The sequence below is a fragment of the Theobroma umbraticum genome, unplaced genomic scaffold (genome assembly GCF_002168275.2).
Source record: "Theobroma umbraticum cultivar Fairchild unplaced genomic scaffold, ASM216827v3 scaffold_115.0, whole genome shotgun sequence".
Classification (NCBI taxonomy): domain Eukaryota; kingdom Viridiplantae; phylum Streptophyta; class Magnoliopsida; order Malvales; family Malvaceae; genus Theobroma; species Theobroma umbraticum.
Window position 1 is genome coordinate 195,610 of NW_018397284.1, and position 139,821 is coordinate 335,430.

The 139,821-nt window shown below is 34.1% G+C and overlaps 15 protein-coding genes and 1 pseudogene across 18 annotated transcripts in view; 6 read left to right on the forward strand and 10 right to left on the reverse strand.

Moving 5' to 3' along the window:
* Window positions 1-7,914: 7,914 nt before the first annotated feature.
* On the reverse strand, window positions 7,915-8,971 carry LOC110428468 (MIZU-KUSSEI-like protein (Protein of unknown function, DUF617)). The gene has a single exon (XM_021444300.1). It carries the CDS (start codon window positions 8,938-8,940, stop codon window positions 8,197-8,199), a length of 744 nt encoding a protein of 247 aa, XP_021299975.1. The 5' UTR covers window positions 8,941-8,971; the 3' UTR covers window positions 7,915-8,196.
* Window positions 8,972-10,846: 1,875 nt separating this feature from the next.
* On the reverse strand, window positions 10,847-16,318 carry LOC110428439 (protein LNK3-like). Of its 2 annotated transcripts, none has more exons than XM_021444270.2 (6): window positions 15,991-16,318; window positions 14,677-15,059; window positions 14,108-14,216; window positions 12,159-12,275; window positions 11,919-12,067; window positions 10,847-11,469 (listed from the first exon to the last, which is right to left on the reverse strand). In XM_021444270.2, exons 2-6 carry the CDS (start codon window positions 15,042-15,044, stop codon window positions 11,226-11,228), a joined length of 987 nt encoding a protein of 328 aa, XP_021299945.1. In that variant the 5' UTR covers window positions 15,045-15,059; window positions 15,991-16,318; the 3' UTR covers window positions 10,847-11,225. The 2 variants fall into 2 exon arrangements, with proteins under 2 accessions (XP_021299945.1, XP_021299944.1); XM_021444269.2 differs by having other exon boundaries at window positions 13,943-14,216.
* Window positions 16,319-24,932: 8,614 nt separating this feature from the next.
* On the reverse strand, window positions 24,933-26,135 carry LOC110428420 (RNA polymerase II C-terminal domain phosphatase-like 4). The gene has a single exon (XM_021444263.1). The coding sequence runs from the start codon at window positions 26,133-26,135 to the stop codon at window positions 24,933-24,935; it is 1,203 nt and encodes a 400-aa protein (XP_021299938.1).
* Window positions 26,136-29,031: 2,896 nt separating this feature from the next.
* On the forward strand, window positions 29,032-41,202 carry THO1 (nuclear matrix protein-like protein). The gene is made up of 22 exons (XM_021444287.2): window positions 29,032-29,156; window positions 29,263-29,320; window positions 29,458-29,541; window positions 30,240-30,314; window positions 31,391-31,484; window positions 32,814-32,959; window positions 33,123-33,194; window positions 34,293-34,365; window positions 34,449-34,514; window positions 34,621-34,667; window positions 35,116-35,187; window positions 35,340-35,465; window positions 35,544-35,609; window positions 35,706-35,744; window positions 37,098-37,214; window positions 37,308-37,390; window positions 37,931-37,997; window positions 39,224-39,295; window positions 39,446-39,496; window positions 40,254-40,313; window positions 40,390-40,539; window positions 40,817-41,202. Exons 2-22 carry the CDS (start codon window positions 29,315-29,317, stop codon window positions 41,060-41,062), a joined length of 1,812 nt encoding a protein of 603 aa, XP_021299962.1. The 5' UTR covers window positions 29,032-29,156; window positions 29,263-29,314; the 3' UTR covers window positions 41,063-41,202.
* Window positions 41,203-42,107: 905 nt separating this feature from the next.
* ABCI17 (non-intrinsic ABC protein 3) lies at window positions 42,108-43,762 on the forward strand. Its single transcript, XM_021444286.2, has 3 exons — window positions 42,108-42,662; window positions 43,113-43,300; window positions 43,397-43,762. The coding sequence occupies exons 1-3, from the start codon at window positions 42,287-42,289 to the stop codon at window positions 43,649-43,651; spliced, it is 819 nt and encodes a 272-aa protein (XP_021299961.1). The 5' UTR covers window positions 42,108-42,286; the 3' UTR covers window positions 43,652-43,762.
* Window positions 43,763-44,567: 805 nt separating this feature from the next.
* Window positions 44,568-51,601, forward strand: RBR1 (retinoblastoma-related 1). Of its 2 annotated transcripts, none has more exons than XM_021444258.1 (19): window positions 44,568-44,829; window positions 45,225-45,325; window positions 45,438-45,539; window positions 45,629-45,771; window positions 45,859-45,955; window positions 46,064-46,110; window positions 46,940-47,138; window positions 47,416-47,482; window positions 47,670-47,849; window positions 47,935-48,128; window positions 48,230-49,100; window positions 49,315-49,465; window positions 49,557-49,629; window positions 49,874-50,050; window positions 50,135-50,260; window positions 50,338-50,482; window positions 50,600-50,712; window positions 51,031-51,146; window positions 51,226-51,601. In XM_021444258.1, the coding sequence occupies exons 2-19, from the start codon at window positions 45,242-45,244 to the stop codon at window positions 51,374-51,376; spliced, it is 3,036 nt and encodes a 1,011-aa protein (XP_021299933.1). In that variant the 5' UTR covers window positions 44,568-44,829; window positions 45,225-45,241; the 3' UTR covers window positions 51,377-51,601. The 2 variants fall into 2 exon arrangements, with proteins under 2 accessions (XP_021299933.1, XP_021299934.1); XM_021444259.1 differs by having other exon boundaries at window positions 45,632-45,771.
* Window positions 51,602-52,184: 583 nt separating this feature from the next.
* LOC110428418 (uncharacterized) lies at window positions 52,185-58,551 on the reverse strand. The gene is made up of 5 exons (XM_021444260.2): window positions 58,430-58,551; window positions 58,238-58,322; window positions 54,045-54,636; window positions 53,065-53,240; window positions 52,185-52,923 (listed from the first exon to the last, which is right to left on the reverse strand). The coding sequence occupies exons 3-5, from the start codon at window positions 54,603-54,605 to the stop codon at window positions 52,470-52,472; spliced, it is 1,191 nt and encodes a 396-aa protein (XP_021299935.2). The 5' UTR covers window positions 54,606-54,636; window positions 58,238-58,322; window positions 58,430-58,551; the 3' UTR covers window positions 52,185-52,469.
* Window positions 58,552-61,168: 2,617 nt separating this feature from the next.
* Window positions 61,169-76,564, forward strand: NRPA2 (nuclear RNA polymerase A2). Of its 2 annotated transcripts, XM_021444284.2 has the most exons (27): window positions 61,169-61,419; window positions 61,936-62,018; window positions 62,115-62,234; window positions 63,618-63,694; window positions 64,122-64,185; window positions 64,497-64,567; window positions 64,715-64,792; window positions 64,886-64,931; window positions 66,245-66,425; window positions 66,508-66,560; window positions 66,716-66,789; window positions 66,921-67,038; window positions 67,746-67,833; window positions 68,801-68,916; window positions 70,217-70,344; window positions 70,445-70,524; window positions 71,237-71,478; window positions 71,553-71,717; window positions 71,846-72,010; window positions 72,101-72,175; window positions 72,776-72,879; window positions 72,958-73,033; window positions 73,503-73,631; window positions 73,722-73,862; window positions 74,419-74,631; window positions 75,030-75,284; window positions 75,838-76,564. In XM_021444284.2, the coding sequence occupies exons 1-27, from the start codon at window positions 61,233-61,235 to the stop codon at window positions 76,249-76,251; spliced, it is 3,543 nt and encodes a 1,180-aa protein (XP_021299959.1). In that variant the 5' UTR covers window positions 61,169-61,232; the 3' UTR covers window positions 76,252-76,564. The 2 variants fall into 2 exon arrangements, with proteins under 2 accessions (XP_021299959.1, XP_021299960.1); XM_021444285.2 differs by lacking the exons at window positions 61,169-61,419; window positions 61,936-62,018; window positions 62,115-62,234 and having other exon boundaries at window positions 63,650-63,690.
* A 591-nt stretch (window positions 76,565-77,155) lies between these two features.
* Window positions 77,156-77,703, reverse strand: LOC149526256 (flavonol 4'-sulfotransferase-like). Its single transcript, XM_089785636.1, has 3 exons — window positions 77,674-77,703; window positions 77,550-77,626; window positions 77,156-77,282 (listed from the first exon to the last, which is right to left on the reverse strand). The coding sequence occupies exons 1-3, from the start codon at window positions 77,701-77,703 to the stop codon at window positions 77,156-77,158; spliced, it is 234 nt and encodes a 77-aa protein (XP_089641762.1).
* On the forward strand, window positions 77,702-81,164 carry LOC110428421 (tRNA nucleotidyltransferase cca2-like). Its single transcript, XM_021444264.2, has 3 exons — window positions 77,702-77,731; window positions 77,830-77,834; window positions 79,313-81,164. Exons 1-3 carry the CDS (start codon window positions 77,702-77,704, stop codon window positions 80,979-80,981), a joined length of 1,704 nt encoding a protein of 567 aa, XP_021299939.2. The 3' UTR covers window positions 80,982-81,164.
* Window positions 81,165-81,625: 461 nt separating this feature from the next.
* On the reverse strand, window positions 81,626-82,681 carry LOC110428448 (uncharacterized). Its single transcript, XM_089785642.1, has one exon. The coding sequence runs from the start codon at window positions 82,641-82,643 to the stop codon at window positions 81,705-81,707; it is 939 nt and encodes a 312-aa protein (XP_089641768.1). The 5' UTR covers window positions 82,644-82,681; the 3' UTR covers window positions 81,626-81,704.
* Window positions 82,682-98,860: 16,179 nt separating this feature from the next.
* LOC149526257 (uncharacterized) lies at window positions 98,861-99,460 on the reverse strand. Its single transcript, XM_089785637.1, has one exon. The coding sequence runs from the start codon at window positions 99,458-99,460 to the stop codon at window positions 98,861-98,863; it is 600 nt and encodes a 199-aa protein (XP_089641763.1).
* A 9,273-nt stretch (window positions 99,461-108,733) lies between these two features.
* Window positions 108,734-109,704, reverse strand: LOC110428422 (pEARLI1-like lipid transfer protein 3; annotated as a pseudogene).
* Window positions 109,705-109,972: 268 nt separating this feature from the next.
* STT3B (staurosporin and temperature sensitive 3-like b) lies at window positions 109,973-115,057 on the reverse strand. Its single transcript, XM_021444290.1, has 6 exons — window positions 113,981-115,057; window positions 112,948-113,484; window positions 111,665-112,119; window positions 110,791-110,913; window positions 110,617-110,676; window positions 109,973-110,454 (listed from the first exon to the last, which is right to left on the reverse strand). The coding sequence occupies exons 1-6, from the start codon at window positions 114,830-114,832 to the stop codon at window positions 110,325-110,327; spliced, it is 2,157 nt and encodes a 718-aa protein (XP_021299965.1). The 5' UTR covers window positions 114,833-115,057; the 3' UTR covers window positions 109,973-110,324.
* A 489-nt stretch (window positions 115,058-115,546) lies between these two features.
* Window positions 115,547-120,745, reverse strand: PRMT3 (protein arginine methyltransferase 3). The gene is made up of 7 exons (XM_021444303.2): window positions 120,366-120,745; window positions 118,970-119,518; window positions 118,789-118,886; window positions 118,198-118,276; window positions 117,852-118,112; window positions 117,599-117,766; window positions 115,547-116,277 (listed from the first exon to the last, which is right to left on the reverse strand). The coding sequence occupies exons 1-7, from the start codon at window positions 120,666-120,668 to the stop codon at window positions 115,822-115,824; spliced, it is 1,914 nt and encodes a 637-aa protein (XP_021299978.1). The 5' UTR covers window positions 120,669-120,745; the 3' UTR covers window positions 115,547-115,821.
* Window positions 120,746-130,751: 10,006 nt separating this feature from the next.
* LOC110428451 (plant/protein (DUF810)) overlaps window positions 130,752-139,821 on the forward strand; it is a 22,514-nt gene continuing 13,444 nt past the window's right edge. Inside the window, exons 1-14 of the mRNA XM_021444283.2 lie at window positions 130,752-131,038; window positions 131,208-131,243; window positions 131,403-131,578; window positions 131,685-131,749; window positions 132,436-132,760; window positions 133,042-133,108; window positions 133,255-133,408; window positions 136,160-136,327; window positions 136,463-136,573; window positions 136,892-137,101; window positions 137,481-137,582; window positions 137,660-137,890; window positions 139,085-139,159; window positions 139,311-139,391. Coding sequence (XP_021299958.1) covers window positions 131,236-131,243; window positions 131,403-131,578; window positions 131,685-131,749; window positions 132,436-132,760; window positions 133,042-133,108; window positions 133,255-133,408; window positions 136,160-136,327; window positions 136,463-136,573; window positions 136,892-137,101; window positions 137,481-137,582; window positions 137,660-137,890; window positions 139,085-139,159; window positions 139,311-139,391 — 1,773 coding nt within the window. The 5' untranslated portion in view covers window positions 130,752-131,038; window positions 131,208-131,235. The remainder of the gene's footprint in view (window positions 131,039-131,207; window positions 131,244-131,402; window positions 131,579-131,684; window positions 131,750-132,435; window positions 132,761-133,041; window positions 133,109-133,254; window positions 133,409-136,159; window positions 136,328-136,462; window positions 136,574-136,891; window positions 137,102-137,480; window positions 137,583-137,659; window positions 137,891-139,084; window positions 139,160-139,310; window positions 139,392-139,821) is intronic.

Consider the following 139,821-nt stretch of genomic DNA (forward strand, 5'->3'; position numbering starts at 1 on the left):
AGTTTTGAGTCAGAGGAATAATTGAACAAAATGGGCGACTATAGGGACTTCCTAGGTCTTTTGACCATTTACTTACAAATTTCACAATTTATAAATACATATTCATTTGAAATTATTTAACTTTTATCGAATTTACCTTTTATTTAAATTTACTCAAAATTCGTTATAAAATGATTTTATTTTAATTCAAATACCACAATCAAATTTTGCTAAATTTAAATTATTCATTTCAAAACCCAAAAAAAATTATTAATAAGATAAGATGGAACCAATATTAACAATTATGTTTAACTTTATCAACCATGAATGCAGTTTTTAATATAAGTAATTTCAACTTACTATTATAAATTGAAGAAGAAACAAATTATTTAGTCATTTCATATTATTTTATTTTAATATAATACAAGTTATTCACCTAAATTTGACTTCAGATATGAAATTGTTACAAATTTATTGTTTACAAAAGGAGAATTCAAACTTAAGTTTTGCCAAAATGATAAATTAATTTACATATTCTATAATCAAATAATCAAGTAAAAAAATATTTATATATATACCCTAAAACCTAAATCTTTTACACTTAAATATTTAACTTATTAATAAACATATCAATAATAATCTACTCGAACAGTATAGGGACTTTGCAAGTCTATTCAATGCTCAAAACTACTGACAGAATGAATTGACTAATCAAATAATATATCGACAAAATTAATACAAAAAATAAAGACTCGTCTACAAAAGGAAACTAAAAAACACAAAATATGAATGAATGTAAGAAACTGTAAGGGGAAATTCTGAGAAAGGTTTTGCACATGGCTCACACATTTAGTTAGGTCGACAAGCTATCTTCCTCCACAAGACACCCTACATTTTCAAACATTGTCCTTCGCACTGGACAATTGTTATGTGTGTGACCAGTTTGTCTACAACTTGAACATGCTTTCGATCATCACACTCGTGGAGGTGCCGATTGAGTTAGAGATGGTACCTAATTTGTGTATGGAACCGCAAATAGGGATGGACAATTCTATCTATTATGCTTGTACCTAGCGCATTGCGAACATCTCCATGCTCAACTGCCTTCACCAGCCACTGGAATCTTTCTCCTTCTAGGTTTTCCTACTTAGCCTCTCCAAGGTGGTGGTAACATGACAATTTGTTTCACATGAGAGGGGATGTCCCACTCACTAGGATGCCTTACCGAGCGAATGGACCCCGCATAACCCTCTACCAAAACCATTATCTTGTAGCAGCCAACGCAGAATTCAATGGCTTCACATTTGCATTTACTGAAAAATACAATGAACTCAATGTTCAAGCACAATGTAAATGCTATGTCAATTAGGGTTCAAATAAGAAAAAAGAGCAAAAAGATATTCTGGCCTTATTGCTGCAATGGCATGGCTGCACAGGAGTAAATCTATTTGGAACTCACAACATGAACACCTCTTCTTTGACAGGTTTACAAGTCCGTTCATCTTCCAGTCTTTAACTTCTAAATCCACTCGATTGATAGGTTTAACTACAAAATGATGTGCATCATTGAACCGTTTGTTCAACTATCTGGCAACCCAAGAGCTGAAAGGTGTGGTCACCTTGATGGCCTCTTCGTACTAGTCATGAAACCAATACTGGAACATGTATCTGATGAACTTGATCAAAATAGTGATTGGCATTTGTCTTGACTGCTTCAATCACGAGTTAACACATTTCGCAATGTTAGATGTCATGAGTTGGTATCGCCTTGCTGGTGAACGTGCTCGTGCCCGTCTCTCAAGGCCTATTCTCATAAAGTTAGCGTGGGCTCCCATGTGAATCTACTTGAGATGGTTTATATGTCTGTTGAAATTGGATACCTTATAGCAATCTCGAGCAAGAGTGAAAATCGTAGAAAGGTCATCGCACTTAAACTTGTTTTTAAAGTTTTTCTTCAAGTGGTAATCACATAAACCTTAGTGCACTTCTGGGTATGCATTTTAGATTGCTTTTTCAATGTCGAGATGCTGATCAGAATTGAACATAGTATTTTCAAGACAACCAACCGCATCACACAACTTACTAAGAAACCATGTCCACGAGTCTTCGTCCTCAACATGGTCGATGCCAAACGCAATTGGATATATGCACTCGTTTGCATCTTTGTATAAAGCGACAAACAGAACACCCTTGAACCTGGCTTTCAGATGTGTCACATCAATTGCAACCGCAGGAAGCATTACATCCTTAAACCCCCAAATACAAGCGCCATATAACCACAAATAATATTTGACTCTTTCTGCCTCATCAATAGCCACTGCAGTGACTGTGTTAGGATTTTCTTGTTTCAACATATAAAAATACGAGGATAATAGTTGAAATGACTCTTCTAGGGGACTGAAAACAAGCCTTTTCGCATACTCCTTCGTTTACTAGGCCTTACCATATAAGCATTCCAATCCCCACTGAACCCTCATCTCACCAATTATGTCCTTAGGTCTCCATGCTACTCTATTACCCTGAAGCTTGTGTGACATAAGTTCACCAATTATCTTCGCACTCACCGTTGAAAATTACCCTTGTAAACCATCGATAATACACGTGTGTACTTTATGGAACATCCGAACGTGCCAATATTCTTTTTCAAGTAACTTTGTTGCACGCACACCGAATTTGCATGCCTTGTCCTTGCAACTAACCTTATAACGACCTTTACATGACCATTTAACTCTTATCCTAAAATGCTCTTTTAAAGCTAACATGTTCAAAGCTCATTTCAACTTGGCCTTTGAGGAAAACATTCTTCCTTTGTATAAGTGACAATCGGCACATGTTGACTCCTCAGTGGTAATTGTCATCAAATCTATCTTCACCGATAGGGAATAAATCCTTATTTCCCTTATCAGATGCGGTATTATCATAGAGCGTCATAGTGCTACCCTCCAACATCGCAGTGTTATCCTTAAGTGTCATATTCTCATTTGAAAATTCTATTATAGCCTCTACAATTTCACTCAATCGTTGCATTGGTTGGATAGAAGCAAGTAATTAGTTCGATGCACATCATAATTGGAATTGTGTAGCTAACTGTTTTATGAATGTCATGTGTCTATCAGGCTGCACAAACTATTGTGCATATGTCAATTGCCATTATTATGGGTTATGGACCAAATTTTGTGGTATATGTGAAGCATTGTAAATCTCATTTTGATTGAGTTGATTCCATGTTGTTCAGCTTCTTCACGTAACATAACATTTGTTTGGCATCCCTTAATGCTGACATACATAGCCGAAACATTCCTCTATTCTAGCAAAACTAATGCAATATCCTCATCGTGTTTGATAATTCGACGTAATAGCTCTGCAGGTGTACTGATCAATGCATGTCACTCAATCTTGTCCATTTATGAGTTTACCCCAACAACTTTTTCAACCAGCTTCATTAAGCCCTCAAACGATAAATCACTCCTAACCCCCGCATTCGTGACTCACTACCCTTGTAAATGCCATCCACCCACTGACCACCATGTCTTATCACAAGTTGCACAATTGGAATCCCACTAAAATTTTAAAAACATAAAATTTATCAATCATTTTACACATTACATACCGTGTTCTAAATTTCTCAATCATATTGTTACACATCATTTTTCAATTATGTTACACACCATTTTTTAAAAATGTTACACGTTATGTTCAAAAAATGATACATGTCATGTTTAAAAATGTTACATGCAAGTTCAAAAATTGTTACATGCCCTGTTCAAAAATGTTACACGTAAGTTTAAAAATTGTTACACACAAGTTCAAAATTGTTACACGTTATGTTCACAACATGTTACACACCATGTGCTAACACATGCTATTTTAGTATAATTTTTACACGTTATCTGTTTTCTAGATGCATGACGTGTAACAACTCTGGACAATATTTCTAATTCATGTTCTAATTTACACAAAAATTTTCAAAAATTTATGTGTTGCAGCAATAAACCCAATAACATACCTTGATGTTATCTCTACTATAGGGTCTGTTTATAGACGACAATATGGCTAGATGCCGAGAGATAGACCATAGCACGATAACAATGGTGCTCAACATAAAGTTGACAGAGCTCATACAGTTGAAAGAGTTAAAAGAGCTGATGACGATGGTGCTTAACAGAGAGTTGACAAAGTTGACATAGTTCAGAGAGTTGAGGGAGAAAGATGAGCGAGCTCAAACTACTGAGCATTTATTTTTATTTTCTCTCTAGCGGAAGGGAGATATCGGGAACTTAATTTGGCACAATGTTTTTAAAGGCATTTTGGTCTACTCATGCTTTTTAGTGGCTAGAAATAGATAACTTTATATGAGTGGTTATTTTTGAAATCACATTATGCCAAGGCCTTTTTCTCACAATTTCCTCTAAAAGTTTTTAGCCTATAATGAGTGTTGCACCATCATTTGCATTATTAACACTAACCATTAACCTTTGTCTTAAGCTTTCCATCTATAGCTTTAATCTCTCACAACAAATGATCAAGGGAAAGATGACAACTGAAGGAACCAAGTTGAAGGTAAAAGAAAAAAGAAAAGAAAAAGAAGAAAAAGTAAGGAAAGAAATAAAAATAGAAAAATGAAAAGGGAAAATAAACAAAGAAAAATTGGAAGATGAAAGATGATCAAAAGATAAGAAAGGAAAGAATCTATATGGTTGCCTTTATTTTCTTCTATTATGAGCCAAATTTGATGAGTCCTTAATGTATGAGAGATGAGTGTCATTACAGGTTCCTTCGAGAGAAGGTTGGGGACAAGTGTTTTTTTTTTTCATCCTTATTTGTGGTGAGCTAGGTTGTTTTTGTAAGGATGTTGGTGAGAAGGATAGGAGAAGTGAGAAATGGATGCAAAAATTGAAAGGTTATGCATGAAAGGGCTCTCTCTTCTGTGCGTTGATTAAGGGTTGTACTATAGGGTCTGTAAGTGGACTGGACTTGGGCAGGTCTGATTATTTTCATTGCCAGGATAAGTGAGGAGGAAAAGGAGAGTTACACTCCATGTTGAAAAGAAAAAGTTGTTACACACCATTTTTTTTTATGATTACAAGAAATGTAACAAATAAAATAACCCCAAAAGTTAATTATCCAAATTTGGAGGCTTTTGATAATATATTTTATCCAAATCCATTTCATCCTAGTTGTGAGGTTGATGTTGAATAACTTTTCAATACATCCTTTTTTCTATGTCAAATTCTTTTTTGATTTTCAACTTTATCTATATCATGAAGATGTTTAACTTTAAAAGTTTATGTCTAGTAAAATACAAAGATAGAGACTAAGTTACACGCCATGTTAAAAAATGTTGTTATTACATACCATGTTCAAAAAAATGTTGTTACACACTATGTTGAAAAAAAATTGTTACACGTTGTTTAACTCCAAGAGTTTATATTCTAGTGAAATACAAAAGAGCAAGTCACACCTCATGTTTAAAAAATGTTGTTGTTATACTTCATATTCCAAAAAATTTTATTACACGCTATTTTGAAAAATAAAATGTTGTTATATGCAGACATGTACAAAAGCATGTTGTTACATGCTATGCCATATTCAATAAATTTGTTATACACCAAGTGCATTAGAGTTGTTACATACAAACATGACATGTAACAACTCTAGGCAGTATTCTAATTTACAGATTTCATTTCACTTATACCTTCAACCCATCAACTTTTAGGTTTTATGAATGTAAAACAATTGTTGATTTTTCAAGAAAATTTTTCCGAAAAATAAAAACTTTGAAAATTTTCAAAAAAAAAAAGAAGAAGATGAACAAGTAAGGGATTTTAAAGGAAAAACTTTCTCTCACCTTCATTTAGATTTTTTTAGAGATATATATAATTACAAAATATCAAAAACTACTAATCCGTAGATGTACCCTCAAAAAACAAAAAATCCCAAAATGTTGGTGGAGTGCATAACCAAAAACTTAGTTTATTGTACTCTACATGAGCTAAAAATAACAAAAAAGAAAAACAAACGACATTGCAAGCCTAAACAGATGTTACACACTAAAACTTCAGCACCAGATATGCTAAGGCCAAAGCTTCAGCACTAGATACTATACGCCAAAACTTCCTTCTTCATACTGATGTTCAAAACTTCCTTCTTCATACTGATGTTCAAAACTTCCTTCTTCATATTGATGTTACACGCCAAGATATGAATCACTTTGTTACATGCCAAGGCAAGTTCTACCAAAAGTTGAATCACTGAAAAACTCAACACCAATAAACCCAAGAATATGTTGTTACTCACCATACCATACTCTTTGGTTTGTAAATCGACGATGATATAACAAGATGATAAGAGATAAACAAAGAAAGGGTTTTGTGAATGTAAACCAATAAACTCAAGAACATGTTGTTACCTATCATGTTTTACTTTTTGGTCTGTAGATTGACGACGATATGGCAAGATGATGAGAGATAGACAGAAAGAGATGGTGATGGTGGTAAAATTAAAAAGAGCTAGATGGTGAGAAACAAAAATAGGGAGCACAGTAGATGAATGGTAGGAGAGAAAAATTGGAACCATTTAATTTGTCTAAAATGACTTCAAAATCATTTTTGTCAAGTCATGGCAAAATTTAAGTAACAACAGTTAACTTTATATTAAGAGCTATTTTTGAATCACCTTATGAGATTGACCATTTCTCACAATTTTCTTTTTATTTCTATTAACTTTTATTAAAATTATAAAATTATGGCACAATGTTTTAACTAAAAAGCTCTTAAATTATTTAAAAAATTTTAAATAAATATTTATTTTTCTATTACATTTAATCAAGTCCATATATTTTTATTTTAAATCAAATAAGTCCTCATGACTAACAATTGACTAACTTTCATTAGTCAAAACGTCATTTGTCATTTTATGCATTTATAATGCTAATCATGTCATCATGTCACATAATTGTGCCATGTCAACATGCTACGTACGTCAACACCATATGTGACATTAAATAATAAGTGAAATTACTAAGAATAATTAATCAACTGTTAGTCATAACAAGGGCTTATTTGGCACAAAATAAAAGTATAAAAACTTGATTGAACACAATAAAAGTATCAAAACTTATTTAAATTTCTTAAATAGTTCATGAGTTTTTTTTTAAATACTATCGCTAAAATCATTTCTTATTCACCCAAGTAGTGGGTGTACAAACAACTAGTTCAATTTTTTTTCTTTTAACCTCTATTTAAATTATAAAACAAACACCTATTTATTTTTAATGCAACCCACAAATAAGCAGTCGAAGTTCAAATCTCCTCTCAAATGGGCCCAAAATTATGAAAAAAGAGAAAATTTTAAAAAGATATAAAACACCTTCAGGTTTCAACGAAATGACACCTTTTTTTCCCATTTGCAAACTAGAAAGTGGATGTGTGGTTTAGCTTGACGGATTCAAAGACTGTTAGTAACAAATTTTGTTTTATTGTTTATCTTCTCTCTAATTCATTAATGGCAAACATGTTTTAGACAAGATTTTGGAATGAAGGGCATATATCTTCAGCAGATTATGATCCTTTAAAACCTTGAAGAAAATATGTTGTAATCGAGAAAAGGACGATTGACTCTTTAAAAATGAGATACACATACTTACTGGTTACCATTGAGATAATAAATGGCTTTGAGTCATCGATTATAAGTTATAATTTTATATTGAAAAATCAACTTTGAGTCATTTAATTCTTGTTCAATTTAATTTTCAACTCCCAAGATTCGATGACTCTGAAAAAGAAAATAAAATGTTGAAGAGAAAATTTTCCTTTCCTCCCCTTTCCTCCATATTCACTATAATGAATATAAAGAAACAAAATGGTACAAAGAAGAACATTTCTAGAGTAAATGCATTCTATGATTCACTAGCAAAAACTAATGGCCTAACTCAAACAAACATAATTCTCTCATTGATGGCTACAAAGAGTCAATTTGCCTCTTAAAATCATTATTCCTCCATGGCTCTTGCTCTTCAACTCCTTAAAATAGCCTTCACCAGCAACATTTTCACATAGGAATACTCCGCATATCCGGAACTTAATGCCCTTCCTCATGCACCCTTGAATTGTAAATGTTGAGTTTGATCAAATCAACCTCCATTAGCATAGACAAAGCTGATTTAACCTTCGTTTGGAAGCCCAAGGTCTTGAATTGTTGAACTAATTTCTAACTTGTTCATCCAATCCTGACAAAGAATATGCTGAGTTCAGGGCCAGAGTTACCATCCGGATTCATCATGTAATAAGTTTCTGAATCTCTAGAATTGATAACCCGTTCGAAATTTGCACGCATGTATGTCAACTCTCCATCAGGATTCTCCGTAGCCTCGCTTGGTATCACGCCAGCTCCCATCGAAACAGGATGCAACGTTTGCATCACCATTAAATCTTCATCTGTCGGTTCCCTCTTTACGGCATAGCCTGATTTCTTACCATTACAAAATAATGTCCATATTGGCTCATCCAGGATCTTGGTCTTCTCTGCTGGACGCTTTTCACATTCCAGAGCAATCCTAACGAGCCCCAACCCCATGTCCTGGAGGAGCTTTCCTGTTGTTATCGCAAGCTCAAGTACTAGAATAGGGAGGCACCTAGGGTTCTCTTGGATGGCAAGGTTAACCCTAGCTTTACGGTACCCAAATAAGGTTCCAGTCATCCGAGTCCCTCCATGGATATGGTTGTCTTGTGGACGGTTACCATGGAGCGTGACCGGAATCTTACACATCGGGGTTATGATTGGAAATGATCGGAAAACGGAGCGAAACCTTCTAAACAACTTGGAGGATTTCGACGACCCTTTCTTACTTGATGGTTGTTGGAGGGAAATCACTGGCCGGGATTCCGATTGCATGCTCGCCAAAGTAGGCGTTGAAGATTGAGACTGATGTGGTGGAGGAGATGGAATACTTTGAGCTGCCATGGACGGAGGCTTTGTGATTAAGGTGGCTAGGACTTAGGCAGCTATAGCTAGGCAAGGCTCTATGGTGTTGTTGCAGGCATATAAATATGAGGTAGTTTATGGCATGCACGTTGATGTGTTCTTATGACTGCTTTCCCTTTTTTTTTTTTTTTTTTTTGCATTTAAATATCATATTACTACTGACTTATTAGTTTAGTTAACTAAATATAGCTTTTTATTAGTTGATTTGTTTAAGATGTTTTCGCAACCATTTGAGGAGGTTTTCAGTTATCATAAAATCCGTGATATACTGTTAAATAATTATAAAAATTATTTAATTAGAATTATAATTGATTATCGTATATTTACTGTAAAGCTATGCAAGTGATTCCAAATATTTTCTAGAGAAAGTTATTTAGTTGTGTGAATGGAACCCTTTATAGTTGGAACCAAATATCTCTATCTAAATCGATCCTACATCACTAGCTAGCCCAAGTTACAACAATGGAACATATACTTTATTTATAGAAAAAGGAAACCAAAATGTAAATACGAAACGCTTTAATACTGAAATTTAGTTATTTTAATTATTTATAATTTAATATATATAAATGTCAATTATTCGAATCCGTTTGTAAGATTTAAAAGTTCAATCGTTTGATTCATGTTGACAATTTTTCAATTGTAATTTTTTCTTTTGATAATGGTATGTATAAAATTTTGATATTCATAAAAGTTGTTTGAGTGACGCTAACATCTAGAAGATAAAATAAAAGAAAATTTCGTATCGATTATTGAATCAAATGCACGAATACAATTGATTTTTTTTTACGCAAAAACTAACTATTTAGAATCGAAACTTTTTATATCAAAATTCTTAATACTTATATTAATTGTTAATTTAATTGGAAGATAAAAATTTAAACAAATAGTAATCAGTTTTGTACTGTCCAACGTGCTTGGAAGTATCTATATAATAAAATTCTGAATTACTTACTTGATGTTTCCTTAAACTGGAATTTCTTGATTCGGACAATTACAGCCGTCCATCGTGTCAAAGACTTTTTGTTTAATTAATAACAGTAAGATGGTCAACTTAATCTACGACTAAGATCATGTCTTAGATATTTGATTTTGTACATACTCAATTGTATATTAAAATATTAATTTTTTGTGACAATGATTTTTTTCAATAATTAAATACTTCCCTAATTTGTTTCTTTTTAATTGAATTATATTTCCCTTTTTTTCTTAATTTCTTATTATCTTGAATAATTTTCTTTTTTTTTTTGAAGATTATCTTGAGTAATTTTCTAATAATAATAATAATACTAAGATACTCCTATCAAAAATATTGTGTGATGCACTTATATGAAATTTGACTTCCCATTAAGTTGCTATTAAAAATAGTTTTAAAAGCACTGGAATAATATTTAATCGGTTCACAATTTTTAATTTAATTTTTAAAGCCAAATGTGAGAAATAAGAAAAAGAAGTTTTTTTTATATTTATAAAAATATAATTATTTTGTAAAATTATTATTTTTATGCACTAACTCCACAACACAAGTAGGGTTACACAATCATGTTGCCCTCATCGGGCTTCCCCTTTTAAAAGTCCAGTTCACATTCGACTTGACTTATCCATTTAGTTATTATTTTATTATAAAATAAATAAAAATAGTATTTTTTATATTAATAAAATTATATTTTATTAACTGTGTTTGACTTAAAACTAAATTAAAATATACAATTATTAATATAATAATTTAACCAAAATTATTGGTCTCAGACCTAAATAAGTAACTCGACCCTTGAACACTTCAATTATCACATGATTATTTCAATAATTATTGAACCATATTACTTATGTATGGTTCTACTTTTGCAAAACCTAGCATGACAATTGCATCAAAGAGATTTGCATGGCAAAGGAAGAATGCAGATGAACTTGTCACCTGGAAATTTGAATCAATTTCTCTGAAATGCTAATCAAAACTGAGCTGAACATAAACAGTATTGTATCAAGTGGAGGGTACAAAGCCACCAGTGCTTTGAACTGCTATTATATACAAAGATTGGAACACACCTAAAAGAATCTTCTTTGCTTAACAAACATAGATAACTTTGTCAATCTTTCCCTTTCCCACTTCCCCTTACCATCATCATTCTTCTAACCAGTGATTTCCAGCAATCCAGTTATCTGTTCGTACCGACTTTGACGCTATAAGAACTTCTACACCCTTGTTCTCAGAATCAGTTCCTTGAGGCCTATTCACGTCCAGCCATTCTCATTTGGGAGCATTTCTAAACAAGGAAAGGAACCTCAGCATCAGTTGAGGCAATAGAGGATTGCGGGAAATAATGGATCCCTGATTGACTTGAGCTATTGTTTATCTGTCCTGTCACTCTGATGGCATGTTGCTTAGACTTGGCTGGTGTCGCAATAGGAAAATCTCGAACATTAGTTTCCATCATATTGAAGGTGAGGTTAGCAATAGCTCGATCAATGGTGTTGGTCTCTGATTCGGTTGTTTCTTTTCTTCCAGACCTGGATATCAAAATTATCTTCTGATCAAGAAAGATTAAAACATGGGCAAAGACATGGCACAGTTACACATTTGAATCAGTAACATAAATCTAAAACAGATTCATGTAGTTTACCAGAAGAAGCTACAAGATATTTACTCTAAAAACAAAGCAGTCTGAACTTCTAGACTGTTTCTGGTATCAGACTCTTCAGATGTTACGAAAACCATACAGAAAATTATAAGAGCTGTTTCTGGAAAACGATTTTCTGCAGACAATGCAATTTTCTGGATGAAGTGCCCCAAAGGCAGGCTACTTTGGCCTTAAAAGTAGTATCTTTGGCACTTTATTCCCTTGCTCCCAAACATTTTGCTTTAATTTGTAGGAAAGAAACTAGAAAACAATAGAAGTGATTCAAATATAAGAGAAATACATAGAGTAAAAGTGCTGCAAATTGTAATAAAATTTAACCTCATTTTCTCCTCAGAGACTATCCACATTGGAGAATGAGTTCTCACACAGACATTTCCGTGTTGGTTTATTGCTACAGGATTCTGTTTTGAGTTCTTGGCAAGACGGTAGAATGCATCTCGAAAGCAAATTCGAGTCTTATTAGACAACTGAACAAATTGAAATACAGAATTTCAGTAAGCAAATGCTCTTATGCTATTCACTGATGACACAATGTAAATAGTTATTTTAGTTGTTCACCTGAGCTGTCACCATTTCAAGCTCCAGCAAAACAGATTCTTCAAGTGATATTCCCTCAGATACAAATCCATTTTCACTGTTCTGTTCAGGAGGGGCCAAGATTTTGGCATGTGGTGCCTTATGCAAAAATTACGTTGATTAGTTGATCTTATAACCTCAGAAGCTACATTAAATTTTTAAATATAAGCATAGGCTGGTGTAAAGTATGTGTGGCAGATAGGCTCAGATGAGCTTAGAAGCCAAGTATTTCCACTGATTTTTCAAAGCTGCATGGGATTCCTTTCAAGACTTTAATTGACAAAAGCACTTCCAAAAACAAAGAATCAAAAACTGACATTGAGCTTAGAAAGTATATCCCATGATAAAGGAATACAACAATCTGATAATGAGCAGTTGGGTTGTATGCAGTCTTCTAATGTTCAGCAGATAATGAGTCCACCTTTTGTGGCCAAGGACTGCTTTGTATAAAAATGGCTGAAACATCTCCAATAATATAAAAGAAAAGAGGTTTTAGGAATAAAAGACTTAGATAAATATATGCTACTCTTGTTAGAAACAAGCTCACTGAGAGATATGTCTCCAGTTCTGTTCCTAGTGACAGCTGAAGGTAAGAAATTCTTAAAGCTAAGACTATAAAGTTTGAAAGTCAGTAAAAATGACATTAGCAATTGACAAGAGCTTCCTTTAGCTATGATTGTTACATCTTTAGGCTTTCTGCATCCTCGAGAATGAATGCTACCATCAATGGGGTTAATGTCATCACTAATAAGAAAAGTTAGCTAGTTTGAAGCACTAATGCCTGCACCAAAAAGTAATGATAGAATGCTTAGGTAACAGATTCTTATGAAGGATTCTTTAAAGAATGATTGGCAACTGAAGAGTCTCCTATGGTGATAAATTTGACAAGGCTTTGAACCGGTCTGGTTTTTATGCCATATAGTTGCTAAGTGGGTGGCTGGAACAGGACTTCCTAGCAGAGATTTATAGGCTACAAAAGAAGTTTCATCATTTGTGAAGAATTTCTGAAACTTGTTCTTTCTGAGTCAGTTTGAAGGCACCAGCTCAGAAAACGAAACAAGGACAGCTCTCCATTTAGAATATTTGCAAATACTATTGGAAATACAAATATTTTTCCAGAAAAAATTCAGCTTCAGATTGGCTCTTAAAAAATTAGTTGAGACTTGAAATCATAACATGGTACTCCTCAATCTATATTAGAATAAAAAGTAAATATATACCATTTCCTTGTCATCTCTAGAATGGTGAATAGCAGTAAAGCTGGTAAAAGCTGTTAAAACATAAGACACTAGCCATCCTAAAAGCAAAAAAGTGCCTCCATTCACCATATCAAAAAACAAATGGGGAAAAGGAAATATTGTTCATTCAACACTTACAGAAAAATTAATAATCTTATATTCACAGCATATTTTTCCATTTCAGATATTTCCTTTCACTCTTCCCTTTGTTGCTTTCCCCAAATTTTAAAGGCTAATACTCTTTCTCTATGCATGATCCGTATAGAGGCAGGGCAATCTTCCACCCTGTGTCTTCATGTCACCGACTTAAGCATAAGTTTTGCAAAAATAGTTGTCTGAAAAATACCCCAAGTAAAAAAGGCATACTTGCAAGAATGTAAATAGAAATGATCATAGGTGACGTGCATCATGCAGGAATGATTCCAAAACTTGAGCTTAAGAGCCAAGTACTCTAATATAAATTTGGCAGGATGCTAGTATTAAAGACATGTTTTCTTACCCAGTAAAGTGACAGGTGGAAGATCTCACCTTTACGGATGGGCTATTCTTGAGCCCCGACTTGCGTGGTTTAAAACGTAAAGCAGATATTTCTTTCTCCAAAGTCATCAATGGGGAAAATGCATGAGTTTTGAGATACTTAGTGCTTCCCATACCATGATCATTTTTTGAAATACTTTGAGAATCCAAACTTACATCTGTCGGAAGATAATCAGCCGGCATTCTCCCACAATGATTTTCAGGAGAAAAGCAAAATGATTTCTGAAGATCTTCACTCCCAAGCAGATCTTCCAGTAAGGGACTCCTGCAACATGTAGAAACCAAAAGAAGTGAAGACCAGAAAACAAGAAAATACTACCATTTCAGCTGAAAGGTTAAACATCAAAATGACATAGCAAATTTTATCATCCCATGGAATACTGAATGGCTAAATTATGTTATAAAACACTTTAATGTACAAAACCAGTATAAAAGAGGTCCACATAGAAGAAAACAGGCAACACCACCATGAGTGATCCCTCAAGATCACCTAGAAGAGAGAATCTCATATCTTTGTTATAACCACTGATGATGGCGGCTACCAATTTCTATGATGAACAAATAGTTCAGATAGAACAATTGACCAATACTTTTGAACCCTTCAATTTCCATGGGATGTCTGAGCATGCTGTTTTTCGACATTACAGGCTAAAGCATTCTCAAAACTACTTAATTTCCTACAGGCAAAAAACCAAGCATCTTAATCCCAGAAGTTACGCTTGTACAAGAATATGTCATCCATCTGCTGGAATCTGGAAAAATCATCAAGCTCATAATCTGGCTGGGGATATGAAAGTGGAGCCTGATTGAAAGACTCCTCTAATAATCCTCCACATACACTTGGAAAGCTAGAGGGATCCTTAGCATCAGCTGATGTTTCGAATTCAGTGCCGTTGCAAAATCTACCATTGAACTTTAGTTCTTCACAAGTCAAGTTTTCATCCACAACGAAGCGTTTGTTAGATGACTCAAAATTTCTTGGAGCAGAGTATTCCCATTTTGACCAACTTTCTGGTGAAGGAAGCCTATCTGCTAATTCTTGATCCTTGGGGACAACAAGATCCTCAATACCATTACCAAAATACCAGTCCATGTGCTGTGCTTTGATCTGAACAAAAGAACAAGATGTTACAAAGCAGTAGAAAACAAAGAGAAATCCAGAAATGAACTCAGAAAATGTCTTAAATTTGATCGTTTAGTTCCTTTCCCTGAACTCTCTAATCAATATATTCTAAAATGAAAAAATGAGTGCTCCATCTATAAGGAGGTGCTCTATGAGCTAAACTCAAAATAAAAAATCAACCCCTACCCCCAGAAATATATTAATAATAATTTGAAGACTCATTTCACCTACTAGAACACTATATCCTAGTACAACGGGAGCCTTAACTATTGCTAAATAAGTAAATCCTTCAACATTTTCAACTTAGAAACAAATTGTTTTTTAAAGCCTGCACAACTTACTTCAACTAGACCAAAAGTTCAATTTTCTCAGTTTAACATCAGCTTTGAAACTATCCACAATAAAATATTTCACTGAAAATAAAAAATATATATATAAGCTTAATTATATAATCACACTATTCCTACCTTTCTTTTTGGGCACCAGCCAAACAAAATCATGAATAAAAAAAACAACAAAAAATTATTAAGATGAACTCAAGCCCTTATTTTCTGATACATACTCCCCAAAAAGTTCAAAACTTTCCAACTAAGCAGAACTGAAAATCCTTATAACACATACCCTCTTAAAAAAGTTCACAATCTTCCAACAAAGATGAACTAAAGTCCTTATTTTAACACATACCCTAGAGAAGAATTTTCAAGATAAACCAAAGTTCTTATTTTTAATTAAATAAACTTAAAAAGTTCCAACAAAGATTAACCAAAGTTCTTATGTAGATTGCATACACTATAAAAGATTTCACATCTTTCCCCCACCAAAAAACTATTTTTTCCCTATCAAACTTATTACTAACATGGTTAGAAACATAACAGCCAACAAAAGAAAAAGAAGAAGAAATTTAATGGAACCAAACCTTGCAGTGAGCTAGCTGAGCAAATGAAGACAACCCAGTTCCTTAATCACAAAAACAAAGCAGTCTAGATGCAGAAAACAGATAGAAATGGTTGAAAACTCTGATGGGTTCTATTTGAATTCAGAAGCTAAGCCTAAGAGCATCGATTTCCTTTTTTTTTTCGTTTTCAGCTGTCAGAAAACAAAGGCGGCTGTGGTATTTGCAGCCTTTTCATTTCATTTGTTTTTTAATAGCATTTTTCTTTTCATTTTAATTTTTAGTGAGCAAGTTGCAATGAAAGAGAAATGTGGATTGACAGAAAGCAAAGAAAAGATTTTGAGTGTTGTTTACATTTTTTCCTGTCAGGAAAGCCAAGCTGTTGTAAACTTGTGGCTGACAATTATCGGAATAGATTAGTGGTTGAGAGTCCTCCATCTAAAACGCCATTGTCATTGGCCCACGTGTGAAGAACCTACACCTCCTTCTCACCCTCAACACTACCCAGTCTGGGTCTTGTTTATTTGACTTTATTGATGCGTAGCTACTTTGGTCTTTTGGGACATGACACGTTGTGGGCTAAGAGGCATCACGTACCCGAGGACTTGCATAGATTTCGGAACAGGAAGACACGTGGCAGGTAATCACATGGGTGGAAGGCCAACCCCATATTAAGGGCAACAATGGGAATGTGAAAGAAAAGTTGAGGTTTGGTTTGTCTGAGTCTGAGAGGTGCATGTGTTCGGTCCCAAAGAGATGGTATGAGGCTACAAACTTTTCATGACTTTAAACTTTAGGAAGAGAATCTATCCCTAGCTCAATAATTATGTAGTATTAAGTTATTTAATGGTAAAAGCCACTAACAAACCATTTATTGGGAGTTTATTGACCGTGGGAAATTGCTTGAAGAGGAAAGTTTGTCACATTCCTTGGAGTGTGAGTGACACCGAAAAGAAAAGAGACGTTAATGCCTAAGTGTCATAATTCACACCAATCTATAACAAATTAAAGATAATTTGAATTCAATTTATGTGAGATTCATGACTTTTTTATATAATTCACAAGAATTTATAAAAAGTTAAAAATAATATAAATTTTTAAATGCTTAGTATTACTTTATTACACATCGATATTAACCTATAACAAATTAAAGGTGGTGTAAATATTTAAATTTTCAATTTCATTTTAGTACATAATCAATGTGAGATTTATAATTTTTTTGTGAGATTAGGACATTCTCCCCACTTCAACAAAAATTCATTAAGACTTTGATACAAACTGGCGTAATACACAACAACCTACAAAAGATTATCTATTTTGATCTCAAGGTTTTGTCCCCATAAAAGGAGACTTACAAGTTAAAGAAAGTGTAAATCTTTATATATCTAGTCTTATTCTAATACACAATAGATGTGAGATAGTGTAAATCTTTATATATTTAGTTTCACTCTAATACATAATATATGTGAGATTTATAGCATCTCTATAAGACTATGATAGCTTCTTCACTTCAACAAAGACACATTAGGATTTTGATACCAACTATCACGATACACATTAACTTACAAAGCATTGTTTGTTTTCGATTCATTGAGTTCATGATTTTATGTCCATGAAAAAAACTCACAAATTGAAGATAGTAAAAATTCTTAAATATTCAGTCTAATTTTAATATATAATCAATATAAGATTTATAACTATTTTCCGAGACAATGACATCTTCCATCAAGATTCATAACTTCGGCAGGATCGCGACACCAACCTCCTCAACAAATTCGAACAATGGGAAGGCAACGGCGTCAGAGAACCTAGGCAATGTCGAGCGAACAAGGTCCAAATGTCACGGGCCACAGTCCAGACCCACCAGGAGGCCCAAGAGGGTGCCAGCCCACTAGACCCATGTAAGGGGGGCTGCTGGAAAATTCAAATTTTTCCTCCCAACCGAACTTCTAGAACCTCCCAAATGTTTTGGAGGGAAATCTTTTGGAGGGGGGAATACTTTGAATTGAAAACTTTGGAGGGAAATGTGTGAGGAACCTTGGCTATAAATACCCCATGCTCCTTGTGTAAATCATCCCATTGAATACATTGTAATTCAATTCATTCATTACAAGCTTAGCTTCTCTTTGCTAGTATTTCTCTGCTTCCTTTCTCTTTTATGCAAGCTTGCTTGCAGGCTTAAAGCCATCGGGTGGGAGTTGGGTGCTTGCTGAGTAAGTGCTGAAGCACTGAGGCTGACTTGGGTTCTAGTACCGAGATAAGGGTTGAGCCCAAGGCCGCACGGAGAGTGGTCTTAAGAATCGCCCCGTGACAGTTGGTATAAGAGCCATTGCGATCCAAGTGCTCGACGAAATTCCGCAGAGCCATTGCGATCCAGGTGCTCGACGAAATTCCTAGAGCAGTTTGCGATCCAGGTGTTCGACAAAATTCCCAGACCAAAGGGAAGGTTTTGTGACCCAAGTGCTCGACTAAATTCCCAAACAAGCAGGAGGTGATTGAAAGGAAGGAATGACTACTAGCGGATCAAGCATGCCGAGGAAACTATCGAGGTCAGAGAGACACGTGCTGGTCGAAAGGCGAAGTCTTCCTCACGAGACCCCATCCTTGATTTTGATGAGAGGCTATCAAAGATGGAAGTGACTGTGGGCGAGTCGCGTGACCGCCTTGATGTGCAGGAAGAACACATGGAAGAGCTTCATGCTCGTGATGAGGAACTCAAAGGAGAAGTCCAATTGATGATGGGGAAACCTTTGAGACGGCCATGGAACGAAATGCCCAACTGGCAAGAGAGATGGAAGCGTTGGAGCGTGAGCTAGATGTATTGAAGGAGGAAATGCGTGCGACAGAGCCAATAGTGGCCGGGAGGCTGCCGCACCCCCGGAAGCAAGGCTAGATATGCCTAAGCCCAGAGAATTTCGAGGCCGGAGGGATGCCAAAGAAATAGACAACTTTCTTTGGGGGCTTGAGCAATACTCAAAGCCACTGGGATCGTGATGGATGACCGTCGAATCATTGCGGCATCCATGTATCTGGGAGATACAGCCTGCTTTGGTGGAGGAGGCGGTGCGATGATAGGCTCGGTGGAGCCCCGGTACTCACGTGGCAGATTTCCAGCGAGAATTACGCCAGCAATTCTACCCCGAATACGCCATGGATGAGGCGAGGGGCAAGCTGCGTAGGCTGGTCCAACGTGGGGAGATCCGGGACTATGTGAGGAGTTCAGCGAGCTGGCCTTCAAGTGGAGGATCTAGGGAGAGGGAGGCCCTCTTCACCTTCATGGATGGTTCGAAACCATGGCCAATCAAGAGTTGCAAAGGCGAGGCGTGCAAGACCTCACTCGAGCCATGGCAGTGGCCGAAAGCTTGGTAGATTACTCCGAGCGACAAGGACAAACCTACGCCATCCAAGCCAAAGGATAAAGGTAAGGGATGTGCGATAAAAATAGGCAGTACAAAGATAAGGGCTGGGCGGACAGAGATAACCAGCCTAAGGATGGTGGCGAGGGCAAGCCCACATCAAAATGGAGAGGTAATTCTACCTCAAAATGGAGATTTTTCAGAAACAATGAGGACCAACCGACGGGTTGCTTCTTGTGTGACGGACCACATCGGGTCCGAGATTGCCCAAAGCGCACCAAGCTAGTGGCGATAGCCTCAGAGGAGGAGCCACAATCAGACCAGGCAGCGCGATTGGGCTCAGTGCTGCTGGAGGCAGTAAGCAAGACGAGTAGTCGAGCCAAGGGCTCATGTATGCTGATATGATCATAGCAGGACAATCGGTGGAGGCACTAGTGGATACGGGCGTTTCTGAACTCTTCATGTCCGAACATGTGCTGCTAACCTAGGCATCAAATCTAATAGCGCAGGCGGCTGGGTAAAAACTGTGAACTCCAGAGAGTGCGCACAAAGGGCATTGCCAAGGGGATCGATGTGCAACTTGGCCAGTGGCATGGAGCTGTGGACATCGAGATCATCCGATGGATGATTATGATGTAGCCGTGGGATCGGCTTCCTTAGAGTCCAAGCTGTTCTCGTGCCGCACAACGATTGCATTTGCATCTTGGATCAAAGGGCAATGCGTAGTGCCAGTCAGACGAGGACGTACTCAGCCAACAAAAACATTGTCTGCCATGCAGCTAGCCAAGGGCATGCGCAAAGTGAACAGACATTTGCTGCTGGCTGAGTCTAGAAGACACCCCCGGTAATATAATCAAGGCACGGTAGAAGTCCTAGAGGTGCTGGAGGAATTCCAAGATGTAATGCCTCCTAAGCTGCCAGGCCACTTGCCTCCCGCACGAGAAGTGGACCATCATATCGAGCTAGTGCCAGGGGCACAGCCGCCCGTCAAGGCACCATATCGGATGGCGCCTCCCGAGCTAGCAGAATCGAGAAAGCAGCTTGGGGAGCTTATTGACGCTGGATTTATCAGGCCATCCAAATCCCTTTCGGAGCTCCCGTATTGTTTCAGAAGAAACATGATGGGTCTTTAAGGCTATGCATCGACTACCGAGCTTTGAACAAGCTCACGGTCAAGACAAGTACCCGATCCCGCTTATAGCTGACTTGTTCGATCAGCTGGGCAATGCGCGCTGGTTTTCAAAGTTGGACTTACGATCGGGGTACTACCAGGTGAGGATAGCTGCGGGGACATATCCAAGACGGCTTGCGTGACTCGCTATGGGGCATACGAGTTCTTGGTTATGCCATTTGGATTAACCAATGCACCAGCAACATTCTGTACTCTGATGAACAAGGTATTACAACCCTTTCTTGACAAATTCGTAGTTGTATACCTTGATGATATTGTTGTCTATAGCCACTCATTACAAGACCATGTTGAACACCCTACGGCTTGTTTTTGAGGCCCTTAGACAACATGAGATATTCGTGAAAAGGGAAAAATGTTGCTTTGGTTTGCATGAGGTGCCATTCTTAGGGCACATTGTGGGGGATGGCAGAATCCGGATGGACCCGTCCAAAGTAAGTGCTATCCAGGAATGGGAACCGCCTGCCAAGGTAAAGGAGCTGAGATCCTTCCTTGGGTTAGCCAACTACTACCGCCGGTTTGTCAAAGGATACTCAAGCATTGCGGCACCACTAACGGACATGCTGAAGAAAGGCCGGGTGTGGGAATGGAATGCCGCAAGCCAACATGCCTTTGATCGGCTGAAACAGGCAATGAGTGAACAACCGGTGCTGAGATTGCCGGATCATATACTGCCGTACGAGGTACATACGGATGCAAGTGACTTTGCCATTGGCGGGGTACTGATTCAAGATGGGCATCCAATCGCGTATGAAAGCCGAAAACTGAACGATACCGAGAGATGGTACACGGTTCAGGAAAAGGAGATGACGGCAGTGGTGCATTGCTTCGATTATGGCGGCACTACTTATTGGGGCCAAATTTGTAGTGCGGACTGATAATGTGGCCACATCTTACTTTCAAAGCCAAAAGAAGTTAAGCCCGAAACAAGCCAGATTGGCAAGACTTCTTGGCAGAGTTCGATTATGAGCTGGAGTATAGCCAGGCAAGGCTAACTCCGTGGCTGACGCCTTAAGCAGAAGGCTACATTGGCTGCCATCAGTGAAGTGCACACAGAGCTGCTACCGTCACATTCGGGATGGCATGGCAAGCGACCCGACCGTGCAATCCATACTGGAGCATGCCATGGTAGGCAAGACCAGGCGGTTTTGGGTAAAAGAGGGGCTAGTGTACACCAAGGGCAATAGGCTCTATGTTCCGCAGCATGGGGGCTTGCAGAAACAGCTACTGAAAGAATGCCACGACACCTTGGGCAGGGCATCCGGGATGCATCGGACGATGGCATTAGTAAGCGCCAGTTATTACTGCCCAGAATGGAAGATGACATTGAAAGCTTGTGCGGACCTGCTTGGTGTGCCAACAAGACAAGGTTGAGCAGCAGCGACCAAGGGGATTACTCAACCCACTGCCAATACTAGAAAAACCATGGGACAGCGTAAGCATAGATTTCATCATGGGGCTGCCCAAGGCAGATGGGTTCGGTAGCATTATGGTGGTGGTGGATAGATTTTCGAAATATGCCACCTTTATACCAGCCTCAAAGAATGTCCTGGGAAGAAGCAGCCAAGTTGTCTTAAAGAACATTGTCAAATACTGGGCGCTTCCGCACACCATCATCAGCGATCGGGATGGCCGATTCACGGAAATATTTGGACAGAATTATTTAAGCTGTTGGGGTCTGAATTGTGCTTTTCCACCAGCAACCACCCACAGATGGATGGACAAACCGAGCGGGTGAATGCATTGCTGGAGCTCTACTTAAGGCACTTCGTGAGGGGCATGCAGTCCGACTGGCCAAAGTGGCTTGACATAGCACAATTCTCGCATAACCTACAGCGCAGCGAGTCCACCGGTCAAAGCCCGTTCGAAATCGTGATTAGACAACGCCCCACACACCAAGTGCCATTGCCGTGGGCTATACAAGTGTCGCACCAGCGGCATACAAAACCGCTAGGGGCTGGGAAGAGCAGCGGGACTTAGCTCGAACGTGTCTCACACAGCTGCAAAAAGGGCAAAGAAGTGGGCAGATCAAACCGACTGGAAGCTCACTTCAGCGAAGGGGACATGGTGATGGTGAAGCTACACCTTGTTTGAGGAACAAAGGCTTGCACAAGGGCCTGTTAGAAGGTACGAGGGCCCATATCGGGTAATCAAGAGAATCGGCTAGGTGGCATACAAGTTGGACTTGCCGCTCAAGCCAAAGGTGCATCCGGTATTTCATGTCAGCATGCTGAAGCCTTACCGTGCAGATAAAGAGGACCCTAGCCGAAGGGTGAGCAAACGGGCACCAGTAGGCATTCGAGCACGCTACGACAAAGAGGTAGAAGAAGTGCTGGCCGATAGAGTACTTCGACGGAAGCTCACATGCCTCAACATCAGTACCTGGTGAAATGGAAGGGTTGCCCGAGAGTGAAGTTAGTTGGAAGTCTGCAGAAGATTTGTGGCAGTTCCAAGATTGGATTAACGCCTTCCACACGGCAGCGAGGACGCTGCCAGCTTAGGTGGGGGAGGGTGTCACGGGCCACAGTCCAGACCCACCAGGAGGCCCAAGAGGGTGCCAGCCACTAGACCCATGTAAGGGGGCTGCTGGAAAATTCAATTTCCCTCCCAACCGAACTTCTAGAACCTCCCAATGTTTTGGAGGGAAATCTTTTGGGGGGGGGAATACTTTGAATTGAAAACTTTGGAGGGAAATGTGTGGGGAACCTTGCCTATAAATAACCCATGCTCCTTGTGTAAATCATCCCATGAATACATTGTAATTCAATTCATTCAATACAAGCTTAGCTTCTCTTTGCTAGTATTCTCTTGTCTTCCTTTTCTCTTTTATGCAAGCTTGCTTGCAGGCTTAAAGCCATCGGGTGGAGTTGGGTGCTTACTGAGTAAGTGCTGAAGCACTGAGGCTGACTTGGGTTCTAGTACTGAGATAAGGGGTTGGGCGCGCGAAGTGCTCTAATGAAGCACGGAGCAGTGGCTTAAGTAATCGCCCCGTGACACAAAAGCTACCTAAATGCCCTAATAGGAGAGAGAGAAATCAAAACCCAGCGGTGGCAGGCCAAGCGCATGAAAATAACGAGAAGGCCTGTGTTGGGCATACGTAGATGTGGAAGTAATTCTTCTTCGACTTGAACATTGTATTGTTGCTGATTGTAGACGTAGATGTGGGGTTCGAATATGTGGGCTCGGAATGTTTTCACCAAGCCATGTGGACCGCAATAGCTTGGCAAGAGGCGACGGTGGGCTTATGGAGGTTGACAAGGTAGGGCTGCTAACTGGTGAGGCTTGTAACCACAAATTGGGAGTAGACCCACAAGCTGAAAATAGGTGAACCAGTTTGGAGTTGGTCACCAGACCCATTGTAGTGCCTGAAACCATGGAAGAAACGAGTTTGATGGGTCACTCTTGTGGCTCTCGGATTCCAGTGGAAGAAAAGGCTCAATCTGGAGGGGGAGAGATTTTGTGGAGGAAATTGAACCCTTCACAACCTTGGTCAATAAAATCAGTAGCTTCAAAATACATTCATTATTATTTCATGTAACTAATTACATATAATCTTTGGTAAGTGTATGTGCTTGTTAGTAATGTCTATGGACATTCAATAACATAAGGTTATTGAAATATTAAATATGGAGTCACTGGATTTTATGATACATTTGTCATTTTCTAAAGTATGATTAGGAAAGTATTTAAGAGAACACGTCAATATTAATTACAAAGATTGGAACAAACCGAAAAGGATTTTCTTGCAGAACAAACATATAATATTTTTATGAATTTTTCCCATTCCACTTTCTTCCCATCATTCTTCGGATCAATGATTGGAGCAATGTTGTCATTTGTTATGATCTGTTCATACCCACTTTGCTGCTATAGAAACCTCCATACCTTGTTCTTAGCACCAGTTCCACCCATTCTCATTGGGGAGTGTTTATGAACAAGGAAAGGAACTTCAGAATCAGCTGGTGTGATGGATGATTGTGGGAAGTAATGGATGTGTGACTGACTTGAGCTTTGCTTCGATTGTTCTGTCCTAGTGTCATCATCCTAGTGCTTTATAGGAATGTACGTAGTTAATAAGTTGATAATTGATGCTTCGATTAATATAATATTTCCAGTAGATATGTGTGTTCAACCTGTGGTACTCTGAAGAATCTAATCAATAAGTCTTCAATGCAGGCATTGCTGGTATTGCTACTTCCAAGTTTAGTGATCTCACTTTGGTATAAAACAACCAGAAGTTATATTTCTGGAACAGTTGGTCTTATGTGCCTCAAAGACAGGCCATAATTTGGGATGACAAGTCGTACCTTGGCAGTCTATTCCTTTGCTTCTAAACATTTTGGCTTTAACTTGTAGTAAATCAACATTAAACGTAACACATTCAAGCAACTAGAGAAATGCACAAGTGAGCATTGGTTTCATTAAGAAAGAAAAACAGTACAAGCTATAATTGCCTTCAAAATAGCCTTGCTGCTCTTTTTAATGGGAAAATTCTCTTCTGCTGGCCTCTTCCAAAAGAAGTAAGCATCCTTTATCCATCGTGGAAGTACCAAGTATTTCTTCTCGCTTGCGGCCCTATTGAAATCCTCGGTTCCTTTATGGCAAGACACCAAATGAGTCACCGAATGATTGAGTTCTTTGCTGCATGTGGCTCCCAATTCCTTGGCTCTCAACCGCAATATTCCAGCATACTTGACATTGCTCACGTATAAATTACATCCTTTAAGCACGGTAGAACGAACTGATGCTGCCAACTCCCTAACATCTCTGTCACGAAACATGGCTTGAATATTGTCATCGAAGAAGGCTGTATGAATTGCAGACAGAGCTTTAAGAATGTCATTCAATGGAGTGTTCATCTCGTTTTCGTCTGTTTTCTTCCCTGTAAACAAGAACTCTTTCATCAAGATCAAGTTCGGCTCATGATTTGGCCATACTTGGTCATTATCATCAAGGATGAGAATAGAAGACTCCATCCCCAACACTAAATCAAGCGTTTTTACCAAACCAGGGCTCTCGTTGCGAGAGATTATTCTGTGATCGAAATACTTGTCTTGGGGATCAAGGATTTTAGCCATCTTCTTCGCATATGAGCGAGAGCCCAGGGTGTAGAGGTGCATCTCAAACATGGTGCTGGCCCTCTCTAAAAAGGCAGAAACAAGGGGTCTCAACTTCACGAAGATCCCATCAACTTCCTGCATATCATCTTTGGGGACACCAAGTTTTGAAAAGGCATCCGATCGAAAGGAATGAATCAAGGTGTTATCAATATCCAAAACAAGGTGAAGCTTTCTCTGAGAAAACAATCTCTCAGTCTCCAGGCAACGCAAGCGATCGATTTCGCTACGGCTAAGCCTCAACCCCATGTGTAAGTAGCTGAAATCCAGGCCGTAATTGCCATCTTCTTCAATCTTTTGACAGCAATCATTACAAACTCCATTGACAACAGCGGGATGCTCGCATGATCTCTCCAAAACTAGGGTATTCTCGGGTAAGACTCCATGTCCACGTTTGGAGGAGCATTGGAGTCGCTGGATGAGTTCACGGACCCCTCCTTCTTTGAAGCTCAAAACCGGCTCAAGATTGGCAGAAACATCTTCAACAGTCACGGGATCAACCTCCATTATGAATATCTAGTATGGGTTTAACGTCCTCAACACCTTTGCTTTATGTATACATAAGAGTAAGTAGGTTGATGTCTCGTTTTCCTATCAGGAATTGGAAAGAGAAAGAAAACAAAGCCAGGGCAATTTGTTTTTGTTTTTGTTTTTTTTTTTAAACTCTTTTATTGCCTTACAAAAGGAATCTTTTTCCTATAGGAGTTCTAAGTATAAATAAAAATTACAACCACTAAGGGTGCATGCATATGCCACACGAAATCTAATAAACAGGTTGATTGACTTGCTATACACAATCACAATCCACACCTGGAGATGATTATATATGTCTTGCATGAAGATCATCATCTCTAGCAAAAAAACTACCAATTAATGCTTAGATTCAATAACCCAAAGACAGGTTGAGCAACAGAGCTAGTGTTAATATTGTTATCTTTGCTTAATTTCTTCCACTTGACCATTAGGAGGACTCCTGTCCTGGGTGCTTCTTCCTGGTCTTGAGAAGAGCTTTCAACCTATTGATCAGGGACATAGTACCATTCGAATAATTAAAACACATCTTTGTTCTTACAATGCTTTGTAAACCTATTTACAGTGATTTGTCAATGTTAATTGGCAGATACCCATGCAAAAACGATGAGGATAAAGAAAAGGAAAATGGAAAACAGGATACCTTACTTACATTACATCCTTACGATGGCCTTTACAGTAAATCCAATCTTATTATAAGATTAATTAAGTTAATTTTTTTTAAAAAAAACTGTATAATAGATTAATAAGTAAACAACATACAAAACTTTTAAATTTATCTATTTTAAGTTAACAAGGTAGCTAATGTTTAAATTTATCTATTTTATTTTAAATGTTATTTAATTTTATTTTTAATTTTAAAATATAAGAATATTGTTCTTAATATTCAATATTAACATTATATTTAACTAATTTAATTCAATTAAGATTATTATGACTTGTTACCTTAAATTTCATATATATTTACGTCAATATTTTGACAATAATTGTTCCAACTTTAAAATTTTTTATATTAATTCTTACATATTTACATCAAGGTTTTTCAATTGTAAATTTTTATCATAATTTTTTGTACTATTATTTATTTATAGATTAAAATTTATCATCTGTTAAATACCTTAAACTTGAGAATATAAATTTAAATTTTTATTTTTTATTAAAATTATATTTCTTTTACTTAATTGATTTATTACATTAATTCTCACATATTTATGTTAAAATTTTAAATTTACTTATTCAACTTTTATAAATTTTTATGTCAATTCTTACAATTTTATGTGAAGACTTTTCAATTGTAACTTTTAACCATGATTATTTTTATCTTAATTATTTTTTAATTTAAAATTAAAATTTATTTATCGTTAAATACTTTAATATGAGAGTATAAATTTAAATATTTTTTCTTTAAAATTAAATTTTTTTACTTAATTGACTTGTTGTGTTAACTCTCACATATTTATGTTAAAATTTTAATTTTTCTTATTCCACTTTTATAAGTTTTTACTTTAATTTTTACAACTTTACCTCAAAACTTTTCAATACTAACTTTTAAAAAAATTAGATTAAGGGTTTTCAACGGCAACTTTAAATTACATGAACTATAATTATTTTTTCCTTATTATTCTTTATTTTAAAATTAAAATTTATATATCATTAAATACTTTTAACTTGAAAATATAAATTTAAATGTTTGTTTTTTATTAAAGTTAATTTTTTTAACTTAATTGACTTGTTATAATAACTCTTACATATTTATGTTAGGATTTTCAATTTGCTTGTTCTACTTTTATATATTTTTACGTCAATTCTTTCAACTTTATGTTAAGACTTTTCAATAGTAACTTTTAACTAGATTTATTTTTTTCTTATTTTTTTATTTTAAAATTAAAATTTGTATATTGTTAAATACTTTTAGCCAAAGAATATAAATTTAAATAGTTTATTTTCATTAAAATTAAAATTTTTTGACTTAATTGACTTATTACGTTAACTCTCACACATAAGATTTTAAATTTGTTTGTTTCACTTTTATGAGTTTTTACATTAACTCTTACAGTTTTACGTTAAGGCTTTTTAATGGTAACTTTTAATTATAATTGTTTTTATCTTTATTATTTTTATTTTAAAATTAAAATTTAGATATAGTTAAATACTTTTAACCGAAAAATATAAATTTAAATAATTTTTTTAATTAAAATAATTTTTTTATTTAATTCACTTGTTATGGTAATTCTTACATATTTACATTAAGATTTTAAATTTGCTTATACTATCTTTATAAATTTTACGTTATTTTTTACAACTTTACATTAAGATTTTCATAGGTAGCTTTTAACAACTTTAAATTAAAGCTTTTCCATGACAACTCTAAATTACATGTATTTTCATTTTTGTTATTATACATTTTTAATTTTGACCATTTGATTTATTATAATAACAATCCTATTTATAAGATTAAATTGCAGCTATTAATTAAAAATATTTTTTAATTTTACTTTTTATGAACTGGTTGAATGTGTCAATAAGTTTCTTTATTGACTTTAAATCTATGGTTGCAATTTAATCTTATAAATTAAATGGTTTTTATTATTTAACTTTACAATAAGGTAAAAAAAAATGACGTTATTAAAGAATTTGCCTGCATGAACTAACAGTTCCAATTTCATTGTGAAGATCAAGCAGATGGTGCTCGTCTTGGCAAGGGCCGATGGAAAGGGCAGGGCTAGTTTCATATTGGGTGAGGCTTTTCATATTACTGCCTGGGCATGGCCTGATCCATAAAACTTGGGTCAGGCTTCATCCAATGGATAATTCAATCGGTTGGACTCCGGCTTGATCCTTCCAGCTGTTCCGCTTTCAAAAACAACGGGTCTATCGTTGTCAGGTGCTTGACAACTGGGTCGACTCCTGTAGTTGTATCGGGTCGGATTCAAAACCTCAAAGCACTTTCACGCCTCCACTGAGTCGCCCCCCAACGAAACACCCCCACCGCCCGAGGTAAGCTTTTCTTCTCTCAACTCCGGAGCTTAAATTTTCTCAACAAAATCGACAAATGGGTATAGTTTTTATATACTTGTTATTCATTATTATATATGATATTCAGATTTCCAGATTGCTCTTGCTAGGAAATAGGAATTTGTTGCTGAGTCTTCCATATGATGGTAAGTGGTACCTCTTGTTTCTTGGTTTAGTTTATGCCTTTACTTCATTTTTTCTCTTGAATTTCTAGTTTTGTAATTATATGTGATAAATGAGCTTTGTTTTTTATGGTTGTTTTTGTTATTATTATGATTGTTAGGAAGCATTTAGGAGGGCCATATTGCAGCCTGGCCCGCCGGAAACTTTTGCTCTCAAGACAGTTCAAGAGGTTATAAAACCTCAGGTATTTCGAATCCTTATCTTTTGATATCAGAAGGTTGATGAATTTAATGAAGTTCATTTGCTTTTTCAACACCATTGCTATGTATGAAGCTTCCTTGGAATTCTTTGGTTTGTGCATTTGTTATTATGGCTTTGGAAAATTTCATATTTGTATATGTACATTAGCGTGTCTTATGTTTGACACTATATTTCACATTTGTACATAATGATTTATGAAAGAAAAACTTGCGGTGGGTAGAGGAGGTGAGAGTTGGGATCTTCTTTTTGGAAGAGATTTGAAGGGGATCTTCTTTTCAGAAGAGATTTGAAGCTATGAATCAGGAAAAATATTAGACTCATGACTTATCGGGATTCTCTTTGTGATTATATGCTTCACAGTTTGTTAACATCTATAAATTGTTAACTTCTCTTGCATGCAACAACCAAGTTCAGTGGTAAGCAAATCTTCGGTGAGTTTTAGAGAGGTTTGGTGTCTAGATGTTTCATAAAGTTTTGAATGTTGCCTGTAACTGATCCTCAGGCTGAGTCCTGATGGCATGGAGTGAGTGACATTGCAGATAAAGCACATATGTTGCTGATGATGTTGTTCTTTTGTCTCTATTTTTTTCTCTTTTGTGGTTGGCATGCATAATTTTCAGGAATTAGGTTATTGGGCATTTCTTAGTTGGTGAATTCGTTTTTTTTTTTTATTTTCCACAGAAACAAACAAAATTAGCTCAGGATGAAAATCAATTGCTAGAGAACATGCTTCGGACCTTGCTTCAGGAATTGGTGGTATGTGACCATATCTGGTACTTCATTTAAACAGTGTTTTTTTTCTCAATTTTTCTTTCTTTTTATGTGTAAATAGTCTTGGTCTTTAGCATGCCTACATTATGGAATCCTGTTTTACATGCTACTCATATTGGGGTATTTCTCTGCTATTCTCTTTAACTTTCTTCTAGGTTGGGTATCCACTTTGTTTACTTTTTTTTTCTAAAAAATATGGTATGTAAGAAAAAATAAGCATCTGCTGTAGTCTAGAAGCTTCAGTAAGCAATTATAACACATGGATGTATGGGCTTTAGTTTCCTGTGACATTTCTACATTATGCTATCTTGGGGCATTGGCGAACTCTTTACGAGCTATTCCTTGAGCTTTTCTTTTTAGCTTTCTTCCATGCCAAATCTTTATTTCAATTTTCTTTCTTTTCCCAATAAATATGACATGAAGCCTTTTTCTGTGTTTCAGTAGCTTGTTCAGAAACTTAAAACTTGTAACTCCATATTGGTTCCATGGAATTGGAGCTGTCATTTTAGGTCATGTGCTACTTGAACATGAATTATGTTAGTTCTAAATATCTTTTTCGGCAGTAGATACCTTGTCTTAGTTATAAATGATGCAAACCTTTAGTTACAACTAGAAATCATTCCTTTATCTTTCTTTCCATTTGTATACTAAAATATGTAAAATTATGGGCCACCATCTACCTTATCTCCACTTTCAAAATTTAGAAAGCACATCAGATGACCAGTGGCATTTCTTCTTGATAAATATTCAAAAGAAATTAGTATTTAAGTATAGATTATATTATTTTGGTTGGGAAAGTAGGGAATGATTAATTTAAAAATACTAAGAATCTACTCTATTTGAACTGGATACCAGTTTGGAATGTGCCTAAGACATCAAATTTGGGATGATGGAAATGACATTTACTCATTGTGAGTGGAAGACGGTGACTAAGATACATTTGTCCACCAGCTTTGATGATAAATTCCACTTACAATTAGCATAGCAGTTTGCTTTCCTGTTAATTAGCTTGAGTTTGTTTGTTCACTAACCTGGATGTTCTTACTTTCTCTTGTTTGCAGTCATCTTCAGTACCGTCAGGGGAGGAGATAATGCAGTATGGGAAGTCAATTGATGATGAGAGCGATACACAGGGCGTAATTCCACGACTTCTAGGTTTGTGAATATATTTACCTGATAAAGTTTTGTCATGACTCAGTTCATTTACGCCCTAGCATTGGTGGAAACTATTGCTTGGTATCCAACTAAAGTAAGTTTTAGTTTATATGCTATGGAAAGCATTTTCCTCCATTTTACCTTATATAAATCCAACACTCTTTGTTCACTGCATGTTACATAAGAGTGTCGATTACAGAAATGACAACTATAATGCAAAGTACCTTAGTACTTTATTTATCATTTTGATGGAGAATCACTTAGGCTTTTATTTTAGTAGGGTTATGTTAATCAGTGTTATATTTGGTATTTGCTTGATTAGGGTTTAGAGTATAGCTTATAAACACTAAGCTATTTGAGTTTTGATTAGATTTTGGATGATGAATCTTTTAGATTTTCTCCCTTTGCTGATTCTTTTTGGTGTTCTCCCCTAGTTCTTTTTTTTCCCTCCCTATTTTTTGTCTTCTCCCTACTTGATTCTGTCTAACACTGATTTTTTCTTTTGATTTCTATTTTATATCTTTCCCCCTACTTGTTCTACATCTCTTTTTGGTTGTCAACTTGGTTCATTTCCGTGTATTAGATTTTAAGAAATTGTACTTTTTTTTTTCTCAATGATGCGATAAACTCTTATATCATTTACTTCTTTAATGTTATTGTATGATGAATTCTATGTTGCACTCAGTCTAAATCTTATCCTACAGTACTTGTGTCTTGTCTTTAAGATACCACACATAGAGATATATATATATATGTTTATTGGCTACCTAACTTGATCGTTGTGCATTGTCACTTCGGATGCTTGCTTGCTTTTACATATTGTCCTCGCCTTTTTTTTTCTTTTCCTTTATTTTAATGCTCCAAGAAAACCAAAGAATAGCCTGTTACAAGAAAAGAAGAAAATAGGACATATAGTGTAACTCCATACATAAATTTTATCTTCTGGAGACTTTTGAGGTTGAGCCCAAGTGTTCTAAATAATTGAAAATTTTGAGAAGTTATGCTGGACACTGGCAATGAGTATATTTGGAATGCATTTTTTATTCCTTCCCGTTTCTATGATATTTTGGTCGGATACTTTTTCTTGAATAATTTAGAATTGAAAAGAATCTGTTGCAGATACTTGAAAGTGCAGTTTCTCTCTCCATCCTCTCCTTGTTTCTAACATGTTCTATTGTTTCAGTGATGGGCAGTTTCATCTCAACTTACATCCACATTAGTCGTTAGATAGAAAGCTTGACTTTTTGAATTGATATGCTGATGATAAACTTGTGATTGCTTGATTACAACTTTACTCAGTTACTCTATCTACTGTTTTCATTTGGTTAGATGTTGTGCTCTATCTTTGTGAGAAAGAACATGTTGAAGGTGGTATGATATTTCAGCTTTTAGAGGACTTGACTGAGATGTCTACAATGAGAAATTGCAAAGACATTTTTCGATATATAGAGAGTAAGCAAGACATCCTGGGGAAGGTGTGTTCCTAAAATGGATTCAGGTTTTTTGCTGTATATGTATGTAAATTAAATTATGGAAGACTGTATTCCTCTATGGTTTCACTACTCTCTCTGATGCATGGGTTTATATTATGCCATGGTCAATATTCTTTCAAGAACTTGATGGCTGCATTTTCTACAGCAAGAGCTTTTTGCTCGTGGAAAACTTGTGATGTTGAGAACATGCAATCAACTTCTTCGCCGACTGTCCAAGGTAGTTGATTTCTTTCCTCTTACATGCACTCTTTTGACAAATTTTTACTAGTGATAAAAACTTCCTTAATCATCAGTGCTCTCTTCTCTATATGTTATGCTTGTGACTTAGTAGTGATGCACTTTCTACATTAGAATTTGGAGAACTTGTTCCCCTATCCATTTCTTTTAAGGAATGTGGCATCTATTTTCAACACCCTTGTTTAAATTGCTTTTAGCTATTGTTCAAATCTTGTGCTATTAGGTACTATTTGCTTGCTGATTTCTTGTAGGCGGACTAACCTAATTTTCATTTACCTAATAAATTAAAGCCACCATCATCTCAAGAAATCCTTATCTATTTGGCATACATGTGCAGACTTGTATGGACACCCAGCTCAGCAGAATTTGTGTCAGTTCTGCCAACCTTGTTGGTGTCTCTTAGGTGCTAGATTGTCTGGAAAATGATCTCTTTTTCTCTCGCCTTCTTTGTTCCTGGTCAAGTGTAAAAATACACAGTTGTTAAAATGAGAATCTAAAGAAAAAAAAAAAAACTAAAGCAGTGAGGTAATGATGATGAAAGAGTGGCATCCTTTGGGTTCTGACCACTTTAATTTATCAAATCTTAATGGGCTAATTAGATGCCACATCCCCCATCGTTTCTTACATTTGCTTCATCCAATTTTTTGGGATTGATTTCTAATGGCTTTGGTGGTTGAAGAAAAATGTGAAGTCATGTGACTGATTTAGGGGTGGAAAAAAACCTGCTTGATGCCTTTGTTTTTTCATGTTGTAAGGTTTTCTATCTCTTGGTATCTGAATAATATTTATCTCTTTGTTTCTACAAGTACGCAGAAGCAATCCATATTAACTGTTGTCAGCATTTGGGTTGAATGATACTTTATAAAGATTTACAAGTATAATTTGAAAATTTGTTGTTATTGGTATTACATTAATTATGATAATTACGTAATTTTTCTATAATTCCTGAAAATATTTTTTAATGCTAATTATTGATGTAATTATTGGTATTATGCAGGATTTACATTGATTTGGATATGCCTGTCCTGAAATATAGATTTTATCTGTCTTTCTAATTCATTGGAACTTGACTTTATAGGCAAATGATGTGGTGTTTTGTGGGCGAATCCTAATGTTTCTGGCACATTTCTTTCCATTGTCTGAACGTTCAGGTAGTTGTTTCTATTCAGCCTCACTCTGCTCATTGATTGTTATTGTTTCCCCTTGCTTATTGATTTCAAATAATACTTTGCAGCTGTGAATATAAAGGGTGTTTTTAACACATCAAATGAGACAAAATATGAGAAAGACCCACCTGAAGGTGAATTCTAGTTAACTCCATTTTCCTACTTTTCTGGTTTGCATTTACTTGTGAAATGTTTGTAGTTTTCTGGTTAGCACCAATTTTAATTTACATGCTTTTTCAGGCATTTCTGTTGATTTCAACTTTTATAAAACCTTCTGGAGTTTACAGGTTAGTTGTGCCACTTTGAACTTTTGGAAGTGGATGTTCACTTTCTCTCAGTCTCCCAGAATATTTATTGGTTGCAATAGGCTTAAGATTATTCCTCCCTGATATAACTTAAATTATTTTTGGAGCTACTGATGGAGGTGATGTTGTCGTTAGGTAGTGTACCTGTCTGGTACAGGTGAAATTCCAATTGTTGTATTTTTAACACGAGTATGAAGATATATGTCTTTCTGTACATGTTACACTTGTAACTTGAGTGGGATATTCAATTGATTCACCGCCAATGCATGGTTTTATAGTTCCTTTGATTTTTGTGTATGGAAATAATCTCAGTTCTAAAATGGTACTGCACCAGACATTGAACGTGCATCCTGGATAAAAACACAATTATAAAGATCTCCTCATTCTTAAGCTGAACTTCTTAATGAGTTTTCTTTTATTGGTTTTTCAGGATTACTTTTGTAACCCTGCTTCCCTTTCCACTGCTCCTGTCAAGTGGCAGAAATTTACATCTAGTTTGATGGTATGCCTTTTATTAGCTGTGAATAAGTTTTTTTTCTTTTTCTTTGAAATTCAATTTCACTTTATTGCTTAGTCATTAATTTTGTTCAGCTATCCAGAATTAATGATTTAAACTTAGCCATCATTTCTTTTTCTTAATTTTGAGGTGTGCAGGTTGTGTTGAATACATTTGAAGCTCAGCCTTTGAGTGAGGAAGAGGGAGCTGATAACAATTTAGAGGAAGAGGCAACCACTTTCAACATAAAATATCTTACAAGCAGTAAATTGATGGGTTTAGAGGTGAGTGACATTGAGAAGATAAGAGAATTTGTTTATGGAGAACATAATTTGTTTAATCTTTTTCCCCTTTGGAACCAGTTAAAAGATCCAAGTTTTCGGCGCCACATTCTTTTGCAGTGCCTCATATTATTTGATTATCTGAAGGTAATAACTGATATATTTGAAATCTTTATGCACTTAATGTTTTGTCTTTCTTCCTTCTGTTGTAATAATTGATAAATTATTCTTCTTTTCTGCTAGGCCCCAGGAAAGAATGATAAAGATTCATCTGAAAGCATGGTTAGTACTTTATTTATTATGTTGTGTTTAATGCAATCTGCTAATTTCCCTCTGCTTTTCTTTTTTTTTTTAATGTAAATAGACAGAAAAAACTTTTATAAAATACTTCTATTGCTTTGGGCAATTAGTTGCTTCTAAATACAGAAATACATCAAAAATGATGGCCAAATTTCAAAAACCACTTGGTCTTCAAAATTCTGATGTTTTCTGCGGCTGAAATTAAAAGTAGTGAATCCCCATGCATGTATTATTTTTGTTTCCTCTAGATGTGCTGGTTTAGACATTGGAAATATCCAAATGTCCGTGATTCCGTGGATGAATCAGGCTAGAAATCCCTGCTATTTCCTACTAGAGGTTATTGAGTTATTATTGACACGGGATTAAAATTGGCTAAATGGCTGGAAAAATGTGAGAAGTTTGAGGTTGCTTACTTAGGAAGCTTACATTGAAGGGTTATGAATGAATCGACGTCAACTAATTTGCGACCACCCAATGGATCTAAAATCTAGTTTGCATGTCTCAGATCATGGTGCATTTGCATCTCATGTTGTCAAAGTTGGCAACTTAAAACATGCTCTAGTAAATCAAAAGGAAGGAGAATTAAGCTTAAAGAACCTTAGAAATGGAGATTTGTTCGTAATGATATTCTTATACAAGAATAAAAGATAAACTATTGATCTTTATCTATCTATTTCTTAAAGTAAGTATTAGTATCTCTTTTCCTCCATATGTATCTATCAAAATGCCTCTAGTAAACACCACTACACCAGTATGTGTTCAAGGGCTGCGAATAGCAATCTAACTCATCCTACTTATATCACACCACGTACTGATCAAAGTAGAGTTCAACATAGACATCCTATACTGTTTTACTGCATATCTTAAACTTGGTAACACTAGGGTTTAGGTGCCAAGGAAAATCATAACACCATGTCTATTGAAGCCTGCAATCCTAATTTTCTAGATATTTCCCTAAAGTAAGACAAATCCTTGCACAGTTGTAGCTTTCTTTTTTGGATCTTGTGTGGATAAGTGCTGGGTTCCAAATTCTTAATTTTGCTGGCAATCCATCATATCTTAATTGTTTCTGTGACCTTTCAACCTTTGTGATATCTTCAACTGCCTTGTCTCTTCATAAAACATCATCACCTCTGGTTCAAAGAAAAGTAGAAAATATATCTTTAGTTCATTACCAGCCAACTTTTACAACATAATAGTGACAGTTGTTAAGATTTTTGTACCTCAGTTGCAAATTAGAAATGTACATTCATGTAGAAATGGAGCAATACATACATTGACCAGTAACGAAGAATATAAAATTGCTAATTTTCTTTTCTTAAATTTACATTCCAGAAAGAAGAAATTAAGTCTTGTGAAGATAGAGTAAAGAAACTACTGGAAGTGACTCCTCCGAAGGGGAAAGAATTTCTTTGTAGTATTGAGCATATCTTGGAACGCGAAAAGAATTGGGTAAGACTGAGCTCTTTATGTTTCTCTCATATTCTTGGCATCGTGAGGATAGTTGGTAGTTCAGTTTCTTATTCTGAATCTTTTTGCTCTTAGGTCTGGTGGAAACGTGATGGTTGTCCGCCATTTGAAAAGCAACCAATACAGAAAAAACCAGTTCAAAATGGAGCTAAAAAACGGTATGCAAGTTAATCTTGAAGTTTACTTTCTCAACATTAAATTTCATCAAACCTTTATGTGTCTGGAGGAAGAGTATTTAAGCCTAGAGGGTGGGAAGAAATGCATCCTTTCTAAGATTCCACTTCCATGCTCGGGCAGTCAATGCAAAGGGTTGTCGTTTTTTATTACTGGAAAATGTCCTGATAATGACTGAGACCTAAATTTATAAGTAATTTTTTTCAGAATAAAAATTCAGTACTTAATTTTTCAATTTTCAATTTTCGCAGTTCATCAAGCAACAATGAAATCACTTTTTTTACAATTTGAAAAATGATAACAGATTTGAAACCTTTGCTCATGCTGTATTGTTTGTCAAGTACTACTGCTTTATGCATCTTTCCATCATGCTCTTGCACCTCATGCTTAACTTTTCTGCATTTTGTCATCCTTTTTTCCTTCTCTACATTTGGTGCTAACCCTATTCTTGCTCTTTAGTTTTTGATGTTTGTTGTCCCTGTCTACATTGTCTTACAAAATATATATGTTTTCCAATCTTGCAGTCGGCCAAGGTGGAGATTGGGAAATAAAGAACTCTCTCAGTTGTGGAAGTGGGCAGATCAGAATCCGGTGTGTGCTTATCAACTCGTTCTTTTGAAAATTTTGTAGACAATAAGAGTGGAATAAACTAGTTCTTATACCCTACCTTTTTGATGAGGCAATGTTAACCATATGGTAGACAATTTTCTTAGGGATGTTGTGCACTGAATTTAGATCCAAGGTTGACTTTGTTGCACGATTTGAAATTTTATTTTTTGGTTGTTTCTTTTGTTTATCTTCAAATATTTCTGAAAATTCCTGGTTTGTTACAAATTTATGGCTTTAATAATTTCTTGTCCTTTTATTATTGGTATTATTATTACTTAGTGCTAGTATACTACTATTATTGATGTGTGGTGGGAGGGGGCTTTATTAATACACACAAAAGCTTTTTCTCAACAAGTTCTTGGTAAGCTTAAAAGCTGTCAGCAACAATATTTTTTATTAATGCAATGTGATTTTGATGATTAAAAACAGTATGAAATGTGTGGGAATCATCATACCATGGAAATTCACAGTAATGGATATGATAGTCATTGTTTAAAAGTATGAAACATGTATAAGACTTGTCCCATTAATATCTAGTCATCTTTATGGTTTATAGTGTCTTTCTTTCCATTCAAAAGGAACAAAACATGTTCCTCGTGAAATAATTAACTATTGGCAATTAAACTCTTTAAGCCACCAAGTCAGTTCTGGAAAACGTTCTGGACTATGCTCAAGAGATTAAAGATATGTCTGATGTGTCGATAGCTTCAAAATTTAAGAGGTTTTATCAAAAGTAATCAGAGAACAAGAGATGTGGTCATGCATTAGTTCTTAACAACATCTAACTGTCATAGGTACTTCAAAGAGTGCTTACATTTTTAATTAGAAGCCAAATTATTTATTATACCTTATTCTAGGAAAATTTTTTGTCCTGCTAGTTTTTGGTGCTTAAATTTTCTTATTGTTACTTTACCTGTCTCACATGTCATTACTGCACTAACGAGGTTTAAATGGCTTTGGCATTGAGCATTTCATTGCACTAACCCTAAATCAAAGTATCTAACCAAACTTTGTATCAGAGATTCTTCAAGTAGATTAACAAAATAGGGTTAGATCTGTGTGATTGGAGTCCAACGAGCATCAATGGCATTTTTTTCTTATATTCCTGTAATTTTAAGTTTATATTTGAACTTTTTGAGTTATTTCATGTCAGGGGGCATTAGTTGTATTTACTTCTAAATGTGTAAGATCTATTTTGACATGTCCAGAATGCTTTGACTGACCCTCAACGTGTTCGAACTCCTGCCATCACAGATTACTGGAAACCCTTGGCTGAAGATGTAAGTACCCTTGTGGTTCTTTAAAGTTGATGATGATACTTTGTTTTAACTGTCTTTTGAGTCTTTATGAATCTTTCAGCGTTCCTCTCTTTGCTGTACTTGCTTCCAGCATGTGAGCTTTTAAAATAAATTCATCTCTTAAATTTGCAGATGGATGAATCTGCAGGAATAGAAGCTGAATATCACCACAAAAATAACAGGGTGAGTTTTGGTGTTTTGGACTTAATGCACATCCAGACCCACACCTACACCCACAATTAGAGGTGTCTGTGGGCCAGTCCAGGCCCAGTTAACGTCATAAGATTCCGCCAGGCCTACTCATTTAAGTTATTTATAATTATTAAAATATTAAAAAATATTTTCATATTTATATCTTAATAATTTTTAAATATATTTTAGAATTAAAATTTAATTAAAAATATTATTTATTATATAATATGTTCTCAGGCCAAGTCGGCTAGGGCCTTAAAATTCTATCCAAGGCGCGGTCTGTGGACAGGTCTTCTCTTAATATACATGCATGCAAGCATACATGTGTGTATGTTGGGTTGGTTTTTATTAATGATGCCGAAGTTCTTTTGACATACCCAAGAAAGTTATTGAACTATGGAAAAGCTGTCATTAACTCATTATGAACTTCAATGAATTCTAGGGCTTCCCTATCTTACATTTTTACGTAAACTGTGCAACGCCTGTCATATAGTTGTTGCATTGGATTAACGGCCATCAAATAATTAACAAGATGCATATGTGCACTCATTGTACTTGCATATGATTGTACTATTGGTATTGACAAACCGCTCTGAAGATTTTGATGTATGTAGGTATAACAATTAAATAAAAGAAAATACTATAATCAATCTGACATGAACATGTTATTATTGATAGTTGTTCTATAAAAATGAGGTTAATATAGATATATTCATGGATGTTGAAATTCTGGCAATTTTTTATACAGGTTTATTGCTGGAAGGGCCTTCGTTTTGCTGCTCGGCAAGACTTGGAAGGGTTTTCTAAAGTATGTTATATTACATATGAAGATATTTTACATATAATCATGTAGTCTAATGAAATTTACATGGTCGTGGTTGCAGTTTACTGAACATGGTATTGAAGGAGTAGTTCCTTTAGAACTTCTCCCGCCTGAAGTGCGATCCAAGTTCCAAGGTAAACCTAGTGACAGGTCTAAACGTGCTAAAAAGGAGGAGACGAAGACTTCTTCGCATCAGGTTGAAGAAAGTCAGGTATCTCTCTCTGGCAACTTTCAGCTTTGCTTTTATTTGTCATCTCTGGTATCTGCAGTGTTTAGCATAGCATTCCAGACAACTTGGTACATCTAGAGGAAACTGCATTAGATTAGATGGTTGGAATGTAAAAGTTGCCTTTCGATAGTTTTTTCTTTCTTTGGCTTACAATACATTGTCAGAGAAGCTGGTATAGAAACACCAAAAGAACATATTCTTAGATTATTCAAGTCTTTTCGGGTTTCTAATCTTTGTCCTTTATTTGGGTATTTTCTAGATTGCAACACCTGCAAGCGAGGTTGATGGTGAGGGAATGAGAGCCGATATGGAGGCATCTGCAGCACTGATGGATACCGATGTCACAGCTGGAACTGGAAATAATTCCCAAGGTGGCACTCCAACACCAGATGAACATCAAAAGCAAAGCCCTGATACTGATGTTGGTCAAGAAGCTGGGCAATTAGAAGCAGATGCTGAAGTGGAGGCAGGGATGATAGATGGTGAGACTGATCCAGAGGCTTAGTCAGATCATGTAGGTTGAAAGGGTTCTTAGCTGTAGGTGTTAAATTTTTATTTTTAACCATGGAAAATCACAAATGATATTAATGTATTATTATTATTATTATTTTATTTTATTTTATTTTTTGAGATGAAATTTTTAAATTTCAAAATCCAGATTAGTAGTTGTTATACGTCCTGTTAACAATTAATTAATTTATTAACTTTTTATGACAAAAAAGAGGGGTTTAATAATCTTAACAAGCGCAACTAGATAGTTGTAATATATTTATTGAATAATTAATTAATATATTAATTTTGATAAACCTAATAAATTAATAGTAAAAGATTGGTATGTGTTATTATTATAATATATTTACAAAAATTAATAAATTAAATAATTACTAAATAAACAATATCACAATCCTGTAGATGTGCCTTCCAGCCAAATTGTAACAGCAAATTTTACAGTAAGGTCAATAAAATTGATACAGCTATTGGCTAAGAGTTATTAGATTTAGAGGTTTTTATTTTATCCGTTGCCCAATAAAAAAAATTACAACCTGATTATTTATCAAACATGTTAAGAAAAAAAGCTTAAATAATCTGTAACAAATAAAAATAAAAAATATTAATTAAAAAGAAAAAATTAACAAAGAGAATAACAAAACTTTCATTAAAATTAATCATTTATATTTATATTCTTGAGTAAAAAATATTAACGATTGAAAATTTTTTAAAATAAATATTATAATAAAAATTAGGTTAATAAATAATTATTTTTACTTTTACTATTATTTATTTATAAATTAAAATTTATAAACAGTTAAATAGTTTTAACTAGAAAATATAAATTTATAACCCTAGTATTTTTTAGTTAATTTTTTTCTTTTTATTCATTTTGGATTCTTTATGTTTTTTTCTTAACCTATTTGATAATAAACAAGTTGAAAATTATTTTATTAATCAATGGCTGAAAAGAAATCTTTTAAATCTAATGACTTTTATTCATAACCTTACGTTAAGATTAGTTTGACTCTAAAATTTGTCCTACCATTTAACCATCTCTTTGTGTAAAATGGCGACAGCAGTTAGGATAAAGTTGTCGTTGACGGGATTTGGTTCTGTATGGCAATGGTGCAGATGATCCCTAGCAACAAGTGGTGAAGGTTATATATACAGAAGAAATGCTTAATGGGGAAGGTAGTATTCAGGCCATCGTTTCCCCTGTCACGTTAAATACTAACAAATGGAACTGACAAAGCAAACATCCAAAGAGAAAATGTCTGCAGAGCATTTGCTGTTAACCGTTGACGACGCTGATCATCAACACAGTAATCATCATGATCGTGGGATGAAATTCGAGATTCGTGGTTTGAGGAAAGTATCGGAAGCGGGTGTTACTATACTTAACGGGATCAGCGTCGATATCCCCAAGGGGATGATCGTCGGGATCATCGGACCGAGCGGGAGTGGGAAATCGACGATGCTTCGAGCACTCAATCGCCTTTGGGAGCCTCCGTCGGACACGGTGTTCCTTGACGGTCATGATATTGTTGATCTTGATGTTCTTGGACTTCGCCGTAAAGTCGGCATGCTCTTCCAGCTTCCTGTTCTCTTTCAAGGTAAGACTATAGATATTCCATTAAGCTGTAAATTACAGTTGAAAAAAGAATGGGCAAATTTTGAAGTATGATTGGTCCTTTCAGGTCCATCAATGGTAGGTACTGTAAAACTGAGGTACCCATTAACAGGTTCAGCAACAATTTTACCATATGCAAATATGATTGCTTCAAGCTTATCACTTCACTTCAAGTCCTTACCTTGTTTCAATTGCAAAGAAGAAATCTTTAGATTCCAAGTTTAACTCCTAGTATGCATGGATTTGTGGATTTAATCCAATTCTATGTTGATTTTGTTTATTTGATTGGTTGGTTTGTTGGTATCTTTTACTGAAAGAGAAAAGCTAACTCGAGTTCATAGATGTCTTGATTTCAACTGTTTGTATATAGACAAACCAAACTCTTTAAGAAAAATTTTTCAGTAATGAAAGTAATGAAGAGTGTCACTTTCAGGCACTGTGGCAGATAACATTCGATATGGACCACGTTTGAGAGGAAAGAAGTTAGGTGATGAAGAAGTTTCCAAGTTGCTAACACTTGCAGACCTTGATTCCTCCTTTCTCAGTAAGACTGGTGGTGAATTATCTGTGGGTCAAGCTCAGAGAGTTGCACTGGCTAGGACACTAGCAAATGAACCAGAGGTACTCCATACTCCATACCCCCTGCTAATATGTTGCAGTCAAAAACTTTGCATTGGTTCAGGCTAATTTCTTGGTTGGTTTTTTCTCTCTGGAAAGGTTTTGCTGCTGGATGAGCCAACAAGTGCATTGGATCCGATTTCGACACAGAACATAGAGGATGTGATAGTGAAGCTTAAGAAGAAAAAGGGAATGACTGTTGTCATGGTTTCTCACAGCATCAAGCAAATCCAAAGGGTGGCAGATGTAGTTTGCCTTCTTGTCAATGGTGAAATTGTTGAGGTATTGAAGCCTGATGAGCTGTCTGAGGCCAAGCATCCCATGGCACAAAGGTTTCTTCAACTAAGTAGCTAAATACTTCTGTCAGTGTTTGTATATTACCTTTCCTTTTTCTTTGTGTTTGGGGTTTTGATGTTAACTTTGGTGTAAAACAATATTTGGAATTGCAAGCTGATGTTTGATTTATATCTTAATGCCCTAAATATGGCCAAAATCAAGCCCATTGCATTAATATGGATAATAATAATTTGCATAAACTACAAACGTTTAATGCACCTAATCCTTAGTTTAATGGTACGAGTATGTATCTTTTTAGAGTTCGAATTCATCAAAATTAAAAATCGCAATCTGTTTAATTTTCGTTTTTAATCAAAAGTCCAAAAATTAACATAAATATCACAAATAAGGTAAATAAAAGTAAATGTGTACACTTTAATTTAATCTAGAACCTATAAATGAGAATTTTAAGTGCATTAAATGATTTTTATTAAAAAAATAATTCTTTTTAATTGTAATGGTGTTGAATAATTTATGGGGTAAGACTTAGGAGGTCCTACAGAAAAGTCTTGTGAGGACGCAATCATAATAACATTCCGCTCCTCACAAGACGACACAACTCCTCGCGCTAAACGACACAGAAAAAGAGAGACGATCCTTTTTCGGAGGGCCCGCACACCCACACGAGTCTCTTGGCAAACACCGTTTCAATTTCCAAGACCCCAAGATCATCCCCCTTGAGCGGCTCGGCCCAGCCTAGCCACTCTCCGTTAACTCACCGTAACGGTGAAAACAGAACCCTTTTTACCCACCGTTTCAAAACGGAATCTTCGTAACGGCCGAGACGTTGAACAAATTTGGCGGTAAAATGCCAATCCACATCATGACGTGGCAAAATGTGATTGGCTAACCGTGCATGTCATGCGCATGTGCATGGTCATCATGATGTTATGTTGGTTAGTTTTCCCGCGCTAAGAGAAAGATCCTTCCTTGCTAGGGTTTCCACAAAAAGAGGCCTAAAGTTATAGAAAGAGAAAATAAGGAAAAAAAAAGAGAGGGAAAATTTTAGGGTTCTTCTTGTTCTTAATAAAAATATATAAAAAAAAGGAAAATCCTTCTTCTTCCTCACTGATTTTTCTTTTTCTCGATCCGTTAAAACGCTGTGTTCTTTTTTGGGGGTGAGGATTTAAGCTAGGGTTTTCTGCTTGACTGGATCTGTAGATCCGAGATCCGAACCGAATTTCAAGTTCAAATTTGTAAGTTTTCTTTTAATTCTGTTTTAACTTTGATTGTAATTTTTGAATTGTTTGGCTGGCATTGTTGAAAGTAATTCGCCATGTTCAGAAGCACAAAAAAGGAAAAAAGCTTGTTTCCTCCAGTTTTTACTTTGCTTTTGTTAGTAATAGCTAAAAAAATAAATTTTGGGAGCAAATTTTTTATTTTGGGGATTTAAGTTGCTTTGATTAATTTGTGGATTTTTTATTTTATAAATTGAATTTTGTTAACAGTTTGTGATTTTTTTTAAATTAGTGCCTCTAGTAGCTAGCTTAATCTTGAATATGCTGATTATGAGCTTCTTCTCAAAACTTTTGGAGGGAATCAGAATCTTTAGTTTCTTTTTTTGAAAGGTAGAATCTTTAATTTCTTCTAGGGTTATTTGGAAGAAATATGGAAGACGGGAAGCGTTCAGTTACAACTTCCAACAGCACTGATGGTGATGCCATTGAAGCTAGGTTCACTGCCTTGTGCAAGGTAGTGATGTGTTCTTCTTCTTGTTCTTGTTCTTGTTCTTCTTATTATTATTATTTTAAATTTTGCTTTTTCTTTGGTAGTGACGTGGTTTTTCAAATGTTATGATTTTTAGAATGGATTATCTTTGGATGAGAAAACTTGCACGGAAGCTATGAAGCTATTCAAAGAAACCAAAAACCTTTTATCATCAAATATTTCGATTGGGAGTGGGACGGTAGATATTTTTGAACTTCTTTTCATATGGAATCACTAAACATAGTTGCTTTTAGGTGAACTAACTTTGTTGCCTTTATACTGGATTAGCAGGAAGAAGCAGAGCGATTTTGCTTTTCGTTTGTTTTGTATTCACTGAAGCAGCTAAGTGAAAAGAGCGGAGAAAATCTAAAGCAAGGGTCTGATGAAAATGGGTTTACAATATGCCAGATATTGAGAGCTACAAAGCTAAAGTATGATGCTGTTAATTTTGGGGAAACATGGGTAGTATTTGGGATTGATGTCTGTTTTAATGATAGTGAGCTTTTTTGATCTTGCAGTATTGTGGATTTCTTTAAAGAGCTGCCTCAGTTTGTGGTCAAAGCTGGTCCTGTTTTAAATATTATGTATGGTGAAGATTGGGAGAGTAGACTTGAGGTGGTGAAAGAATATAGATTGATGGTTTAACTTGCTTTTTTTTTCCTTAAATTTTTATGGTCGTCTGACTTCTATTTGACTCTCTACTTATGGTACTTAATTGATTAGGCAAAGGAGTTGCAGGCCAATTTTGTGCACTTGAGCCTTCTAAGCAAGTATGTGCCCTTCTTTTATATCATCTTCAAGGTTAGAAGATGCTATGTGCACATAACTTTGCGACAGCACTAGCATTTTCAATCTATTTGTTAGTATAACTATGATTTGCTAAATTCGATTGGTTACTCTTAAATGCAAAGCACCTTAGTGAAAAGGAATATTGCTTTTCATTCATCAATTTATACTCTATAATGGCATGTAGATTCTGCAGCGAGATTGTTTATATTGTCTTGAATCTTGTCTGAAATTTACAAAAGCACACATACTTTGGTGTTTGGATTAAGTGTTTATTAGAGAGGAGGGAGGGAGGGTGTACAACATTTGTGTATCAAAGATGTTGACAAATAAAACATGCATACATGCGTAAGTATGTGTGTGTCTATATACATATATGTATGTATATGTATGTATGTATAGAGAGAGAGAGAGAGGGAGGGAGGGAGGGAGGGTGTACAACATTTGCATATCAAAGATCTTGAAAAGTAAAACCTACGTATGTATGTATGTGTGTATGTATATACATATGTGATTGTGTGTGTCCTAATTATACCAATAGCTCGTCATGTGGCATGTTTGATTGTTATCTTGTCTAGATGGATAACAATATTAAATTTATGATATTCTCATTTAGACAGATTGTATAATTATGTTCCAATAATATATTATTCAATGCTATTATTTCACAGAATTTGTACTGTATGATGAATTTTTATTATTATTCACTGAGCAACTGCATCCTTTGAAACCAAATTTTTCTGCTTACTTTATATAATTTTCCATTTTGTAAAGTAAATAACATTTGCATCTTGCTATTTAATGGTACAAAAGGTCATACAAGCGTGCATTTCGGGAACTCTTCTTGACAAGTGATGCAAATATTGACAAGGAGCAAAATGCTACGAGTGCTCCTGATTATGTGTCGGAGTACCATCGTTTGGGGTGGTTACTGTTTTTGGCTCTCCGTGTGCATGCTTTCAGCCGTTTTAAAGACCTAGTGACTTGCGCAAATGGTTTTGTTTCTGTTCTGGTCAGTTACACTTTTCTGGGCTTTCTTAATAGTAGATTGTGAGAAGGCGGACTTGGTTGCAATAAGGAATAACATGTCATCTTGTTCTAATGAAACATGTTGTTCTGCTTATATTAGTACAGATAATGGATTAACAGAACGAGTATTTATTAAACAAATGGAAAATAAAAGTTGATATATACATTTAAATGTTCTTCAAAAGATTCAACTCTAATATGTTGTTGTCTTAGATGCAATATATCCTTGTACATTTACTGGAGCATGTAATTTTTAACAGGCTATTCTGATTATACATGTTCCTGTTCGCTTCAGAAACTTCAAGATCAGTGACTCCCCACGCTTTGGTAATTATCTTCTCTTTGCAGTAATCAAATTTTTAGAACCATCCTTCTTTCTGATAAGGAGAATGCATTTGAGATTCTTAACCAATGTTTTGTCCTTACCCTTTTACTTTTTTCTATTTGCATTTCCTGTTTGGGATAAAATTTTGCCTTTACTTATTGTTGATTTCTTTGACATGTGGTTGTTCAGTTAAGAAAGGTGACAAAGGTGTTGACTTGCTTGCATCACTTTGCAACATGTATGATGCTTCAGAAGATGATTTGAGGAAAACAATGGAGATGGCCAACAAGTTAGTAGAAGATATATTGAAAAAAAAGCCCTGTCCAGCATCGGAGTGCAAAACTGAAACATTGGAAAATATTGATACGGGTAAGTTATAAAGTTCATGAATGTAATTTGGGGTGTATGCTTTCATTTGCTTCGGCTTCTAACTATCTGCTTCTCTTTGATGCAGATGGCTTGATCTATTTTGAAGGTTTAATGGATGAACAATCTCTTTCATCCAGTTTGAATGTTTTAGAAAAGGATTATGATGATGCAATTCGTAATAAAGGTGAATTGGACGAGAGGGTGTTTATAAATGAGGAAGATAGTTTTCTTGGTTCAGGTAGCTTGTCTGGAGGTGCTGGGAATGTAACTAGCATGAAGGTGTGTTTCATATTTGAGAAAGCATATTCACCTTTGTTGGTCTTCATGCTTTATGGCGCAGTGACTTTATCTAAGAATGTTTTTTATTCTGTTTTGAGTAGAGGAAATTTGATTCAATAGCTTCACCATCAAAGACAATCTCAAGCCCACTGTCTCCACATCGTTCTCCTGCATCTCATGGAAATGGTGTCCTTGGACCGCCAAATGCAAAGGTGGCAGCTACACCCGTCAGCACTGCAATGACAACTGCAAAGTGGCTTCGTACTGTTATTTGTCCACTTCCTTCGAAACCCTCTGCAGAGTTGCAGCGGTTTTTATCATCCTGTGATAAAGATGTTACCAATGATGTGATACGTAGGGCACATATAATATTGGAGGCAATATTTCCAAGTAATCATGAGCGTGGTGTAACTGGAAGCCTTCAAGGTGCAAACCTGATGGATAATATATGGATGGAACATCGAAGACTGGAAGCACTTAAGCTATACTATAGGGTTTTGGAAGCTATGTGTACTGCAGAGGCCCAAATATTGCATGCAACTAATTTGACTTCCTTATTAACTAATGAGAGATTTCACAGATGTATGCTTGCTTGTTCTGCCGAACTAGTGTTAGCAACACATAAGACTGCCACAATGTTGTTTCCTACAGTTCTGGACAGAACTGGTATTACAGCCTTTGATCTTAGCAAGGTGATAGAGAGTTTCATTAGACATGAGGATTCCCTACCAAGAGAATTGAGGCGGCATCTGAATTCTCTTGAAGAGAGACTTTTGGAGAGTATGGTTTGGGATAAAGGTTCCTCAATGTACAATTCTTTGATAGTTGCAAGACCTGCACTAGCTGCTGAAATAGATCGTCTTGGCTTATTGGCAGAACCAATGCCGTCTTTGGATGCAATTGCAATGCATATCAACTTTTCTGGAGGCATGCCTCCTTTGCCTTCTTTGCAGAAGCATGAAACTTCACCTGGTAATGTCAGTAGCTCAATCTTAGGAATGCAACAGTGGTAGCTTAGTCATACCATTTGTTATGTCTTTAGATATCAAAAACTGTCACCAGTATGTTGATTTGGCTGTTTAATGTAGTAGCTTGTTTTCTAGGATTTAATTACAGTTATCTGTTTTCAAAGCATTAAATTTGATTCTATCCTGAACCTAATTTACAGTCATGTTACTTTTCTCAGGTCAAAATGGGGATGTCAGGTCTCCAAAGAGACTATGCACAGACTACAGGAGTGTTTTGGTTGAACGGAACTCTTTTACATCACCAGTGAAGGATCGTCTATTAGCATTTAGCAACCTTAAGAAGGCTCCTTTGCAATCTGCATTTGCCAGGTATTGTATGCTGTAAGTTCTAGGGGAAGTAGAAAACCTGAACTATTTGCAATGGCTAACTGCATTTTCTTTTGGGCCATTTGTTCTTTAGTCCAACACGTCCTAACCCAGGTGGTGGAGGAGAAACATGTGCGGAAACCGGAATAAATATATTTTTTAGCAAGGTATCAAAATATGAGATAAATTAGATTTTCATTCATTTGCATAAATTCTTACATAATTATGGTACACCTTATGTATGCTTATACTGTTACAAAATTTAACCTATTAGTGCTCATTGTAAATATCCCTTGATATAATTTTTCTGCTGGCAAATTGCCCACGTGCACTGAGTTTTGAATTTGATTTAGATTCTGTAGTTATAGGTCTGCTCCGAGTCTAACATGTTGCTTGCTTTGCACTGCCTAGATTAATAAGCTGGCTGCTGTCAGGATTAATGGTATGGTTGAGAGGCTGCAACTGTCTCAACAGATTAGGGAGAGTGTATATTGTCTTTTTCAACAAGTACTTAGCCAGCGGACATCTCTGTTCTTTAACCGTCATATTGACCAGATCATCCTTTGTTGTTTCTATGTAGTTGCAAAGGTCTGCTCTTCATATGAGATCTTTGAGCTGCTGTTCAATTTATCTGCACTGCTTCCTCTTACTTTGTGAATAAATGGCGTGCAGATTTCTCAGTTGCAGAGCTCTCTTACTTTTGGAGAAATTATTCGCAACTATAAGAAGCAACCACAATGTAAACCCCAAGTTTTCTGCAGCGTATTTGTTGATCGGTTAGCAGCCCAACGGAATGGGGTATGATATCTCATCTCTATTATCTATGCTGCCTGCGTATCTAGGGAATTTTAACAATTTTAATGATCTTAAAACAGATAACCGGGCAGGACCATGTTGATATTATTACATTTTACAATAAAATATTTATTCCTGCCATAAAGCCTTTGCTGGTAGAAGTTGGTCTTACTGGAGCAAATACAAGTACAAGCCAGGTTCCTGAAGCCAACAATAGTAATCATGGTAAACCTTTCATTTTTTTTTTCCCATTATTATGTGGGAGATTTTGATGTTATATTCTGTCCTTGCTTCCTCTGCAAGCCATTCTAATTTTCTTCTTCTTGCTTCATTGCTAATTAGGTCCATGCCCTGGATCACCTAAAGTTGCTCCTTTTCCGAGTCTGCCCGATATGTCCCCGAAGAAAGTATCTGCAACACACAACGTATATGTGTCTCCATTGCGAACATCCAAGGTACTTAATCTTTTTCTCTTTTCTCCATTGAGTTGATTTGAGTGATCAATTTTCCATTTACTAGTAAACCAGATTCGTAAATTAAAAATGCAGCACCCTTAGAAAGGGCAGAAAAGGAAAACGAAGAATCTTTAACTTGCAATGCAATATATAAGTCTCATAATCTTGTGAAACAGTTGAATCCTGGGTTTTGTTTCTTGATTGACAGAAGTATTAGAAAATTTTCCTTATTCCTGTTTTTGGCCTTTTTTCTGTATCTTACTGGAATCTATGGTTGCTACATAGTTAAGAAGTGTGTGTGCCTTGTTTCATCTACAGATGGATGCTCTCATCTCGCATAGCTCAAGAAGCTATTATGCTTGTGTTGGAGAGAGTACCCGTGCGTTTCAAAGCCCTTCAAAGGACCTAACTGCCATCAACAATCACTTGAATGGGTATTCTTCTCTTCTTCTTCACTCTCCAGGGAAATAGAAATTCTTGTGGGATGTGCTAAATGAACTGTTTTGGTTTCAGTAACCGGAAGATCAGAGGCGCCCTCAACTTTGATGATGTCGATGTTGGCTTGGTTAGTGATTCTATGGTTGCAAACAGCCTTCACCTTCAGAATGGGAGCTGTGCATCCTCATCAGGGGCACCTTTAAAATCTGAGCAACCTGAGTCTTAGTTCCAGCACCATGTATTTCCCTTGTAAATTCTGCCTCTCTTGCCCATTCTTCTTCTATTCTACGTGATGTAAGGCTTTTATCACATGGGGTATTGTATGAGCGGTGAGTTATTGTAGAGGATAGCCGCCACCTGCCCTAAGAGCTTTACCAATGTTCGATACACTACTTCTAAGCTTTTGGCCTAGCAAATTTAATAAAATGAGCCCCATCCTTTTTTATTATTATTATTATTATTTGCCTCCGTAGTAGCAAAATGATAATTTTTTTTAGTCCACATGCTGTGACATGTGATGTGAGTGATATTTTGACCGTCAATAATTAGTCACTCATCAAAGGGAGGGATCTACCTTGATTTGTGTCTAATATCTTGTGGGGAACTCACATTAGTAAAATTTTGAATAAATCTTGATACCACTGATCATTAATCCTTTTAAGTAAATACGCTATCACATGCCTAAAATCATCCTAGTATTAGTATTACCAAGTTTCTTGCATCCTGGTCCTTCCCAGACAAGTTGGAATATCAATTTGGAAACTGCTGAGTAGTTCCAAATGGTTTGGACCTCTTGAAAAGATAGGTGCTGGATTTGTCTTTGTGTAATTTGGGTGGTTGTTGGTCAGAGGGGAAAGGAAACCAAGAAATAAGGTGCAAAGCAACAGTGCATTCCCATTAGAAACGCATAGGAAACCACGGTGTCCCTATCTCATAAGATTATTATGAAACTTACCATGTTTAAGCATGTAAATGCATCATCCTAACTAGCCAATCCTCACATTCCCGATTTGTTCTCCTGTCAACAAGTCAGCTTTACAGGTTGAAGCTCCCATTACTTGGAAGACCGATGTTTTACTGCACCCGTGCACTCTCCTGAGCTACAGTGCCCAGTGCTAATATGTGTTTCCTAACAAGCAGAAGCCTCACCTAGCAGTTAAAGCAACTTAAGGTGTATATGCTTCAACAAGGAGACAACCCACTAGCATTCTCCCTTTTAACCTCTTTTTTTTTTCTTTTTTTTTCCCCTTTTTTACAAGACATCTAAGAAGGGTTTAAGATGCCATCATGAAAGATGGACAAGCCCTTGCAAATTCAAGTCAGGGAGACGCCCACTCAAAGTAGTGGCAGCGGGCACCTCTGGCGACAGTCCAGTTTCCACAGCCAAAGAACACACTTCCTTGCTTCGGCCCAGGCTTCCGAACCATTCCTTTGCTACTTTTCACCCCACAGAAACAGTATGGGTGGTACTGAAATAGGGGCATATGCTGATCCTTTGGCTTGTGGGGATGATGTGGAGAGAAGGCCATGTTCTCAGGGATCGGGTTCCATGTCAATGGACCATCGCTAGTCTGCCACATCAGTGAGTTTGTGATAGAGAATTTAAAACCCTTGCGCATCAAGAGGGCAAGTAAGCGTGCCGTGTTTTTGGCATCATCGAGGCCACAATGGGCACGCCCCTGCCATGCCAGGCCTGCCATCTCAACAGCCTCCTTCAAGTTGCACCTCACGCCACCGAAAACCTCACTGAAAGGAACTTTTAAGTTGATCCACCTGCCAAATGGAAAATAATAAGAAAAACTTAATACAAATGGCTTTCTTAAAAAGTGTCAAACACTATTATCATTTTTATAAACAAGTATGTAAACTATGAAAAAAATAATAAGCAAACAAGCTCGTATCAAAATTATTTACCGGTTAAAGTAAGGAGGCTTCCGGATCTTCTTGAATCTGCACTCAGATTCCAGCATTACGCGACAATCCCAGTTTGACCATGTCACCACAGCAAAGTTGGTGTTCTTTATGCCCTTCTTCTCAAGCCATTTATCATGCCTAAGGAGAGCTTCACTCAGCGTAACACCTCTATCCACCTAGAACACATAAATGCATATTAAGAATATAGGCTCAGAAGTCAGAGTGGAAAAAGTTGAGGAAAGACAGCAAGAAACCAATACGTCAACCATCAGTAGAGATAATAATCACAATCTTAGTTGTCCTGCCACAGATCAATCCCTGGTTTTGCACCCTTATTTACCATCAAGCCTAAATAGGAAGACCACCCAAACTCCGTCATACCACCCTAATAAAATCCAATTGAAGCTATTGCCAAGTCAGTGACAAAAATATAAACACTAACATTGTGCTTCCCAACTCATGATTTTTCTACTAGTGCATCTTTTAGCAAAAAAGATCAAAAATAGAGTACAGCAGCAATCCAGCATATCAATATATGTACCAAAAATTAGAAACCAATTCCAGCAAATTTAAGCCTGTCCAGGCAGAAACATATTTGGCAATCCTTTCTTCAATTAACCCAGGAGAACGGATTGCAAGAAACATGTTTATCAGCAACATAAATGTCGCATAGTCGGAACAGTAAAGTTAGCTTAGTTCTTACCACATCCACATCCAAACATATTTATACACTTTGTCTAAGAAGCAACTTTCCATATAAAGCCTAGCAGGAGAAACAAGATACCAGAGGAACTCACCACCATGCCTTAAACTATAAATATACCTAGTTCCAATGATGAACTAAAAAACTCACAATAAATATAAGCATGTGATTGTGTTACCACCATTGCAACATCATTTACATATCGCGCAAAGTCATGCTGTCCAACCAGAATGTTAAGTTTCTAAATCTTGGGAAAGACAGCGAATTCTGAACTGACCTGAATTTGCTGGATGCCTGTCAGATCCTTGCAGAAATCACTCAGGAGTTGATTGCAAGTTGGTCGTACATATGTCTGAAAGCATGCTTCCAGCTGGCCAGTAACACCACTCACAATGACAGATGGAAACTCAATTATCTCCTGTGGATGGGGATTTTTCTCCTTGTCACAGGTAGCCTCAAAGTCTATGACCACAAAGTACTGAAAATCTTGGAACTGGAATTCATAAGGATATCCATGAGTGATCACATTGAATGGGGCATAATGAAATCGGTTATCCACAGGAAAGCGGTAAAATTGGCTCCCAAAAGCATTTATTGGGTATGGCTGCAACTTATGACAGTCAGGATAGAAGGTTGACCATGAGCCATACTCATGCTGGAGGGTAGGTTTGGGGTAAAACTCGTTTGGAAGTTCCATAAACTCCCCACTCAATGAGCAAACTGGTTCTACAACATCCCCACCTGGGTGAATACTGATTTCATCTTTAAGCTCTGGAAGGCCTTCAATTGAATTCCCTGTACATTGCAGCTTGTACGGGAACCCCTTGTCTGGAGGCATTTTAAGGCTGCCTCGCAGTTCTGCATAGTTTCTACATAAAATAAATAAGCAAAATCATATCAGTATAATATCAAATTTGATACATGCATCCCAATATGACCCATACAAATTCCTCTGAAACAAAGAAAAAAAACCAACCGCCAACTGTTCACACAAAGCCAAAGTGCAAAATCAAAAAACAAAGAAAAAAAACCAACCGCCAACTGTTCACACAAAGCCAAAGTGCAAAATCAAAAAACAAAGAAAAAAAAATGCAATACTGAATAAACAGAAAGTTCAAGATAACGTGTAATGCAAGTCCAATATAACAATGTCAGACATCCAAAACATTGTTCCCAAAACTCAATGGGTACTCACACATTTGATGGCACCCTCATGCATAAGAAAGAAATATCTATGTTTATGGTTCCTTTCAGAAATAGTAACAACAAGAAATAACCAATGGTGGCAGGGGGGCAAACCAGTGACAGACAAATCAGTAAGAACAGGGAGGAGCTTGTAGCATGTCTTAAAAGGCTTTAACTCACCAGCATGCTTCAGAAAAGAATATCATATATTTAATCAGACCATAGGCATAGCATGCCTCACTGCCTTCAGCTACGCCCCTTCACCTTTCACTTCTGTAGTGGAGCCTTAAGCAGCTATCTTTAGGCATGAGCAAGAAAATAGTTGGTGGGCTAAATAGGGTGGGAGAAAATGAAACTCTAAAATCAGGACCCTCGAAGATAAAAGATACCACAGTCTTGCAATATATTCCTCCATCAAACTTCTAATTTGAAGGTGTAAGACACAGCTAAGAAGGGCAAAATCAATATCTCTATAACACCCTCCATCCATCTCCAAAAGCTGAAATTCAAGTTGCCAATTGTTTACAAAATGCATCAAATAAAGTGCTTTCTTCAATGCTAAAAGATCTCCATAAGGCTGAAATTCAACTTGCCATTTCTTCTTCAAGATCATCAATTAAATTGACTTCTTAAATGCTGATAGAAGACTAAGTTATCAAGCTATTCTAGTCAAATAGATAATGAAGCATAATCAAGAAAGTATTCTGTTCAAATCAGCCTCTGAAGACCCTCCAAACCACTTGCTGTTGCGTATTTTTAACGTTTAAAAAAAGTACTGATGTTTATAGATTGCGAAGAAAGCCTCTGCAAGCAATAATTCTTCGCATTAGTGGAGAATATCCGTAATTGATCAGTAATTTTGACATAAAATTTGAAACAAAGTTTCTTCAAAAGCAAGCAACACATCTGAATTCAAATCAGCCACTAATAACCCTCGAAGCCACTTGCTGATGTGTATTGTTAACTTTTAGTTTTATAGGTTGCAAAGAAATCCTCCACAAGTCATAATTCTTCACAGTAGTGGAGAATACTAGCAATTGATCTGTAATGTTAATGTAAAAATTTCAAACAAAGTTCCTTCAAAAGCAAGCAACACTTCTGAATTCAACTAAGTGTGTCCTCAAGCTGTTCAACTTCTCATAGTGATGGTGAAACAGGACCGGTCTTTCAAAAAATATTTTCCTAACTCCCTCATCCTTCCACAACAGGGAAAAGTGAAAATGAGGAGAAAATACGGGAATTGTTGGGACAAAGGGACGTGAAAAGGGGACAAGTTTCAATGGAATCCAAATGATGAATCAACTGAAGCACAAACTAATGAAGTTTACTTGAAATAAACGATAATGATAGCATAACCAATATATACACAAGACTAAATTTTATATTGGTAACAAAGGAAAAAAATCTCCAAACCGCAATCATTTCACCAAACTAGGTATAATGATCATATAGATGAAGAATTTCATCAAAGGAGTCATGCATGCCTATGAACACAAACAACTGAGAGCTATAACAGAGCGTGTATTTACCTCACTTATTTAGATTTTACAGATTTATTGAGCCAGATTTGTGAACATTTCAGTTATTCTTGTGGTCCTGGTCTAATAAACTTATGCCCCAAAGTAACTTAAAGCATGTGCCACTAATTTCTGAACATCATTACCAAATCTGAAGGAATCACAATACAGGCATTGCATTTTTCTATGCATGAAGCCTCAAACACCTAGAATGACGCCAAGGCTTTATTTCTCTAACTTTTCATTTAGCTTATCTTTAAAACTTGCATTTGACCTCTCCTTTGCTGGGAGTTAATACAAAGCTAAAAAATGAACCAATATGCAATTAAAAAAAATTACTAAAATTGATGCTCTGAGGTAATGTAAGCACATTACAAATACTCAAATTCTAGAACATCAACTAGACCATAAACTGTCTGGCCAAAAAATAAACTAGACTATCATCTCATTCACAAACCCTAGCAACCTCATTTAGCCATGCTGATTGAAGACCAAACTATATTCAGATAAGCCTAATAAACAAATAGATCCAGTTCTACTTGTTTAGATAGAATGATTGTCAAACTTCCCTGCAACAATTTTAACATAACATCAATTTTATATATATCTTTAGTTTTAAATTTTGGGGTGAAGCCTGTCCAACCCTAAACCTTGTAGCTAACATGCAATAATTTTACTGGACAGATACATTTTCATGATTATATAAAATTATACACGATAATTATTTAACTAAATATTGCTTAGGTTAATCTAGGCCATATACCATGCTAAAGCTACCTGCTGGTTAATCCAAACCCAAATTTACACCAAAGTGCTATTGAAACTAAGCTGAGACTAGGAACAATAAGACCAAAGTCAATGACTATTCCAGACAGCAACAGTTTCTAACAGATTTTTGGGAATCTAAACCCTAGAGGCAGCTCATTGCGATACAGAAATACAGTGAGTTCACTGTCATAGATGTGCATTAAAATGAGACCATTGAATAAAATAAGGTAACACCAAAAAGTCAAAAAGCCTAAAAATATTTCAAAATGTCCAGAAATAATCCAACAAGCTACCTAAAGCTTCTCCACATAGTTACTGCTTGCTTAAAACTAAAAAAAGTATATGTGGTTTGGATAACAGACAGATTAGAACTAAATATGGAAAACAACATTTACATACTTCTCTTCCAATCATTCCAATAAACAACAGGTCCAATTCATACATCCATCTGTGGATCAAATAAGCCAACTTAGAACATATTTTCTCAAGTAAGCTGATCAATATTTCTTCATTTATCCAATACGAAGTAATCTAAAATTCAAATAACATACTAATATAAACTTTGAAATTTCATAGCATTAGCCAGCTATTCAATAGCACATCAGAATTTTTAAAAAGCCCTCAAATTTAAGATACCATATCTCAAACCAGTGCAATAGAAACCGTACCAGGCAGCCAAAACTGGATCCTAAATTCGAATTAAATTATTCAAAAAAAAAAAGCAACACTCACAATTGAAGCAACCCAGATGAAGATCTTAAAACAAAGTGATTTCAACACTGGAAAAATACAGCAATAAAAAGAACACATTTTTAAGAAAAGCATCAAAAACCCATCACAGGAAAATCCCACAAACATCACATTCTTAAAAACCCCATCAATCCAAACACCACAAAAATCACTCAAATAAACTGAAACCCATAACTCAAAGCAGATCAAAGGTCAAAACTTTACACCCAAATAACCTTCAAAAAAATTTACAAAAAAAAAAAAAACTAACCTTTATTATCAAGGGCCATCATGATCTCTTCTATAATTAAGATCCACCGGCAAGTACATCAGATCCTCCTCCTTTTTCCCCTCACCTGTTAAAAAAGGTCAAATAAATAAAATAACCCAAAAAACTGAAAGGATATAGAGAGAGATTTAAAATAAAAAAGAGAGAAACAAAAAGTGCAGAGAAGAGAATGACCTGGTGTGATGCTAGAGAGAGCAAGAGAGAGAATGACAAAGGGAAGTTATGTATAATGAGAAGGGAAATTATTTTTTCCTTTTCCCTTTTTTTTTTCCCCTAATTTTTGTGTTTTTATTTATTTAAAACACTGTATATAATCCTTTGAAACAATTCTATTTTCACCCCAATAGTTTCACATATTTGTACATTATGCACCAAATTTTTCTCCACACTGGACCGCTTAACCTCTGGAAAATACATGCATATTTAATGCTTGAAATGCTACCAAAACTCGATTATTCATATCTACAAAAAAAAAATAATCTCAACTTGAGTTTTAATTATATTTAATATCATGTTTTTCCTAAAACTCCACTTGAATTTCAATCAAAAATAAAATTAAAATAATTTTTCGTATATTAGTCATTGAAATTAAATTTTTAAAATCATATTTTAAAAAATTATTAAATTTTAATAAATATTAAATTAATTTATAAAATAATAAGTAATATTCAACATGGTAAAATTAAGATTGAATATTATTATTTAAAATGAGATCGTTTAGAGAGAATCCTAAAATCACTACTCGAATGGATAACATTTTCAATATTCAAATCCTATTCAAACTCGACTAAAGATATATTAATTCTATTTAATCGAATCGGGTTAAATTCGGTTTAATTGGTCGGAACATTATCGGGTTTAGTGCCAAAAAGAACATAAAGCTGTTATTGGATTAAAACGTAAGAATAAGAAGGACGTAAGTGTAATTAACTCATTTTCTATTTGGGGCCAAAAATACAAAAAAGAAGAGAAAAGTCTGTGTGCATTTCTTCAGCCAGTTCACAGAAAGCAAAGGATTGGGGGCACGTGGGTCCCACGTAAGCCAAGTTTACGAAACAAATGTTTTTACTGAATGCCGTTGAAGCTAGAAAAGGACACGTGTTAAGCATGGGGTGGCTCGTGGACGGGCCCAGTGACGTACTGCGCACCGCGGGGTTTTAGATTTTTTTTTTGTTGTACTTGGACAAAAACAAAATCAGGTTTGGAAGAATCTTGACCGTTATTCCGTTGACTTTCATTGTTCGATCTTTTTTTTTTTCTTTTATTTTATGAGTTTTTGTTGTGTTTGCGAGCCTAAGATAGATATTTTTGAAGACAATAATTTAGCAAAGTCTCCATAGAAAATTTAATAGTTTAATAAAATAAATAAAAGAACATGTGATATTATTTTAATTTCGTTTATAAAATTTAAAATTCATAATTTAATGATAAATTATATATAAAATTTTTTAATATTAAAAGAATATCCATTAAAAAAAATTTGTTATGTAAATCGTATTTATTATATTACTTATAATCTTATTAATCCGGACACAATCATCATTGTGGTTTTAATGAAGTGGAGTAAGAGAGAGCCAAGGTACGTTTAATTTCTCATATGTCTCCTATTTGAAATTTGATTTTTTTTTATTTACTTATTAAAATTTATTAAGATGGTGATTTTAATTTCAGTAATACAATTGTTAAATTTATGAGCTTATCACTTTACTTAGCTCTCTCTTCCTAAAGAAGAACAGAGATAATTTACAATATGTTGCTTACAATCATTCAATTATAAGTTCATTTTTCAAGTATAGATTATCATTATGGTAAGTTGGTAACGACAAGTTTATATGTTACAAATTCACATTTTTAATTTAAAAAACATACTTATTAAATGGAGATAACTCTTACTTATAAGTACAGGTGGACCAATATTATGGTTTATGGTGTCATATGGCACCACTTATTTAAGTGTCAAAATTTTTTACTTGTGTTACACTACTTATGTTAGAGTTTTAAGTTTTATATAGTCGATAACGTTAATAAACCCTTTAATTTTTTTACGATTTTATAAAAATTGGAGTCAAAAACTTCAAGTCAAAGTAATTTGATTACAACACTACTCAAAAAAATTTCTAAGCTCACCATACTTATAAATCCAAAATTTATCCTATTTCTTATTGACTTTTATTAATATCAGATTTGTGACATTTTATCTTATTTATTAACTCTTTCATCTATAAAGGAAAAGAATTCAATTTGGTCTCGATTTATCTCAATTTTGATATCTTTCATGAGAAATTCCATATCAATGAAAAATTGAAAAGATTTTTATACTACTTATTACGAACTCATATTTTTAACCAAAAATATATATATTTTAAGTAAAGATAAACCTTTACTTATAAGTCAAAAACTTGTATCATGCGTGGCACTTACGACATGCCAAAAATGTATCCGTACATGCCTTAAGTATGATAGTGTATTTGCAATTTATTCACTCCTTAAATTCAAACAAAGAGCAACCCAAAACTTTTTTAGCCTAACACTTACACCTAAAAGCAAACTCTTTTAAACCCAACAACCATCTAAACCCAATCCACCTACCCAATTCCTCAATTATCCCCAATACACACTCCAATTTGCCAAATGTCGACAATAGCACTTAATTGAGAATAATTTTTAATAATAGGTATAAATTTATCATTTTCAATAGTTTAAAGGGTCAAAAATATTTTGGATATAATAATTATTATTAATGATTAGAATAGATAATAAAAGCATTTAGTATATTAATTATATAATTATATAATTGGAATTTTTTTAGCCCAACAATTGATGTAAATAACGAGGAGCCCACTTTGATTCCCAGCCCAGTATAACCGTCCAGTTTCTATTTAAATTAAAACCCTAAACCCTTCAGCAGTTTCTCCCCGCCTTCCGCAAACTCTTCTTCTCCTTCCTCAAGCTCATTCAAAAATTCAGACAAGAAGCCATGGAAAGGCAGAGGAGGAAGAGGCCGGGGCAGTTTTCGGACGCGGAAGAGCTAGAAGAACTAAAGGAGCTATTCAAACACCATATCGAGTCGTTCGATTACATGATCGACGAAGGCTTAGACGTTATGCTTAAGCGCGTCAAGCCTGTCCAAATCTTCGATTCTTCCTCCAATAAAACCCTTAGAAATATCCTTTTTTCTTGAAATTTGTTTTATTGGAATTCGTTTTTGTTGTTTTTTTTTGCTTCATTTCTGCTTCCGGAAGCAGAAAGTAAGAATGTAGGCTTGAATTATATTTTCGATTAATGAAGTAAAACACTTAATTTTTGTGAATAAAAATGCATAAACTTAATTTATAATTATATTTTGATCAAATAGAGGTTTTAGTTTTTTTTTTTGGAGAAATTAGCAAAATTTTTGTGGTAAATATAAGAAGGAATCAGAGTTGTTTTAGGGACTAATTGACTGTCGCTTTTGCTACATTTTGTTATTACTGATGAATTAGAAGCTATAATTGTAATTTTGTTCTTGCAGGCGAGGATGATTTTACTTTTATATCCATCAATTATGTTAGAATTGATATATATTTTAGTTATTTGTTTATTTTTGTTTGTCAAATAAAAGCCATAACCAAATGTAAACTTAAGTTTTTTGAATGCAATTGTATAATGTGGTTGATGTTTGTCCTTGACTTGTATCTTACTCTGGCTGGATCATCCGGAGGTCTATCCACCGCAGAAGGACCGGTCATCAAAGACATCAGCAGGAGCTTTGTATCCATTTGAAGTAAAATTTTACACCATAATTTCCGATCTTTGGTTTATTTTTATTATATGTTTCTCATTTCTTTAATTTATTGATTGGAATTTTCTTTTTAAACAGTGTAGACAAGCAAAAATTTCTTACACAGGGAGTTTCCATATAGATGTTTGCTTTCAGTGGGATGGTGGAGTTGTTGTAAGAGAAAATTTAAATTTTGGAGAGTTTCCTATAATGTTAAAGGTTAGTGTTTTTTTTGTTTTTCTTTGTTCTTCATTTCCAACTTTTACTGAATTTTATGTTCGGTGAAGATTGTTTGATGCTTGTGTTCATTTAAGTGAGTTGTATAGGATGTTTTAACTAGATTATTATGAGAAATTTAGTTTTAGATTATAGGAATATCTTATTGCACTTGCTGGTTATACTTGTCCATTTTCTTTAATTTCAGAATTGAGGGTACTTAGTTTGCTGGATATATATATTGTTGTGTGGATCCATGGCCTTATTTTGATAAGGATTAAGTGATTAATTCATGAAGGCGGTGTTGTTGCTTCATTACATATTTATTTAGTATTTAATTTTTTAATTTCTTTAGTTTCCCAAGGATTCTAAAGCATATTGTATATGTTTTAATCTCTTATAGTTGATGAAGACTTATTAATAAATTTTTTGCAAGTCTTATTGAAATCCTAGGGCCATAGTTTATAGCTTTATATCTACTAAAACATGAAAATGCACTTGTTCTATACATGTATACCATGTGGCACATGGCTGCCTAAAACCTGGCTGCCTTTCTGGTTGTCATTGTTCATGTTTCCATGAAACTTTTAATTTGAGTTGTTGTGAATGGTGTCAGCTTCTTCATATTTTTAAATGCATCAAATTGCTATTTTTATATGTTTGCTCTAACCTGTGCCATGTTAACTTATTTCTACCTGTTTACATCCTCATTACGTTTTATCATACCAATTGTTTTTGGTAAGTTCTTCAAAACCAAATGTTTTTTTTGGATATACTTGCATCAAACTTTTATCATTTGCTATGTTGCCAGTGGGGCTTGCTTTGCTTGTTTTATGAGACACATTTATTCCCTGGTGATGAATAGATACTAAAAACTTTATCTGCTCAGTTTCTAAGTAGATTTGTATCATAGAGTGCAATGCTTTGAGGGGCAAAGTGAGAAATGAAAAAGAAAATACAAGAAAAGAAAAAAAAAGTGAAATTCTCAGTGGTTGATTCGTTCTTATCTGCGCTCTCTTCTGTCCTTAATTAAGGGGTAGTAGGAGAGTGGCCATATTTCCTGCATCATTATTGTAAAGTAGGGACATGACTGTCATGTTTCCTTCCCAGGAAATAGAGATCTATTTTATATTGGCAGTTTACAAAACATTTTCTCTTTTATTTTCCCCACACTATACATGCAGAATTGACACAAATTTTACAGCATCACATTTAATTTTGAAGTTTTTTTCTTCTTTCCTAGTTGCCCTGCATGTGAACAAACATGCCAAAGTACTTAGCGTAGTATTTTTTGAGGCAAATTTGCTCCTTTTCCTTGGATTATCCATACTAGTATTTTCTTTTGCTTTGGTAGTCATGGGCCAAACTTATTTAATGTTCATGCAGTCAAAACGTTGTTACTTGCAAGAAGCTGATCCCAGAAAACTGGTTGCTTGCAAAGAAGAGTCGCGTGAAATGGGTGGGTGAGTGATTCGGTTCTCTTTAACGCCATATGTTTGAGATCCCTAGAAGTTTTAACATTATCAGCATTCAAATATGATGTCTGTTTGAAAGTTTATTATTATAGATTATGAGTTACAGATTGCTTGCCTTTATGCTTACAATGTGCTTTTTTGTAAGTTTAACAATTGCTCTTCATATTTTGCCTTATTATGATCTTTTGAGACTATATTACCTGTATTTAGGAGCCTACACACCCTATAGTAACAATTAATTGTTTGTGTCTGATGTGGAACCTATATGAATCTTATATGGAAATGATTTATGTGAATGATTTAAACACATAAATTATGTGTAGTGCACTGTTATCCGGTCTTTCCTTTTTTTTTTCTATTTGTTATTTTTTCCCTTTAAATTTTAATCACTATTTAAAATTTTCATGCTATGCAGTTACTTCATTCTGAATGGGCTTGAGAGAGTAGTTCGACTTTTGATATTGCCGAAACGGAATTATGTGAGTGAGCCTTTTTGTATGTTATCCTGTTAACTACCAGGGAGAACACTTTACTTTGGATTGATGAATTAAGCTAAGATTTGTAGTTTAATCCCTTGCAAGTTCTAGTGATCTACTGAATTTGCTGACAAGTTATTTACTTTCTTCAGTGATCTTTTTGTTTTAGGTTAATGGAAGTAATATCATTCATGATTCTAGAATAGAATAAGAAATCTATTGTCACATCATCACTCCATAATTACACTTCCTTTCCTTTTTCTTTTCTTTGATTACAAAGTGTTGCATTACTGAGGCTGTATTTTATTTTTCAGCCAATGAGTTTGGTACGTAATTCATTTCGTGATCGTCGGGAAGGGTATACTGATAAAGCAGTTGTCATAAGGTTCTTTCTTTATATTAAATGGATCCAATTTCCTTTTTTTGTTCTACTTATTATTTCAGCGTCCCATCTGACCACTTAAGACCTTATTAGATCTTTCTTACTCTACTACTCTGATTGTTTCTGGATTCTCACATAATTTCATTCTAGGTGTGTGAGAGGAGATCTATCATCAGTGACAGTTAAGTTATATTATCTTCATAATGGAAGTGCAAGACTTGGATTCTGGTAAGAAATTTTGAGTTGGAAGAAGAACAATGGTATTTTAGTTTTTGATTCTGAAATAAGCTGTGTATACTTCCTTTTAATTCACTCTTGCAGGGTACAGGGGAGGGAATACATGCTTCCTGTGGGCATTATACTAAAGGTGCTGTTGCTGGTTCTTTTTATACTTTTCCACTTGTGAATGTGCAATAAGATTTTGGGAAATGTATAGAATCATGTCCAAAATCAGTTGAAGTCATATTTTTCCTCTAAAATTTGGTTGATGATTTTGAGCAAGTGCCTCAGCTTTGGTGTGGAAGCACATTCATATTAGTTAGGTTATGTCAAATTTCTGTTGGTGATCTAATATGTTTCAGAGTAGTAGAGAAGTACATATGGATCCCACAATGAATTTTAGAATGTAACATTATGCTGTTGAGGGAGAAATGAGGCACCAAACACTAATCTCTGTTAATTGGATGTTCAAACATCTTGCATACTTTTGGCATTTTCATCATTTAAAGCATTTTCATAATCATTATTCTCACCAATTTGGGACATATCTCCTTAGTGTCGATTTCCTGATTTGGGAGATATTCGATAATGGTTTATATTGTGTTATAATGCATTCTATAAAATGACATGGCATTGGTAGTTTATAACGTGTTATGGACTCCTGGGGTTTAGAAATAAACACCAAGTTATTGAAAGGTAACATTTATGTATGAGTCACTTTGATTTTTCTGTGTAAATTTAGTTTGGAACAATGAGGTCTTGTTTTGCAATATCCCATGTTTTACTTGTTAGAGTTATACTGTTCAATGATAGTTGATTGGGAGTCGTTTCAAATAATGTATGTACCTATTCTTGATTTGTCAGTAGAAGTGATGCACTTATCATCTGTTATCTTTTTCCCCTGTACTAGCTTGAGCCTCATCCTTCACTCAATTCAGTTAATTTCTGCTCTTCAACTGTTGATTGTGCTTTTTCTAAATTGCTTTTGTTTGCTTGAGATCTTATAAATTTAGAATTGTTGTTTTTTCTTCATAGAATATCTCTCACGGGTAAAATTTTTTGTAGTACATCAGAATGCTATTGCTACTGTCCTACTCTTTTCAACTCTTCCCTGTTACAGTTTATGTTTCTGCATAACATGCAAACCTCAAAATATGATGCTATACATAGCATTCTCCTTAGTATCCCAGCTTCTTAAATCTCTATGCGTGTCTCACCTTCTTATATCTCTATGCTTTTCTATCCAAGTTATCAATTGTTTCCTTCTGCGACCTTAAAATTAGATTTCACGTGATCCTCTCCATTGCCATACTTTCAGCAGCAAGATTTGTCCTTGATGCTAGCTCCTTTTAGTTTTTTTAAGCTCTCAAAATTTACCTGCATGACGTGAGCCAATTATACTTACATGTTTTACCCCCTCCTTTTTTCTTTTCTTGTGCTAATTCTGATTGGTCTTTGCAGGCTCTGATTGACACTAATGATCGTGAAATTTATACAAAATTGACATGCTGCTATAATGAGAAAAATGGCGAAGGAAAGGGGGCTGTTGGCACTCAACTCGTTGGTGAAAGGGCCAAGATTATTCTTGATGAAGTTCAGCACTTGGCTCTTTTCACTCAGGAGCAGTGTCTACAGCATATTGGTGCTTACTATGATACTTCTTTCATTAACATTTTATTTCATATGTTAAGCATCTATGTAAATTTCCTTTGTTGTCAATATAGGGGAACACTTCCAACCTATTATGGAGGGAATGGAAAGTGAGAGTCATTCTACTGTAAGTTGTCTTTATTATCTATAAAATGTTCCCTTGTATGTTGTAAAGATAACGGAAGCTAGTTAGTTCCCTAAGTTTTTTTTTTGTTTCGAGTGAATTCTAAGACATTTCTCTGTTCAATGTTTTGTTTATTTATTTTAACGTTATAAATGTAGGTTGCTGATGTGGTGCTGAGGAATTACATATTTGTTCACTTGGATGACAACAATGACAAGTTTAATCTGCTCATGTAAGTTACAGGGGTTCTTTTTTATCTGTAGTTTGAAGTTCATGTTTTAGAATAGTCTTGCCATGTTCTGTTGTTTCATGCACACTCTTTCTTTGTTGCATTTGGATTTCTGTTTAACTTTTTCTCTTTAGCTTTATGGTGCAGAAACTTTTCTCGCTTATAGATCAAACTTCTGCACCAGATAACTCAGATTCCTTGCAAAATCAGGAAGTTTTACTCCCTGGTCATCTCATTACCATTTACCTCAAGGTAGAGACATTCTAATTATTTGACGAATTTTTTCTTCTTGTTTCTGTTTTTCTTCTTTTTTGTTTTAATCCTTTGTAAAGGATCTATAGAAGTTTCACGCTAGCAGGGTACAATTTTACTAAAAATATAGTGAGATGCATCAACCAGCTGACCTTTCATAACTAGTTTGGACTTAATTAAGAGCAATTTGCATGTGAATCAAGTATTTTATTTCCTTTATTTTATTGAAATAATACTATTTACAAGTTATTTAAATACAATAAAAATTCTATTAAATTATTAACTCTTAATGATATTTACAATTATATTTAGCATTCTAATTGTCAAGGTTTTAACTTTTTCTATGGTTGTTTTCAGTATAACAGGATGAAGACTATTGATTAAATACAGCTATTTAAAATAAATAATAAAATGGCATAAATGAAGTTGAATCAAAAGCAAAAGCGTAATATAATCTTCACAGAAGTTTCATACCCCTTATGCCACATTGATATATAGTATAGATTATTCTTTCAGTTGAGCTGTCAGGAGTTATTTTACTTTTAGAAGTCTTATTTAACTTTTATTTTCTTTTAGACTAGAATTTTTTATCATTGACCTCTTAATCTAGCCACTAAACAAGTAGCAGTATCTGTGCCATGATTTAGCTTCATTGATGTAATTTCACATAAAGATTGAATGTTAACTCAATGTTTATTTGGTTTCAGGAGAAACTGGAAGATTGGTTGCGCAAAGGAAAGAAGCTTATTGAAGATGTGATTAATAACAAAAGCAAAAATTTTGATTTCTGCAGCAGTATGTTATGTCCTTGCCTTTCTATCTTCGTTGGAAATTACCTTCTCTTTCTGTGCCATCATGCTTTGTTTGAAAGAGGTTCTAATATTTATGTGTCGTTTGAATCCTGTTGGAGGCTGAGAGCTTTACCAGTTTATAAGTTGCAATTGTTGATTTTTAATCACCATATACCTATAATATTTCTACTGCAGTTGGAGTACATTCAGTGGTCTTTTCCATTGACTGTTCAATTTGGCAAAAGATGGATGAACCTGATTTGAGCTAACTTGAATTGACTTGAAAAGTCAACAACCCAAACCTGATGACACAATATGGCCTGAACTTGAAACAGCCTAATATTTACCTGATCTGACCTATCTAACTGACTATCTCTAGTTGGACCTTCGGACAACATCTCTGTCTGGCTTACATGCATTTGACATATTTATTTGGGCTTCCAAGTGCATTTCTTGAAGTTCAAGGGGTTGTGTCCAGTGTTCAATAGGTAGTTTAGGTAACCTGTTCCTATAAGTACAATGGGTGTTCCAAGTCTGCAATGTTCATTCTTTTGTACCTAAAAGAAATGATAAGCTTCCCCATCCAATATATTGTTGTTTTCTTTGAAAAGGTTAAAGATTAAGAAAGGACATTGAATGCAAAAGCTTGTTTTGTGCTCTTCATGCTTAAGGTACTCAGTGCTTTTTATTTCTGTTAGTGACATGTTATGTTTTTTACTTCTGCCTTCAAATTTGTGCTGCCGTGAAGTAGTGTCTTTGTCATTTTTTAAGTTCTTTTTTTTTAGAAGACTTTTGCTACTTTTCAAGGCCATGAAACTAGTTAACAAATCTTTAATGATACAAATTTGGTCTGCATCTTGTTGAAGTTGCTGCTTAAGATTTCTGACGTCAGAATCAGAACTTGAAACGATTGTGCTACTTGTTTCCATTTGTAGACTGATATTGCTCTTATTGGTTGTGGCATGATGCAGTGAAAGATGTCAAGAAGGTGATGGAAAAAAATCGTCCGACACAAGTCAGTGCAGCAATTGAGAATTTGTTGAAAACTGGCAGATTGATAACACAGACAGGTCTAGATTTACAGCAGGTCAGCTCATATATATTTTCTTTGAGCTTCTGACTTTAATGTGTGAATCTGTCAACTTAAACTATGAAATTGGATGTTGTTTTAGTTTTTAGTTTTCTTTTCTTTCCCCCTTCTGTTAAACTCATTTTACGACTCATACATGCTTGAGCTGGATAGGACCTCAAGCACAATTACCCCAGATAACCATAGATGGTGTTAAAATTCAGGAAAGACTTTTATTGTTTATTCAAGTAACATCTGTTAACCTCACTTTGGTGGGATGATAACTAGGTAGTGGCTTTCTTTGCCTGTGACCATACTTGTAAAGTTGACCATCCATATTGTGTTAAACTTTTTGCTTTCTGGTGATTGTGCAAGGATGATTAATGATGCTCCTTGCTGTTAGTAAATTCACCTTGTTTCCACTGAAACTAAATTACCATGTACAGCAAGAAAGATGCCCGTAAGTGAAAGTGTAATACTGGTGAGAGAGCTCTATTTAAAAAGTGACTTCATATCTGTGAACATATCTGAGCTGGAGAGCAACTGAAGGCAGTTAATACATCAAATTAAAATTCTGTGGTTTTAAAATAATACCCAATTGAGTACATCAATTAAAGGTGGAGGACAATTGAGGGCAAAGTGAGGGACTTATTTGAGGTAATTTGGATGTGTGAGATGAAAGCATTCAACAGCGCCTATTAGAAGATGTGACTTAATGGAGATAGCCATGTCAAAAGAAAAAAAAAAAGGGAAAGTGTAAGACAGAAGAAGACTTGGGTGGAAAATGTAAAAAGGACCTTGCTTATACTGATCTTCTAAAAGTATGATTCTAGAGTGCACAATGGCATATATGACCATGTAACATGATTGAAAAGTATGCTGTTTACTCCTGTTGAAAATAATCCCAACTCACTGCAATTATATTTTAAATAATAAGTTATTGGATACCTTTGAAGATTTCCAAATGGTTTTGTCACAAGACTCTTGTGTCTGTGAGGAGATTGAAAGGTCTGTTGCTGAGTCTAATGTGAAAGTCAAAACCAATAGCATGTTGAGGTTGATTTAGAGCATATTTTCAGACTCACCAATACCCCCAACTAATAATTAAAGAAACTGCTTTTGAGGTGAGTTCTAACTGGACAAATTTACTTCTTTACATATCAGAAGGTTCTGTAAGATTTTTATTTATTATTTTTGTGTGTATCCTATATGAAATTATCCTGTTTTGCCTCTATTATCCAGCATAACATGTTTAATGTTATGGGGTGCACTTGTCAAGGTTGGAAAATCATTTATGACTTTTCTTTTGTTCCATTAGAGGGCTGGTTTCACTGTTCAGGCAGAGAGGCTTAACTATCATCGATTTCTTTCGTTTTTTCGGTCTGTTCATCGTGGGGCTTCATTCGCCGGACTTCGTACGACCAGCGTTAGGAAGTTGTTACCTGAGTATGTATCCGCTTGCCAATATAGTGAGCATTTTGTTTGATTTACTTTAAACCATTGTAGTCATGGGGCTTTTAACACCCCCTTCTCTTCTGATTTGCAGATCTTGGGGTTTTCTTTGCCCCGTGCACACTCCTGATGGGGAGCCTTGTGGGTTGTTGAACCACATGACATGTACTTGTCGTAAGTTCAACTTCTTATTTGATTTTTTTTCCCACAAAAGAGCGTGACTATGAAATAGTTTTTCCAACTAAAGTCTAAACTTTTTGGTTAAAGTAATTTTTCCTTGAAGCAGCCATTCAGGAGCCTCAATTTTGAAGGCGATGATGTTGCTAGATGTTTTTAGCATGTTTGACACTGTGGTCCCCACCTTGTTACTGTTCTAACTTATTTTCTTCCTGAAGCATTCTCATTGGTGAAGGAAGATGGCAATTGATTTGGTATAACTGCCTGAAACTGCTATAACCGGTTTTAATGTTGAAAATTGAGGTGGCAAGTCGGCAATTTATTTAATGGTCGAGTCATGATTACACATTTGCCCGTCTATGGCCCATTTAAATTGTATCCAAATGCTTAATCTACTGATTATCTGTTTTTTGATAAAATTTTGAAAATTATTTGATTTATAAAATAACATTAAAAGATGTGACTAGAAGCAAGTTAAACATGAGGCTTGAAATTACAATTAAGTTTGATAAAGAATCTTGCTTCCAATGAAGACAAACAATGAAAAAAGTTGGTGGTTATTGGCTTCTAATCCTAAGATGAATCTCTTCCATTCTTTTCTAGCTTTAAAGGAAGAGGAACAAACTGCATGTACAGACTCTTGCATGCTTTATTTCTCATAATACAAATTGCTGCAAGTGTTATCCCTTATATTCTATTTTTATCTCAGGAATTACATCCTACTACAATTCGCGAGGAAATATTAGAGATTTTTTTAAAATAAGAATGTCTATCCTTGATGTTCTAGTTGGGGTTGGAATGACAACTTCTTGGCCAAAAGTTGATCACGCTGGACCACCTCAAGTTCTTCCTGTTCTTTTAGATGGTCGTGTTGTGGGCTCTTTACCTTCTGGTGAAGCTGAAAAAGTTGTTGCTCATTTGCGGAGATTGAAATTAGCAGCTGCTTCAGTGGTCTGTTTTTGTTGCTGATTGTGCGATTCCTTTTTGATTAAATTTATTTTAAAATTTAATGTCGTGTATTTCAGATTCCTGATGACTTGGAAGTCGGCTATGTTCCTTTGAGCTTGGGTGGCACGTATCCTGGTTTGTACCTGTTTACTTCTCCATCTAGATTTGTTCGGCCAGTCAGAAATATTTCTATCCCTTCGGCAGATGGGAAGGATATTGAACTTATTGGGCCATTTGAACAGGTGAATACAGATTTCTTTTCTGCTTTTTGGATCATTAATATTTATATGTTCAAGTTTTAAACTGTAATCATGTGAACTGGTTCTAAATTCTAATTTAGCAGATGAGAGCTAATTCTTCTGTTTTATAGGTTTTCATGGAAATCAGATGTCCAGATGGTGGGAATGGAGGAAGAAGTAATATTTTTCCTGCAACTCATGAAGAAATTAGTCCAACTGCAATGCTTAGTGTGGTTGCTAATCTTACGCCTTGGTCAGACCATAATCAAAGTCCACGGAATATGTATCAGTGCCAGGTTTTTCTACCATGTTCTTTTAAAAGCATTCTATTCTATGCTTAATGATCAATATTTTACTCAGTATTTTTTTTTTTTTTGGGTTTGTAGATGGCAAAACAAACAATGGCTTTTTCTTTACAAGCAATTAATGCACGTGCAGATCAAAAGTTGTATCATCTTCAGGTCTGTATCCTCTTATTTCTTAATTTTTGTGTTAGTTTCTTGTTCTTTCTCCAGTGTTTTCCCTTGGTGTTTATGCTTGACTCCTGAAAGGCTTACACTTGAATGCTTTGAGGCCTAGACCTCATCTTATAAGAATTGAAATGCTTAGTCTCATAGGAGGGTGGAACATGTCAGTTTATGCTTTTGCCGTTAAAACGTTGATTTTAATCTCAAAAGCTACATGGTTAGATGGCTATCTCACTTGGACCCACTTTTAAGTTGCATGTCTAAGGATTTCAATGTCCAGTCTGTGCAGCTAATATTTGTACAGTGATTTGCATTTCCTCCAATTTAGTGTAGGGAAATCATTCAAAATAACAAATTGATCTTAACATGAAGTTTGTTTAGAGCCCAAAAACTTTTGAAAGTACTTAAAATATAGACAGTTGTTTAATTTGTTGTCCTTACCATCCTTTGTTTGTGGAAGATATTTATTTTAAACTTCTTTGTCTGCATTTGTGGCCTGGGAGCTCTATCTACTATAATATGGTTATGACAACTGTCAGCATTATTATTCTTTTTCATTTACATTCTTTTGAAGAATTTTTATATGCTTTTCAGACTCCTCAAACTCCAATTGTGCGCACAAAAACATATACAAAGTACTGCATGGATGAATATCCTTCAGGAACAAATGCAATAGTAGCGGTGCTGGCATATACAGGGTTTGTATTTCAGAAAAAAATGAAGTAACATTATCATGTTGAAGGACCCAGAAATTTTAACTTATTTGTATTATGTAGATATGATATGGAGGATGCCATGATTTTGAATAAGTCATCTGTGGAACGTGGGATGTGTCATGGACAAATATACCAGGTTTGTTCTCATCTTCCTGCATGGTTTGATTTACATTTTTCTTGTCCTGGAGTATTTCAAGTGGGGGAACCAATTGTCAATTATTTTGTTCCTTAAAAGGCCAGTCAAGGTTAAAAATATTTTCATTGTGCAGTCACTGCTATACTATTGATTTGGCTACTTAACAACTGATAGTTTGAAATTTTGAATAGGAATTAAAGTTGTGAAACTAAATGACCTCACAACTATCTCTGTTGACACAGCTTCTTGGGTTCTGGGACTCCAGACACCCCTTAAAAGTTACCTGTCAAGTAATAACAAGTTTTCTCTTTCATGTATAAAGTTCACCGATTTGTTTATTTCTCTCTCTCTCTCTCTTTTTCTCTCTCACTCTCTCTCTCATATTGTTTGATGCTAATGCTGACGCATATGGTTTTTTTTCTATGTCGCTTTTTACTGTTGCTTTTTGTAATATTGATTATTTTGGTAGACGGAAACTATTGACTTGGGTGATGATAAGAGCAAGTCAGATCGAGGTCAAAGAATTTTTAAAAGAGAACATTCAGATAAGTCAATATCTTCTTGTCTTGATTCAGATGGACTTCCACATGTTGGTCAGGTTAGATTCTGTTTTGTTTTTGCCTCTTTCATTTTTCAAACAATTCTCTCATGCTATATTTTTGACCAACTCATTGGTGACAATATTCAGGTGATAAGCCCAAATGAACCTTATTGTAGCACCATTAATCAGGTGACAAATTCAAAGAGACTCTACAATCACAAGGGTTCAGAAACTGTTATTGTTGACTATGTTGCAGTTGATACCAAAAACAAGAAGCATCTTCAGAAGGTAAGCAGCACACTCTCTTTAATACTCATTCATTGTCAGAGAAAAGCTTAAAAGCGTACAAATATTGACTAGGGTGTATTAATGAACTTTCTCTGCTTGTTATTTCTAGATACGATGCTACCAGCTTTTTCTGACTTTCAGTGTTAAAATTGGCATAGCAGATCATTGTTATCTTCTGCATTATCAAGAGATCACTACGTTATTTTCTAGGAAATATTGAACCTAAAGCTAAGAGATCAGTAACATTAGTTTCTGCATGTATCCAATTTTCTATTATGTGTCAAGTATTTAACATCTTACAGGACTATATGGATTAGAAATATTAGAAAGCAATAATTGTATAATAACACCTTTATTTTGTTTTCTTAATGCTTTTTTACTTTTTCAGTTCTGTTTTGCTACAATAAGAATTTGATCCTAAAAATCTCACTTTGATCATATTTTGTTGTATAAGAGGTCATCTGGAAGCATTCTTTTCTTCTGAAATCCATCAGTCATTTGATTACTTAAATATCATCACTCTGTCAATGTCTGTTTTTACACATGTTTTGAGCAGGCTAATATTCGCTTTCGACATCCAAGAAACCCTATCATTGGTGATAAATTTAGCAGTAGACATGGGCAGAAAGGTGTTTGCTCTCAGTTGTGGCCAGATATTGACATGCCATTCTCTGGAGTTACAGGAATGCGCCCTGATCTTATAATCAATCCTCATGCATTTCCTTCAAGAATGACAATTGCAATGCTTTTGGAATCTGTTGCTGCTAAGGTACTAGCAATTAGTGAAAGAAATTAGTTGTGAATAGTTGTGGCACTGATACTCGAAGATTGGCAAACAATTAAATTTGTGATGCTATAATCTTCAATGGAATCTTAAACTGCAGTAAGAAGGGAATAATTGTTTAAGGTTCAAACTTCAACCGGTTCATTAGTTTGGGCTTTTTGTCTAATATTTGTGGGTGATTTTATGTTCATTGGTTAAAATAGAATCTTCGGTTTCCTTTTTCAAAATTTTATTTGTTTATGATGGCTATTGTAATTGAGTCCAAATTATCAGTTTGTAAGATTGAACTTCTATGTTTTCAAAGTATAATGCAAGGGTTTTGAGAAGCTCAATACTTGAAGACCCAAATTGTTGCATGGATGTTTAAATATTTCCTATTGCAGGGAGGAAGCTTACATGGGAAATTTGTGGATGCAACACCATTTTCTGATTCAGTGAAGGAAGCTAATGGAAAGACTGAGACAGAGTCTGGGTCTCTTGTTGATGAACTCGGTTCCATGTTAAGAGCTCGTGGGTTTAACTACCATGGAGTAGAGGTATTATACAGTGGGGTCTATGGAACAGAACTAACATGTGAGATATTTATTGGCCCTGTTTATTACCAGCGGCTTAGACACATGGTCTCTGACAAATATCAGGTATGAAATTATTTTGAATCTTTTTCTTTTTCTAGAAGTATTCTATGAAATTTCTGCATTTGCCAATAATAGAGTTGGCATTTCTTATTTAGACAAGGGATAATAAATAATTCTTTAGCTTGTCAATGAACCTTAATTGATTTTTTTTTTATAATTCTTTAATTTATATAAAATATATGACTCATGTTCTCTCTCTCTCTCTCTCTCTGTGAGTGCAGCCGTCTACATATAGTAGTGCTTTTTAGAAACTTTTTCTTGTTGTTTATTTTAACTTCTTTTGGCCATGGTTTAGTAGCTTTTAAATATGACTGTTGGAAGTTTACACCCGCTGACCAAGTCTATTTGAATATGGCCTAAATATTTAGTAACGTTTTCTGATGGAGCAGGGTGCTGTTATGCTTTGCCTGTGGAACTCTATTGAATTGTTGTGCTCTATTGTGTGGAATTTTCTTCTTCATATTGATGTATGAGCAATTATTTGTTGGATCGCTCAGTCTTGTATTTGTTCTAGGAATTGGTTAATTTCGCTTTGTAATTATTGTGCCATATGCAGGTTCGTGCCACTGGACAAGTCGACCAGATTACACGACAGCCGATCAAAGGAAGAAAGCGGGGCGGAGGTATACGTTTTGGGGAAATGGAACGAGATGCTATGCTAGCTCATGGGGCTGCGTATCTGTTGCATGATAGGCTCCATACATGTTCTGATTATCACATTGCTGACGTCTGCTCTCTGTGTGGAAGCATCCTTACGACGTCCATTGTCCAGCCTCCAAAGCGAGTAGTTAGAGAGATTGGTGGGTTGCCTCCTGCAAGGGCGCCAAAGAAGGTTACATGTCATGCATGCCAGACAAGCAAAGGGATGGAGACCGTCGCAATGCCTTACGTTTTTAGATATTTGGCTGCTGAGTTGGCAGCTATGAACATAAAAATGACCATACTGCTTAATAGTGGAGCTGGAGCTTGAAAGCTATTGCAGTTGTCAAAGGTTTTGTGCAAAATCCTAATCATCAGGGAATGAAGAATGTTGTTGTGATGGCAGGCTGGAGAGAGATAGGAATGATTTCCACCGATATGGAGGACTTAAGATTTTAAACGAAGGGGGGCTATTGGGTGTTTCCTGTATATATACTGATAATGTTGGAGTTGGTTTTGTTTATATGTATAATGTATTTATTTCTTTTGCAGTTATGCTAAAATTTTGCTCTGTAACCAGTTTTCTAATAACTACCTGTTGTAATTTTCTTCCTGCTATATTTTATTATTTCTGACCTCTTAAATTAGCACAATTCCTGTATTTTGCTGTTGATTGAAACTGAGTTATTCCTACTTTGAAGCATTGTGATTCCTTCTTGAGGCAAATGAATTACTACTAATTTATGATTTCATTGGAGGCCAACAATCCTAAACAGTGGCATCAATCAGTGGGAGTGGAAGGCAAAGGGAGGAGAAGTTCATTAGTTTGGAAGTGATAACACTATTAGGAACATACTCCCTTGCAGAAGACACTGGTATGACTAGCTATGAAACCTTCCATGGGTATTGAGAAGCAAGCTCAATGAAATGAGGAGATGGAGGTCATTGCCTAAGACATTGGCTTTTGATGGGAGTGCCATGGCAAAGAACTGCGGCCAATGAGGGTGCGGCATGGTAGCCTCAATTTAAATTTGTGCTATGAGAACCTCTAGCTTAAGACAGATTAAAAGGATAAACCAGAGCCACTTACCTTAATTTTTCTTCAAGAAATTTACGAAAACATTGAATTGCGGATGGGGTGAGGTAGTTAACGTGGTCATCTACCTCGCCTTGTTTAAAAATGTATCTATTTTCTGTCTTGCTCACCTCCAAATTCTTCAGATCCACTTCTTCAATCACTCTGTGATCCTCTTTATTTGCAGCTTTGGGTCTTTCTTCCTGTGCTCATACTTGAGAAACAGTAGCTTGTTCGGTTTCTCTAAGCTCTCCTTCCAGTACCCTAACACATGATCCGAGAAGGGTCTAGACGATTCCTCAAATGGTCAATTTGCATGCTCCGGCTTGCTTCTAAGAAAGAAACAATGGCATCTAAAGAATTGCGAGCCACATACACAATTCGGGCATTGGATTGCTTGCTGGATTGTGCTAGCGTTAAGGTATGGCGATGGAATGGTAGCAAGATCGGGGATGCCATGACCTTCCTTGGATGCTCTTATCTTGAAATAGCTAAGTTACAAGTGCAGAGTTAAAGGAGCTGTCCGAGAGTAGTGCATACCGAGTGCGGTTCACAAAATGGTGAAACCAAGTGCTTCCAGCCAAGTAGTGCCAGCTTTTGGCTTTTTGGCTACGATTGCTGGGAAATGTTTCTAAAAGGATATATGATGTTACGGAACCAAGTTAGGGCAGCCCCAACATCCTTGGAATTGGGTGAAAACGGGACCATGGCTTATGGGGTGGTGGTTTTGATGATGGTATGTACGTAATAAAGCTAGAATTTTGCTCTCTTCTGTACCAAATTTATATTATTAAGTTGCAGTTGCATAACTTAAGGGGTTGTTTTCTTTTATAGCCAATGTGAGTTGACAAAGCAAGGGACATATATATTGTGTAAATTTCATGAGTGAATCTCATGATCATACCAGTTGTGAATCTCATGAGTGAGGGAACTAAAATCCTCTTATCTTATTTATTGTGTAATTTTTTTTTCATAATTTTGCATAAGGTGCTCAGAAAATTTTTCATATTAACATTATTCTTATCATTAAGTTATTTTTTTAAAAACAAAAGCTTTAAAGATTAAAATTTTATTGATAATTTAAAACCCACTACATGACATTAAAATTTTTAAAAAAATAAACAAGACACTTAATTATGATAACAAATAATTTTTATTCCAAATCAAGATGACATATATATAATTTTGTCGAAGATTTTGTTTACTAAGAGTAGCTAAGAAACCAACAAGATTTGCACAAATAATTCTATTAAAAACCCATAGAATAGCACCCAATACTTGTGCAAATCTTGTTGGGGATCTACCCTCTCCGTCAAGCAAATCTAGACAAAATACAAATTATCTTATGGTCAAAGGCAGAGCAAAGAGGATAATGGGTGGTGGTGACCATCATCTCTAAATTTTTAATTTTCTTTATTATTATATGTATAAAATCTAATATATATATATATATATATAGTATGATTATCTTTATAATTACCCTTTAGTCATCATTCATAAAAAGTTTTGAATTTGTCGTTGCTAACATGTAATGAAAAATTAATCCATGTATCCATATTTTAAAAAAATCTATGAAAATTTTGATTAATAAAAAATTTTATCGATGCTTTAAAGTATAATCACATAAAAAAGTTCAAATAGTTAAGAAAGAAGAATGAGATCAAATATCGATAATCGTTACATAATTTTTATGAGATACATAACCATAGACAATCATATACTTGTAATTGATAGCTTATCATATTATTAATTGAAAAAGTAAATTTTTAAAAATGATAACTCAACTAAACTATACGTGGAATATAGTTCATTCTCTTTATTTGGATATTTAGTATAAGTCAGAGATTAATTGGTTTTTGAAATGTTATGACATGATTTTATGTTGTGTAATAACTCTAAGTACTAATGAAAGTGAGGCGAGTACAAATTGTAATTTTAGTACTTTTGAGTTTTTAAAATAAAAATATAAAGTTTGATTAAATAAAATAAAAAACAAGAATTTATTTAAATTTTTTAAAATATTTTAAATATTTTTTCAAAACAAATACCCTGAAGCCATAAAGCTCAAGGGCAAGACTGTTCTCCTTCACTTCCTCCAATTACTTACTCCCAACACCTTGCTACTGTTTAAAAACGTCTGAACTCTCTCTTTGTAGTATGGTTTAACTAAGATAGTTTAATCCACGTTAAACTTATATACCTTACTGAATCCTAATTATATTAGGATAAAGGTTACTGTGCTTAACTCTATAAAGGGATCCCATGACATTAGACAAAGAGTAGTGAGTTTAAGACAGTTGCTTTGAATTTTCTCTAGTGATTGCTCCACAACTTCGACAGCAACCTCTAATCCTACCTACAAAAACCAGAGTCTTCCCTCGCCGATTCTTACTTGCGGAGCTGGCATGGCGATCGCAGCGTGCATTCCAGTGAAGGAGCAGATTGAGTTGACGGAAACGGAAAGGAAGATTTTCGATAGGCTTTTGAACACCCTTCGCTACTTTAATCTCCAAACTCAACTTCGAGTTGCCGGTGGATGGGTCCGGGATAAGCTTCTTGGCAAGGAATGTTGTGACATTGACATCGCACTTGACAATATGTTGGGCAGTGAATTTGTTTATAAGGTTGGGGAATACTTGTCATCTATAGGGGAAGAGGCCCAAGGGCTTGCTGTCATACCTAGTAATCCTGAGCAGTCTAAGCACTTGGAAACAGCAAGGATGCGCCTTTTTGATCTATGGATTGATTTTGTCAACTTAAGGAGTGAGGACTACAGTGAGAATAGCCACATCCCTGGAAGGAAATTTGGTACTGCTGAGGAGGATGCATATCGAAGGGATTTGACCATTAATAGCTTGTTCTACAATATTAACACCAACTCAGTCGAAGACTTCACTAAGAGAGGGATCGAGGATCTAAAATTTGGAAGGATAGTGACTCCATTAGCTCCAAAGGAAACGTTTTCGGATGATCCCCTACGGGTTCTTCGAGCTGTTCGTTTCGCTACAAGGTTTGGTTTTGCGCTGGATGAAGAATTAAAGAGTGCTGCTGCTTGTGATGAAGTAAAAACAGCTCTTGCAGATAAAATTAGCAGAGAGCGCATTGGAACTGAAATTGATCTCATGATCTCTGGCAATCAACCCGTTCAAGCAGTTAACTACATTTGTGATCTGACATTATTTTGGGTTGTTTTCAAGCTCCCTCCGGGGGTTGAGCCTGCTGTATCAGAAGGATGCTACAGGCTTTCTGCTGCTTATGTGGATGCAACATGGAAACTTCTCCAACGTATTGGATGCTCCAGCTTTAGTGGGGAACAGAGAAGGCTGGCTTTGTATTCTGCTTTATTTCTTCCATTGCGCGATGCCACATACAAGGATCGAAAAGGTAAGAAGATTCCTGCTGTCAGCTACGTTTTCAAGGATTCTCTGAAGCGAAAAGCAAGTGATGCTGAAACGGTCATAAACGTCCACAAGTCATTGGACAAATTCTTATCTTTGATTCCTTGCCTTTTATCAAATGATGATACGCAACTCACCAAGGTGGACTGGGGACGAGAATTTGTCGATGTTCCTGTTAGTTCACAACTGCGGGTACTGACAGGGTTTCTTCTCAGAGAGATTAAAGATTTTTGGCGAGTTGCTTTGTTGATGTCTACATTGCTATTTCCCACTGATATTGGCTGCACTGAAGATGATGGAGACAAGCAATTTCAACTGGATAAAAGAGAAGAGCTTTTTGTGTCAGTTGAGAATGCCGTGGTTAAATTAGGTCTTGGGAAAGTTTGGGATATAAAGCCATTGGTTAATGGGAAGGACATTATGAATGTTTTGAAGCTTAGAGTTGGAGGGCCACTTGTCAGTGAATGGCATCAAAAAGTTCTCGCATGGCAGCTGGCACATCCTTCCGGGACTGCAGAGGAATGTGTTGATTGGATGAGGGAAAGATGCAGCAACTGCTTGGTGGCCAGACATTTTTGTTCAACCTAAGATTATCATCCACTGCTGGGGTTGGGGTTGGGGTACTTTTCTCATCATCCACTGTTGTAAACCTCAGGGTAAATGGATAAGCAATTTGTCTGTACATTTACTACTTGAACAAAGTAGCGTGTTCATTACATAAAACTGTTGTAGGAAATTGGAGTAGGTTTGATGAGGGTGGTAGGCACCCAGGGCATGGGATGCAATAACATACATCTTATGGTTAGTGGTGTAGTTGTTCATCCTTTCTGTTTCCTTAGTAGCCACTTCACAAATGTTTGAAGAAAATGTAACTAATTTTATTGGTAAAATATTTTGATTATTTGTACTAAGAACTAGATAAAATTTTTTTTGAGATGTTGATATATAACATGGGGAATGCCAGAGAGGAGTTGACTAGTGCAATTTCTTAGTTAACTCCCATGCTTTGCATCAAGACTTAGGAAATTGACTTTCAACTGCTAAAAGCGGATTACCAGTAATTATTTCATGTGAGAAAGTAGAAGAATAAATTTATTGCAGAAAAGTATTCTTGTTTGGAAACAAGAATGAGGAATACAAGATTACAAATTAGAAAAAGAATAGAAATGATGAAACAGGAATTATTTAAGAACGAATTAGTAAGAGAAAGCAATAACAAACAGTCCCAAAGTCAAATCAAAGATGGATGAAAGAAAAAGGAAGGAAGATCAATCAAACATTATTTGAGTACTTGAAAAAGAAAAATAAAAATTATGGGGTGCACTGGAAGTCAGAGGAGACCGGCCTTCCACAGTTATTGAGTAGGACGCTCAATGATATTGGAAGGTTGAGGTCAATGCCCAGGACTTTGGCTTTGATGGCAGTGCAAAGGCAAACAGCAGCTTCGAGATCAGCCAAGCCTTCAATGAGCGTGCAGCATGGTTGGGTTGGTACGTCACCAAGCTCAACTTTCACCAAACCATTCAGCAGATTAGCACAGACACCTAGTTTCAGGGGGTTGCAAGTGGACTTGCCCTGCTGGTTGAGGGCACCAAGGATCATGGCTGCTGCTGGAAGGATATCGACCGGTTTTCCGGAATTTGTCGTGGAATCTTTTGAATTATCATTGGAGTTATCTCCACTTCCATTTGATAAATCGTTGAAGTTTGATAATCCCTTCCCGTTTGATGAATCCCCATTTAATACATCACGTAAAATTTCTCCAACTCCTGGTGACGAATCATCGGAGTTTGGTCTTTCACTTGCAAAACTTCCATCATTTGATGAACCGTTGGAGTTGCTTTGGATTTGATTAGACGAATGATGGTCATGAGAGTTTTCTCCAACTATGTTTGATGAATCATCGGAGTTTGTTCTTCCACTTACAAAACTTCCATCATTTGATGAACCATTAGAGTTACTTTGGATTTGGTTTGACGAATGATGATCATGAGAGTTTTCTCCAACTCCGTTTGATGAATCATCGGAATTTGCTCTTCCACGTGCAAAACCTCCAACATTTGATGAACCGTTAGAGTTACTTCGGATTTGATTAGATGAATGATGGTCATGAGAGTTTTCTCCAGCTCCGTTTGACGAACCATTGGACTCTGCAGGTTGATAGTTCACATTGCGGGAGCTGACCAAAGCAAAGAAAAGGAGGTTGAGGGAGACAACGAGGGCAGTCGATACTCCAGCCTTTGAAGCCATATGATATCCTAATGAAAATTTCGAAGTGCTTGAGTGGTTTTTTTGTTTAGAGAAATGCAATCGATGGGGACCAAGGTTAAGTGGGCAAAGGGCTTTATAAGAGAGATAATAGTTCTAAAAAATTGGAAAGGAGACACACGCAGGCACATTCTCTATTGAAGGTTTTGCTGTAATGTTGGTAGGCAAATTAATATTAAATTGCAGACAAATAACGAATCTCCCACGTTTAAGGTCAGTTCTTGATGTAGAAGACGTGCCAGAGATCATAACAAGATTTGCAAAACTTGGCTATGAGTATCTACATTGGAGATTTGCGACTGAGACAAAGGTGTTCTTTGTTGGAGGAAAATCGGTCAAGTGCATTAAAAAATGTAGATAAGAATAAAGGAGAATAAAATCTCTATCTTGATAGCGTTCAATATATATTCAATGTTATGAATGTTAGATAGCAGTAAAGTTTGAGACATTCTTGGTCACTTTCATCAACTTGCCAGACAGCCTAAGTCCTAATTAACGAATATGGCATAACGAAGTGGCTCAACGAACTCAATGTCTTTCGACCCTAAAAATTACAGGGAAAACACAAACTTTAACACAGGTATTTTGTCCAAGGGGAAAGTCAAGAGGATAGGGTAGAGGAACCAACCAGCAACTCTATCGGCCTCTTCCTCAGACATGTGAGCTTTAAACAGATCAGGAGTATGATATTTATAAATAGAACGAATTTCAGACTGGTCACTGTTGCAGAAAGCACAACATTTCAATATAGCATATAATTCAATCCATCATTTAAATAAAGTCAAGCAAAGAAAGGCCTGTGCATACCATTTAAGCATGTCTAGCAGCAAAGCTACCTGATCATCCTCTGTTTTGTCATCTACCAAGCATACTTTGTACCACTGCCATTCCATAACAAACAGCCATGAGGCTATTGTCAATAATAAGCTCTTTGAAAACATGAGAAATGAGAGTGAATAATGTGACAATCCACATTATGCATAAAGGGTACAAACTCAACAAAATAGTTACGCCTTAATCACTAAATATAACCAATAAGAACCTATTAAAAGTTCCAAATGAAGCTCATATATCATTCGGTTAAAGTGTTGATATGCATTCTTTCACTACTTGAGCAATGAATCTTTTCACAAATTGTTCACTGATAAAATAAAATTGTTGTATTACAACCCAATCCTAAATAGTGAAAGCCAATTTTACATTTCCACATTGAGAGAATTTCAGGAAAAGGTGGGGAAGAGAATAATTGCTTTTTAAGAGTGGAAACAAGAAGACAACTTGACATCACTATTTACACCTCACAAATTAAAAGCAACAAAAAGATATAACAAACCCCTTTCCCGAACTCATCAAAACCAAAATAACTCTCGTATTTGTCATCAGAGAAGCCACTGAAATCATAGCTGCATTCTTCCTCTGAAAAAGCAATTATTAAAAAAAAAAAAAAACAAAGGAGAGAATCATCATCAATGATAAAACAACACAAACTTAAGTTCCAAAATTGTAAGAGGTAAAACTACCAAAAATCACAAACACATGAGCAACAAAGAAAGGGAAACAAAAAAATCCATAATTTTATAGCATGAATGCAAAGCGATACCTAACAATTCTTCTTCTTCTGAATCCTCCTGCTCCAAATCTGTTTACAGTGAGTGAAAGAGTGAGACCCCAAGAAGAAAATCACAAGAGTCTAAAGAGTTATACTCAATTACTCAACAAATTCTACAAGTTCCCACTTTAACAGACCTTAGAAACACAGTATCCACCTAATCTTACAATGACAACGTTAAAAATTAGTTCATTAGCTAATAACTCATGTTTCGAAGTCGCAAAACAGAAGTTTGGCTACTTAAGTGAGCAGAATGAGAAAAACAAAGTCATCTAGTCAAACCTATCAGTTTGGGATTAAGGCTTAATTGAGCAATTGAGCAGACCAAAGACTAATAAAAGCTGGGTCATAGGAACTTCCACATCATATGAATTCTCCAAATGAGAGTGCACAAATACCAGTAAATAAGATAGCTTCGAATCCTAAGATTATTTGCACTTCAACTGTAATGTGTGACAATAATGTTTACAAGGGAGATGTCAAATATCCATCACTGTAACTTTCTTTTCAAACCAGCCTCTTGGTCATTGTCATCGTTTTCTTAAAAGCCAACTTGACTACTTTTCTTTTCTCATGCACAATGCTCAAGGATTCCAAAACATGAGCAATCAAACATTTCAATAGCACACCTAGTAGAATGCAAGATTAATACCACATATCCAAATAATTCTATGTCACGTGAGGCATACCTTCATTATATCTCCATTTCTCTTTGTTTTGTCTTCGCTCCAAGAGTACGCTGCCTGCCACAATCATAACATAGATCTCACAGTGTCAACAAACAGCATAGAAGATAAACCGAAGAGCAAAACAACCGTAGAGCAAGTAAAGCATACCTAGGCTAAGCTTTTGTTTCTTTGATTTTGGTCTAACCTTAAAAATTCCCGACATGGTTCGTTTTGCAGACTCAACATTGTCACTTGGTGAAACCATTGCGACGTACTTATTAACTTCTGCCAACGCTTGAAACCAAAAGAAAAAAAGGGAGGAGTCAACTTTAACACAAAGGTTCTTTTTCCTGGGGGAAATCTGAAAAGAGAGGGAGCAAACTGAGGAAACTAACCACGGAATTTTTGAGCCTCTGCATAAGTCATGTAAGCTTGAAACAAACAGATACTGCAGTATCGATAAAAAGAACAGAGTTCAGACTTGTCACTGTTGAAGAAACATAAAATTGTATCATTCACCTAATAGCATATAATTCAATCCATAAGCATAAAAGGAGTAAACTCCACCTACACCTTTTTTAGTTTCAACCTTTTCTCACATTGCACCCTGTAATTTGTTTTTTTTTTCTCAATTGGCACCTGTTATTAAGTTTTGTTCCCACAAGGGATTATCAAGTTAATTTCATTTAGTGATATTATCAAAATACCATCAATTCAAAACGCATCGTATTTGTTCACACTGAAGAGTATTATTGTAATTTCATCAAGTAAATTGATGATGTAATCCCTTTGTAAGTAAAACTCATTCACAAAGTGCTAATTGAGAAAAAAAATAAGAAAAAAAGTTAAAACCACAGAGGGTATATGTGGAGTTTACCGATCATTAGACTAGAGTCAAGCGAAAGAAAGACTTGCTCTTACCATTTAAGTATGTCTAACAGCAAAGCTACCTGCTCATCACGGTCATTCATCTCTAACAAGCCTACCCTGTGCCACTGTGGCTGCATAAGGTGGAGCAATGAAGTGTCAAGAACCAGTTTTAAAAGAGCAGAATGAAAACTGAAAGCAACAGAAAAAATCATATAGAGCATACCCTTTTTTCTATTCGTATATAGAGAAAGATTAGTGCCATAACTATTCGAGGAACCACCGGAGTCCCGCTGATATTATCTTCTGTTAAAGCATAAAACAATATCGATGTAAAAAAAAAACAAAATCAACGAAAATCAATACACACATTAAGTCCCAAAATAGTTAAGACAGGCAGTGATAAATAAGTAAAGAAAGGGTAAAATCAAATAGAAAACCTAATAAAAAAATTACTGCCTCCCAGTCTGTTACATTTTTCAGTCCATCTTATTCATAGCCAAAAAGAGAAGAAGATTATATAATTTAAGGAATACATTTCTTCTTAACATCTTCTCCTTCACTGATTTTGTCTTCAGGCAGCATCATCAAGGGGGACTCTACCTCAACTGCATTTAATAAATCAAAGAAATTTCAATATAACTCAACTAAGGCAACAAAAGAAAAGCAATTATATGACGATTTCAAGCTATTGATTTTGGGGTTTCGGTTCGGAACAAGAACAACTCTCTAAACAAGATGATTTGAAATTCAATATAATTGAAACCCACCACCATATCTTATGCATGCAATCCTACGATCAACATAATTTCAAATAAAATAAAATAAAATAAAATCTTGGAGACAGCAGACCAGAATCAGATGATAATAAGTTCAAAGTGAAAAAGAGTTAAGAACAAATTCGAAATCCATAGGAAAGGCTGAGGAGCGAGACCTGACAATGAGAGGGAGAAGGAACCGCTTGCATGGGAATGAAGTCTTGCTTCTCCACGAGCCAATGCGGATGCGTTACTTTTTCCACTTTTTATAACGGCCGCCCTTATGACCATGTAAGCAGGGTGTGCTATTTTATTAATTTTTTTTTATTTTTGTAATTGTTAATTTATTGCTTAAATTAATTGGATTAATTTAGTAATCAAAATATGTAGTAATTTTTTTTTTTTGCATTGTATGAATATTATTGATTCACAGCAGGGATACAAAAGTTAGATAGAGTTTCACGAGTTATACAATCAATTGGAAGCCAAAAAGAATAAGGGCACCAAAACTATTACAAGAGGCATAGGAAAAATACAAATACATCTATACAATCAATAAAGATTCCAACACCAGCAAATGATATTCAATATAATTAATTAAACACATTATAAATTAGAAAGCTAGAAGAATGTTTCACGGATATTATACGACTGTAAGAGGAGATGAGTTTTTGGACTTATAATCTTTCTTCTACATGATATGGATGTTTCGTGTTTTTTAAGTTGAGAGTATAGACTTGTGACAAATGGTATTAAAATTTATTTAACTTTTTATTTATGTGAGACTATCCTCGAGAGATACTAAAGTCGAAGTAAATCCAAATCAAGGTGAATTTCTCTCCTTTATGGTTGAAAGAATCAAGACAATAAGTGTATTACACAATTAGGTTAAATAAAATATCACGGATCTTACATTAGTAAGAGATGAGATAAATTTTAAATATACAAATAAAATTTTTTTCACTTGATGGATATATCTTTTGAATTAGAAGTATAGGCTCATGACAATTGACAAATGCATTAAGGTAGTGTTGGGTATTAATTTTGAGATCACGACAATGATCTAATCAATTACCATGATGATTTGATTAATAGTGATCTTAAATTACTATATTTGTTATGTTATTACAAATCATTTCAATATTGCATTAAAAAAAACCAAAAAAATTAGAAAATACTCAAAACAAATAAGAAAGCAATAATTTCTATTTTTATTAAATAAATTCTGACGTTGTAAAAGAAATTACAAAGCATGAACCAATTTTAATCACTATCATTTCCTAAAACAACTAATAAAAGTCATTAATTGGTTCTTTCAAAAGTCCAGATCTCATAGAGTGTCTTATAATTGAATTATTTAAAAATAGACTCATTTTCTTTTTTACAGTTAATCGTTTAGCCAAAAGTATCCATAGAACTGTAAAAATGTAACTAGAAAATAGTTCAAGCCCAATTAAATATTTATTGGCATAATATTTAAATTTTTTTTTAAAATATTTAAAAAGATTTAAATAAATCTTTATTCTTCTATCGCACTCTATCAAATTTTTATCTTTTAATTTTAAATCAAATAGGGCTATGGAGGCTAAGGAGAAGCATGTTGCACATCGAAGCTTGCAAACAGATGGTGAAGAGTGGCAAGATCCATCACGGTTTTAAGTGTGGCTTTACAAGATCCATCAACAAATATTTTAACATGAAATATTTAAAAACTTAATTTGGGTTACAAAATTACCTACAATTGAAGCTTAAATTAATTGTTTTGAAAGTGAAAACACAGCCAAGAATCGAGAAGAGGAAGCATTACTGCAGGTATCAAGAGTAGGATATGAATTTTTGGAGAGAGATTAGTTTAGGTTTTGACCTTTTAAATAAAATTATAAATTATAAAAAGAAATTTTTTATCTTTCTATGTAATATTTAAATATTAGTATATAAATTACTTTGCTATAAATCTACTTTGACTTAAAGTCTTTAACCTTGCTCTTTACAAAATTACAAAAAAATTAATGTGTATCATTAATTACATAAAATTGTAGTATAAATAATATACCAAATAAAAATTAAATAATAAGTATGCTATATTATGATATGTTAACATGCCACATTAGTGTCACGTGATATAAAATAATAAGTTATATTTTAACTAATAACAATTAATTATTTATTAGTTATAAATACTTATTTAACTTAAAATAAAAGTATAAGGGTTTGATTAAATGTAATAAAAAAATATAACTTATTTGGATTTTTCTAAAAGTTTATGAATTTTTTTAGGTACTATACCACAAATATTTAAACTCTTAAAACACAAATAATATGACTTGTATTGTTATCTATATTCAAGCAATTTCCCTAAGCAACTTCATGTCAAATAAGGCTTGTGGTGTGATGCTCTAATTAATAGGCTCATTTTCATATTTTCTTTACAATTTTATTACCCGGATTTAATTCAACCATGTAGGTTACTGCATCGAGAACAAATTTCAAATAGATTTTCACAAGGAGAAAACTAATTATAACCAAGCCTTATATATATATATATTGTTAGACTTGAAATGATTTATGTTTTAATTTGATAAAATTGTATATTAATTTATATTCGATAACAAGCATTTGAAAACGTTTTGATTCATCATTCCAATCCTCTAAAGCCTTAGAAAATGTTTGAAAAATCTTTTAAGCTTAGAAAATATCAAAGAGCTTTCAAACACTAAGTTTTCAACTAGAGGAAACAAAGAGCAAGCTTGATACTCAATTACAAGGAAGCCATACTCAACAACACATGCACAAATGAAGACAAAGTCAAGCCATACTTGACTACAATGTGCCTATACTCGACCCCATGGCAGAATGCAAGAAAAAGTAGAAGCAAGCATTGAGAACTCGACTATACAGAAGCAATACTTGACCCCATGGCAGAATGTATGGAAAAGTTGAAGCATTGAAAACTCAACTATAAAGAGCAATAGTCGACCCTAAAGCAGAGAAGATGAGATGGTGGCATCCACGTGTAAATAGTCTATTATATCATTTAAATACTTGACCCTCAGGCCAAATTTCAAACTATTTCAAAGACATAGTTGAGTTCTCTTGAGCCATACTCGACCTTAGATAACGTCAGACACAGATTTCAAAAAAACAAACAACTAGTTTCTTCATGTAATCAACTCCAACAGCTCCAAGATGTCTCCAACTATAAAAAAGGACCATTTAGAAGCGTTCTAAGTTGTGGAAGAAAAGAGAAAGAGTTCAAACACTTTAAAGTCAAGCCTTAAGAAGAAAAGAGAGAAAAACCAAGCAAAATCAAGTATTTTTACTTGTGCTTTCACTCCAATCCTTGTACACACTCTTTCTCTTTTGTACTTACCTAGCAAAATCCACCTCTTAGAGACACTCTTGTTATTCTTTGTATCCACTCATTGTAAAGGTTCTAAATTAGTCTTCATAAGTTAGTGTGGGTTGTGCTGGCTCTTGCGAAAAGGCAAATTTTAAGTTGTGCTTACTCCTGTGAAAAAGCAAATTGTGGGTTATGCTTACTCCCATTATAAGGAATTTTATGAAGGTTGCACTTGAACTTGGTAAAAAGTGAACATGTGGGTTGAGGTTAAGCTTGGAAAAAGTCATTGTGAAGGTTATGCTTAAACCTTAAAAAGTAAATTCATAATAGATTTAATTGAAACTCCTTAGCTTGCTTAAGGAGAGCACGTAGCCATCTTGAAATGGCCAAATCTTTATAAAATTATTGTGTCATTTCCTTTTACTTTCCATTTCTTTAATGCATGTATTTTTGCTTCAAGAGTCTTAGGAGAAATTATCTATAGCCTTTAAATTTCTTGACTTGCTTGCAAAATCATTTTAGTTGTTTTAAAGATTTTAACTTCACCAATCTTGCTTGTGCACTTTGCAAACTAATTTTTCAACTTATATACCTTTCAAATTTGTGAATTAAGCACTCTTAGTAATACCTTGTGAAAACCAAAGAATTTCTTCAAGTTTATAAAAAATCCAAGATTTCATTGCGAAAATTTTTTAAAGTCCAATTCACCCCCCTCTAGGACATTTCTCTTCATTATTATTTAAGCTAATACCATCTAACAATTGGTATCATATTTTGGACTCAATTTTTTAAGTTTAACAGCCTTTGAGAGATCCTTGTTAACTCCAAGACATGGCCACAAATTCTCTTGAACCAATCTTTGAGGAAGGACAATCTCTTCTAGAACCTCCACACTTCAATGGTGAAAATTTCCCTTATTGGAAGAATAAAATGAAGTACTTCATCATAGCCAAAGATTATCAAGCTTGGAAGCAAATTGAGAGTGGTCCATACAAGATAGAAAAAGATTTGGCTAATTGGAATTCAAGTGACTTAGACTTGGTGGAACTCAATGCTCAATTTATGCATATGATTTTTAGTGCACTTAGAGAAGAGGAGTGCAAGAAAGTCTCAAATTGTGGAAATGCTAAAGAGATATGGGAAAAGCTAGAAGAGTTGTACGGTGAAACTCAAGAAAGAGAATTGGAAGAAGATGATCTTTTGGATGTAAAGTCAACAAGCGATGATAAAGAATTTAGCAAATTTCAAACCTCAAGATCAAGCCATGAGGTAAGCTCTTCATCTTGTGAACCACTTTATTTTTCAAATAGTGGATTAGAAAGTATTTTTGAGAAAACGACTCTTAAATTTCAAGTCTTGAGTCAAGAACAAAAAGATAAGATTTCAAAGCTTGAAATTGAAAATGAATCCTTGATAAACAAAAACAACAAGCTGAAAATTGATTTTAAAATCTTCCAAAGACGATTTGATCTTTTAAAAGAAGAAAACAAGAAAATGAAAAATATTGTAAAGGGAAAATTAAAAGAATAAAGGAAGAGGGTTCATGAATTTCTCATGCAATTATTGCTCATTTGGTGGGTACCATTCATGTGCTTGTTTAAATAAAAATGCATTTATCCTAGATGTGGGTTCTAAAAGGAACTATGTATATTAAGACTAACTTTCAAGGATCCAAAGAAATTTGGGCTACAAAAATCAAATAAGAATGTCTTTTGTAGAGATAGAAGAGCAAGGAGGAATAAACTCTTCAAAATTGAAGGCTCTCTTGACACACAAAGAATATTGGGTGATTTTTTTATCAACAACCTTCTATTTGTCAAGTTGTGAATGTTGGTTGTCCATGGGCATTGATTGGGTGCCTATTCTTACTTAAATTTTGATAGGCATAATCTTAAAAGAAGATTGAGTATATATTTATAATTGATCTTGAATATATCTTCATGATTGTGCCAAAAGCTATTCATTTTTCTTGAAGAAATTGCTTGCTATTGAATCTTATGAGTTTTGCTTAGTTGGGTAAAATTGTTTTGATAAAATTTTCTCATACATTGTGAAATGAATTTCATGTCATTACTTTGAAATAAAATGATTTCCTTGAGAATGTTCTTGAAGATAAAAGGTTTGATGTTGATGATATGATGATAATATAAGCTTACATAGTTGATTTGTATTCTTACCTATTCAATTAGTCTAAACAAAGAAAATTGAGTTTGAAAAATTTAACTTTCTGATTTTCTGGTGTATAAGAAAATTTGGCCAATTGAACAACCTTGATTTGTCATTTAGGACTTGCTTGAATAGTTCAAGATGGTTAACAATGAGCTTATAATGATTTATGAGTAATGTGTGCCATCCTTGAGCTTATAATGATTTATGAATTGAACAAGTGTATTACATGATGAAAATACTTATTGACTTGTTCCTGTTAGATGTGCATGCTTGCTTACAAGATTTAATGCTCATAAGGGTATTTTGGTACATGATTGTGAAATATTTGAAAATGACCTTTGGCATGCATAATATGTTTCATTATGTTAATTACATATTTCATAAATTATTTAGAGCATAATTAAACAAAATTGAGTGACATGAAGCTAATGATCTTACACAAAGCATGTTTAACTCAAATCTTGTATTCTTCAAGTACAAAAGGATTAATTCTTTTTCAAATGATTTCCTTGTAAATCCTCATTGTTCATGTTGATTGAAAGTGATTCATTTTGATTGATCTAATAAAAGAACATAAATGGCACAAATTTCTCGTTGCTTGATAGTTTTATCATGATCTGTGAAATTAAATGAAAGTGTTGTCTTAAGCATGGTCTTAAGTGTGATAATTTAACATTCATGGTATTTTTCAAATAAATGAACAAACCTTGATTTAAAAAAGGCATATAAATTCTAAACCAATAAGCTACGCCTATCAAAATTAAAAAAAGCATAATATCCAAAAAAGCCCCGGAGCTATTCAAGAAAATTCAAGTAAGCCTTTACACTTTTATTGCATTCAATCAAGCTTTTTATTTTCATTTTGCGTCAAATAAACCCTTATGACTAATGATTGACTTAGAAAAAGTGTCATTTGTCATTCTATGTTGTGTGGCATTGATGTGGCATGCTAATATGTCATAATTGATGATAATGTGACATGTTGACATATCATAATTATTTATGACGTGACATAAAAGCATGACCATGTTATTTTTCATCTTCCACATCAATGTCATGTCAATATCATGTGGATATAAAATGATATGTGGTATTTTGATTAAATTAGTCCATCATAAGTTATAAGGGCTTATTCGACCTAAAATCATAGTTATAGAGACTTGATTGAATGTAATAAAATAAGGACCTATTATATATTCCTAAATAGTTTAGAGGCTTATCTGAACATTATGCCTTTTTAAAAGTAAGAGTGAGTCTACTAATGCAAATCTACTAAGTCTTAATATAAATCTAAGCTTATTATAACTTGTTATATCTTAATAGTTCGGCCTAATAGCATAATATGTCAATTAGCAGTTGAAAAGGCAAATAGAAAATAAGAGGAGAGCTTTCTCAAGTAGCTACCCATTTCATGCAAAACATACAAAGTAAAAAGGCATTTTATTTGAGTTTGAGAAATTAATTTCTCTACCACTCTTGCATGTAGAGAGTGACAGAGAGACTCATTCCGTTGTTCGTTTTGCCCCTTAAGAAAACAAGAAGCTGATTGTCAAACACCATTCCATCTTTTCTGTGAGTTGTGCTTTTGTGCTTTACTTGCAAGAGGCAATCTTCTAAAGTCATTGGCTATTGATTAAAATATTTTTCTTGTAAAATAGTCAAATTGTAAAATATATTTAATTATGTAAGACTATCAATAATTATTTCTATGATCCAAATAGCCACTATACTTTAGCAGTCTTGAATGTTTACAAATTTATTGAATGTTATTATCAATATTATCTTTTCTGTTTTGCTCTTAACAGAATATGCCATTTCAAATTTTTTTTTTACAATTGGGAGAAAGGAGATTCGAACTCTACTTTTTAGACAAGGGGATTATGCACTAACTAATGAGCCAAATGCTCGGGGTGCATATGCCATTTAAAATTTTTTTGATTTAGTAATTTATTTTTCATTTACAGAACAAATTGATAATGCTTGGAAATTACGATCGCATCAAAGTCTATTTGGAATTTGCTTTCAAGAGTCAAAGCATGAGTTTCTTGATTCCAATTTTTGATGACTAAAAGAAAAAATCCATTTTTTTTAATTTTGTCAACATTATTGAAATGCCACACCAATCTTCTCAAATTATATCAAATTTTAAATTCATAAGCTTCAGTGAGATAGCAGTCACCATGATATGAGATTTTAGTTAGTGCCTTTTGTCATATACCCTTTTAATTTGTATAACAAAAAGTAGTTAGAAACAATTATTCTTTTTCCCTTAATCGATCATATACTATAATAAAAACAGGAAAACACTTTATCTATTGAACTAATTATGATATTTCAATAGAAAGCATTTAGTGTATTACAAATGAGACAATGATGCATTAGAGGTTACTTAAAAAGAAAAAAGAAACCTCAAGAAATCACGAGTTAGAAATTTAAAGTAAAACCTAAATCATGATCAAAATCTACATTTTATATATTAACTAGATCAAAAAATTTGCTTCTGGATCCATTCACTTCAAATGGCAATTTCAAACTTGAATAGAGTATTATATTTAAATTAGTTTGAAGCAAAAAACACATACACACAGAAATCAACATAATAATTTTAAGGTAATGCCTAAACTTGAACAAAATATTTTATATAATTAGTTTGTAGTGAGAAACACATACAACAGGAAATCAACATGATAGTATAAGGTAATGTTTAAACCTGAACTTTGAGTTTGTTGTTGAAGAGAATTAGTTAAGTCATTTAAAATAAAACCTAAATTATGATCAAAATCTATGTTATATACATCAACTAAGTTAAAAGAGTTGTTTTAGAATCCATTCACTTTGGAAGATAGTGTCAAACTTGAAATAGAATATTATATGTAATAAGTTTGTAGCGAAAAACACATATAAAAGGAAATCAACATAATAATATTAAGGTAATGTCTAAACTTAAACTCTAAGTTTGTTGTTGAAGAGAATTGGTCAAGTCATTTAAAGTAAAACCTAAATCATGATCAAAACCTACATTATATATATATATTAGTTGGGTCAAAAAGATTTGCTTCTGGATCCATTCACTTCAGATGGTGGTGTGAAACTTGAAAAGAATATTATATGTGATTTGTTTGTAGCAAAAAATCACATACAAAAAGAAATCAACATGATGGTATAAGGTAATGTCTAAACCTGAACTTTGAGTTTGTTGTTGAAGAGAATTGGTTGTGGTGTATGAAAGGATAAAAATTTGAGAGTGGGTTAGTGCAGCATTTCAGTAGTGTTGACTAAATAAATAAAAATGGAGCTTTTTTTTTTCTTTGGGTCATTAGGACTTGTAGGGAAGAAACTCATGCTTTGACTCTTTAAACTCTGAAAGTTACATTTCCATAGGGATGTAGTTTTCTTCTTCTTAGTAGCCCACAAACCAATAAGTTGCATGCGTAGATTAAGCATCAAGTTAAACAAATCATAACAAACTATTGGCTCCAACGGTTTCATCATGGTTTGAGATGCTTTATGCCGCTGTTGATCTTAGACTATCTCTATCTATGGAGGGATATGTGTTGTTAAGGGTTAACGGGTGTAAGGGTTGGATAGTTGTATGTGTTAATGTCTTGCGTACAGGTGTTAGTGTGGATCTAGCTTTTGGTTAGGGAGGTGAGTGTTTTATGGCAGCTCGAGGAGCAAGGTCGTAGTGCCCAGTTTCGATATCCAAGCTTTCCTTCTTCGAATTTTAGCAGAACTAAGTATTTTGGAGGCTATAAAAAGGGACTTTCGGAGCAATTAAAGGAGAGGCTTTAACTAGGTTTTCTCTGAGGACAAGTGGCTACAAAACAAGAAAGGTTGTGCAAGATTGAAAGACTGAGGACTTGATACATCTTCGGTTTTTTGTTCGATCACATTAGTTGGAGATTTTTTATGTAATGTTTGGTTGGCAACTCTCTTATAGAAAAACCAAAAATCTCCCACGACCATGACTATGAGAATCAAATCCAAAGGCTAATATATTCCATCTAATTAACAACATGAGCAAAACGTTGTTGTCAGTATATCTCAGATGATGGTATCAACTAGCCAATAAGCTGTGGTTACCCTCAAAATGATAACAGGAAAATAGTTAGGTGCAGCAGAAGGGAGGCTAAGAGGTAATTACTAGCTAACGATACCCCAAGTTACCTTGACTTGAATGTTTGAAACCTTAATGTGGCTGGTAACTATATATCCCTTGAAAGTATGGAATTAATCATTCTGTAGTTTACCAGAAACGAAACTTGTATTCCAATCACACACACCATTCCTTTTTCAAGGTTGTTTCCTTCATTAAATTCCAACTTGTTTACTTAGCTAAACTAAATAAAGAAGTTGGAATTAAGGCACAATTCTCCCATTACTCTACATTCACATGCACTTGTGTTAAATAACTATACATTTGCGGTTGTGATGAGGTGAAAATAAAGTGAAATTTGTTTGAAGAAGTAGGACTTTTGAATCTTCTAAAAGATAATCAATTCCTTTCATTTCACTTCATCAAACTTTTTGGTGCAGCAAAAGTAAATGAAAAGAATAATCTCACAAGAATAACTTATTATGCAATTACTCAATAGGCTCCCATAGCATATTCTTTTAAAAATTTTTTCCAAATATAAATAAAATGTTCTTTTAACATATTTTCCAAAATTTATGAAGCAAATTTCCTTTACTTTCTTTTTATATAAGCATTATTTAAACTTGATTGTTAACACCTTAAATTAAGAATTTAACTTCCCAACTTATCGAATAAATTATGGACATGATTTATTTTTAAGAAAATATATTAATTGATATATTTTGCATACAAAATCAATTATGAGTGCAAGGTGTCTTTCTCTTTTCTTCTTCTTTTATTTCTGATCACCCTTTTAGTTATACTTTAATTTTTATTCAATTCTTCATAGGCATAACACTAAAAAGTCTTAAACAATATTAAAAAATTCAAATAAAATTTTATTCTTTATTACAATTTTTTTTATAATTGAAGAAGAGGGGATTCGAACCCTACCTTTTAGGCAAAGGGATAATGTACTAACCAATGAGTCAAATGCTTGAGTGCTTATTCTTTTATTACGTTCAATTTGGATCTTATACTTTTATTTTAGATTAAATAAGCATTTGCGACTAACAATTTATTAACTGTTATTAATCAAAACGTCACTTGTTATTGTCATTTCACGTGATGTTGATATGGCATACTAACATATCATAATAGATGATGATGATGTAGTATGCTGACATGGCATTTTCATCCTATATGTTATAGTCACATCAAAGCTATATCAATGCCATATCAACACTAGGTGAATATAAAATAATAAATAATATTTTGATTAATAATAATTATTTATGCGGTTAGCAGTTATAAGGATCTATTCGATCCAAAATAAAAATAAAATGGTTTGATCAAGCACAATGGAAAAAAAGAGTTCATTTGAATTTTTCTTAAATAGTTAAGAGATTTTTTAAAAAAAATATTATGCCTTCTTTATATAAGATATGAACTAATATACCTTTTATGCAATTACCTTACTTTCTTATTTGAATTTGGCATAATATATATTTTTTCAAAATTAAGGATATCTATTTACTATTTTTACTCATCTTTTAATTATATTAAATATATATATTATTTATATCTGAACCCTTTGAAATTGAAATCTTGACTTCTCCCTTGATCACGAAGTAATGGTGTAGTTAACTTTACCACCTGCGTACGCTTATATTCATATACGATAGCATCCCCTTGAAAACATATTCCTATGATCAATTTCAACAATATAATTTTGTGCTTGAGATTTTTCAAATGAACCATCATAAAATTCCTAATATATTTCCATTCAATTCTTCTTTTATATATATGAATTCCTTTACAAAAGATTTTCATTCAGATTAAAAATTCATTGCTCTACATTTTTCATAGAAAGTCATTACAATGTGCTAAACAATTAATCATTAAACATTACCATCAGATCATCAGTCTCAAGAAAATATGATTTTCTGCTATATATATATATATATATATAATAGGTTCTAGCAAAGAAATAGTTTCTTTACATGTAAAGTGTCCACCAAATCCTCTTGCAAGCAATGACTGCCGAAAGGGGAATTTGTTTTAATTTTTATCCCTTTGTAATTACACTTTCTTCTGGATGGAAATATATAATGACAAAAATCACAAGGACAAGTACGAACTATCAAAGGAAAACTAGAAATTAACATAAAATATTTCATTTACTAAGCCTTGTAGTGATCTCCAGGTGCAAACACACATGTTAAATAAGGCCTTTGGGTTTGATGCTCCAATTGATAGACTCTTTTGCATAGTTTCTTTACAATTTTTTGTCGTTAACTTGATACCTGAGGATTTAATCCTGTTCATGCAGGTTGCAGCATATATAGGGCAAATTTCAAATAAATTTGCAGAGAGGAGAACTATTTTGTTGAACAATATTTTGATTTAATCGATAATGATTAGGAAATAGGATAAATTAGAGGTTGGAAAATTATAACCAAGCCTATACACACAATAATATATATATATATATATATATCTTATTTTATTACATAGAAATATAATCTTGATACAAAACAACTCAAGAATAAAGAAAAGAAGTGATGAAAAGGAAGGCTTCAATGAGTCAGCAGGGATACAAAGACCTCAAACGAAATCAATCGGGAACCCCAACAAACAATCAATCCAAATACCAAGACAAACTGAAAGAGAAAAGAAAGGAAAGGAATGTGCAAACTTTGCTAAAGAACAATCATGGGGTGCACCGGTAGTCAAAAACGACCTCTCTTCCACAGTTATTGAGTAAGACGCTCAATGAAATTGGAAGATCGAGTTTAATTATGCCTAGGACATTCGCTTTGATGGCAGTGCAAAGACAAACAGCAGCTTCAAGATCAGCCAAGCCTCGAATGAGGGTGCAGCATGGTTTGGTTGGTACGTTACCAAGGTCCACCTTCACCAAACCATCCAGTAAATTAGCACAGACACCCAGGTTCAGGGGATTACAAGTGGACTTGCCCTGCTGGTTGAGGGCACCAAGAGCCATGGCTGCTGCTGCAAGGTTAACAACAGGATTTTCGGAACTTGTTGCAGAATCCTTTGAATTATCATTGGAATTATCTCCACTTCCATTTGATAAATCATCGAAGTTTATCAATCCCTTTCCATTTGATGAATCCCCATTTAATAAACCGTCTAAAATTTCTCCGACTCCATTTGATGAATCATGAGGGTTGATTGTACCATCGTTATTCGATGGGTCATCAACATTGTGACAGCTAACGGAAAAGACCAAGAAGAGAAGGTTGAAGGAGAGAAATAGAGCGGTTGATGCTGTGACCTTCGAAGCCATATCTCAAACGAAAAGAGAGACTGAGTGGTATTTGAAAGAAGGATTGTTTGTTTAGAGAGAAAATTTGGTTAATGTTGATGAAGGTGATCAAGTGAGCAAAGGGTTTTATAGAAGAGAGATACTGACTTCAAAACTAGAAAATGAGACCCACGCAGTCACATTAATTGGAGAAATTTTCCATGTAGTGTTTGGTGACAAACCAAAAATCTCACACGTCTATGAGAATCAGATACAAAGGCCAATATACTGGATTTGATTAATAACATGAGCACAACGTGTTATAAGTATCTAAATAATGCAGATGTGAGATCAAGCCAAAAATTTCTTCTATACATGTGTTTTGCATACAAAATCAATTATTAGTTAGACTTTAATGTTTATTCAATTCTTTATATGAGATATGAGCTAATATACTTTTTATTGATAAAAACCATTACATTTTTTATGCAATTACCTCATTTTTTTATTTGAATTTGGCAATATATAATTTTATCAAAAGGTTCTATTTACTATTTTTTACTCATCTTTTAATTATATTAAATATATATTATTTTTATCTCAATCCTTCAAAGTTGAAATTTTGACTTGTTCCTTGGTCACGAAATAATGGTGTAATTTACTCTACCTCTTGCATATGCTAATATTCACATATGATAGCATTTCCTTGAAAACATATTCCTATGCTCAATTTCAGCAATATAATTTTGTGCTTGGGATTAGAGGTAAGCAACCGGTTAAACCGATCACGAATTCTATTAACGGAATTAATCAATTTTCTTAAGGGATCTAATCAAACCAATTGACTGACTTTTAATTGACTTAACCAATTAACAGATTTTAATTGGTTAATTCAGTTTTAACTGACTTAATCGAATTTTCATTACCTTTTAAAATTTTTTAACGTTTCAATTTACTTAATAAATAATTTTGGAATATTATTTTTATTATTTTTTATGGTTAATATAAGCTTATTTTGGGAAAATTTTGAAAATTTTGTGTTGATATTAAAATAAAAGGAATATAAAACATTTCCACATTAAAATATAATAAATTAGTGACATAATTTTTTACATAATAAAATAGAATTTATGCCACTACCAAATTCAATCAACATGATTTTTACATATATCTATAAGCTTAAAATGACAACAGCTATCGATTTTGTATTTACCTCAAATATAAAAAGGAAAAAGAAGTAGTAAATGAAATAGGATTTTTTTAAAAAAGAGATTATTATAGAAGTTAGTAAACTATCTAATTATAAATCTTATTTGGTCTACTGATTTAAAATCTTAATTCTTAACATAAGATTAAAATTATCTCAATGAAGATTGTAGTGAACTTAGTTTAATAGATCAAGAGACAATAAAAATTGAATAAATAGTTCTTACTTAATTAATTACTCATTTAGACTTTATGTAATTATGTACTTTGTAATTTTTGTAAATGATATATTCAAATAAAACAAATTGATTAATAAAAAAAATCTTTCACATTCACTTGTGTTAAATAATAAGGCACTTGCAGTTGTGATGAGATGAAAATAAAGTGAAATTTGTTTGAAGAAGTAGGACTTTTGAATGTTCTAAAAGATAATTAATTCCTTTCATTTCACCTCATCAAACTTTTTGGTGGGGCAAAAGTAAATGAAAAGAATGATCTCACAAGAATAACATATCATGCAATTAGTCAATAAGTTCCCATAACATATTCTTTTAAAATATTTTGCCAAATATAATAACATGTTCTTTTAAAATATTTTCCAAAATATATCCAGCAAATTTCCTTTTACTTTCTTTTTATATAAGCATTATTTAAACTTGATTTTTAACACCTTAAGTTATGCATTTACCTTGCCAACTTATCAAATAAATTATTGACACTATTTATTTCTAAGAAAATATATTAATTGATATATTTTGGATACAAAATCAATTATGGATACAAGTGTCCTTTTCTCCTCTTCTCCTTTTATTAAGACTTTAATTTTTATTCAATTCTTTATAGGTATAATACTTTAAAAAAATCTTAGACTATACTGAAAAATTCAAAAAAGTCCTCATTCTTTTACCATGTAACATTTATTAACTGTTATTATACTTTTACTTTAAATCAAATAAGCTTTTGTGACTAATGCTATATTAATTGTTATTAATCAAAATGTCAATTGTTATTTTTTTATCATGTGACAGTTGTCATAGTGGATGATAATATAACATGTTGGTATGGTACGATAATATAACTATGTAACATTTTCATTCTCCATGTTAGTGCCATATCAATATCATGTCAACGTCACATGAATATAAAATAACAAGTGATATTTTAATTAATGACAGTTAGTCAATAATTAATCAAAATGGTTCATTTAATTCAAAATAAAAATAAAATTATTTAATTAAACATAATAAAAAATAAAAATTTATCTAAACTTTCTTAAATAGTTTGAAAGTTTTTTAAAGCACTATGCTTGCTTTGTATTAGATATGAGCTAATATACTTTTTACTTATAAAAACCATTACACTTTTTATGCAATTACCTTACTTTCTTATTTGAATTTGGCATAATATATTTTTATCAAAATTAAATATTCTATTTACAATTTTTTACTCGTCTTTTAATTGTATTAAATATATATTATTTATAATCTCCACCCTTCAAAATTGAAATCTTGACTTCTCCCTTGGTCACGAAGTAATGGTGAAATTTACTTTACCACATGCATATGCTCATGTTCATATATGGTGGTATCCCCTTGAAAACATATTTCTATGCTCCATTTCAGCAACATAATTTTGTGCTTGAGATTCTTCAAATGAACCATCATAAAAATTTCTAATATGTTTCACTTCAATTCTCATTTTGTATATATGAATTCCTTTGCAAAAGATTTTCATTCAGATTAAACATTCATTTCTTTACATTTCATAGAAAGTCATTACAATGTGTCAAACAATTCATCATTGAACATCACCAACTGATCATCAGTCTCAAGAAAATATGATTGTTCGAAAGGGAAATTTGCGAGGACCCAATTTCTCTATTTATGAAGTGTGCACCAAATCCTCTTGCAAGCAATGACTGCGAAAATATATATTATTTTATTATATAAAAATATAATCTTGATACATAGCAACGACAAGAAGAAATAATAGAAGTGCTGAAAGAGAAGGCTTCACTAAGTCAGCAGTGACACAAAGACTTCTGATGAAATGAGCTGAAGAACCCCCAATAAACAATCAATTCGAATATCAAGACAAATTGAAAGAGAAAAGAAAGGAAAAGAATGGTCAAGCTTTGTTGAAGAACAATCATAAGGTGCACTGGTAGTCAGAAGACACCTCTCTTCCACAGTTATTCAGTAAGACGCTCAATGAAATTGGAAGATCGAGTTTAATGCCTAGGACATTGGCTTTGATGGCAGTGCAAAGGCAAACAGCAGCTTCGAGATCAGCCAAGCCTCGAATGATGGTACAGCATGGTTTGGTTGGTACGTTACCAAGGTCCACCTTCACCAAACCATCCAGTAAATTAGCACAGACACCCAGGTTAAGGGGGTTACAAGTGGACTTGCCCTGCTGGTTGAGGGCACCAAGAGCCATGGCTGCTGCTGCAAGGTTAACAACAGGATTTTCGGAATTTGTTGCAGAATCCTTTGAATTATCATTGGAATTATCCCCACTTCCATTTGATAAATCATCGAAGTTTATCAATCCCTTTCCATTTGATGAATCCCCATTTAATAAACCATCTAAAATTTCTCCAATTCCATTTGATGAATCATGAGGGTTGATTGTCCCATCGTTATTCCATGGGTCATCAACATTGTGAGAGCTGACGCAAAAAGCCAAGAAGAGAAGGTTGAAGAAGAGAAATAGAGCGGTTGATGCTGAGACCTTAGAATCCATATCTCAAACGAAAAGGGTGATTGAGTGGCTGTTGAAATATTGGTTAATGATGATGAAGGTGGTGAAGTGGGCAGAGGGTTATATATACAAGAGAGATACTAACTTTAAGAACAATTAAAACTTGAAAATGAGACCCACGCAGTCACATTGGAGAATTCCCTATAATATTTTTGGTTGGCAAATCTCCTTAGAGACAAACCAAAAATCTCCCACGTCTCTGACTATGAGAATCAAATCCAAATGCCAATGTATTGGGACTTAATTAATAACATGAGCATAACGTTGTTATAAGTATATCTACATTGCAGATATATGACCAAGCCCAAAATTTCTAATATGCTTCGCTTCAATTCTCTTTTGATATATATATATATATATATATATATATGCACACGTATCTATATAATGCTAATGTGCGGCCACGCCAGAGGTTTCATATTTTGTATAAATATCAATTATGCAACTTAAAGTATATCTTTAACCAAAATTATTATATAGTTAGACTTTAATCTTTATTCAATTTTTATATAAGATATGATCTAATATACCTTTTACTTATTAAAGGCATTAAACTTTTTATGATATTACCTTGCTTTTTTTATTTGAATTTGGCATAATATAATTTTGTCAAAAAGTTCTATTTTCTATTTTTTTTACTTATCTTTTAAATATATTAGATATATATTATTGTAATTTCAACCCTTCGAAGTTGAAATCTAATTGACTTCTTCCTGGTGACAAAGTAATGGTGTAATTTACTTTACCACTTGCACACACTCATATTCATATATGGTAGCATCCCCCTGAAAACGTATTCCTATGCTCAATTTCAGCAATATAATTTTGTACTTCAGATTAGTGGCGAGCAATCGGTAAAATTGGTAAAAGTATTCTATTTACTGGCTTATTTTAGTTGGTTAATTTGGATTTAACTGGCTTAATTGAACTTTTTTACCTTTGAAAATTTGTTTTCAAAGCTTTATCTGGCTTACTTACTATGGCTAGCCTCTCTAAAAGTATTCCGGCCATAAATTTATGTCAAGATGGTCCAAATATTACTCATTTGTTGTTTGCAGACAATAGTATGACACTTGGCAGGGCTCATAGACAAGAGGTTTGTGCTTTGAAGGCCATTTTTCTAAAATTCCAAAAAGCTTCAAGTACAAAAAATAAATATAGAGTAATCAGCTTTGCTATTTAGCAGGAATACTACAGAAGAGGATAGAGAAATGGTGAGGAGAAATCTTGCTATTGATGATGTACAATTGGGAGGAATGTCCCTAGGGATGCCATTAATTGCAAGGGGCCCAAAGAAGTAGATTTTCAATTTTGTGAAAGAAAGGATTATGAAGAGGATCACAAATTGGAAAAATAGATTACTATTTGTGGCTGGGAGAGAGATTCTCATTAAAGTAGTGGCACAGGCAATCCCAACATATGTAATGGGTTGTTTTAAGCTCCTTGACTCAACTTGTCCAGAAATTGATTCAATGATAGCTCAATTTTGGTGGAGTGGCAATAATAAAGATCAAAAAAAATTAACCAGAAGAATTGGAAGTCATCGTGCTCTTCCAAATTCATTGGGGCGATGGGTTTTAGAGACATCAAGAGCTTTAATTTGGCAATGCCTGCTAAACAGGGCTGGTGGCTACAAATGGAAGAGACAACTCTTGCTTATAAAGTTTTTAAAGCAAGATATTTCCCAAGAATCGATTTTATGAAGACTTCAATTGGATCCAATCCTAGCTACCTGTGGAGAAGCCTTAGAGAGAGCTATGATGTAGTTAAAAAACGGTCTAATTTGGAGAGTAGGGAATGGTAGGGAAATTAGTGTAAGTCGAGATAATTGGCTACCATATGATTCGCCTAGACCGATTATGAGTTTCGAATGTGCAGTCGAAGAGGAGTTGCAGGTTTCGGAGCTGATAATTCAAAGAACAATGACATGGAATGTGGAAAAAATAAATTACATATTCTTTCCATAAGAACGGGGTCTCATTTTGTCAATGCCATTGAGATTTAGAAGGCCTCGAGATAGGCAAATTTGATTCTTCAACACCCATGGGAGGTATAAGGTGCAGTCGGGTTACAGACTAATCCAAGCTTCTAGCTTGAATAATGTAGTGGGATCTCTAAATGGTAATCGATTGGGACTTTGGAAAAAGATCTGGCAATTAACCATTCCTAGGAAAATCATTTTGTTCCTGTGGAAAACCATTAATGGTATTCTTCCTACACGGGAAGCACTATTTCGAAGCAAAGTAAATGTTGAAGGAAACTGTCCTAATTGTGAAAATGAGTTGGAAACTGAATACCCTTCTTTATGTTGTTGCCCATTGGCAAGGGCCCTATGGATGATATCTAAATGGGGATTCCGACATCTAGAAGAAAATTTCATAACAGTGATAGACTGGCTGCAATATTTATTTGATATAAAGGAGAAAGAGAGAGCAACTTGAAGAAATAATGGGAAGGCTAAGAACTCGACGATCTTTAAAAATGAAAAGCTACGACCAATGCAAGTTTTGGAAATTGGCATCAACACTACATGGCAATACAAGGATGTTAATAAGGCACATGGAAGCTTGTCTATTCAGCAAACCAAGATAGTAAAATGGAGTCTCCCAAGGGTCTGATGATGAGAAGAAAACCGGTGCGGGCTTTGTAGCAAGAGACAGGAGTGGAAAGTTGATTCTTGCGGGTGCGGGTAAATTGAATTTTGGAACCTCGACTGAAGAAGCTGAATTGGTAGCTGTTGTGTGGTCTCTACAATGTTATAAGAAGGAAGGATTAACGATACCTGAACTGGAACTGGATAGTTTGATGGTAGTTAACTGGAGTGTTAGGTAATATACAGGGAGATTGTATTGATCTAATGTGCCAGGTTGGATGTGAATCTGTTTAGTATTGTCCAAGCATGTGTAACAATGTAGTTTACTTGATTGCGAAAAAGTGAAGGTGATGGTTGTAGAAGCTATGGCATGGAGAAAAATAGAGGGTATATCCAGCAAGATTCAACATGCTATGCTTAGAGATATCAGCAGCTCAAATGGAAAGCATTAAGATGTGAGGAGGTTAATGTATTTTCTCGATGATTATATGACTCTAAGGTACTCTTTTTCCTTTCGTGATTTTTATCCCACTAAGTTTTTTCGTGAGAAGTTTTTTAACGAGGTTTTTAGTTACATATAAAAAAGGGATTTAAAATAAATTACGGGAGTTTAAAATAAATTGAGATGTTTTATTAAAAGGTCTTGTTATGCTTAGTTTGTATGATGTCTTGATAAATCAATGAATTACATTATTCTTCCAAAAAAAAATAGTTAATTTTAAAATATTATTAGCGTTATCGCTTTTCTATGGTTAATATATCTATAAGCTTATTTTTTGAAAAAAATTTTAAAAATTTATTTTGATATTAAAATAAAAAAAATACAAAATATTTCCATATTAAAATAAAATGAATTAACATAAGTTTTTTACATGATAAAATAGAATTTATTCCACGTAGAAGCATGATTTTTACAAATGTCTAATTACCTCAAATTAAAAAAGGAAAAAGAAGTAGTGCATGAAATAGGAAATGGTTATTATAGAAGCTGTCAAACTATCTACTTATAAATCTCATTTGGTGTGCTGATTTAAAATCTTAATTTTTAACATAAGATTAAAATTATCTTAATGTAGACTATAGTGAATTTAGTTTATTAGACCAAGAGACAATTGAATAAATAGTTCTCAATTAATTAATTACTCATTTAGATTTTATGTAAGTGCTTTGTAATTATTGTATGTGATTTGTTCGTATAAAAAAATCTTTCACATTTTTGAATAAATAAATTTGTCACAAATTTTGTAAAATAAATAAATTTTGATAAAAAAATTATGTAAATAATTGTATGAATATTAGTTTTGCATTATGATTAATATTTTAGGGGTGTTTAATATTATTATATCAATGATATTAATGTTTAAATAAAGAGTTATAAAAAATATAAATTGATTTTTTTTACATTGGAAAGTTAAATATTGAACTAGATTATATATATATATATATAAATAAATAAATAAATTATGGAATCAACAGAAAAGAAACTCCTAATGCAATTATGTATTATTTGTCATTTATTTGCTGCAATTTGAACCTTGAATTTATATGTGAGTATAGAGAAGTTTTGTAAGTGAGATTCATGCAAGACATGTTGTAAAAAGTAGTAAATATAGTCAGTTAATTTGATCAATCAACTTAAAATTTTTTTAATCAAATGGATCCAATTTAATTGACTTTTTTAATCGATTAATCGATTTTTATCCTTAAGTTGGTTTTAACTAATTTTACTCACCCTTACTTGAGATTGTTCACATGAATGGTCATTAAAATTTCGGTAAAATACCCCACCTTTTAAGTTTTAATCAAAATTTCAAATAAATCTATTCATTTTCAAAATAGACACTTCTTTTTAAAAATGTAAATACGGTTAATAGATAATATAAAAAGACCAAAATGTATTTTTTTATTAATTTAAAAAATTATTATTATATAATCTTTTTTGAAAAAAAAAAAAGAGCACCTATTGGTGTGCTCCCCTCTCTTGAGGAGCATCAATAAGTGTTTTTCTATTTTTTAAAAATATAATAATAATTTTTAAAATTGATAAAAGATAAAATTATTTTTTTAATATTATTACGTTATCAAATTAACGAAAATACAAATAATTGACTAAATACTAAATTTATATGTCAAAGATCTTTTTTTTAGACTAAATGGATATATATATTTATATATAAATTAATTAATTAATTATGTAATCAACAGAAAAGATATTTTTTTTTTGGACGGAATGCCTATTTTCAAAATTAATGGATCCGTTTAAAATTTTAATTAAAACTTAAATAATTTTTCTTTATATATATTTATATGTATTTACAAAAGATTTTGTTGAGACGAAACATTCATTCCTTAGCATTTTATAAAAAGTTATTACAATGTGTTAAATAATCAATCAAGAAGACTAATGACAATCCATCATTGAACATTGCCAACTCGGCAATCTCAATGAAATATGATTTTTTGCTATATAGATATAAAATAGGTTCTAGCAAAGAACCAATTTCTCTACATATAAAATAAAATGTCCACCAACACCTCCTCCTACAAGCAATGACTGTGAAAATATATATCTTAATTTATTACTTAGAAATGTAATAAAGAATCAAGACAAACTCACAATCTATCGAAGTTATGAAAGGGAAGGCTTCCACAAGTCAAAAGCGATCCAGACTTCTTACGAATGAATCGAGGAATACCCCAACAATCAACCTAAATATCAAGACGAACTGAAACAGAAAAAGAAAGGAAAAGAATGTTCAAACTTTGTTGAATAACATTCATGGGGTGCACTGGTGGTCGGAGGAGACCTCGCTTCCACAGTTATTGAGTAAGACGCTCAATGAAATTGAAAGTTCGAGTTTAATGCCTAGGACGTTGGCTTTGATGGCAGTGCAAAGGCAAACAGCAGCTTCAAGATCAGCCAAGCCTTGAATGAGTGAGCAGCATGGCTTGGTTGGTACATCACCAAGCTCAACCTTCACCAAACCATTCAGTAGATTAGCACAGACACCCAGGTTTAGGGGGGTTACAAGTGGACTTGCCCTGCTGGTTGAGGGCACCAAGAATCATGGCTGCTACTGGAAGGTTAACAATTGTAGAATCCTTTGAATTATCATTGGAGTTATCTCCACTTCCATTTGATAAATCATCGAAATTTATCAATCCCTTTCCATTTGCTGAACCCCTGTTTAATAAATCATGTAAAATTTCTCCAACTCAATTTGATGAATCACGGGGATTGATTTTACCACCATTATGGGATGGGTAATCGACGGGAAAAGCCTAGAAGAGAAGTTTGACGGAGAGAAATACAGCTGTTGATGCTGTGACCTTAGAAACCATATCTCAAACGAAAGGAGTGATTGAGTGGTTCTTGAAATATTGATTATTGATGATGAAGGCAGTGAAGTGAGCAAAGGGTTATACATACAAGAGAGACACTAACTTGAAGAATAATTAAAACTTGAAAATGAGACCCACGCAGTCACACTGGAGAACTCCCTACACTGTCTTTGGTTGGCAGTTCTCCTTAGAGACAAACCAAAGATCTTCCACGTCTATGAGAATCGAAATCAAAGGCCAATATACTCAATCTAAACAAATAACATGAACACGCACCCAAATATTTGACTCATTGATTGATACATGATCAACTACCTAAAAAATAAAATTCGAATCCCCTTCCTCCAATTATTAAAAAAAAAAAAATAACATGAGCACGACGTTGTTGTAAGTATATGCTCCGCCTTATATTGTGCTTGATTTTGTTTCAATGAACCATCATAAAATGTTCTTCAATGCTCTTTTGATATTTATATGAATTGTTTTACAGAAATTTTTCATGCAAAGTAATAAAACTAATATTTACTTGGTATTAAGTTTGTTTCTACATGTAATTCTGTGCTATGATTATGCATTAAGTGCATGGTAAAAATCAAACAACACTATACATTATGATATGTGACCAAATTTTTAAAGTTAAACCCAAATCATTGAGACTAAAACATTCATTTCTTGACCTTTCCAAAGAAACTCAGTTACAAAGGGTGAAACAATCAAGGATCTGAATGACAGTTTATGGTTTGATATGATGCATAAATAACTAAAAAGGTGAAAAGGGATGCCCATAACAAATCTGCAAAAATGGGTTCTAAAATTTGACCAAAAATACAAAAGGGATTCTACAAAACCTAATAGCCTTGAACATTGCCACCAACTCAAGTCTCAAGATCATATGATGATTTGTTGATACAGCTAAATCTATATGCCAAGACTCAAGCACAATTACAACTACCATGTTTCTTTTTTTACCAAGAGCCGCCAAGAGTGTGCAAGCAGAAACTCTCACCACCTATTGTTTGGTGGTTTGACTTTATAAATACGAACTATCCAGTTAGATGTCGTAAATGCCTCTTCCAAGTGCTCGAGTTTAATGTCTTTATTTCCAATTTCAACTCCTCGTGCACGATCATAACTGCAATATCAGAAAGCAATTGTAGAGATTTGGCAACGTAGCTGTAACAGATATCTCTTTCATTTTTACAAATAAACACACTCACATATATGAATATGTACTGTTCAAGAATTTTAGTACCAACAACTTGGAAAGATAAAGTGGACAAGAGGGGCAACTTACCCAGGAGGTTTGCCATATTCAGTTAACAGCTCTCCAAATCGATAGTAAGATAGCTTGTACCTAACCACAGAAATAAATAAATATAAACATGATTTTACAACACCAAAAAGCTTTAGAGAGTCAGAGAATAAATAAGTACCAAAAGAGAGAGAAATAATAACTTCCAGAACTTACATGAGGCAATTCAACATTTTAGGAGCTGCACCTTTGTCAACACGATATTCACCATTAACAAGGTAATCAGGTTCCTTGATTACAGGGAATACTCCACCTCCAATTCTCACCATCCACAAAAACCTATTTCACAATAAAATGTAATTAGAATACAATAATGGCACTTTACAAATTCAAGACAGAAGAAAATGGGAAGTGGGGAGACCAAAAACAAAAGATTATGGTGACTGTGCCAGGAAGACTATAGACAATTGTGCACATATTGGAGAAAATCCGCTAGGTGAAATTGTCTTGACAATAGGCTATTGAAAATTATTTCAAAATGCTAGATCATAGAAAGCCACTTATATACACTGAAAACAAATATGATTCTCCATTCCATTTTCATTTTTCCTTTACTGCTCATATTGGGTAGGTGGGGGTGATGTTTACATGTAAAAGTGAGGAAGGGAACAGTAGTGATGAGACAAGAATGATTAATTACATCCACCTATCGAAGTACAAAAGCATTAGTAGTAGAGAACCAATAATCATTAACCACTCAAGGCATATTTTCATACAATGTCTTATGGTTTGCACACCATACTTACACACAAAATTAATAAGAGAGTGTGAGGAATTGAGTACGAGAAACAGAGAGAGAGAGAGATCCAGCCTTGGTTGTCATAATTTAAAGTACAGACCAGTGTTAACCAGTCAATCAGACTACACCCACCAATCCAGCTATCAAACTATGAACAGCATGAGTTTTCATGATTCAAGCAAAGAACCAAGAACAATTAACCAGTCAAGGCATCTTTTACACAATGCCTGATGTGTTGCACAGACACAAAAAATAAATAATAAAATACGATAGAGTGATTTCCAGTCTTACTTGTTAATATCATCAGAAGAATAACCAGTAACACCTCCAAAGACAACTAATACATAATCCACATCGAGTGATCTCATTATCTCATATGCCTCATCTTCATAAGATGACATTGCACGCCCAACAGTAGCAATATGTGTATTATTCCAAGTGTTGTTGTCAACAATAACAGTTCTGTTTCCCATGGCAGTGATTTGATACCCATAATCCCACCAAGACATCACCTTAGCATCTGGAGGAGTATTTTGTCGAAGCCAAAAGTATGCCTCACGATAATCATCAAAGATAACTCTATTCCCATGGGCACCTCTTGCAGCCAAAACAATTGAAGGAGATGAGTATGCCTCTGAAGTGACCCATGTACAGTGGGTAGCATACTTACTGAGCAAGAAAAAAGCACCAAAGAGCAATGCCATAGCACCATTTTTCTGGAAAGGCTGGGATTGATCAAGTGAAGCCTATTTGGAATAAACAAGATTGGTTATTTCTTGAGCAAACAAACCAAAAAGAACCCTAATATTATGGCTGGAAACAAAAACTATTAAAACACCTGCGATGCAACTCCTAGATCACATGTATAGGAATATCTTTATACCTTATAGACATAATAAAGGCCCATGGCAGAAGATACTTCTATGTTACTTTTGAACTAGCTATAAAGAAGCACTAAAAGAACAGTCATGCCTTTTATTCCCAATAAATCTATGCTATCAAAAAGGATCTATGGAAGCTATGGATGAGATTAAGCATGCTAACAAATTAAACACCAGTATTTACAACACTAACTCCTTTGGTCATGGGAAATATAAGAACAACAGAAGTTTTAACTGATACAAAACCTTTAGATCTTCAGAAGTGTTAATAAATTTTTTGTTTTGCTTCCTAAGTTAGCGGAAGAAACAGTCATAAAGACAAAGCGAACATTAGAAATAGCAGCAATAAACAAATAACTAACTTGTGATGAGAAAACAAAAACATGTGTGCATCTGGAAACCATATTATCATCAAAACAATGAAACTAAATGCTTCAATTGAGCTCATAAACTAAACATATGTTCTGATTCTATTTTTTCTTTGGCAAAGGACCACTAGCATTGTTATTTCAGTAGCATCAGCTCAATTCTCAAAAAATTGCAAGCACATTCACGTCAAACAACTGAGAGAGAGATCATACCAACAGTATATTAAAGCAATACTTAATTCTGTGTGCATAAAAAGAGACAGACAAGCAAAAAATCAGAGGAAGGGAAGACAGATACAGAGAGAGAATGGCAGGGAGGGGTCACCTTAGAGGAGGCCTTTCCGCTGCTAGTTCCTTTAGTTGAACCAGTCTGGACAACCTTGTTCTTTGACCTCAACAGCACAGCCAAATTCTTTACAGTGGCAGAAACAGCGATAGCACTAATAAGGCAAACTGCAGGTGTAGCAACAAGAATCAACCGAACCATAACACCAGCAAAATACATGCTTGTGAGACCATACATGACAATAAATATAGTGGCATCTGATAACCGCTTGAAGCAGAAGTAAAGACCAGCTGGGAAAAGGAAGAGTAGAATGTGGAAATCAAACATGAAAGATGACCAAGCTGTCGGCTGATGCTCAGAGACAGATGCAATGATGGGGATGTGATCCTTGGCATATGTTGGATCCAGCAAAGAGTAAAATCTTCCTGTCCATGGTGAAATATAGCCAGATACCATGCCCACTCCCAAAGCAACAGCTCCCACAGCTACTGCAAAGGTCACAGTGATCTTCAAAAAAGCTTGAAACAATTTTGTGTCACTAAGCATGTGCTTCACCCAATCTAAGAAGTAGAAAACCTGCACAAGTAGTCAAAATGATGATTAATGCAACTTTCTACTACCAGCTCAACACTGGGACAGATAGATTCATTGAACAAATTTCTGCAAAACCAATTTCATTTTATCATTGTACAAACAAAATCAGTTTTTTTCTGCTTCACACAGATTTCTCATAACCTCAGAAGCAGAAATGCAGAAAACAGACCAAGCAGAAATTTCCCACTTGAAAACAGTTTCCTTGATAAGATAAAAAACCAAAGTTACTTTTTATGTTACCTGATAATGCTTCATGGACAGTAAACTCTACTCCCACTAAACTAGACCAAACTATATATCGCCAAATTCTATTTCTTCAGTTGATGCTTTCTCTGATATAAACAAGTACAGATATAACCACCACCCCACCCCCACCCGCCAAACAAAATTTTTCAAGCACCAATGCTTAGACTAATATAATCCTACCAAAAATTCATTACATGAGACTAAAAAAAAGGCTTGAAATAATGAGCAAAACCTGCATCAAGAAGAAGACGCCCATGGCAGCCATATGTTCTCCAGATTGTACATGTTGAAACCCAACAAACCGAATCTGCATTGCCAGCAACATTCCCAAAATATACATGCAATTATAGGCAACATACAACCTCATGGAATACCTCCCAGTAATCAAAAGCACCAGCACATAAAGCGGGATCAAGTTAATAATAAAAACATATCCTCCCCAAGCTGAAACCATGTAAAAGTAACCGAACGCCGAAGCCAAACCCCAAGCCAACGATCCCGTATTAACGGCCTTCACGAATAAATAAAACGTGAAGAGTAAAGCGAAAATGGCAACTCCTTCATTGTCATAAGAACCGGCCACGGACCTGGATATGTAACCGGGACAAACAGCAATCAATATTGCAGCAACAAGCCCAGCGCCGGAATCCCAAATTTCTTTGCCAAAGAAATAAGCAACGATTGTCGTATTTGAAGCGAAAAACGGAGCTGTTAAAACGCAGACTTCGCGGATATGGACGGCGAAACGAAGGAAATGGAGGAGGCGATAAATGAGGGCGGCGGTAACCATGAGGCCAGGATAAAGAGTGCCGCCGATGATTCGGCCTAAAGGGTACCAGCTTTCAGAGTCGAACCAGTTCCAGAAATCGTAGAAGCCATTTTGGGTAAGGTAAAGGGTGGTACGGTAATTGAAGTAAGGGTCGAATTCATGGATCATGGATTCATACCGGAGGACGGAGAAGAGACGGGTGATGAAGGCTAAGATGTAGACGAGGCAGAGGATTGAGACCCGGATCAGGAGTTCTTGTTGCTTGGTTTTGAGTTTGAAGGGTTTTAGTAGATCTGATGCGATGATGCTCGACATGATTGCTTGCTGCAGATTTTGGGGGGCTTTAAGAAAATTACTTGGTTTTGGTTTTAAAGGATCATGACAAGTAAATGGAGAATAATAACTGTTTGGATTTTGGGGGTTTAGAAAGGGAAAGGAGTGTTAGAATGAGAACTCAAAACCCTTGCAGAACACTGGAATTTCCACTGATCTATACTTCTTGTTGCTGCGGTCTATTCTAGTAGTTCTGAGTTCCGATAGGACTTCTATTAAGTCAAAGTGCCTTTGTTTGTTTTCGTCAACTGGGCTTTTATGAGACCTCCATTTTTGGGTCTCTTCATGTTTTTGGGATTTGTACTTCCTTTTGGACCAAAACTTTGCCCAACTTTGGTGCATGTCGGGCCATACATCGTGTTAACACAGTCCACCATGGCCGGGGACATTGCCTAGTACTGTTTACATTTGTGGCCTTAATCAGTTTTGAGTCATGCAAACAACAATATGGTCACTGAAATCTCGGGTCGCTGCTCTCGGCAAAATCTACGAATTTGGACAATGTCATTGTTCAGATGAACAAACAAGATGCTGTTGTGTTTGAGGCTGTAACATTAGGGTGAAATTGAGCAAGAAAGAGCAAGGGAACATTGTCAAATGAGGACACATGCTTTACTTGCTCTAACAATGCAAGTGAACCTGATATAATGAGGGAAATGATAAATCAACCAATGTAAAGATTCTGAAGTTGGAACATGAGGAGAACAAGAGAAGAATGTTTCATCTGTTTCAGGAGATTGATGAAGCAATATTACTAGCATTAGCCTGAATTTATACAAGGGTAGCCAAGTTATGCTCTTCAACAGAAAACAGTAACTGAAAAGACACTGATGAAAAATTGCTTAGGAGAACAAAAGAGATTTAATGATACCAAGTGAAAGAAAAACAATCATCCAAAACTTGACCGTGTTGGCTATAAATAGAAAATGTCATCTAGAATAATTTCATCCCTTTCCATTCATAATGGATTCCTACGATAAATTGAACATCTGCACTGGCCAACTGCGTTTCTGACCATTGGGGCCGACTCCGGCAGTTTCAAGGGATATGTCAATGCTGCGGTGCTGTGTTGCACGGGCAATGCTGATGCGCAAAAGAATTTTTGAAGCTGGACAGGCATCTGTTCCAACAGCTGCAGATCCGTCAGCAGTGAACTTGCATGATGCCATTGCTATAGGTTCTCGAAAAGTGAGGATTGTCTGTTTCCAGTGGGTTTTAGGAGTACATGGTGATGTAGACAGAACAGTTGGCGTTTCTTTACAGAACCTGCTGGTGAATCCAGTCTCAAACCATAAGACAATCCCATAACAAGAGGTTGCTTGTTTTAAATCAATTCGGTTACTTGCCAGACTATCCAACTTTGCTTCCAACTCAGTAATTGCAGTGAAATCTACTTCATCAGGCTTCATAGTGGCAAGGTCAAAGCTCTGAAGTAAAACACAGTCAGTCACAACCGAATTAATAGAATATACTCCTGAAATCTAGGCTAATACCATAAAGGTTACAAAACTGACATGAGCCAATGATAGCTCCTTTTTTTTGTCATTATTGATATATTATCCAAATATAGAAATAAGAAACTCACATACTATTTGCTAACTGACACGAGAATAGCACTCCTTGGTATGCTCATTAATCATATAACAATTTTATAACTACTTAATATCATTCACTGATAACATTAAAATCAGCCTTATTAAACATTGGATAAACATAATGTCAAGCAGGAACAACTTCAATACAAGATGTTTAGTCTTCCTAGTTGGCCATCTGTATAACTACATTTTTACCTGAATATAACTTTCAATTCAATGCTAAAGCATATTGTTCAACACAAGCCCCTATAACACTTAAAATTTCCTGCAAGCCTCCATGAAAGAAAGAAAGAAAGAAACAGGTAGAAAAGTGAATAAGAACTTTTGAAATATTAGAACTGATATCGGGAGCAGATAAAAATGAAACAAAAGGTTGAAAGGTGAGACACCTTTTCAAACGTGGGGAAAGTTAAGATGATCAGACACTGCACTGGCACACCTATGCATGCATAACAGTAATTCAGCCAGAAACTTGGAAAATATTGGATTGTTCAACTGTAAAAGAAAAAAAAATGCTTTCCTCCCTGGCCCATCCACAAAAAAATCGACAAATTTCCAAAAGAGATGAATGGGCGACTCTCTAGAAGCTTGGACATATACTCCTAATAAATCTCAGGAACATGTAGCAAGTCAGCCACTTAAATTGTCATAAATATTTAAGGGAAACATATTGTTATCTTAGAAATCTTTTTTATACCTTGAAGACAATAGAATAGATAATCTTAACACAACCTAAAGCAGAATTTGTTGATAATGCCTTTGCAGGAGAGGGATGCTTCACCTCTTTAAAGGTCAAGATTGATTATAAGCAGACACAAAAATCTAAAATCATGGACCAAGAGCAATATATAAACAAATTTACAGCTTTTTAATTATGGACCATCCAACAGCTGAGCAATACTAAAATCCAAGCTGCAGAAACAAAAGACAAATGTCTTGTACAGGTATATCAACAAAGCTAATACAAAGGTTATCATTGCCCCCAAATTTTGACATAAACTAGATTGACCCTTGTATGCTTTCTCAAATGAATTTTTAGAGGAACATGCTTAAAACAATTGAAGCCACTGAGTACTGCAGCATTTGTTACTAGATCATGATGATTAACAATGTCAACAATGGGAAATTTAGTAAGACAATTGAAGCCACTAACCTGGAGTAATGCAGCATTTGTTACTAGATCATGATGATTAACAATGTCAACAATAGGAAATTTAGCAGCATCTTCAACAACTTCCTTTCCAATAGAAGACATATTGAAGCCATAAACATTTTCCCAGAACGGAAGACTGGTACCACCCTTTCCAAATCCTGCAACAAACTAAAATGGAAGTGGAAGAGGAAAAATGTAAGCAACAATTATGAATCTATACGGACAAGTAAGTGAAATATTGCAAAGTACTCACAATAGTTGCTGTATCAGGAAGTATTGCACCTCCAGGCTTCAACCACCAATCTCTTGCAAAGAGCACTGAGCTGAGCATGGACTCATATAGGAGGCAGTATCCCATCCATTCACTTACTAGTACGTCAACACTATGAGGTTGGATTTGTATGGATTTATCAAGATTCTCAACCATATTCTGAACCACTTCAATTACACCAGTGCAGTTGTTATTACCTTCAATGTCAGTTTTATTCCGCCAAAGGCCATTGTCTTTTGCAATCTGCATTAACATAATCAATAAACCAAAAAGCAATAAAACTACACAGGTAAGTCATTTTAAACACTACAAGTCTCAAGAATTTCACCTGAGTTGCCACTGTAGACATCTTCTCGCTAGCTTCAATGGCAATTACCCTTGAGGCTCCTCCTTGGGCTGCAAAGAGACTGATCAAGAGGGAAAAACTTGATAATAAGAAACCTGGCAACATGGGTATATTCATTATTTCTGAACACCACACTAATAATCGAGCCCAGCAATCTAAATTTTGAGAATACACACAAAAATTGGGTAGCAGCAAACATCCTTTTGGAAGTAGTAGTTCAAAATGACAAAAAAAAAGACCCAAGTAATACCAAAGACTGAAGCATAGTACCCTATGTATGAACTTCAGGGCAAGAGTAAGGGGAGGAATGTGCATGAAGCCATTATATGATCATGCATGAACCACAAACCTCAAAATACAAGCATTTTACCTTTAGATTTTCATGATGGTAATCTACAGATTCTCAAATAATAAGAGGCACAAGTTGAGGTACGATTCAAGATTTAAACAATTAACAAAAGCATAAACAAATTGCACCATGACCAAATAAGATATATACATTACATTTGAACAAATAAAATAAAACATTTCTAGCAAATAATATTTAAAAGAAAACTGAATAAAACATGTTACCTTAGTATGCCAGTCCCACAACCTACATCCATCACAACTGCACCATTCAGGAGAGAAGGATTTTTCAGTAAAGCTTCCCTATAAGCATCAGTTCTTACCTGTGGAACCAAAAGATATGAGTATCAAATTGCTAGTCAAACCTTCTAGCACTATTATCAGAATACAAGAATAAATTTTATACCTTGTCACTTATCATCTCCCTATGGATTCCAAACGAACTGTACGACCCAAAATAACTCTCATTGACCTTTTTGATATCCTTTTCAACAACATCCGCAATATAAACTCTTGAATGCTTATCCTTTGGATTACTGTCACATGATCTAACACTTTCTCCATAATCCATTCCATTTTCTGCAATCCTCTTCGAAGAACTTGCCAAGCTCAAATGACCATTAGAATCAATCATAACAGCTTTATTTCTATCTTTGTTAGAGGTCTCAGCATTCAACTCAATCTCTTCTGCAATAACATCATCATCAATACAAACATTACCGAAATCCCTCACAATCTCCTCTTCATCAAATGATGTGTTGTAGTCATTTTCACCTTCTTCATCTCCACCAAAACTGTATAAAAGTGAATCTTCTTGCATGAAAGGATTTAAATATTTGTCATCATCCAAAAGAAGCTTAAAATCTTTAGAATTGACAGATTGATGTAAATGACTCTGTAGATCTTGCTTGGACTGACAGTGGACCCCACAACTCCAACATCTATTATTTGCTACCTGGTGAACCAAAAGAAAACATTACTCCCCTAAACTATAGCATGCTGCAACTTCTTAACGCTGCATACTCCCATCCAAACCCTTTCAAGAATTATGAGAACGTACAGAGATGCAGGCCAAACAGAGTCCTTTGCAAACACAAAAGGTTGTCTGGTACCCCAATCTGAAAACCACTTAATTTGGTTCCTCTATTTTCCTTTTCATTTTTGACAATGATAATAGAGCATGAGGATGTAAACCGTTTTACTCAATTCTTTATCATTTTAAAATTTTTGCTCAACTTAAAATCCTAGAAAACTATATTCAAAAAAAAAAAAAAAACAAGTCTTTTATTTTCACTATTTTCTGACATTTAAAACATCTGGAAACAGTAATAACTGATTATCTCCTGAATAAAGTAATAACCAGATCAATTTAGCCTTCAATTTCTCTATTTTCCTTGTGTTTGCAACATTTCCTTAGCTACCAAACAGAAATAGAACCCCAAAATAAAAAATCATGTTGATATTGCTTTTGCTATTTGTTTTTCATATCCTAAACAAAAATAACTATGAAAAAAAGAAAATTATAGACAGCAAAACTATGGTTGATTGAACTAAAATATTACACCAATTCGAACATAATTATCATTCTATAATATGTCAAAGCAAAGTCATGCATTTTATTCTCCAAAAAACAACAAATTCTTAAAATTATCTATTATTAAGATGCAATTTTTCCCTAGCAAAAAAATAAATAATAAAAATAACTACCAACCGAAGCTTTAATTGTTCAAAAATAATATTTGCTTAAAAAGAGTATAAATGTAGAGAAAGAAAAAAGAACTAAAAATGGGGTTTCGGTTGACCTGAGAGCGAACATAATTGATGAGCTTGAAGGAACCGTAAAAATCCAAACCCAATTCTTTTCTGATTCCATTAAAGTCGAAGAAATGAGTTAAACGACAGTGCTCGAACAGGGCATCGCAAGAACCGTACTTGGAGTCACAGAACAAACACAGAAACTCTGACTCTTCGCCGTTTTCATCATCATCTTCATTTTCTTCTTCGGTCCAAGGTTCCTTACTATCGTCATCATCATCTTCTTCTTCTTCTTGGTTTTCCTGGGTTAATATGTTTGTTTCTTCGGTTTCTCTCAGGTTATTCGCCATGAGTTTGTGCAGTTACTTCGAAGTGGAGAACGAAAGACAGAGTCACAGAGAGAGACCTTAAACCCTGGGGAGGAAGAGAAACCCTACCCAAGGATTGGAGCCGCGCTGGCACTGCTTTAAGATACGGGCCTCTTGACTCTTGAGTGTTGGGACCTATGGCCCAAGCCCAAGCGCTCCTAATTCTTAGTAGGGTTTAGTTGGGCTTTTCTCTTTAAATGTCACCAGTATTGACCCCATGCTTTGTGCTCACGTAAACATAAATAGAAAGTGTTACATAAATTTTCTATATAAATGTATATACAGAAATGCTGTCAATTGTTTGAGTACAAATTAAAAGAGTTAGCATAGTTGTTTATATGGGTAGACATTCATTTATACATAAAATACTTGTTTGTGATTTGGGTTGAAATTGTAAAAGCAATTCATCATTGTTTATATTTACATATATTCATTTTCATTCACTTTTCGAAAGTGTAACTGCTATAAACAAAATTAAGATCATGGTTTATTGATATGCTTTTCCATCTTCCTATTAGGGTAGAGCTCGTAGTTATATACAAAAGTTGTTTTAACAGTGTTCAAACTATCAAACTGGTTGTAGACAAAAAATATAAGTCAGTGTGGGTGATATTTGCCAGTCAAATTACAACATCAGTTTGTATCAAGGAATGGGTGAGGTCTCTTCAAGTGAGTTTCTCTTCGATGAGAGGGTTGTTTGGGCTGATCTCCTACATGGGATAAAAAGAATAAGATCAATTTGCTATTATGTTAACAAAAAGGAAAAAATTTGACTAACAATCAGATAAATATAATGTAAACAATAAAATGCCAAACCATCAAAGTAGTAGCTGTCAAAAATCTAAACTTTATTTAGTTGCATCAAATGAAACAATTCAAACAATGCACATATAATTACAGTATATGGGAACCATCAAAGTTGATAGCATTAAATAATTGTTTTATAAAATCAAATCATAAGTTTAATTGCAATGGCTGAGGGAATGAGTTAAGTGCATGGTTTGATACCGAAAATGTAGTATGTATTTATTTCTTAAGTTTTTGAAGAGGTTAATTACTTGGTTTTGTGTTTCTTAGTTGGTGATTCTCCTTCTTTTCTGGTGTTGGGTTGTTTCTTCGGTGTTCTCTCTAGAAAAAGTTTTCTAGCAACTTGACTATTGATCGGTGATGGTGGCAGTTGTTCTTTTGGTTGTTGCATCATTAACGAAGGGCTTTTTGATCTTAGTTGACCAGTAAAACTTAGATTGTGCAACACTTGGGTTGTTAGTTCTCGAGAGTCAAATATTTTGTAGTTGTTAATCCCTATGTTTATTGCTTTAGTGGTTAAACCTATGGTGAAAGTCCTTTTTTACTTGATCAAGGATTTTATCGATCCAGGTAATGTCATATGGTTGATAGTTTGTAACACTACAAGCTTTATAATGGTTGCACCAACCAATTTTTTTGCTGCTTTTTTGAAGATACCAAATCCATTTGTGCAATATGATCCTCCATTGTAAGTTATATGCAATATCTAATATGAGAAAAGTAGAATAGAAAGAATAGTTAATGATCTTAAACCAAGCTTGCTCATAATTACAGAGTGGGAATAATAAATGTAAATGGTTGGCAATTTACTTATGTTGGTAGAGGTATCTTCTCTTCATATTTTGTGCACCAATATTTGCCAGCATAAAATCTTAATGTTGATCCACATTGATTACATGAGTTATAATACCATCTATTAAAGCAATCAATGTTAACAATTATTGCTTTGATTTTGAATTTAAAGTTTTGTAATCATTAATATTGTCAATAAGTATTTCAAAGTAGGTAAGTTTGTATTAAAATAAGCCCTACAGCCAATTGAGATTGGTCCAAGCTTGGTTTCAATTATGCAACAATATTATTTATATTGATTGATTAAAGGTTTTCTTTCATCAATAAAACATCAATTATAATGGGCTATAAGTCTAATTGGATGAGTTCATAAGATTAATATAATGAGTTGCAATTATAAAATCCTTATGCATCAAAGCATAATCTCTAAATAGTTCCAAATGATTTTATTATTGAGATGGGTATCAATAATTCTCAAAGATCAGCACATGTTATATTCCGCATTGATGAAGTAAGCAACTAATCTTATAGGTTGAAGTATGGAGATACTCAGAACTAGGATATGGGTGCTTGCCTTAGAAGAGCAAGTTCATTGAATATGACCCGACATAAAAAGTGCATTTGGTATCTGACTCTAATATCTATACAATACTTTTTACATGATAGTCGTGTAAATACTCCTTAAACTTGAGACATCAAGTTGTTTTATATGTGGAGTGTTATGCTTTGATTTCATCCCTTCGGATGCCTAACCAAGAATGTTCAATTAGAATTCTTTTGGGTATAGTATAAAGCATGTGAAGGCAAATGAACGATCAAGATAGGAATTATTACTCCAAGTGAATAAAGAGACATATCCCAACAATTCTTAGTTGATATTAACTTATTGAAGTCCTTGGTTAAGGTGATTTGGAGATTATGAAAAAGAGTTTCATAAGTCTCTATTGAGATAATGATCTAACCTCAAGAAGTATATAGAGATCTATGAGAATAGACACTGCACCATGCTTTTATCATCTTTAAGATAAAGGATAAGGGAACGAATTACACTGAGAGACTGATCACTGAAAGGTTGAGTTAAATCGTCTTGACTCTTTTAACATTTAAGTGGCCATGATGCATTGCTAGATACCAATCTTGGTCCATGAATTAAATTAATTAAGATTACTATTTAATTTCATTACTAAGATGCTGGAAGCTTAATAGGTCACACATAAAAAGTGATTATTGATATTAAATTGGAAAAGGTGATTAAGTTGAAGTTAAACAATCAAAGACTTATAAGCTTTTAGACTTAATCTATTAAGAACATATATGCTTTCGATGTTATCGGTTAATAAGTTATAAGTTATTGAAGACTTAATTAAAATTGTTTAATTAAGTTATTGAATTGCTTTGTAATCACATAAAGTTATGTAACTAAACTAATTAGGGTTGAAATTAATCCAAGTATATCAACCTTGCTATAAGCCTAATTTTGAGAAAAAAAAAAGAAAGAAAAATAACTGGCTAGTATGCGCCACCCTTAATGAGTACAAAGGAGAAAATCAGTTTTCTTCTTAACTATTCAGCCTAAGTTTCTTTTTAGAGGAAAGTGTTATGAACACTACTTTGCTATCACATCATAAGGCTTAGTAATCTCATCCTAACGTAGGGTTTCTCATAATCATCATGTGGACTTTCTTCAGAGACAATATAAGAACCTCTTAGATAGCTTTGGTTTGCTATAACCGAGCTAGGTTTGAGGTCAATCAAAAGGCATGTTCAAGGTTTTAGATAAGGAATCTAGATTTTTTTACTCATAAAGGTAATGATCTCTGATCATATGTTTGCTATATGAATGCTTGAAGACAATCAAGAGACTTTCGAAGATGACCTTGGGTGGATAAAGTTGATATTGTATGTTTTATTTGTTCCACTACATTATTTTATTTCCTATTGCATTGTGATGCATAGCTGACCTATCCCAACATTGGTATTAGAGCTATTTTCAAGGCTTTTCATTGTCTTAACATGTTTATATGTTGATGATTAATTTTCAAAAATTTTGCTTTTTGATTCAGAATCACTCTTTGAAAAACCAATTTCTAGAATGTGTTTTTAATTTTCTCAGTTTTATTAAAATTAAGAGACATTTTTTATCATAATTTAGATTATGTTTAGGTTATTTTAAATGATGTTTAAAGTTTTAAAAGGTTGGGATTAATTACCATTTGAGATAAATCTTTTGAATGGAGCAAAACACTAATCAGTCTTTGTGTTGTCTAATGACAGCACATGTGTTTTGGTTGGAACCTTTTACTTTGGTTTCAAAAACTGATCAACACATTTTGGAATTTCCTTATCTTAAATTGGTTAATGAGGAGGTTTTGCAATCATCCTTGAATGCAAATGTAAATCACATAAGTTGCAATCTCAAGCGGATTCAAAAGGATTCATGGTGATGGATGCTCAGGTGGCGTGTTGGTGTTGTACTTCTTGCTAATTTTTGCTTAATTTCCAGCAACCAAATTTTATGGAATTGTTCCACATTAGTTGTGGATTAGTGGACAGCAAGATCACGAAACGTGCATGATCAAATTGGCTAAATTTAAGGAAGAAAATCGAAGCAAATTAAAATTTATCCCTGCACACACAGTTTTTGACATGATTTTCAATTTTAATTGACAAGTTTTGGAAATTAATTTCAAAAAATTTCAAAATAAAATTCTTACTTGAAATGTTTATTTACGGATTCTTTTTGAAAAATATCATGGTCAAATATGCTGATTTCAAGCAAGAAAATTGGTGCAAATACAAATCTATCCAACTCACTGTTTTTGCATGAATTTTAGTTTTAATTGACGAGAAACTCTTGGAAATTAATTTTGAAAATTTTCAAAAAAATTATCTTTATTAAAACGTTTAATGATGATTATTTCTAAAAATTTTCATGGCCAAATGAGTTGATTTAGGCAATTAATTGTTGTAAGTTTGATAACAATTCATTGAGCAATTATAGCTTGGAATTCAATTTTGAATGCCAATATAATCGAGCAAAATTAATTCTGAAAATTTCATAATATTATCCTATTTTGAAATGTTCAATTAAAGGATAAAATTTCGAATATGAATTAATTTTTCAGTTGTTGGCACTTATCTAAATTAAAGGAATGTTCTTCACATGTGAAATGACACTCATGACAAAGGTTGTGCATGGTGCCACCACACATGGATGTAACCGTTTTATGGATATAGGTTGTTTGTTGGAGAAATTGGGCACTCAATGATCAAGAAGGATGTTTTCTTAGCTAATCATTGACTTCCTAAATGTTGGGTATGCATGGCTAAAATCAAGGAATTTTGTTGTAGGATGAAATTAATTAATTTTGAATTAATTGATGTCCAATCTTCTAATTAAAATCTTATTCAATAAGATTAGATAACTCTTAAATTAATAGGATTGATTGACCAATTAAAATCTAATAATGAATAGATTATTTTAGTTAAATTTAATGGATAATCCTTATAAGATATCCATATAATCCGATCACAAAAATTTAATTCAAAAGGGAATTATCTTACCAAATTATCTAAATATCCTAATATGGATTAAAAGTCTTAAATGATAAGATAATTATTACAAGATAATTAAATGGATAAGGCTAAATCTTAAAGTGTTTAGGACACATAATTTATTTAAGACAACACTTTAAGTTTGATTGGGACCACATATGCAAGTCTCCTAACGACATATTTCTAAAATGTTGGAATGTCTTAAATAATTATGGAACTTTCCTAAAACGTTTAGGATAGATGTCTAAATTAGTAAAGTTTCCTAAATGGTTTAGGGTTCTAATTAAAATAAGTTTAATTAGAATGGCCTACTCATCTAGATAGATTTTCCAATTAGATTTGAATTTACTGAAGCTGTGAATAGGATTAATTACTTTAGTACATGATTTGATTGAGGTGTTTTGTAAATTATGTTTTCACAAGAATATGACGAATTATTCAAATTATGATCTTCAATAATTAAATGACATTTTCAAATGAAATGCAAGATCATCATCAAATGAAGCATGTTTATATTTACTTATATATTCATAATTAGATTATGAATATATGAGGATGGTTATGGACTATAGATTTAATATAATTATGGATGAATGGTTGAATGACTTTTTATAGTAATTTTCCAAATGGGGTTTGTGAACCTTATTTTATCTCTTTCATTCTGGGCTTATAAAATTCTCTCATCATCTAACTTCCCTCAAATGTAATTCGAGGTTTCTACATTTAATTGTAATTAGAAATATTGTTAGATTATGAAAGAAATTTTGTAAATCTGAAGATAGAGATCCAAAGTGCTCTTAAGAGCTAAAAATGGATGCAAGCTAGTGCATGAAATGCTTAATGTATGTAATCCCTTAGGACTTGACCAACTAGCTTCCTTTGATGGCTCAAGAAAACTAGTGTAGAAAAGTCTAAAACCATTCTAGTAGAATAACATGTGATAGATTTAATTTTATGCGATATATTAAATACTATGCATGTTAATCAAATGAGACCGTAATAAAACAAAAATGATGAAATCCCTCGTAAAATATCAAGTCACATGTCACACATGATTAATTGCCTTCCACCACACAATAAGATAACTTAGCTATTCTTTTAATTGGAGGCTAGTTAAGCACACTTAAGGTCATACTATTACACAAGTATGTTTAAATTATTGGTGGGTCCCATGCAACTAGTTTCATAAAATTCGGATGCTTAGAAACTTGATTATTATGAAACTAAAAGCAATAGTTAGGCGAAGTATATACAATATAATTGGACAATGAGTTGTCACCTAACTGAATCTAAGACTCACATAAGAGATGTGATCAATCAATTAAGTTATCTACCCAATTAAGCGTATCATGGCTTGTTGAGCATACTCAAGATAATGGTATGTTTAATAAGGTCTTAACCTATTAGAAAGATCCTAAAAAAGACTTTCCAAAATGACTTTAAGGGTTGCCATTTTGCATATAAAATAATGGGAGAACTATTTAAAATTCTAAAACTTTATTTTAAATAGTTAATGTATGTTATTTACATATTGCTTTTATTTTATTTTATTCATGCATATTTTATATATTGCAAATGTGTAATAACTTGCCACTTTGGAGCATATTGGATACAAACAAACTCACTAGTCCAAACTTCCTAGATTGGTTTCGGAACGTCAAGATTGTCTTGAAACAAGAGAAGAAATATTATATCCTTGACACTCTTATTCCACTAATTCATGCTGATGATGCTAGTGCTAAAGAATGGGAAGCGTATTAGCATTATAAAGATGACGATGAGCAAACAGCATGTGTGATATTAGCTAGTACGACCCTTAAGCTCCAAAAATAGCATGAGCACATGAATGTTCAACCCATGATTCTTCACCTTAGAGAATTGTTTGATAAGGAGGGGTGCACTAAGAGATATGAGATCTTCAAGGAATTGTTCCGGTGTAAGATGATAGAAAGTAATTCTATCAAACCCATGTGCTGAAGATGATTGGACTCATTGAGAGACTTGGACAATAGCGACTAGTAATGGATCATGTACGAAGTAAAAACTTAGTTTTGCAATCTCTTTGTGACAGCTTCAGTCAGTTTGTGTTGAACTTCTATATGAATTGATTGGAAGCCACTTTTCGCAAACTTTTGGATCTTTTGGACACAATAGAGAGGTCCATTAAGAAGGATAAGAGAGCTTTACTAGTTGTTTCTTTGTTAAAGGCCTAAGAGAAGCCTCAGAAGAAGAAAGCCTAAAAAGGGAAGAAGGTAGAGTCCCAAGCTAAAAAGACAATTAAGCTTAAGGGAGGGTTCAAAAAGGACAAAAGGATTTGCTATCATTGCAACAAGGTTGGGCATTAAAGGAGAAATTGCAAGGAGTACATGGCTACTATTAGCTAGAAAAAAAGAGCTTGTAGAAATTTTTAATTTAGGTACCATTTGTTAGGATATACTACATTATGTTATAAATGTATATGATACCTTATGTTAGTTGTGATATGCATGACATATTACAAAGACCAAAGACAAAGATAAGTAGGATCTTAGTTGAGAAGGTGACCACATCGATGGACTGCATAAAGCATTTGATGCTACATATGGATAGTTGCACTCCTATTTATATTTATGTTTTGAGTTGTTGGATAATTTAAGTAAATATTTTGAAACATTATTGCCATGTGGATAGCCAATGAAACATTTATATTTGGCATTTAGATGTTAAAGTTTTAATGTTTCATGTTTGAAATTTTTTTTGGAATAATTATGTTTTGTTTCATTACCCACATTTTATATTTTTCCTTGCAATAGGGTTTGATTAAAATGAATATTAATCAATTAATATTTATGATTAATTGATCAAATGGAATGAAAATTGTTCATATAACGATGAAATTTTCTTATAAATAAAACATAGAGATGTTTATTCAAAAGAAGAAAATAAATTCATATAGTGATATGATTTGGTCCATACTTCTCCAATACATAAAGCCTATAATAATACTAAGTAACGATATGATTCCAAATATACATTGAGATGTGTGAATGTAACATCATAGAATATTCAAAATAGTTTGAATATTACTTTCATAAAGGCTCTTAGAATTAAATGGGAACATGATGACACTAAGAAAAGAGTTTTTCTCCATGTAAATATAAACAAAAAATATGGTTTTATTTGCAATTTGTGTGTCAAAACATATCTTACAAGTAATGTATAAATAATGAAAACCTGCAAATAACAAAAAATGATCATTTTGTTTGAACAATATAATTTTAATGAAAACCAAATTATTAGATTTTTTATAGGATTATTGTCTTCTTTGGATATGTATTGTTTTATAACCATATATGTAGATGCAGGTTTTCGATGATTTAAACCAGAGTAAATAACTATCTTCAATTAAAACCAGTTTATCATTTTTCCTATCAACAATAATCATACATTCATGTAGTTGATTAATACAATATAACACAACAATAAAAACCGAAGAAATGAGAACAAATGTATATAGAAAAAGGAAGAGCAAACCTCTAAATCAAAATGGTTATTCATTTTGTTTGAACAATATATTTTTAATAATAAAAAATTACTGCATGTTTAACTGGATTACTATCTTGTCTGGATAAGTACTATTTGAAAACTATATATTTAGGAGCAGCTTTCCGGTGGTTGAAACCAAAGTAAATAACTATCGACAATTGATACTAGTTTATCTTATTCTCTACCAACAAAAACCATACATTTATGTATGTGACTAATACAAAATAGTTTTCCCCACAAATTCTTTTGAAAGTACCAAATTTAAGTTCACTACAATATAATCTATATTTTTTATGATATTTTCCCGAAGTGTAGCTAGGGCGCTATAGTGTATTTACTGTTTTCACATTTTTTCAAAATAAAAAGTAACTTATATTGGTCAACAAACCCATATCTTAAGGTAGAGTTTAATTATTTATGAATTTTAATTATGCTATCTAATAGTTAAGTTTAATTATGTGTGAATTTTATTAATATTTTACACATTTCATTACGCAACTTTCTTATATAATTATAAGGAATCATGAGATAAAAATATATATATTATGTTGGGTAAAATAACTTCCAAAATTGAAATCCAAAACTAATTTTTGACAAAATTTTCATGTGATTTCTTTCAAAAAAAAATTCATATACCAAAAAATTTCATACCATAACAATTGTTATATCCTTTTAAGAAATTTGAGTTATAAAGTTGAATTCCTTCATTGACTTAGTTCTATATACAAAAAGAAAAACAAAAAATTTTTTGTGTTTGTCTTGTACCAGAAAATACTAATGTTATGAAAAAAATATATTCCCCCATTTTATTATACCATTTATTTTTATTGACTTTTTTATTTAAAATTAAAATTAAAAAAATAAAATTAAAGAATTTTCAAATCATATAATTTATTTTTAATTGACATACTTCTTTTAAAATTTTTTGAATAATTCAATAAGATTAAAATAAATTCTTATTCTTTTTTTTCAGTTCAATTAAAAGTTTTATATGTTTATTTTAAATTAAATAAATTTTTATTATTTATGGTTGAATAATTTTCACTTGTCATTTTATATTTACATAATATTAATATGAATAGTAAAAATGTTACATGGTCATATTATTATATCATATCAATATATAATGTGATATACTGATATATTACATTAATCATAATTAATTAATTATTAATTATAAGTATGAGAGTATATTAAAAATATAAAGATATGATTAAATGTAACAAAAAAATTAATTAAAATGTTTTGAATAATTTAAATATTTTTTTAGATATTTTATCTTTTTTAAATTTTGATAAAAAATTTTTCATTTACGGAAAATATACTCTCACGTACAAACATATCCATCAGCGGCGGCGCTGCTCCTCCGACATCTAGCAATATAATTTAAAAAAGAATTCGAAGGTCATTTTCGATCTTTCATCCCATACCACCTGCGAACGTCGGGAAAGGCGAGCAAATTGGTTCACTCAGATTTACTTCCTCACCTTTCGCTCCACCAAAACAAAGAAAAAGGATTTGCTTCGCTCCTTAAGGAATCAACAGTCTCCCCGTACCCAGACCATTTCAAATGCAATTCAACTCTTCATTTTTCTCCATTTTTGACTTCTCTCAGAAGTCTTCGCATTGACTCTTTCCAGATCTCTTCAAGTTTCTTCGCATTTCGTTCTCAAGTAATCAATTTTCTTTCTCGATTTGCTCTTTCATTTTCCCACATTTTTGAATTCTTGCTTAGTTTCATCTCCTTTACTGAAGGATAAGCTGATTTACCGGGATCTAGTACCTGGTCATCTTTTATTTTTTATTGGATTACTCTAAATTGGAGTTTTACATTGTTCTCAGATTCTGGAGTGACTGTAGTTGCAGAGCCATGGAAGAGTAAGTTCTCCTTTTCTTATTTATTTTTCGAATTATAATCTAAAAAATTTCAAATTTCTTAATCAATTTTACATTTTAGCGCATTTTACGAAGAAAAAGGTGTTGATTTTGAGGTTTTTTTTTTAAATTTTTTAAATTTGTATATTTGTTGCAAAATAGGGAAAGTGCTGTGGAGCTTTTACAGCGTTACCGGCGTGACAGACAAATACTTTTAGATTTCATACTATCTGGTAGCTTAATTAAGAAAGTGGTAATGCCTCCTGGTGCTGTTACGCTTGATGATGTGGATTTGGATCAAGTTAGTGTTGATTACGTGCTAAGTTGCATTAAGAAAGGTTGTTTGGAATAAAATTTCTTTCTCTTTCTGTTAGATTATTAGTATATCTCAATTTAATATGAGATTTCTTCCTTTTTTTTATGATAATTATGTTTTAAATGTAGGTGGAATGCTGGAGCTCTCTGAAGCTATTAGGGATTACCATGATCACACGGGGTTACCCCAAATGGTAATAATCTACTTGTGCTGCATATATGATATATTGCAATATTTTTGGTACTGTTTGGTTGTTGCTTTTGCTGTTCTTTTTTGCTTTCAAAGGCGGAGAGTAAAAGATACACGCTTGGTTATATAAGTAAGTGATATTTTGGAGGAGTTATAAAATTTAAGTGTGTAGTAATTTTTTGGGTAACAAAAAATACATTAGTTTATTTTTATATAAAATAATAATTATGTTAGAATTGCTGTTTCATTTTAGTCATTTGTTTAAGCAAAATGGAAATAGGGAAAAAGTAAGTTGCAAAAGTAACAACTAGATGAAGCCTTTGCTTGGAATTTGCTTTATAGTATTGAAGTGTAAAGATATAACTATTGGCTAGATGTTCATTGAAACTCAGGTGTGGACAGAGACCAGGGCATGCATACATTGCACTACTAGTTGGTTGGTTTATTCCCCAATTTAATATTTCAATGACAAATGGGAAGTCATATTCATATGCAAGTAGGGTTGACCCATATAAAATGGACAAAGTTGTGCGTAGATATAAGTAAATAAATGAACAAAGGTTTCATGGAAAAATAAAGATGTTGGATATGAATAAAATCTTAGTGCAAATTGTCAGGCAGATGTTGCATTCATACATTTTGTTTCTTCTGGTCATGTTTTTAACATCTTAATCTCTTTTCTTATTTCAGAATAGTGCCGGTTCTGCTGGTGAATTTTTTTTGGTTACAAATACTGAATCCTCAGGTTCACCTCCAAGAAGGGCACCACCACCTATCCCTGTTTCAGTACCCATACCAACACCATCGGCTCCTGTTTTTGCACCATCTCCTGTTGTGTCAACTGTATCAAGATCGGAGTCTTTTGATTCTGAACAAGTTCAAGAGTTAACTGTGGATGATATTGAAGATTTTGAGGATGATAATGATCTTGAGGAAGTTAATAGTCTTAAAATTTCAAGGCGGAATCCAAATGATGTTGGTGATCTTGTGCTCAAGTTGCCTTCTTTTGCTACAGGTAATGATGGTTAAGAAAATATGCATGACCCAGCCAAGCCTCTGGGGCATTCATATTGATGTCACTTCCTTTAGATGTGGATCTCCTCAGATATTAAAATCATGATATTCTACAACTGTGTGATGATTTCAATGTTGGGGATTCCATGTTAAATGAGAAGTGTTATTGAGGTTTTTAATATTATGATCAAGATGGCATTCTTATCTAGTGTCAATTTTGAGTTATTTCATCAACCAGTACGCAATGGCAGTCTATAAATTTGGAGGATTTTGTTATTTCAGGTATAACAGATGATGATCTTCGTGAAACGGCTTACGAAATTCTTTTAGCTTGTGCTGGTGCTTCTGGGTAGGTTTCCCTGTATTTGACTTGCAGATATTTTGTTTAATACTAAGAGTGGCTTCCCAGTGCTATTGCATTCCTAAATATGTTTTCACCTTCTTTTTAATATTTTTCTCTTTGTTCACATTTTTCAACATTCACCTTTAAATCAGGGGTCTCATTGTACCATCAAAAGAGAAGAAGAAAGAGAAACGTTCCAAGCTGATGAAGAAACTTGGCCGAAGTAGAAGTGAGAATATTGTGTCGCAGTCGCAAAACGCACCAGGACTGGTTGGTTTATTGGAAACAATGCGTGTCCAGATGGAGGTATTTGAAACCTGATTCATTGCTCATGGATGCATTTGGTTAATATTTCTTTTATGTTAGTATCTCCTTTACAGAGTTCTCGAGCTGTCATTAGAGAGATGCATGAGTATAGTTCAATGATTTAATATGAAGTTATGATGTGTAAAGCAGTTCAAAAGTAGAAGAATCAATGACAACTGTAAACCTTTATTTACCCCAATTGCAGAAAATTTTAAGTGATTATTACAGTGAAGAAATTACATATCAGAATTTTGCTTAGTTGTCTATGAAAGCAAAACTGAACTAGTTCACATAGAAACATCTTCCGGTTTGTGAAGTGGTATTGGTGAAGGCCATGTATTTTGTTTTCCATCATGGAAATGAGGCAGGTGCTATCGTGGTAAAATTTTGAAGTGACAGTTTAATTTCCATATAATCCTGCTGTTTATCATTACTTTGATTTTTGCATTTTCGTAAGAGACACGTGTACATGCATATGTCCTTTTCTTATATATGGTGTCCACAAATAAAAGTGTAAGAGAGTAGCATCAAGAAATTGATTACTCTGATCATAAGTATAATTAGAATAATGCTTGAAATTAAGAAAAGTGTCATTTGTTCATGCTTGTTTACTTGCTAGAAAAGTTACAAATGAATCTAGAATATGTAAGGATGCATACTATTCAAGATACTTTCAATAACATAAGGAAAAAAAATTTCAGGTCAAGTAGGTGGAGTTCAAGTATATTAGTCCAAAGCCAAAAAAAAAAAGAAAAAAAGAAAATGGCAAGTGTTTGGAGTTTAGGTATACAAGTTCAAAGTGTAATCTGGACTTAACAATTAATGCTTTAGTTACCCTAAATCAAAACTTTGCCTGAGTATTGAGCACAAAGCTGTTCATTTCATCAAGTAGGCATTATCTACCTGGGATAAAAGGTATTCTCTTCATAAGTGAAAGTTGAAGATATTGAGGTGGAAAAATTTTTTTCATTCCATTTTTGACACTTTTATATGCACATCCTATGCTAGGGTCAAATTGCTTTTTCGACTTGCCATTGTTTAGAAAAATTCATTTGCAGGAAAAGTACATTGTTAATCCTTATGTTTCCTCAAGTCTTGTTTAATCATTGAAAGTTTTAAGTTTAGAAAGAACTATTGAACCTTCAGTGCAGTAGCAGCTATAATCCTTTATAATTAGTGTACCGTCTTCAAGTAACTGTAATAGTTTCAGCTAATTAATTAATAGCTTATCCTACAAATGTAGCGTCTATTACCAACAAGGCAATAACTAATTGAACAAAAATATTTTTAAATCACTTCATTGCACAATTTTGGGAGTTTGATGGCTTAATTTCTCAAACTGATGCTTTGGTTGTTCAATGAGATTTGGAAATATTTTAAGGACCAGTGGTATATTTTACTCTTTAGCCTATTTCTCAAAAGGAAAAGATCTTTGAGCCAAACTCTTATCTACATATTTTCTGGGCAGCTCTTTGCGTGAGAAATTTCATGGCTGGCCTGAATCAGTTGGCTTTGAAATTAGGAGAAACAAACTAGTTCCTTTGGTGTGAATGTCACTCGCTCTTGTAGAATATCATGTAAACAACAGTTGATGAGTGACCCAAATAAGATTCTGATTTTTTCCCAAAAATAAAATTGAGCCATAGTGTTAAAGAAGTGACTATGTTTTCTGGTGTTTTTCAGGTACTATACTGCATATATAGGGGCTTTCAAGCATATGAACCATTGTAGAGGTGGTCGATGCTGTGTATTTGGATTGACCTTGAAAGCAATATTTATGTACTCCCAGAGCTTTTGGGAATTAAATCTGCCTAAAGTTACCTTGAGGCGTGTCACACTTGATAATTAGCTTTTGCTGCCAGGTGTTGTCTGTTTTCTAGGTTTTTTAGCTGTTTAACAGGGTACGCTGTAGAGAAAATCCCTTATGCATTCAACAACAATGTTCTTTGACTCAAAATATTTTGTTTAGAAGTTTTGACATTTTCTTTGGGGTGGTGGTGGGGGGAGAGAACCAATTAACTCTCCCTGTATTCTACTTCCTTCCTTCCTTCCTTTCTGTTTGTATTTTTCTTATTTTATTAAAAATTTTCAATGGTCCTATTTTTTGAGGGGTTAGAGGAAGAGGAAGGTGGGAGGGGGGCATGCAATAGAAGCATGCCAATTTTTTTATGAAGCATTAGATCCTATTAAAACTTTGTAATGTGCTTTAAGGCAGAATACCTTTCTTTTGCATTACAATAATTTTTTCCTCCCTAAGTCATTGTTTAAGCCCTTGACCTTTCATGTTTCAAGATTCAATGGAATGTGGGCTACTTAAACTTTCAAAAGTACAAGACTAGGATCATTACCGGTGTGTTTACTCTTGGAATGGGATCAAAGGGTCCCCTTTGAGAAATTCAGTATGCAATATTAATAAAATCTTCTAAGTACACAATTTCTTAGCAGCATGAGACTTGTATCTTCTCATGCTAGTGTTTTCAGTAGATGATTTCCTAGGGCACATTTGTCGGTTGCCTTGTTTGACCTGCTGTGAAATGCATGCTCTCTTTTGTGCTCAAAGATGATTTTTCTGATATGTGCTACTTGCAAGTTGTTTTTCTAGATAGTTCTCTCATTGAATTACACAAATGCTTCTGCAATTACTTTATCTTATGCTAACGTGCATGTAAGGTTAAGTTGCACAATTTGTAGATTATAATTCTTTGATTCTTTGGTGTGATAGTTATTTCTTTTTAATATCGATGGATACAGATTTCTGAGGCAATGGATATTAGGACAAGACAAGGATTGCTTAATGCTCTTTCAGGGAAAGTTGGGAAAAGAATGGATGCACTACTGATTCCTCTGGAATTATTATCTTGTATTTCACGCACAGAATTTTCTGACAAGAAAGCATATATAAGGTGGCAAAAAAGGCAGGTAAATACTATCCTTTTTGTGTCTTTTTCTTTTTCCCCCTCTTGTTCTTGTAAGCTTTCTTCCTATGTGAAATTGGAATGTTGTTGGTATGAATCTATATTAGGGAAATAATTTTTTATACTTTTGACGTTGTAGTTGAACATGTTGGCGGAGGGGCTTGTTAATCACCCTGCTGTTGGATTTGGGGAATCTGGGTGCAAGGCCAGTGAGTTTAGGATTCTTTTGGCTAAGATTGAGGAATCTGAGGTAACTTTGTGGTTGACTCCAACATTGATATGGTTTATTACGCTGTCTATTGTGACATCAGGTGGCATCATGATATAGTTGACTGATTTCACCTGATTTAGTATTGGTTTCATTGGTGATTTTAATGTAATTATCCTGTCCCGGACATTATTTTTGCAAAGCTACTGTATATAATAGCTCTACTGTGTCGGTGGTTAATTGTATTTCAGTTTTATGTTATTTTGATTTAGCTTGCATCTCATATTTTGCAATTCCATTTACATTTTCTTGTGTTCATTATCATCTTGGTTTGAATTTTATTTGTCCTTTTGATGTTAGGCTTTTCCACCTTCTGCGGGTGAAGTCCAAAGAACAGAAAGTTTAAGATCTCTTAGAGAGATTGCCATACCTCTTGCTGAGAGGCCAGCTCGGGGTGACTTAACTGGAGAAGTATGCCACTGGGCAGATGGTTATCATCTGAATGTCAGACTTTATGAGAAACTGCTTCTCAGTGTGTTTGATGTTTTAGATGAGGGAAAGCTGACCGAGGTTGGTGCTTGATTTGTTATCAATTATTTTCACATGACACCAAAGAAGCCACTAGGTGTTGAAAATGTCAAATTTCTTGTATGTTTTTGTTTATTCATTTTGAAATTAAGGTAAATGATTAATGAAGCTCTGGTGTGTTGTTGCTCTCCACCTTTGGTTTTTTTGATCTAATTTTTTACATTATCAACTTGTACAAAAGTTTTAGCATTTGGCAGGAGCTTTTTAATCTGTAGGATACATAACTAACATACCTATCCTGTAAGGATTTTAAAAAAAGAAAGATCTTGATTCAAAGTTTTACTTTGAAAAATGATAAGATAATTTGTTGCAGCTAAAATCTGTTCTTAGTGGAACTAACCGAAGCCTATTTTTTCTGTAGGAAGTGGAAGAAATTCTTGAGCTCTTAAAGTCAACCTGGCGTGTTTTGGGAATAACAGAGACCATCCACTACACTTGCTATGCATGGATTTTATTTCGTCAGGTACCACTGATTGGCTTATTTCTTCCCATGCATTAGAATTTCTGATGATATGGTGTTATATGATTTTTTGGTCACAGCATGTTATCACGAGTGAGCAAGGAATTTTGCGACATGCCATTGATCAGTTGAAGAAAATACCATTGAAAGAACAACGGGGCCCACAAGAGAGGTTACACTTAAAAAGCTTGCATGTCAGAGTGGATGGCGAAGAGGGCTCTCGTGATGTTTCTTTCCTACAATCCTTCTTATCACCCATCCAGAAATGGGCCGATAAGCAACTAGGAGACTACCACTTGAACTTTGCTGAGGTTTGGTTAATGATGATAGCAATACTGCTAGATAAGAATGTGATTTAGATTGATTGTGTCCTTCATAATAAATATTCTTGTTAATGCTTGTTCTGTGTATCTGTTATTTATGCTGTGATGCAATTTTTATACTTTAAACCTTTCTAAATGCTTGTCATAAATTTTTGTTCCTTCTGATACTCTTTTTTGCAACTTCATGTTGCCATTCACAGTTTCTTTCTGATTTTTTTATACTTTGAGCACATGTGAAACTTACATTGGATCCAAAATTTTGACAATATATTACTGAAATGTATGCTAATAGATTGATTGCACTATGATCTATAATTTGAATTTAATGTTTATTACTGCAGGTAAAACTCAGCTATGTTCTTTAACTTAATTTTGTTTGTTTCTAATAATATGTTGTGTTTAAATTGCCTAGTCGGGAGTAGCCACCTTATAAACTTGTTTAAAATCAACTAAAGCTATTTAATTGTTTAGCATGTTTTTAATGGGGAACTAAAGGAACTTTGTGTATAAGGACTTTGTATAATCTATTTCGCAACTTTGGCTGCTACTTTGGACCTTAGGCTTAATGGTAAATACGGAGGGACAACCATTTGACAGTTTTCATTTAGCTCAACAGCCATTGGTTTGTAAATCTGCCCCTGCATTATATCTTTTATGCATATGCAAATACATTAGTTTAAGAAATTGTTTTATGTATGTCATGAATTAATATGATATGAAATGATACAAGGTATGAGAAACACTCAAAAGTTGAGGTTGTTCATGATAAAGTTCATATTCCTTTTTAATCTAAAATGCAAGATTTTGCTGTTAGTGTTGAAAGTTTAAACAAGTTCTACCTTTTTGCAAATTAGCGAATTCCTTGTTTTTGCCTATTCGAATGCATATGCATATATACATGTATGTGTGCACTTGGAGACATGCACACGCACATCACAACATCTGAATCGTCATTCACCCATAGAAACATAAATAGATATAAACAATCCACTTGCATTTGTTTGCGAAGCTATTGTGACTCTGGGTCAGTTTCTTGCTTCATAATGTATCTTTATCTGAACAATTTGGAAATTTGTATTTTAATCACCTGTCTGTTTTGAATTTTATAGTGATTTTTTGTTGTCCTTATTTTTTAATTTTTGGGTATGTCAGTATCATAATACCTGATCATTTGACTTGTAGGGATCAGTGGTAATGCAGGATATAGTAACAGTTGCAATGATTGTCAGAAGACTTCTTCTGGAAGAATCTGATATAGTATGTTGTACACATACTCTTTTCTTTTTACATTTTTCCTGCATATGAATAGTGTCCAAGATAACCTGCATCAGCTATCTAGATCTCTAAAATTGCGTTGTTTCCTTTTATCTGTTTAGTATTGAGAATTACATTTCAATATTTGCTGCAGGTAGTGCAATCTTCCACTGTCTCAGATCGAGATCAGATAGAATTATATATATCTTCCTCAGTTAAGAATTCATTTGCAAGGGTAAGTGTTCTAGCTCACTGTTTGTAGTTTTTCTGACTTTCCTTTTGTGTCATAATCAAGATCTCAAAGAGAGCCAACGATAACTGTATAGACTCTGGGAAATATGTTAAATTCCAGGGTAAATATACTACAGCCCACTTAGAACTTAAAATCCAATATGGTTCATAGGAGTGTTCCTTTTGTCTGCATCTAATCTACTCCTATCATATGAATCATAGCTCAACCTTGATGAATTTTGTTCTTATTTTGTGGCAATGAGAGAATGAGTATGCTTGCTCTAGCCAATAGGGACATGTCTACCTGGCTCAGTTCAGAGACACCATAGTCATAGAGCTCTCATAGGGAGTGTGAAAGTATGGCTTCTACTGGATTTAAAAATTGTTAGTGGCTAACTATTGGAGGTTTGAATTACTGTTGAGAGGAATAACCA

Coding starts and splice junctions, on each gene's coding strand:
- LOC110428420 (XM_021444263.1), bottom strand. CDS start 26,135: ATGGAGGTTGATCCCGTGACTGTTGAAGATGTTTCTGCCAATCTTGAG.
- STT3B (XM_021444290.1), bottom strand. CDS start 114,832: ATGTCGAGCATCATCGCATCAGATCTACTAAAACCCTTCAAACTCAAA. Junction 113,485..113,980: donor GCGTCTTCTTCTTGATGCAG/GTTTTGCTCATT, acceptor CTACTTGTGCAG/GTTTTCTACTTCTTAGATTG. Junction 110,677..110,790: donor AAAATGTTGAATTGCCTCAT/GTAAGTTCTGGA, acceptor TTCTGTGGTTAG/GTACAAGCTATCTTACTATC.
- ABCI17 (XM_021444286.2), top strand. CDS start 42,287: ATGGAACTGACAAAGCAAACATCCAAAGAGAAAATGTCTGCAGAGCAT. Junction 42,663..43,112: donor GCTTCCTGTTCTCTTTCAAG/GTAAGACTATAG, acceptor TGTCACTTTCAG/GCACTGTGGCAGATAACATT. Junction 43,301..43,396: donor CACTAGCAAATGAACCAGAG/GTACTCCATACT, acceptor CTCTCTGGAAAG/GTTTTGCTGCTGGATGAGCC.
- THO1 (XM_021444287.2), top strand. Junction 32,960..33,122: donor AGCAAGACATCCTGGGGAAG/GTGTGTTCCTAA, acceptor CATTTTCTACAG/CAAGAGCTTTTTGCTCGTGG. Junction 39,296..39,445: donor GGAAACCCTTGGCTGAAGAT/GTAAGTACCCTT, acceptor TTAAATTTGCAG/ATGGATGAATCTGCAGGAAT.
- LOC110428468 (XM_021444300.1), bottom strand. CDS start 8,940: ATGGCAGCTCAAAGTATTCCATCTCCTCCACCACATCAGTCTCAATCT.
- LOC110428439 (XM_021444269.2), bottom strand. CDS start 15,044: ATGGACTGGTATTTTGGTAATGGTATTGAGGATCTTGTTGTCCCCAAG. Junction 12,276..13,942: donor AGAATAGCCCATCCGTAAAG/GTGAGATCTTCC, acceptor TTTTTGCATAAG/GCACCACATGCCAAAATCTT. Junction 12,068..12,158: donor TTGAAATGGTGACAGCTCAG/GTGAACAACTAA, acceptor CAATTTGTTCAG/TTGTCTAATAAGACTCGAAT.
- PRMT3 (XM_021444303.2), bottom strand. CDS start 120,668: ATGGCGAATAACCTGAGAGAAACCGAAGAAACAAACATATTAACCCAG. Junction 118,113..118,197: donor TGTCTACAGTGGCAACTCAG/GTGAAATTCTTG, acceptor ATGTTAATGCAG/ATTGCAAAAGACAATGGCCT. Junction 117,767..117,851: donor TTCCTGATACAGCAACTATT/GTGAGTACTTTG, acceptor CTTCCATTTTAG/TTTGTTGCAGGATTTGGAAA.
- NRPA2 (XM_021444284.2), top strand. CDS start 61,233: ATGGAAAGGCAGAGGAGGAAGAGGCCGGGGCAGTTTTCGGACGCGGAA. Junction 70,525..71,236: donor CCACATGACATGTACTTGTC/GTAAGTTCAACT, acceptor TTTTTATCTCAG/GAATTACATCCTACTACAAT. Junction 74,632..75,029: donor TGGAATCTGTTGCTGCTAAG/GTACTAGCAATT, acceptor TTCCTATTGCAG/GGAGGAAGCTTACATGGGAA.
- LOC149526256 (XM_089785636.1), bottom strand. CDS start 77,703: ATGGTCCCGTTTTCACCCAATTCCAAGGAT. Junction 77,627..77,673: donor TTTCACCCAATTCCAAGGAT/GTTGGGGCTGCC, acceptor ATATCCTTTTAG/AAACATTTCCCAGCAATCGT. Junction 77,283..77,549: donor GCACTTGGTTTCACCATTTT/GTGAACCGCACT, acceptor GGAATCGTCTAG/ACCCTTCTCGGATCATGTGT.
- RBR1 (XM_021444258.1), top strand. CDS start 45,242: ATGGAAGACGGGAAGCGTTCAGTTACAACTTCCAACAGCACTGATGGT. Junction 47,483..47,669: donor CAGTGACTCCCCACGCTTTG/GTAATTATCTTC, acceptor GTGGTTGTTCAG/TTAAGAAAGGTGACAAAGGT. Junction 50,051..50,134: donor GTTTCTATGTAGTTGCAAAG/GTCTGCTCTTCA, acceptor AATGGCGTGCAG/ATTTCTCAGTTGCAGAGCTC.
- LOC149526257 (XM_089785637.1), bottom strand. CDS start 99,460: ATGGCTTCGAAGGTCACAGCATCAACCGCTCTATTTCTCTCCTTCAAC.
- LOC110428448 (XM_089785642.1), bottom strand. CDS start 82,643: ATGGCTTCAAAGGCTGGAGTATCGACTGCCCTCGTTGTCTCCCTCAAC.
- LOC110428421 (XM_021444264.2), top strand. CDS start 77,702: ATGGCTTATGGGGTGGTGGTTTTGATGATG.
- LOC110428418 (XM_021444260.2), bottom strand. CDS start 54,605: ATGCCTCCAGACAAGGGGTTCCCGTACAAGCTGCAATGTACAGGGAAT. Junction 53,241..54,044: donor CAGGCATCCAGCAAATTCAG/GTCAGTTCAGAA, acceptor TATGTGTTCTAG/GTGGATAGAGGTGTTACGCT. Junction 52,924..53,064: donor AAGCCTCCTTACTTTAACCG/GTAAATAATTTT, acceptor TCCATTTGGCAG/GTGGATCAACTTAAAAGTTC.